This window comes from Engystomops pustulosus, chromosome 7, assembly GCF_040894005.1.
Source record: "Engystomops pustulosus chromosome 7, aEngPut4.maternal, whole genome shotgun sequence".
Classification (NCBI taxonomy): domain Eukaryota; kingdom Metazoa; phylum Chordata; class Amphibia; order Anura; family Leptodactylidae; genus Engystomops; species Engystomops pustulosus.
Genome location: NC_092417.1, coordinates 67290190 through 67434368, shown reverse-complemented (window position 1 = coordinate 67434368; position 144179 = coordinate 67290190). Strand labels below are relative to the sequence as shown.

Sequence of the window (144179 nt, the reverse complement as noted above, 5' to 3'; positions counted from 1 at the left end):
GCAGATTGGGGTAAATAATCGCAAGTGCTAGCAATAAGCTAGTATTTGCAATTATTTCAGGGCTTCTACACCACTGACATGGCTCAGAGGCCCTGATGGATATCCCCCTAAATGTGTTTGATAGATGAATAAAGACCATGGGGCACATTTACTAAGGGTCCGAACAGCGCATTTTTGTCGGGTTTAGCATTTTTTTTTTCATTTTGCGCTGAATTGCCACAGGTTTTTGGCGCACGTGATTGGATTGTGGCGCATCGGCACTGGCTTGCATGCGCCACAAATCGTGGAGCGTGGACATTGGACAACCCGACTGATTTGGACAAAACGCGAAATTTAAAAAGCAAATTGTGTCGCAAGCTCACGCACCTGGAAGAAGAAGGTGAACTACGGCGGACCTCAGCGGGGAAGCGACACATGCAGGAAATTGGACGCACGATCTTAGTGAATCGCGGCACCCCCGAATCCTCGTCGGACAACGCACAGTGGGGATCGTGACGGGACGGGTAAGTAAATGTGCCCCTAAAATTACTATGGTATCCAACTATCTACAAGATTATAACCATAGGCAGATTGGACAATTAAACTTTGCCTGGAAAAAAGTTTAAAAAAAACTTTCAAAAACTTAAAAGCGGCCCTTTAATATGTTAGGGCCAACACAAAGAGTAAACCAGGTGTGTTGGGGGGAGGGGGATGAAAAGTACTGCTGCTTGATATTTCTGTTACATACTGAATCCCGGCAGAAGAGTAAGAAATATATTTACCAGACTTTATGTTCAAAGTTTATTCAAATTTTTTTTGCACAAGGAAAATAACAGAAATAAATATATCAAATACAAAAAGTTCTCCCAGGAACAGCAAAAGGAGTCATACAAACAGTGTAAATGAACGTACCACATGGGAGGACGTGGGATGAAAAAAGCAGCCCAGAAAGTATATCTGATGCAATGTAGCATAAGTGCACATAAATATACAACGCCAATCCAGCACAAGCCAGCAAAGGAGGGATCCACAGAAAAAAATTATTAGATAGTGTTCCAGCAATTGTTACACTGTAAGACACAGGTTTAACGATACAAATACAAGCACTGGGATTTCTTCCTTTAGAGTCCCTCAATATATCCACTGCTTCCTATGTATAATATTATAACAACCATAATACTGCCCATGTACAGTATAAGAATATCACTTTTGTTATAACTACAGCTAAGTACAAGAATATAATTACTACAACACTACCTCCTATGTACAAGAATATAATTTTCATTACTATCCCTATGTAAATAAATATTACAACCATATTGGAAGAATATGGAAGAATATAGCAATGATAATGCTGCCTCTAAGGTATCTCTACCACACATTACTAAGCCCAGTTCTAATGCTGCTAGGGGATGTACAACTAAGGGAAAAGTAGCCAATGTGGAAAAAGGGAAATGCTAGCCACAGTCTGTGAGCCCTGGCAGTAAACATACCCAGCTGTCCATACCTACTTGCCAATCCAACCCTAGATGGAAGGTGACAGGGCGATGTTACCTTTCTGCACACAAAGAAAAGGACAAAACAAAACACAAGAGGATGGTTGTAACAGAGAGGACTACTCAGAACAGGTAAAAAACCAACCAAAGGATATGAACAAAGATGAGGAAAACCAAGACAAAGAAATATAAAATATGCTAGCAAGCTCTAGAAAAGACTTATAGCACGCACTAGGATGAGGGCAAATTAATTTCGTATAGAATATCAGTGTCCCAGTGGAGACTTGATCGGACCGGTCCTCCTAACATCTGACCAAAATAGAGTGGCAAAAGAGAATGTGAATAGAGAAAGCATCTATCTATCTATCCATTCCACCTCACTTAACCTTCAGCAGCTCAGAACAAAATCAACAGAAGACAAACAGGTGTGGTGGAAGACAGCCAGGAGGGAAATTTGGCATAATTCAGACTAGTACAGAATGCAAAATAAGTACAAAGTATCAAAGTCAACAGCTCGTCATCTGCCATACTTTATGGACAGAGGACGGCGCAAAAGTGGGCACAGATGTCACGCAAGTCCAAAATTTTTTGAAGTGTGCCCCCCGCATCTCTGAGACAACAGAAAACACAAAGAATTTTAGTGATGCTAACATTCTTTTGTGTCGAGGCCTGGCTTTAACCCCATTCAAGTCCTCTATTACACAGCCAGTTCCATAAAAGTCATTTACGCCCCTAACAGGAATATTGGCCTTTTTTTGATTATGCTTCCTTTGTACCCCCAAATAATATAAGATGATAATATAACAGCCTTCAGGTGGAATAATGGCCCTTCCATGTCCCCTATATCGTATAATGCCCATTTTATAATGTTCCATAGTGGTCTTCACTCTAATGTCTTCCTACGAACCCAGAACAATATACATAGTAATATGTATTTTATATTTCCACTGCATCCTCTCTCATGATTTTTTTCCCCTTATTGATCATACGCACATTGCCTCCCATCATATCACTTGACCGCACACCATAGTAGACACTTTATGCTCCTTTGAACTTGTGACGTCAGCAAACAGAACAGTTATTTACAGGATTCGTTCACCCACAATAATATCACCAGGGAGTTTAAGGTACATTTCCATTTAAAACCATCCACATAGAGGGATATGAGTCAGGCAGAATGCATTACCACTGGGTAAATCATCAATTATTTAATGTTCTGTCATTTTCTGCTTGAATGTGAGATAAAGATTTCTTCCCTCGGAGGTCCGTAAAGACCCTTAAGTTGCGGCATGTATGAATACAATGGATGTAGTTATTTTTGATAATAAACACCAAAACCAGGTTAATTTTTCTCTAAATGAGAGGTGGAGAGAATTGTAATGGTAAGCAAAACATGAGAATCATGCTGAGAAAGCCATAGCTCTACTGCATGATGTGATTGTCTATGGAAATATTCATGAGTCATCCATTTTAGACTCTTTGGGGCAAATTTATCATAAGGGGGGCATCTTACTTGAGTTTTGGAAAGTTTAATTGGGAGGAAGTTCCTATGCCTTCTCCACCAGTTTTCTACAGAAGTCATGTAATAGGCCTCATCCCCTCTAGTTTTTAAGACTCTGCCCTCTGGACACCAATTTGGGGAGGACAGGATGGATAGCAGGAAGCAGACAGGGGCATGAACACACTGGTCCTACCATATTTATAGACTCCACCAGAAAACTAGAGGGGACTACAGTTAAAATCTCAGAAACGGCAGACACTTCAATCGTGGCACTTTGATATCTTGCCCTGTGGATTAAGGACATGAATAAATATAGTAGTGAAACCTGCATATAATTGTGTCGAGGGATTATTATATATTGCTGTTTATTATAATTTTTATGGGGCTGACATTACCTTAATGTGCAGTCATCTCTACATGTAACAGGAACATAAATTAGAATTGCTGTTGAAAAACATTTACCAGCAATGGCCACAAGGACAGTGTGACACTCATGCAGATCGATTCACTGCTCGATCCTTCAGGGACAACTTGTAATTCTCATATTTTCCTGCAGTTATTCAAGCTGATAGAATAGTGTTAAATATAAAGGCTTATACACACATTGTCATGTGACGTGTTGTTATATGTTTAATGAAAATGATTTTATTTTATATGCTTGCTGAATGCTGAAACTAAGAGGACATTTGACTATGGATGAAGCTGATCAAAGTCTACTGCTCTGCACTAAGGAATTCCCACACTCCCTGGATTGATGTTTACATATGCCACAAGTGATTTACGATGCTACCTATTCCAGGGAGAGGGGTGTCTTTTGTTTCTGGGATGCGGATGTGCTAATTTACTAATCAATGAACTATGGACATTACTTCTTCATCCCTTAGTAACCAAGCCCAGGTCCTGTCCCACTAAAAGTTTCTGTATAATCGTTTGTGAGGCAAATAAAGCTTTTAACATCTGCCTAGCCTTGCATGGCACCACTTCTCCACAGAGATTGAGATATTATACCATACTGTCTTGGTGTGATTTATTGAGCTTAGGTTGTGCGAACAGAGGCAGAACTCAACAATAATGCTATCCATTATTTCCATAGATACTGTCTGTTTGTATTCACGTTTGCAGATCATGGCCAATAAAAGTCTATGGGGCACATATACTTACCCGATCACCGGAGTTCACAAAAGTGCATTGTCCGACTATAGTGTTGCAATTCACTGAGATTGTGCGCCAGTGGCGTAACTAGAGTCCACTGGGCCCCGGGACAAAATTCCTAATGGGGCCCCCCCCCCCCTTCCCCAACTTTACTTAAAAAAAACCCTCAAAACCCTTTCTGCTAACCGATATTTCAGTGATTATTACATATTCTGCCCCCCCACAATTAATTATTTAATATTCTCTCCCCCCATAATGAATTATTAAATATACTCTCCCCCCCATAATGAGCTATTACATATTCTACCCCCCCCCACAATTAATTATTACATATTCTGCCCACCCCCCACAATTAATTATTACATATTCCCCCCCACACACACACTTAATTATTACAATCTCTCCCCCCCACACAATGAATTATTACAATCTCTCCCCCCCACACACACACAATGAATTATTACATATTCTCCCCCCCCAATTAATTATTACATATTCTGCCCCCCCCACAATTAATTATTAGATCCCCCCCCCCCACACACACACACACCCCCAATTAATTAATTATACAATAAGCCCCATTTAAAAAAAAAACCTATACTCACCACTGGCAGCGGGTCCGCGTCTTCTATCTTCTTGCCGCGGGCAGGCAGGAAGGGGTGCGCGGCCGTGTGATGACGTCATCACGCAGCCGCGCATCCCAGTTCATGGAGCGATGTGCGCCGGGGTTGTCTTCCGGCCACATCGCTCCAGTTATAGTGCTCGAGCGGCCGCTTACGGCCAGATCGAGCACTATTCAGTGACGGGCAGGAGCTTCCTGTCCGGACGGACGGAGGCCCCTGCCCGACTGCCAGTGGCGTACCGACCGCGGTCGCCATTGAGACGGTCGCCCGGGCCCCCCCGTCCGATAGGCCCGGTCTCAATGGCGACCGCTGCGACCGCGGTCGGTACGCCACTGTTGTGCGCCCAATATCATAAATGTGTTGCTTCCCTGCTCAGGTCCGACAGAGTTCATCTTTTTAGTAGTGCATCCAAGTCCTAGGGCTTGAGACACAATTTGAAAGTTAAAACCGGCACTCAGTCCGAATCAGTTGGATCATCCCCTAAATTGTGATGCATTTAAGCCAGCGCAGCTGCGCCACAAAAAGTGTTGCGTGCGACAGCCCTTTTTAACATTGAAGACAGGGCACAGTCTAAAAAAAGTGCGGCGCAAAGCCCTTACTAAATGTGCCCATATGGGTCCAAGGGCAAAAAAAACTTATTTGCAGCGAGTTTTTTATTTCAGTTATGATTCTGGGGTACCATCTGTTATGCCTTCTAAGTAATTTTAACAAACAGCGGTTGCCATGTGGAAATTAAATAAAAACACAACGCGGATTGAAAATGGAAAAAAACAGATATTATTTTGTAGAGGTGCAGTGGACACACTTATGTGAATCAGCTATTAGACTGATGCTCACAGAAAGGTTTTCTCTGTGCAGCGATTCTCGCACACTTGCTCATTGTTGGGCTATAATTTATGTTTCTTCAGGAGTAGCAGATGTTTAATAATGGAGAGTGTGTTTTGTCTGTGTGCACATTTTGGAGCAGATGTAGTCAGATGGTGCATGCTCTGCTCTGAACCAAGTGCATACCGGAGATCATGGATGCGGAATCCTACGTGGTGAATAAGCGTGCGGCCTGCTCAGCATTCAGTTTACCTGGTTCTATAAGCGAGTTTCATCTGGTCGCTAATCACAGAAGGCGCAGGAGTGGACCATGAAACCCACTGACCCATAAGGCTGTGGAGGTGCTGGAGGCACTCTGTTCTCTGGCGTCTGTTATTCCAGAATGCCATAGACTATTACAAGCTTTCCCAGTGAATTATCTGTGCCAGCGAATATGACCTCACACATCCAGGCAGCTCAGATATCTACTATAGTAGCTTATATCATTCACTATCTCATCTCCATTAGGGCTTATTCAGAAAAACAAGTTTCTCTAATTTGTGCTACACATATTTCCTAATGGAAAGCAAATGGACCCATTCAAGAATAGGTCTATAGTAACTACAGTAATAGTATCTACAGAAATAGTAAATACTACAGTGGTATCCATTGCAGCTGCTATGTGTGCTGCAGTGTTTCTCTCCGTGCACCCATTGCCGTTTATAGGTGATGTATGTATGGCGGCAAGCTTGCAGCTGTATATACACCCCCCCCCCCCCCGATGGTCGTGTGAATACAGCCTACCTGGTCCGGGTTCCAGGTCACTGGTTGCATTGTGCTCGGCAAAAGGTACTCAGGCTGGAGAGGTTAGGACCTGCTTTTAGCAGTGGTTATATGCAGGCTCTGTAAGGTAGAGTCCTGCAGCAGGCTTGATATCCTGCAGGTTGTGGATCTGGACAGCAGGTCTCAGACACATTTGTTTCTCATGAAGACTGGAATTTAACTCTCTCTGGAACTTTCCAGTCGCTGGAAGTTTTATGAATCTGCCTTGGGGGTGGCAAGTTCCATTATTCAACCAGGGACCTTCTTACACTATGGAATTACCTATCATAAACATTCTCTGATTGGTCAGAGTGCAAATATATTCCTTTAATGGCAGATGTAGTGCAGTTGCAATACAAAATAAAGACAGTAGATGACAACGTTACTAAGAAATAAATATATCATGTTGAGGGCAAAGTGCATATTCTTAAAGGCAACTTCCTATGGAAGTACACAGATTGCAGGATTAGCTGGCCATACTTCACCTATATATGGAGGGCATTGAAGGCACACGAAGTTCATAACGTAACACCAAGCAAAAAAAAAAAATACAGGAGAGTACACATAGATACACTACAGATATTGATATTGGATGATGTCAATCTAGTTTCCGCTGACTCAAATTGGACACACTTGTGTGAATAAGGCTTTCTTTTTCCTCTTTTTCTTTAATCGTCCTGCCATCTATACTACCCTTTACTCCATACCTTTTGCTTTCTTTATTCTTTCCTTCCTAGTGCATCTAAATGGACAACAGTATGCCATACCTGGAGTGACACTTTTTTTGGACAAGGAAATTTGAAGCTAAACCTGATTTCTGCTCGTCTCTATAACCTCTCTTTTTCCATTTCTTTCTGTTTCTTCTTTCACCTGATGAGCAGTGTATATACAGTGAAGTGGGGTGTAATGGCCTTGGCTTCACCACGAGCAAATGCAAATGTGCTGAGAAGTTGATTTAGACTTCATGCTTTTACAGGGCTGGTGGACAAACTTTTTTTTTTTAACACTGATTTACCTACTATATTAGGCAATCAGAGGCAGTCCCCTACTTAAGAACACCCGACTTACAGATGACCCCTAGTTACAAACAAACCTTTGGATTTTGGTAATTTACTGTACTTTAGCCCCAGGCTACAATAAACAGCTATGACAGTTATCAAAGGTGCCTGTGATTAAGATTTATTGTTACTCCTGGTTCTTATGACAACCCAAAATTTAAAAATCCAATAGTCATAGAGACCAAAAAAATTTCTGCTTTATAATTTCTTGTTGTAGTGCTCCAACTTACCAGGTGATGTAAATGTGGTTGTGCTAATTCCATGTTTCCACAAGTGATAGTTATTGCTGAAGAGGTGAACGGAAGTGACTTCACTTGACGTGAGTAAGAAAAAAATGTAATGGGTCCATATAATGTCCAAGACCTTAAGATGAACTTCAATACCCTCACACAATGAACTGGTTTTATGGTATATAAAAATATTTAACACTTTGTCATCTTCACATTTTTGGAGATTTGCTAATATTTTAAAATTATGGCCCAGATTTACTAAAGCCACATATGTGTTGCACATCACTCATTTGGGTCACGGCTGCACTATATCTGGCGTGACATAAAATTCTGCACTGAAAGGGGCATTCTGGTGCACAGTCGGGGCATGTGACACATTTATCATGCAGTATCCAACAGAAATGTCATGCACGCCCCATTTTAAAGGCGTACCAAAAAAAGTTGATGCACTAGGTCGGAGCAGTGCAGCATGGAGAACGTGCACCGCAATTCATGAATCTGGTGCAAAGTGCACAGAGTACATAGTGCAGTTATGTGTGGGCCTATGTGTACTACCATGTGGAAGGACTAATATGAGGTTGAAATAATGGGCTCTATTATAGGGCATGCACCATGAGTTTTCTCTTCCAGGTTGTAAACATTTCACTCAAGCTACTTTGTCCATCTCCACTCGAGCGACAGTAAAGTGTTTTTAGCCTGAGACACTTTGCATTCATGATGACAACAGACACACAGCTGACACTACAACACTCAACACAACACACTGTCACAGCATGGCTGGAAAGGCAAGTAACAGGGACAGCTCAGCTGTGGAAGTGTCACAAGAATCCTAATCATCCAGAAATGACATGAATAGGATGAACATCTGTACTCACACCTCATATATAATACATTATACAGAGTTGTTCTTTGCTGTATTTCAGGTATTTCAATCTTGGCTACTGTTCAGACTAATCTTATGTATTTGTGAATATGTACCTCATTCTTGTCTCTGCTCTGACCCAGGTTGTTGACTATTTTCTCTATTTGTGTTGTTTGTCCTGTAACATGTTTGTATTTCAGCGTAGGAATGGACTGACTTCTTGTTGTCCCATATCATTTAGGGTATGCAGAGGTAAGTATGTAGGGTTTGGTGGAGGGCTCAGTATTAGGGCTCACTGTCTGTGCCTATGCCCCTTCTTTAACTGCTGTATTCGCCAATTTCTGTAACTCTCAAAGTATTTAATGGAGAGGCAGGACACATGTTTAATCTGCCACCCCATAAATAAGTTAGAAGAGGACTTCGTTCTCTTGATTACTGGGGAGCACAGCAGATGGAACCCCACCAATCAGATTAGTTTCCTCTATCCTAGGCCCAATGTGCAACTACATAGTCACAATATTTGGAAAATGTAACTGTCAATTAAAGGGGTATGCCAGGAATAAGCATAATTTGTACACAAATATTGTTATGTATACAAATGTAATTATTTGTTATTAAAATGTTGCTCCCCTTAGCTGAAAAATACTGTGGCCATAAAATGTAATGAAGAATTAAAATGCTACTGGCCCTTTAATCAATCCATTGATTTCCTCCACGCGGAGCATACACAGGACAGAAGATGGCCGCTGGTCACATGTCCACATCACATGTCCTGCATCTGCCTGGGCAGGTCATGTGATCACCACTATGTTTGGTTGCAGTCAGTTGGTTGCAGTGGATCCAGTATGGCCAGTGTTGTGGTGAGACCCATCTCATTGAGGTATTGTGCAGTGATGGCAGTTACACATCATTTCTATGTTAACAGGGCAAGACAGTTACATCATCACCAGGAGCAGAGCATAAGAGGGAGGAGGAGTTACTGAGAACTGAAGTATCCAGTGGCAGTCATCTTGGTGATACCCCACCTACTTTAGAAAGCCCATAAAATTTTGTGAATCATAAAATCAAACTATTTAAGCTCCATTTTGACTAATGACATTGAGTTTTGTTATATTTACTTATTTATAGCATTATGGTTTTTTGTATCAGACGTTAATATTCCCAGGATACTCTTTTAAGATGTCTTTTCACCCAACATGCATATTTAGTCTGTAGCCATGCATGATCACTTTTCAGGACTAACATTTTGCCACTGGGCCACAGCGACGCCTATGGGGCATGGTACAAAATGAACCCATTAGCTATCATACACTACCATTGGGCATGTACATAACAGCAGGACATGGCTGGAAATGAGCACAATACACTGCTCTAATGTCAAACCAGGCAAACAATATATGCACCTCTGATGCAACATCTGGTAAGAGATTTAGCTGCTGATATTCAGTATTTCCAGCACACAGGATAGACTAGCTACCCGAGCCCAGTTGTCTATCTCCAATCCAGCAGACACAGTGTTAACCATAGACAGGAGTCAGAGTAAGTATAACACACTGGCCCACATTTATCAAGAACAGTGCAAAATGCTCTATGTGCAGGGTGGGCCAGATTCAGGAATAGTGGTGCACGTTCTTCACAAATCATGCGCCCTCTGCAATGTTCGACAGAATTTGTTTTTGGTGTACTCTGTTTGTGCTGCAGAATTGTGGCGCATGGTCCCACTAAGCACTAACGTACCCCTTTTGGTGGACATTTTTATTCTCCAAAATGTGACTCCCACAATTTTCAGACAAGGGATTTGCTACATTTTTTACTTGAATTGGTTCACTTTTCTTACATCACACATAAGTGGTCCAATATACTGCCCTATAAAATTGTTTGAAAGCCCAACTGGGTGATTTGTTAGCTGCATTATTGGGTGTCATTCAGCTTTTAGGGTATCTTGCCTCTCAAGAAAATTTCCTGGTAAGATGTTTAAAAATTTTTAGCATATGGTAGAAAAAGGTATAAGTACCCAAAATGATACAATAAATAAATATGCTGTGTAAGGCGAATAACGTCTCTGTTTTGATATTTCCTCTTCTTTCCAATAGTCTTCACCCCTTAAAATCTCCCAGGTCCTTGAGTTATGTCTGGCTGTCAGTGCCGCTACCTCCTGCCAAATCCCAGATCGAAGTGGAGCATGAGATCCACATCACTGGACATGATCCCAAACAACAAGGCTTGCAACACAACAAGTCTTTACTTTCTGGAGAATAAATCCTTACCAGAGATCTGAAGATATACTAAGATATACAAGATATACTAAGTTGCTAGAACCTCTTACCAAAGCAGATAATGTCAGTCTTGTAAAACATAATAATCAAACTAGCTAAGCCACTATAGTTTCCACTGCTCTGTGTGTGAGACAACTACCCGAGTAGGTAGCCTAAAAGGAGAAAAATGTCAGTCCCTATTATTCCACCCAGTATCACAAAGAATTAGACATGGAAAGGATTGAATAAGATTGCAGGTTGGTTACCAATAGTAAAGGGGGTGGTTGCCACACGGGCAGTATTGAGTCCCCTTCTTTTTAATATTTTTAGGAAAAGGGTTTTAAATAGGATAGCGCTTAATTTGCTGATCGTGGGGGTCTCACTGATGAGACCCCCACAGATCACGAAAACAGGGCGGTCCATTGAACCCCTTGTCACTCTCTAAGATGAGCATAGCAGCTTGTCACTTATGGCTGGGCTACCCCGTTGCGCCATACACAGCAATCTCTGTCAGCTCCATGGAGATGAATGAGCAGCCCGGCCATTCATGACTAGCTGCTCCACTCATCTCTACAGCTACAATAGATGAGTACAGCAGCCAGTCCTACATATATACAGATATATTGTGTATGACATAGATGGACATATATATAATCCATTAGATTTGTACAGTAGATAGATGGACATGAGATGTACAAATACTAAAAATGGAGAAAGATGCTCATTTATTGAAAAGAAAAAAAAAGGTTGCATTGAAACATTATACAGACCCAAAGTTTATTTACTATTTAGTCAACGTCTCTTTTGCAGAAATTATTACCTCCGTTCTTCTCAGGTATGCCACAAGGCTTGTAGACCTAGTTTTGAGGCTTTTTCTTTTTTTTTTTTGTAAGATTGGATGGTGAATGTCCTTTGACAATTTCTCTGGAAATTGGGTTTAGGTCGTGGGTGTGATTCTACCACTCTACGTGTCAGGGGCTTTACCATTTAAGGACCACTTAATATCTCTTTTGGTTTGCCGCAAAGGGTTAATACATTTTATAAATTTGATAAGTTTCTTAAATGCTGATGTTACATTCTGATTTCCAAGTATTACGTAATGGTGAAAACATAATTTATTCTAGCACAAGGCCTTAACAAAATACCTAAAAAGTTAAAGAGTCTGAAGGCTTTCTGAATGCATTTGTATGATGTAGATAAATAGAAAGATACATAATCATTTCAGTCTCTTTATTGTTGGTAATGGATGCAGTCAGGATATTCAGATTATCTCAGAATTGGAAACTCAAGGTCATAGAGGATACAGTATATGAAGTTAAGCATCAGACATCGACAATTACTCACAGAGATGGAATATATGACAGAAAGCATGTACATATCCTTTGGAGCTCAGAGGGGATGTGTGCCATATTCAAGTCCATTAACAACCCTTAGGAAAAAATATTTTACCCCAGTGACACCAGGTCTTGGCAAAGGGGGAATCTGAGACATTTAGGTACTAATCAGGGCCGGTTTTAGGCAAAGTGGGGCCCTGAGCAAAATTTAAACTGGGCCCCAATTGTTTAAATACTGTACTAACAACACATTCACTTTGCACATTTTGTGGTTTGACTATAAGAAAAGATGATTAGGTATAAGCCGCAAGACACAACCCCTGCCCTGGGATCTCAGCTGTAGTTTGATAGTATTTGAGCGATGGGCACGAATATTATTACAACCTCTGGCAGGGGCCTCCTCTGTGTCGACAGAGGCCCCTGCAATAGCGCACACATACGTCAGATGGCCAGGGGGCCCTCTTGGGTTTGGGGCCCCTGGGCATTGGCCACTTTGTCATGGGCTAACGCAGGCCCTAGTCCTAATGAAGAATCTGTAACAAGTACCCCTCCGCTCTACTTGCTGCTTTCATGCCACTTGATAAGTGGATAGTACAGATGATACCTGCTACTATTGAAGAAAGTATTGAAAGGAGAAACTTCTTTGCATTCACCAGTAATATTTTAGTGAAGTAAATAGTCAACTGGTGGTCCAGAAGTGCTTAATGGAAATCGATTATGAAAATCAAACATGGATACATCAGGGACACTTCCTCATAGATCCAGGCACTGCAACTGTGTTACTCTTATTATATTTGATTTCCGTGACTTCCTTTCTTCTAAAAGCAACTTTTAAAATTATGCTAACAAACCAGAAAGTCCCCATGCTCCAGATTCACCTGCTGTTATACTGTCTCTGTCCCTCAGCACTTCCCCTCCCACTGACTGATGTAATCTCACTGCACTTCAGAAAGTCTCAGCACATGGTGGGAGAGGGGATGTTCTTGCACAGTGTAAGGCTACATTCACACTACAGTATGGGGGACGTATATACAGCATATATACACATATAGTATATACCCCATCTATGCATACAGCATATATACACATACAGTATATACAGCATATATACACATACAGTATATACAGCATCTACGCATACACATACAGTATATACAGCATACACATACACATACAGTATATACAGAATACACATACAGTATATATACACATACAGTATATACAGCATCTACGCATACACGTACAGCATATATATATACACATATATACATACACACCATATACACTCATACAGAATATACACTCACCGGCCACTCTATTAGGTACACCTGTCCAACTGCTCGTTAACACTTAATTTCTAATCAGCCAATCACATGGCGGCAACTCAGTGCATTTAGGCATGTAGACATGGTCAAGACAATCTCCTGCAGTTCTTACCGAGCATCAGTATGGGGAAGAAAAGTGATTTGAGTGCCTTTGAACGTGGCATGGTTGTTGGTGCCAGAAGGGCTGGTCTGAGTATTTCAGAAACTGCTGATCTACTGGGATTTTCACGCACAACCATCTCTAGGGTTTAAAGAGAATGGTCCGAAAAAGAAAAACCATCCAGTGAGCGGCAGTTCTGTGGGCGGAAATGCCTTGTTGATGCCAGAGGTCAGAGGAGAATGGGCAGGCTGGTTCGTGCTGATAGAAAGGCAACATTGACTCAAATCGCCACCCGTTACAACCAAGGTAGGCAGAAGAGCATCTCTGAACGCACAGTACGTCGAACTTTGAGGCAGATGGGCTACAGCAGCAGAAGACCACACCGGGTACCACTCCTTTCAGCTAAGAACAGGAAACTGAGGCTACAATTTGCTCAAGCTCATCGAAATTGGACAGTAGAAGATTGGAAAAACGTTGCCTGGTCTGATGAGTCTCGATTTCTGCTGCGACATTCGGATGGTAGGGTCAGAATTTGGCGTCAACAACATGAAAGCATGGATCCATCCTGCCTTGTATCAACGGTTCAGGCTGGTGGTGGTGGTGTCATGGTGTGGGGAATATTTTCTTGGCACTCTTTGGGCCCCTTGGTACCAATTGAGCATCGTTGCAACGCCACAGCCTACCTGAGTATTGTTGCTGACCATGTCCATCCCTTTATGACCACAATGTACCCAACATCTGATGGCTACTTTCAGCAGGATAATGCGCCATGTCATAAAGCTGGAATCATCTCAGACTGGTTTCTTGAACATGACAATGAGTTCACTGTACTCAAATGGCCTCCACAGTCACCAGATCTCAATCCAATAGAGCATCTTTGGGATGTGGTGGAACGGGAGATTCGCATCATGGATGTGCAGCCGACAAATCTGAGGCAACTGTGTGATGCCATCATGTCAATATGGACCAAAATTTGAGGAATGCTTCCAGCACCTTGTTGAATCTATGCCACGAAGAATTGAGGCAGTTCTGAAGGCAAAAGGGGGTCCAACCCGTTACTAGCATGGTGTACCTAATAAAGTGGCCGGTGAGTGTACATAAATACTCATGCAGCAGACACATATACAGCATATGCATACATATATACATACATATACACACATATACATACACAGATAAAATTTCTAACTTACTTTATGGTCCTGGTGGGCGTTTGTTTCGTGAGGGGAGGGCTGGAGCGTCTCCCCTCCTGTTCGGGCAGTAGTGATGTCCTGCCTAAGGGTGAGGAGGGCTGTAAATTGGGCGGCGGGAGGCTGATGGAGGCGGGGGTGTGGCTGTGCCGGCAGGCACGTGGGCGGAAGTGCTGGCGCGCGGGAGGACATATCCGATGGTGGGCAAGAGGAGGGGGCGGGGCTGCGGGGGTAGAGATGCCGGTGGGTGGGCAGGGGATCATGGAGGCTGGCGAACCATTGGGTAGGATGACATGGAGGCGGGCAGGGGATTGTGGAGGCGGCCAGGTATTTGGGTAGGAGGATGTGGAGGCAGGCGGACGGGCGGGGGAATATGCCGGCAGGGGTACAATATGTTGCCGACTGTCAAGGGAAGAACAGCACTAGTAAATTTTTGTTTCACATCCATCCTGGGCCCCCTAGCAGCACGGGCCCCGTAGCAACCGCTACGGCTGCTAGGGCTATTGTTACGCCACTGGTGCAGAGAGATTCTTTGAACCACCGCATCAGCCTTTCAGGTTTATTGGCATAATTTTAAAAGGAGATTTTAGAAGAAAGAAGGCTATGGATAACCAATATAAGTGGGGATCTATCAGAAGTGTCTAAGAGTAGAACATCATTCAGAGCTCAGTTTTCATTTTTACACAGCTGTCTATAAAATTAAAACTGAGCACTGATAGGTTGCAATATACAAAAAATAGCCTGTGCACCAAAAGATTCAATATGGTGGTGAAGCTAGCTAGCCCAACTAATAGGAGGTGCAAAGAACAACTGCCCAGTCTTATCCTGCACCAGATTAATCATCCAGCATCAGACACAGGGACTAATCTGGTGCAGCTGTCTAGTTCAATTCTGCACTGGTCTAAAGACCAACACATTAATATATCTCCCCCAATGTAATGTCAATGATAAAACAGGTATTTACATGCCACCTTGTGTGGCCAGTAGCCCACCATGCAGATACCACAACGCTGTCACTACAGGAGCTATCACTCTAACTGTACCACTTACTGTAATTACTCCTAATTGGAAATGAATGAGAGCTGCTCACTGGATCAGGTGTTTAACCCTTCAAGTGGAAACAACACCAGAGTGAATGTGCTGATTCCTGCCATGCTACAGTAATAGTCCACAGCTCAGGCTCCAGGCTGGAAACCAGAAGAACAGCTCTGAGCAGCAAATTCAACAAACATCCCTTAATTCATCATTACAGGCAAAGAAAAATAGAGACAAATGATTTGCAGCTGGAGAGAACGAGGCAATGAAATGAACCAGCGGGCAATTCTCCATGTCCTCAGATTTTCCAGGGGGGATATAAGAAGATAGATCATTTAGTTAAAGAGAAACAATGCATACATATGAGCACCAAGCAAAATCTCCAACTCCCTCCTCATCACCATTACACACATAAGCATACAGTTTTACTAGTAATTTATGCTATCATAATGCCCCCATAGTACCAATGTAACAAGCATATAAAATGCCATAGAATTTATGAATACAACTACTACTATGGTTCCCATAATACTGATTTTGAACAGTAGCACAAATCTCCTGATAGATGGTTCCCTCTCCATTGTATTCAGTTTACTTGTACCGCACAGAGGATTGTAGGCTGCTGATACAATTGTAACAAACACTATGGGGCACATTTACTTATCTGGTCCTGTCACTATCTCCGGGGTGTGTTGTCCGACGACGATGAAGTCCAGTCCAGTCCATTAAGATAGTGCGCCCGATATCCTGCATGTCGCTTCCCCACTGAGGTCCGCCGGAGTTCACCTTCTTCTCCCCGCTGTATGTGATTGCATGTCTTGTGACACAATTTGAATTTTAAATCCCGCACTTAGTCCGAATCAGTCGGGTTGTCCGACGGCCACGCCCTCCGATTTGTGTGTCGCATGAAAGTCGGTGCAATTGCAACAAAATCCGATTACGTGCGCCAAAAACCCATGTTAAATGCAGTGCTAATCGGAAATGCGGTGTGCGGACCCTTAGTAAATGTGCCCCTATGAGGTTTACTCAAATCTAAAATGTATTCAATTATATACATGGCGGGGGGGGGGGGGGGCGTATCTAGCTGCTGAAGTGCATGGACATGCACAGCAGGAGCTCTGTTGCAGTCCCCCTCAATCTGCCTCCATTGGGGCAGTAAAAGCCCATCCTGTGCTATTTGTAGTTCCCAGACATCTGCAGCTTGCTGAGGCCTACAACAACCCCGGGGCCGGGGCCACAATGCTGTGCTGTGAGCCAGAGGTGTGCCTACTCAACCTATCTTTCCACCTTGGCTGGCTCCTGTTCCCTGAACATGCATTGACTGCTCCAAAGGGCTACCCCCCTGACAATTTTCCTCTCGAGACTCTGCGGGTGGGTCTTCTGCCCCTAATCCAGAAGTGCAGAAGGTCCTGCTGGTGATTGTACTAGGCCAAACAGTCCTCACAACGCGAATTGATGAGGTTAAAGTCAACCTTGCTGTCATCAGACAAAATGCCCAACGCACCAGGGAGACAGTGTCAGGATCAGAGGTAGTTGACCCACTGAACCACCGCAAGCGATGACGTAAGCCGACACCTGAGAACGGAGTCTAAGTGGCATCAGGTTTTTACCTGAGCCCGCCGGAAAGTGGGTTGGACTTGCTGCGGTGGAATACCTCCAGGTCGCTCCACAGGCGCGACTGTAAGGTTAGGACAGGAGGCACAGCATCGCAGTTGGGGACAAGGCTGTAGGTCCGGACAGGCGGCAGAGAATCGTAGTCAAGTACAGGAATCAATGTCATAACAGGAAATTACTATAAACACTGGAACAACTGGAAAGCTTTCTCTGAGACACAAGGCACAAAGATCCGGCAGGCTACACAGGAGGAGGTCGGCTATCAGGGCAGGCAGCCAGCCAGCGGCGATCATCGGTGCACTGGCCCTTTAAACCTTATGGAGCCCACCAGAGCACGGGGTCTGATGCTGGAGCGAGGGAAGTTGAGTGAGGCTGCAGCCGGGCACCAGAGGCACACGGGTGCACCTGCAACCGCGACATGGATCGCAGGAGCTCCCGTGACAGTTACTGATGTTGCAGGCCATGTGGGATATCTGGAAGACCATCAAATCCCTTTGGCAAACTCCCAATAAGAGGCAACGGCCTGCCTCGACAGGCTGCACCAGCGAATTCAGATGCATAAAAACCACCCACACCGATACAATCTACACTTCATTGACCTGCCTGAATGCTTCAAGCACGTGAACCTGTTACTTTCCTGGAAAATCTCCTTCTCCACCTATGGATGGGAGAGCTTCATCTCCTCCTCCTGACACCACCCCATTTACATTTAACACAGAGAGAGGTAGGGGTGGATGTGGATGAGAACGTGGAGGGGTAACGGCATACTCAGAGTCCAGGGAGCTATAGGAGAACTATGCCCATGGGTGGGGTGGAGACAAAATGGCGGACATAATAGCCTAGGATCTGATTAGCCCTCTCGACTTGTCCATTAGACTGAGGGTGGTAGGCTGAAGAAAAGTCCAATTTCACCTGGAGTTGGCTCCACAGAGAACGCCAGAACCGTAAAACAAACTGGACCCCACGGTCATATACTACATGCAGGGGGAGACCATGAAGCCAGAAGATGTGAGTGAAGAACAGGCTGGCAAGGCGAGGAGCAGACAGCAGACCTGGCAGCGGGACAAAATGGGACATTTTGGAGAACTGGTCGGTTACCACCCAGATGACAGTATTCCCAGAGGAACAGGGAAGGTCCGGGCAGCTGGGTATTGGGTATTGTGGGTTTGAGGCGTAATGACTTATAACGAGCAAAGGCCCTTTCTGAGTGAGCACAGCTCCAGCACCTACCGAGGAGGCGTCAACCTCAAGTTCGAACGGTTTCTCTAAATCTGGCCATATCAGTACTGGAGCAGAGGCAAAGGCAGACTTCAGTTTTGAGAATGTTTCCTCAGCCGCCGGAGGCCAGAGTCTGAGATCAGCACCTTTTCTAGTTAAGGCCACAATGGGAGATACAAGGGAAGAGAAGTGAGGAATCAATTGCCAGTAATCATTTGCAAAGCCGAGGAATCTCTGTATGGCATGAAGTCCTACTGGGCGAGGCCACTGAATTACCGCAGACAACTTGGTTGGATCCATCTGTAGGCCTTTATCGGAGATGATGTATCTGAGAAACGGAAGGCTCTTCTGATGGAACTGGCACTTCTCCAGTTTGGCATACAGACGATTGGCCCTTAGGTGCCTAAGAACTTGCTGTATGTGGACTTGATGAGACTCCAGATCAGCAGAGAAGACCAAGATGTCATCTAAGTAGACTACGACACAGGTGTATAGCAGGTCTCTGAAGATATCATTAACAAATTCCTGAAATACTACAGGCGCATTGCACAGTCCAAAGGGCATGACCAGGTACTCAAAGTGCCCGTCTCGAGTGTTAAAGGCAGTCTTCCACTCATCACCCTCTTGGATGCGGATAAGATTATAAACCCTTCAAAGGTCCAATTTAGAGAAGACCTTAGCACCATGGAGGAGGTCAAAGAGTTCTGTGATCAAGGGCAGCGGACATCGGTTCTTTACCATCGCCTTATTGAGTCCCCTAAAGTCAATGCAGGGACGGAGAGATCCATCTTTCTTGGCCACAAAGAAGAAACTTGCATCATCTGGATAAGAGGATTTGCAGATTCTCCTTGATATAGGCCGACGTAGCCACAGTTTCAGGCACGGACAGTGGGTAAACTCGAACTCGTGGAGGTGATGTTCCTGGCAGCAGCTCTATAGGGCAATCGTATGGCCGATGCGGTGGTAAGATCTCCGCTTGCTTTTCAGAGAAAACATCAGCATAAACCAGATAAGCAGAGGGAAGACCCTCTAGAGACTTGAGAGATGAGGAGGAGGGCATAGAAGAGACTGGATGGAGAGCCATAAGACAGTGAGACTGGCATTCAGGACTCCAGAGAAGAACCTCCCCAGTCAGCCAGTTAAGAACAGGTGCATGTTGCTGCAACAACGGAAGTCCTAATAGGAAAGAGGATGTGAAACGGGGACGTACATAGAAGGATATTCTCTCCTAATGCAAGGCACCAACTTGCACAGTGGTTCAGTGCGATATTGGACTGGATCACAAAGAATCTGGCCACTGACCAGATGACCAGGGGCTTCTTGAGGTGGATCACTGGGATGTGATGCTGCGAGACCAGGGCAGCATCCAAAAAGTTTCCTGCAGACCCGGAGTCCAAGGAAGCACACACTTGGAACTGGCTACTGGTACCAACACTGAGGAGCACTGGAATGACCAGAGGTGGAGAAGCTTTGCACATACATAGGGACGCTTCTCCCAAGAACCCTAGGTGCTGGCGTTTCCCAAACGTTGGGGATGAACAGGACACGACCCAATGAAGTGCTCCGGACTGGCACAATACAGGCAGAGGTTCCCCTGACATCTTCTGGAATGCTCTTGGGAGGAGAGTCTTTGGAAAGCAGGAGCCAGGCGAGGTAGCAACTTCAGGTTGCTCGTGACATAACTCCTCAGTACGCTCCCTGAACCAGATGTCAATTTGAGTGGCCAATGTGATGAGACCACTCATGGTAGACGGCAGGTCACGAGCGGCCAATGCGTCGTTAACTTGAGGCGAGAAATCTTTCCTGAATGTTGCGGACTGGGCTGCATCGTTCCAAGTGAGTTCCGAGGCCAGGGTACGGAACTGGATTGCATATTCTCCCACGGAAGAGTTCCCCTGGCACAGATTCAGAAGCGTAGTCTCTGCAGAGGGGATCTCCATCAAACTTGCCGGGCATTGAGAGTCGTAGCCTAGGATCAGCGGTAGGAAGACAAGCCAGGGAAACAGGAGTCGCAGGAGCAGCCTCAGGAACCTGTTGCTTTTTCTGGGTAGCTATTAGCTGTTGTAGCATGGCGGTGACTTGCTCCAGCTGTTCGTACGGTGCGGCAATCTGCCAGGATTGGTGGACCACGATGGTGGCAAGATCGGGTCGGCTGTGAGGCGGAACCTCAGTGGGATCCATGACCGGATCTTACTGCCAGAATTCGGGATGCGTGAATCCACTGGACCACCGCTGGATGTTGTACTAGCTGACACCTGGGACCAGAGTCTAAGCGGCACCTGGTCTTCACCAGAGACCGCCACACAGCGGGATGGACTTGCTGTGGCAGGGTACCACCAGGTCGTTCCACAGGTGCGGTTAGCCTGAGGTGGCAGCCGAGGTCGAGGTACCTTAGCGAAAGACAGACTCGTGGTCAGGTTCAGGCACAGGGTCAGACGGCAGAGGTGCACTGTCAAGTCCAATCCGTGGTCAGCGACGGGAGGTCCAGGCAGATGGGAACAGAAACACAGGCACACGGGACACAGGAACACAGCAACACTGGAATACAGCAACACGGAGGAACTCTGGTAACACAGGAACACGGTAATACAGGACTCAGGAGCAGGAACACACGGGAGCAGGAACGCAGGATACACAGGAATGCTGGAGGCACAGTAACACAGGAGACACAAGATAATCGCTAGGGAGCTTTTTCTAAGTCTGTGAGGCACAAAGATCCGGCAGGGGTTACAGGTAGGGGCTGGGAATTTATCGGGGAAGGCGGCAGGCCACCGCCAATTATTGTGGGAGCCACAGAGACTGCCGCTGGAGCCAGGAGAGGTGAGTTCTTCTGCAGATAAGGTCCAGGGGCACACGAAGGTACACGGGTGCGCCTGCGACCCAGGATATGGGTGGCGGGGGCACCCTTGACGCTGTCAATGCCCTCAAGATATTTTAGATGAAATCATTGTGTGGGGAAAAATACACAGAAGGATGCATAATGCATGATGGATGCCTTAATTGGATACTTTATCAGATACATTTCATATGAATAAGCTGACTTTTGTTTGCCAGCTATTGGTCTGGACATTAAAATCTGGGCTGTTTTTGATGCCAAAAAACTGGAAACCACAGCAGAAGCTACAATTTGGTATATTAATAGTTAGTATTTTACATGAAAGGTAATTTAAATAATTAATGTCCAAATTAGAGAGTACTTTAGCCCTTTCTACCGGTAACTCTATGGGGGGATGCATTATACCTTCTATGCTACTTTTCTAGTGGAGAAGACACATCAATCTTTCTCCTTGCAGTTTTCTGGATTCTCTGACCCACATGGCACTGTAGGCATGTTGGGGAGTGGAGCGGCAATGGGGTGGGTCTATGGCGGTAGTCACTAAGAGGCCATTCAAAACACCAGTCTTAACCCCTAGGCGCACCAGGACGTTATAGTACGTCCCCGGGGCTATATGCTTAGCGCACGGGGACGTTCTATAACGTCCTGCTTCTGGCACCGGCTCACGAACGGAGCCGGCACCAGAAGCAGCGGCTGTCAGCTGTCTAGTACAGCTGACAGCCTGCGCTAACACCCGCGATCGGAGCCGGCTCCGATCGCGGGTGTTAACCCCTTACACGCCGCGGTCAAACATGACCGCGGCGTGTAAGGGTGTTTGCGCTGTGGATCGGATCCCCCGTGCCGCTTACCGGGGGAACCGATCCTCTTCTGGGCAGCTCCGAGGATTGACGGGTCTGACTGTAAACTGTCTGAGCATGCGCAAGCTTGCTCAGACAGTTTACACTGCTCTACAATAAAATAGTATTGTAGAGCAGTGTATTGAACTTAAACCAGTGATCAGAGCATCACTGGTTCAAGTTCAAGTATGTATAATTAAAAAAAAGTCAAAAACACTAAAGTTAACACATTAGAATAAATAAAAAATAAATGCATTAAAATATAAGCCCCTAAAATGTCACTTTCCTATAAAAACACTTAATAAAGTATAAAAACACAAAAACACAAAACCCCCCCGCATATTTGGTATTGCCGCGTCCGTAACAATCTGTATAATAAAACAGAATTGTTACTGGACCCGCACGGTACACGCCGTAGAAAAAAAACGCAAAAACGTTCCGAAAAAAGATAATTTTTAATTAATACCCTATGAAAAAATGCTCTAAAAAGTAATTTAAAAAATGTTATGCACTCCAAAATAAGCCCACTAAAAAGAACAACTGTTCTCGCAAAAAATAAGCCCCTAACAAGATTTGTCAGCCGAAAAATAAAAAAGTTATGCATATGAAAAGATGGTGATGCTAAAATGAACAAGATTTTCTCCAAATTGGTTTCTATTCAGTACAATTGAATAAAATACACAAAACCCCCACATATTTGGTATCCCTGCGTCCGTAACAATCTGCATAATAAAACAGAATCGTTATTAGATCCGCAAAGTGAACCCCGTAAAAAACAAAACAAAAACAAGCTCCAGAAAAAAGATCATTTTCAATTAATACCCTATAAAAATGCTCTAAAAAGGGATTTAAAAAATGTTATGCACTCTAACATAAGACCACTAAAAAGAACAATCCTTCTCACAAAAAATAAGCCCTTAAACAGATTTGTGAGGCGAAAAATAAAAAAGTTATGCATATGAAAGACGGTGATGCTAAAATTAACAACATTTTTGCCAAATTACTTTTTATTCAGTATAAATGGGAAAAAATAAAAAATCTATATAAATGAGGTCTTTTTGTAATCGTGGCGACCCATAGAATAAAAATAATATACTATTTTTATGGTATGGTAAACAGCCAAAAAAAAACCCATAAAAATCTTCCTGAAAAGTGATGATTTTCATTTCCTCCACCAACAAAGAGTTAATAAAATCTCACCAATTAGCCTATAGATTCCCCCAAATTACGTACCAGAAAAGTGCATCTCATGTGGCAAAAGAAATAAGCCCCTATATGTCCACATTAAAAAAAAGAAAAAAATTATAGCCTGTACAATGTGACACAGTAAATCTGATCTGCATGGCGCCTCCTTCCCTTCTATGCCCGGCCGTGTGCCCATACAGCAGGTTACCACCACATATAGAGTATCCGTGTACTCGGGAGAGATTGGGTAACAAACTTTGTGGAGCCTTTATTCATTTAATCCATTGTAAATGTTTAATTTTCCACCCAAAATGAGTGTATTGTGAAAAAATATTACAATTTGCAGACTGCACCTCCATTTTGTTTTAACCCCTATAAAACACGTAAAGCGTTAACAAACTTCTTAAAAGTGGTTTTTCATACGTTGAGGTGTGTAGTTTCCACAATGGGGTAATTTACGAGTCTCACTATTATTTAGGCCTCTCAGTGTCAATTAGAAGTTGAGCAGGTCCATCTAAATACGGGTTTTGGTGATTTTACAAAAAATGTGAAAAATGATACCTAAATTCTGAGCCTCATAACATTCTAGTAAAATATGTGGAATCTTAAAAAACCTTCCAACATAAAGCATACATTTGGGAAATGTAAGTTATGAATTTATTTGGGAGCTATGACTATCTGCATCAAAAGTAGAGAATTTAGAACGTTGAAAATAAAGAATTTTTCCAAATTTTTGCCAAATTGTTTTTTTTCATAACTAAACGCAAAAGATTTCATCCAAATTTTTAAACTAATTTGAAGTACAATGTGTCACGAGAAAACTATCTCAAAATCCCCTGGATATCTCATAGTGTTCTAAAGCTATAACCACTTATAGTGACACAGGTCAGATTTGAAGAATGGGGCCGCGTCCTTAAGGCCAAAAGAGGCTGAGTCCCGTAGGGGTTAATAAATTCCTCCCTATATGTTGCCGGCTGGTGTGTATTTAGTGTTGAGATATTTTAACTTCTGGGCTGGGATTTTGTGCATTCCTTGTGTAATTTTTGCATTAGCGTTACTAGTTGCACCCCGGTATAGACAGGATGTCCAGTAAATACAGGCATTGTAGAGATACATTATATAGTATGTAGACCCTCTAAAGGCTGCATATAAATATAAAATTTACTGTACAGTGTGGTTAGGAGGATATATGTTTGATGTGGCTGATAATAATGAACGACCCTCCTGGGTGCTTGTGAATGTATAGGAGCTGACAGCCATTTGACTGCTAAGTGGGGATGTGACATGACAATCCTGCTCACAATGTGACATATTCGCTGGTACCACTTTCTGTCGCTCTGCATTTCAGATCATCGCTGCATAGATTACATTTTCTACATTGAAATTTATGTTAAATAACATCACAATTTGCACAAAAGTCACACTGGCTTATGGTCACACCCGTCACTGTGCAGCTGACTTAAAGAAGAACCCAGCAAACATTTTTTTTAATTATATTTCTTCATAGCATTTTTACCTAAATACAGTAGATATAAAATCGTTATCGTCAACAGTTGCAAGCTGCAAAAACCCAATCTCAGTGCAACAGCGATCTGCATTTTCTAAAACTAAGGTGGTACACACGGAGCACAACATTTCAGCTCTATAATGCACAAAGTTCTTGCTTCAGAAACTTGCATTATAGAGTGAAAACATTGCACACCAGTGAATGACGTAACCCATTTTTAAAAAATTTTTTTTTTGGCCTTTGAGGCACACTTGTAAGTTGTCTAGATAATTATCAATCTACAAGATGTACATATTATTCCTTAAGGGAAGAATCAAATTGGCATGAGCATTGCACATCCATTGCATTTTGTCTCTATTTTGTCTACGCATAAGAAAAAAAAAGGTTTCAGGTTTCACATTGGTTAGAAAACACAAAACCTGGTTTTCCAGCCTCATCAGTGAGGCCTTGCAACGCCCCGGAAGAAGCCGAAGTTGGCGAAACCCAGGGTCGGATGAATATGTGAAGCTGGCGTCCCATTACAATTTTATATATGCACATTTTTACTACCTATTTTGTGAGTATATTTTTAATTAAAATTTCAACTACTAAGAAAGTACTATGCTATGCGTATTTCTTCTAGTGAACTACTATGGCGAATTGTGACAACTAAGGAGGATAAAAACGCAAGGCCGCTATTCTGCATAGTGACCTGTTTCCATTGGATGTGCCTGCTTGTGGAGAATAATAGATAAAGGAGCTCCGCTCAGAATAACTTTTGTATCTTACATTCTTGCTGCAACTCTGGCTCCTGTACCAATCAATGACAAGTGACATCCCGGCTGCTTCAACATGAGCAGTTCCAGCTTCCAACTCCATTCTCCAGTCAACAGATCTACTTTCTGTTGATCATCTTCCATAGCCTGCTACAGAGAATAACCCACAGGCTGATGTTCCTGCTTCTAAAACTGCAGTTCCCCTTTCAGCACCAGATGTTTATACCCATTTAAAATATTGTGAATTATGTATAATACATTTTCTTTCAGGCCATTTAAAAGCCAGAGACATTCCTTGACTTAACCCCTGTTAATAAGTCAAGTGACTTCTTGAACTTTATCCAACTGTGCTAAAAGCACCCTCCTCTGTTGAAAGAAGCAACTCACAAATAAATTTGCATCATCGCCCCTGTTTCCCACATTCTGTGATTTCAGGTAGCGTCCCTTTTCCCTGCAAGGACTGAGCCCAGAGAATGGACTCTTAGGGGGATATTTATCATACGCCGGCACCCGTGTTCTGCCTGGCGTAGAGATAAACTTTGCTGACTGCACCGAGTGCGCAGGCATGGAGAAAGTAACGCCCCACACCGGCCCACTGTCGGCCGACTGCACCCTCCACTGGCCTCAACCCCCCCTTCACACCTTCACCGGCGTGAAGTTGGTGGATTAGGGTAAATAATCACATGTTATAGCAACAAAGCTAGCATTTGTGATTATTGCAGGGCTTTTACGCCACTGACATGTTGCAGAGGCCCTGAAAAATCTCCTCCTTAAGCTCTTAGAATGCTCTGTTGCGATAGTTTGTACCGTTTGCTCCTACAAGGGACTACTATAAAGTAAAAAAATTTACCATATACTGTATATATATAGGAGATCTTATATACAAGCATACACTCACCGGCCACTTTATTAGGTACACCATGCTAGTAACGGGTTGGACCCCCTTTTGCCTTCAGAACTGCCTCAATTCTTCGTGGCATAGATTCAACAAGGTGCTGGAAGCATTCCTCAGAGATTTTGGTCCATATTGACATGATGGCATCACACAGTTGCCCCAGATTTGTCGGCTGCGCATCCATGATGCGAATCTCCCGTTCCACCACATCCCAAAGATGCTCTATTGGATTGAGATCTGGTGACTGTGGAGGCCATTTGAGTACAGTGAACTCATTGTCATGTTCAAGAAACCAGTCTGAGATGATTCCAGCTTTATGACATGGCGCATTATCCTGCTGAAAGTAGCCATCAGATGTTGGGTACATTGTGGTCATAAAGGGATGGACATGGTCAGCAACAATACTCAGGTAGGCTGTGGCGTTGCAACGATGCTCAACTGGTACCAAGGGGCCCAAAGAGTGCCAAGAAAATATTCCCCATACCATGACACCACCACCACCAGCCTGAACCGTTGATACAAGGCAGGATGGATCCATGCTTTCATGTTGTTGACGCCAAATTCTGACCCTACCATCCGAATGTCGCAGCAGAAATCGAGACTCATCAGACCAGGCAACGTTTTTCCAATCTTCTACTGTCCAATTTCGATGAGCTTGTGCAAATTGTTGCCTCAGTTTCCTGTTCTTAGCTGAAAGGAGTGGCACTCAGTGTGCTATTCTGCTGCTGTAGCCCATCTGGCTCAAAGTTCGACGTACTGTGCGTTCAGAGATGCTCTTCTGCCTACCTTGGTTGTAACGGGTGGCGATTTGAGTCCATGTTGCCTTTCTATCAGCTCGAACCAGTCTGCCCATTCTCCTCTGACCTCTGGCATCAACAAAGCATTTCCGCCCACAGAACTGCCGCTCACTGGATGTTTTTTCCTTTTCGGACCATTCTCTGTAAACCCTAGAGATGGTTGTGCGTGAAAATCTCAGTAGATCAGCAGTTTCTGAAATACTCAGACCAGCCATTCTGGCACCAACAACCATGCCACGTTCAAAGGCACTCAAATCACCTTTCTTCCCCATACTGATGCTCGGTTTGAACTGCAGGAGATTGTCTTGACCATGTCTACATGTCTAAATGCACTGAGTTGCCACCATGTGATTGGCTGATTAGAAATTAAGTGTTACCGAGCAGTTGGACAGGTGTACCTAATAAAGTGGCCGGTGAGTGTATATATATATATATAGGAAATCTTTACTAGATAAAGATGTCTTATCCTCTGGTTTTAGAAAGTCTAACTAGGATGGATGCATAAAGTGAGGATTTACCCCTTTTGTTTGACACTGATAATGCCCACTAACTGTGTACCAGATGAATTACTAACTATCTTTCAAGCCCATCCCTCAATTACTAGCTATCTTTCAAGCACATCGCTTGCAGTCCTCAATATCATACACTAAGCAGAAGACCCTACGTAAGGAGGCTGACTTGGCCCTTAAATGTCAATCTTTAGAGAAGGCATACATAGCGAACCCCACTGAGGTACGGGCCTGGGAAAAGACAGAATACCACTAGCCTGACAACCTAACTAAATTAGAGACACACAGAGAGACGCCAGCTCCACTAGCCGCCAACCTCCTAGCTAAGTGGCGCAAAAAGATGTGAACCGGTAGAGACAATGAAATAAAACATTCCCACTGGGCCATACTCAAGGGGAAAACCACTATATATTGCTCTTTTTAAAATACACCTGTATTTTAGTAGTTATATTTCAAAATGCTTCACCTGGTTTGGTGCCAAGAACCCGCCAAGCATGATGACTTGACCCCCTTAAGTCAACATGTTACCCCATACTCACACAAAAGAAAAAAAAACACTTTTGATAGGCCAAAGATAAAAACATCCAGCCCCACCCCAGTCAAATGCACCCCATCCGGACCCTTGTAACTGTTGTTTTCAACAAGAAGCTTGTGATGCACAGCCAAAACATACGGACAAACTTTGCCACGCTCTTGTTGATTTTCATGCTACACTTGTTCAACGCCGAAACCGATACAGCATTCATCCACACCTCTCGCCGTAGGATGTCCGACCACACAATCAACATTCTCGGATGTAAATCCTATAGGCAAAGCAAATCCCCTTTTATTGTCTTAATTAATGGGCGCATTTCTAAGATCATTCCTGCCCACATGAAGAATGAGAACATTTGGTGGGCCCCACCTCCGAAAACTGCAACTTGGGCCTTCCCAATTGGAGCCCACGGAACACCAACCCGTGAATACTTACCTGAGCCCTAGAGACTTAGCACACAACTGCAACCTTGCCCTCCTTTAGACTAATAGACTAAAGAATGGCCAACTGCCCAAATCATACACTTGCTGGCCCATGAGAGAAATAAAGCACAGAAATGCAAACTAAAATAAACTAACCGCACATCCTGTATAACCAAAAAACACCACAAACACCACTAACACGCCAGCAACTGCAACTGAACACAAAATTTAAAACACTGATCCTAATCTGGTCTTCCGAAAGCTCCCAGAGCATGGCTTTGGTAGCAGAACCAATTCGAAATGAGTGGGAGGAACTGTACTCACTAGGACTCAAGCCCAACTGCAATAAAGAAGCCTGGAAAATGGCCACAAACTGGTACTTAGATAAAGATGAGCCATCCTCATGCACCAACATTGACCCCTGGCCCACTCTGCGGACTGCCATTAACAATTTGTACCGGGCCACTGGACCCAGCCAAACGAAACAACCGGACCAAAAACCCTTTCCCATCCGTGCCTGTCTTTGACCCAAACAACCAAATCCAAACCTCATTTGCTGCCATAAACACATGACGATACTGCATTATTCTACATACACCCTGACTGTGGCTCACTAGCTCCCCAACCCTAAAGACACCGAAAAAAGCCCAAAAATATGCCAGGGAAAATAACCGAATCTCATTAACCGACCTACAAACCATCCACAACCAACTCAGGACCTCCCACAACAGCTCAAACGACACAGGCCACCTCCCATCCAACCGAGGTCCCTCTTTCACAAAGCCCTTAGTAGCCCACCAGATAAGAAAGGACTGTCTCCCATCACCGACCCCAATGAGCTTGAACAAAAAAGACAAGCCCGATAACTTCTTATGCACCACTTCCCCAAACAACCCAGCCATATAACAGAAAAGCAGATCCATACATCCCCCAACAGCCCAGCACACTGCAGTGGATCCCTCGAAGCCCCTGGCACCAACTCCCGGAACCTGTCCATCTGTAAGCGAGATGACACGTCAGCAATGTTATTGTCTACCCTAGGGACATGTACCACTCGGCACATAACATTCTACCGTAAACAATAAAACCAAGTGCCGCAATAACACAATAACTGGTGGAGACTTTGCTGTGAAACCCTTCTCACACCATCGCAGCGGCCAAGACCCCACACTCTATTCCCCTTGACAGAATGCCCCATAACCCACAGAGCAAGCTGCATCTGTAAACAAATGCAGTTCCCGGTTAGAAACCCACTCTGCCTCCCATAGCATTCTGCCATTGTAACTAATCAAGAAACTGTTCCAAACTCGCAAATGCACCCTGTGCTCTTTCTTCAAATGCACCAAATGATCAGGCCACTTAACCCTTAACAAGGAATAATTAATGTCATCATTAACCTAAGCCCCATGATGTGTAAGCCGAAACTTCCCCTTCTTCTTCTTCTGCACTACCCCTAAAGGTGATGCCTGCAGACCCTCAACTGGTGGTTGTGCGAAGGGACCCAACATACTCACCAAACTCACCTCCCAAACCTTTCCCAATCTCATCCCTCACTATCTCCGAGTATTCCGATACGGACTACTATACGATACGTAATTTTTTTACAAAACCCCGAACATTCCTTAAACGGGATCCTAAAACCAGGCCTAAACCCATCAGCCAGCAACTTTGCCTTCTCCCTATTTGGGTACCTCTTAAGCCATGGTGTCATTTTTTCTAGTCTCATCGGAGTTACCCCCTTTTGGAAGGAAGAAGGAAGCTAGGATTTAAGAGCAGGGGCTCTCCAACACACTCTCTTCTTAAAGCTGCCCGATGATCCCCCTGCCTTATTTACGTTGGGCCCAGACTGTAAGAAAGTCCCATTACTGGGCCTACCACTCCCAAATTGTTATTTTTTTGTTGGAGCTGTCATAATCCTCATCCATAGGGAGATATCCCTGTGATCCCACTGCAGCATGGGCTGCACTGCCTGAACTGCTCATCATACTTCAGCCAGGCGTTCCCCCCATTTCGTGTCCAAATACCCAAAAATCCCAGAACAGCACTCTGGGCGTTTCTCACCTACCACACTGCCCAAAATAACAAAGGCATGCAGCCAGTTCCCAAAATTCCTGGGAATCAGCCGATAAATATATCCAAATTCTCCCATATTTTCTACTTTACCTTTTGTTTTAAGCGACCCCCCAACGGCCCATCAAAGCAAATGTACAGGCTACCTTTTGCCCCATCAGACACTGGCAATGACTTCTCGGTCCCTGCCTTGTCAGTCTGAACCCTCATGTCAGCGGACATCCTGGGACCAGCCGCCACATCTACACCACCAGCTCCTACCAGGGACTCAATTATTGGCGAAACTACACTAAACCCCACCGTCCGATCCTCACTCCCCCTTCAAACCCCCACTGGGCTTGCAGCTGCCTAAAACCTTGAAACAATTCACCCACTTTCCCTAGGTACACATTACCCACACTCGACGGCCTCACCGCCACAGTCCCCCCCAGCACTACCCGCCTGTGATAACTGCAAGACTTGTGTTGTATGTGATGCTGTGAACACACCTGGATGTTGCATTCTACCACTAAGTGTGCGGCGCTGTTCCATTCTTCCCAACAGCATTCCTCCGATCTGCTCCTAAGCCCGGGGGCGGTCAATATGCGACAATATACGCCAGGTACAAGTGATAGCACAAATAGGTCAGGTGGCAGGGGATAGCTGGGCATTGGTGTCCTTAGATAGAACTTAGGCTTTCGATTCAATAGAGTGGGCATTCCTCAGACACTGTCTGCAAAGGTTAGGTTTGGGACCGAGATTCCATTCTACATTCTATATTCTTCCCCGGTTAGTAGACTGCTGGTGAAAGCAAACAACATCCATGTTGTTTGCCCAAGCAATAGTGGCATTGTCTGTAAAACTCCATCAAGATACAGTGTATCAGGGCATCACTATTGAGAGAGTGAGAGAGGATCGAGCCGGATTATATGCTGACGACATGATCCTTTTTATGTCTAATATCTTTGATTCTTTGTCACATGCCATTTCCCTTATTAATTTGGAACATACTGAGGTCTTTCGGTTAATTGATCCAAGTCAGTGTTTATGCCCATAGGAGCTTCCCCTTGGAGAGGCCCGGAATATTTGGAGAGACTAAAGGTAGTTACGGAGTTCAAATATTTGGAAATCACTGCAACTAAACTGCATCATGCGGGTATGTAACGGGACCGCTACTGAACTACACTAGACACAAATATAAAGGCATGGAAAACATTGCCCCTTTCAGTGGCTGGAAGAGTCAACTTCATTATCCTTCCCAAATGCTTATACATCCTCCAACATGCAGCAGTTCCAAACCCAAATACATTTTTCAAGGAATTGTACTCTCTTACAGGAGTGTTTGTATGGGAAACATATAGAGCCAAGTTAAGTCTTTCCATGTTACAACACTCGAAGGAGGAGGCAGGCAAGGCCTTACTAGAGTTCTATTATATCTCTGGCCAACTGAAGTACTTCAGTCACTAGGTCAGAGGCTTCCCAATGCAGGACATCCACTTCGACACCATCTGGGCCTATCTACTCTGTAGCCCATGATAGTCCCCACTACTTATTTTACTCTCCCATTCTGCTGCTGCATAGATTGGCCAGACAAGTGTGGCAAGTGGCGAACCAGGTTCACTGATATTATTGGACAGAATCCACTATAGGACAAGCCCACCTTTTCACATTTGCAGGCACTAGGGGGCTCGGACCTGTGGGCAAGTAAGGGAGTGTGCACCCTGGCAGATGTCTACAATGCAGATATTCTCCACTCATTCCAAGAACAGTAGCAGAAGTTTGATTTTGGAAGGTCCTTTTTCTTTAGATATCTACAACTAAGACATGCCCTTGAGGTCTAGTTTTCTTCCCCCCGGCCACCTATCTGCTCATAACCGCTAATCGGTATTTGCAAGACACAGGTCCCCACAGGGCCTAAACTCGGCACAGTACACCCATCTTATCCAGTGAAAGATTCTGAACTCTCCGTTGCCAGTAATTGGGAGGTGGAAGTCTCGTATCCCTTCCCTTGAGGAAGAATCTACAACCAAGATACTTTCCGCTCCCCTCACTGTATCCCCTTTAGTTAATCATAGAGTAATCCAACTGTACTTCACAGACCAAGTTTATTTAACACCTGTCGGCTTGTTTAGGATAGGTAGAGCCCCCACAAATGTTTGTCCCCGCTGTGGTGAGTTGGGAGTGGATTTCTGGCACATAAGCTGGAGTTCCCCAGTTCAAGCGTTCTGGAAGACTGTGACAGACTTCCTTTCCACTTTACTGCTTCTCCCTGTTATCCACTGAAGTGTACCTTTTGGGCCTAATTTCTGAAGAAGATTGTCCCCTTTACCAAATTATATTCCTTTGGGAAACTGTGATGCTATACACCGAACACTCCTACACTGAGCATGTGGAAAATGCAAGTTAACCAAATTTTACCATATGAGAAACCAGTATCCAAACACAGAAAACTCCCCGACAAATTTGAGCGGATATGGGGAATATGGTGTGATTCAATTGATACTAACTATTCAGTACGGAGATTCAGAGATGCAATGAGTAGTTGATAAACTTCCATCTAACCCTGTTATTTCAGTTAATATTTAAATATGATGACCCTTTTGAAATCCTGGTCCTGGACTAGGTTGTGCAGCACTTAATAAAGTCAATAAGTTAATAGAAGTTAATAAAAACCAATGCTCTATCACTAGATGACAAGTATTGTCAGGCGATTTGTTGCATATCTGTTCTGCTTCTTTGGAATTTGCTATTTCTATATGTACTCTTTGCTGGTCGGTGCATTATACTCTTATCTCCAACTGAGAAGCGAGTCAAAATATGCATTGTGTCATTCCTTTTAGTCAAGATATCGCAGATCTGATTATGTATCTGTATACCGCAAATCAATGCTGATGGATGATCAAAACTGTATTGTACAATCTTAAGGTACTCTGTACTGTCCTCTATTATCCTCTTTATTTTTTTAATAAAAACCATTTTGAATAAAAGAATGAACAAATTGAATTACTGAGCAAAGCAAAAACATTAGATTTTGCTGCACTATGCTAATGGAAAGGCCATGTAGAGTGAAGATAAATGACAGATAGAAAGAACACACCGATAGAATACTTGTATTTTTGCTTGGTGGCATGAGTTTATTTTAATGTATAAAAGTTACCATTGTGCAATAGTCCACCATACTCTATGTAATGAGTTTTCTTGATTTCTTTATCTCATTCAGTCGACTTTTAAGCTTAAAATGAGCGGAAAACTATTATTTTGTCAGCGGCATTTATGGTCGAGAACCGATTACATCTCTAAAAAAAAGAACATTGCACTTTAATGACTTTAATAAAGTATGTAAAATTCTGAGGTACGGGGGTGTAAAGTACTACACAAAACGCATAAGACATGGAAAACTACTGCAAGAACAAAGTTTTTAATTACACCATTGAAATAATCAGAGCAGCACAGAGTATATAAGGAGATGGGTGTCTTGACCTAGGGAAAATCATCCATTCCCTTGAGGTAATGTTAGCCAAGACTAGACTACAGAGGTAGTGACATAATGTACAAGGGAATGGAAACAAGAATGGTTACAGATGAGTTACATAGTTTGGGAATGGGGGTCATCCACATGAATAATGTCAGCTGACCCTGTGGAAGGTCATAAATGAAGACATTGTACAAAGTGAAATGGACAATGTTCCTCTGTATTTAGTGAAATAAAATGCTAATATTAGGCATATCACAGAGCTGAACACTGAAAATTATGCTAATTATGCTACCTAAGGCTCCGTGTGAACTGGCTTTACAGACTGTGTTACACTGCCTCAACCCTCCCTCTTCTCCTTCAGCACATGTGCCGTGGCTCTTCCTGCTGTAATTTCAGTGCTGAGGGAACAGTAGGATGGTGGGACAGTGTAACAGTCTGTAAATCATATCACAAAGGGGCTATTGTAGCCCTTCTGGCTCATTGGCATAATTTTAAATGTTGATTTTAGTAGAAAGGAGGTCATGGATACCAAATATAAGAGGATTACCGCAGTCGCAGTGCCTGGATCTAAGAGTAATTGTCCCTGGCTTTTCATGCCTAATTTTGATGATAGATTTCCTTTAAGGCTTCTTTATGAGATTGAATCCAGTGATTTTAGTCTGTAGCCATTTTAGCTTTTTGCTTCGTGCTGCCCTTAAAACATTTTTCATCTGTCCCACAGGATTGAAGTGCAGGAGCCGAGATGTTTGTGTATAAGCCTGTGGCAGAGTATGAAGCGCATGGCAGGGTCTGTGGGGACCTGGATCCTTTGCTCATCTCGATTATTAGTCACTGAGGCTTAAAACAATTCTTCCTGAAAGATAGCTAAATATAAGCTATTGATCATCCAATATTCTGGAGCTCTCTATATGGCCTGAAAAAGGCAATGCACGCAAAACCTACCTATGACAGAATATGGTTCGCCTCTACCTTAACAGCAGTAAAATTATTATTATTATCTTCCCTTTCAATGTCCTGGCACAGTTTATAGGCTTCCATAACATTCAGCACATCATTTATAGTACTGTACTGCTGGTTGTTTTTGAAAACAGTCCATAAACTTAGTGTCAGACACATCCCTAATCGAGTGGCTAAGTTCCTATTATGCAAGGTATATTACACTACCTGGTGCAGATTTAGACAATCCAACCTATGCACTAGAAGTGGATTTATCCATTTTAGGGAAATAGCACGGAGGGTACATGCATCAACTGTAGATCAGTGCTGGTGTAAGTTTGCTGTTCTGGCACACAAACTGGCAAACTGGAAAAATACATGGTGCATACTAAAAATGCCAAATCTTAATATTTCCAGTATATAGACCAGAACACAATTTTACTCAGAATTGAGGCAATGACTTTCTGAAAGAGGCAACTAGTCTTGCTGGAAGTATAAGTGTAATGGTTATGGTACAACACTTGTTGGCAAAATGTCACCCTTCTTGGCAGAAGGAGTTTTGCAGCCAGATCTTGTTGCAGTGAACACAGCAGCTTAGTGTGGCAAATAAAGATACTTCAGGCAAGATTTCACATAGAAATAAACCCCTCCCCCTTTTTTATTTATATGATCATTTCTATAAAGACTATAACCATCTATAGCAACAGCCCAGTCATGTCTACTGTCCAGCCATGTCTCGCTGATACCCACTATATCATATTTGCGCTCCAACATTAAGAGTTCCAGTTCCTCCATTTTGTTTGTGAATTATGTAAACTTTCTTTGGAATGTCAACCGTTTAACCCAGGAAGAGAAATGGTGCCACCTTACAACCACTAAGATAGATAAATCACTGGGGGCAGATAGCAAACACCCCCCGTTTCTGCACGAACTATATACCTTGATATACCGTTATTTTTAATATTTGAAGATTCCCTGAAGACTGGTTATGTTCCACAGGACTGGCGCATAGAAAATGTGGTTCCATTATACAAAACAGGATCAAAAAGCGATCCTGGAAACTACAGACCCGTGAGTCTAACTTCTGTGGTGGGGAAAATATTTGAGTTTGTTAGAAATGCTATCCTGGAGTATCTCACTGTGCACAACCTTATAGTGTCAGCATGGGTTTATGAGAGATTGGCTTCTACGAGGAAGCAAGTACCCGACTGGATCTGGGGGATGCTGTGGATGTTATATATCTGGACTTTTCAAAGGACACAGTGCCGCATGAAAGGTTGGTACATAAACAGAGAAATCTGTATATTCGGTTATTTGGTTAAGTAATTGGCTTAGTGATAGAAAACAGAGGGTCGTCATTAACCCCTTAATGCTCTGCGCCGTAGCTCTATGGCGCAGAGGTATAAGGGATTTATGAAGAGGGCTCACGGGCTGAGTCCTCTTCATACAAAGGTGGGGGTTTTTGCATATTGCATAAAACCCCCACCGCTAATAACCGCGGTCGGTGCTTGCACCGATCGCGGCCATTAACCCCTCCGTTGCCGCCTGCAAAGTCGCCGGCGGCATTTAAAAGACGGCGGCGCACGGGCGCCGCCATCTTTGTTTTGATCATTGTGCCCCCGAACGTCATCGGGGGGCGGCGATCGGTTGCCATGGTAGCCTCGGGTCTTCGTTTGACCCGAGGATACATGGCTTCTGCATATGCATTACAATGAGCCTGTGGCTCATTGTAATGTATAGTGTGCAAAAATGCCATATATTGCAATACTGTAGTATTGCAGTATATGGTAGGAGCGATCTGACTATCTAGGGTTAATGTACCCTAGATGGTCTAAAAAAATTGTGAAAAAAAAAAATAAAAAAAAAGTTTAAAAAATAAAAATTTATAAAATATTAAAAGTTCAAATCACCCCCCTTTCCCTAGAACTGATATAAAACATAATAAAACAGTAAAAAACATATTAGGTATCGCCGCGTCCCAAAATGCCCGATCTATCAAAATATAAAAACGGTTACGGGCGGCGGTGACCTCCGAGGCAGGAAATGGCGCCCAAATGTCCGAAATGCGACTTTTACACCTTTTTACATAACATAAAAAAATTAAATAAAAAATGATCAAAATATAGCACAGACCTCAAAATGATAGCAATGAAAACGTCGCCTCATTTCTCAAAAAATGACCCCTCACACATCTCCGTGCGCCAAAGTATGAAAAAGTTATTAGCGTCAGAAGATGGCAAAAAAATTGTTTTCTTTTTTGTACACATTCGTTTAATTTTTGAAAATGTATTAAAACACAATAAAACCTATATAAATTTGGTATCACCGCGATCGCACCGAACCAAAGAAAAGTAGGCGTGTTATTTGGAGTGAAGAGTGAAAGTCGTAAATACTGAGCCCACAAGAACATGACGCAGGTGCGGTTTTTTTTCACTTTTTCCACATTTGTAATTTTATTTCAGCTTCGCAGTAGACGGCATGTTAAAATAAATAACATTACGGGAAAGTAAAATTTGTTACGCACAAAATAAGCCCTCACACAGGTCTGTACACGGAAAAATGAAAAAGTTATGGATTTTTTAAGTTGGAGAGCGAGAAATGAGCCGAAAAACCCTGCGTCCTTAAGGGGTTAATGGCACATCCTCAGATTGGGTTGACTTTACCAGTGGAGTGCCACAATGGTCAGTATTGGGGACACTTTTTAATATTTTTATCAATGACCTTGTAGTGGGTTTACAAAGTCAAGTTTCAATATTTGCAGATGATACTAAGCTGTGTAAAGTAATTAATTCTGAGGTTTATAGTTTAGCATTACAGAGGGATTTGTGGAAGCTTGAGGAGGGGGCAGAGAAATGGTTGATGAGGTTTAATGTAGATAAATGCAAGTTATGCACTTGGGCCATGGAAACAAAAAGTATAATTATGTTCTAAAAACAGTCAATTACTGGTAAAACTGGATGCGTTTTTATACAGACTGAAAATGCATGCTTTAAAACGATCCAAAAACACGACGTTTGGCATCACCCTAAGACCAGTGGCACACGTGGCGTTTTGAACCCGTTTTCGGGCTGTTTTTTTAAATAGCCCGTTAAAAACCGCATCCATTTTTAACCGGTTTTACCAATTATTTAATTACAGGTAAAAAATGGATGCATTTTTTAACGCATGCGTTTTTAACAAACTGCTTAAAAACAGCCCAAAAAACGGGTTCAAAACACCACGTGACGCCGACTGACTAGATTGAGGTGTGTGCTATTATCTGAAGCAGCATCGTTAAATAAGGCAGCAGCTTTGTTACGTCTCTCAAGATTGTTAATGTTTAAACATAGAACTAGACGTGCATTGAGTATCAATTTCGTTTAGAGACATAATGGACATGATAAATGTAAAAATATATAACGAAAAATGTAAAAAAAAAAAAATCAATACTACAAAATCACATAACTGCACTTGAAAGAGCATTTGAACATTAAAAGGGAGCACAACTTGGGACGCCAACAACGTAACAATGTTAAATGAAGAGAGTGCACTTTTGGTAATAGGTCACAGTTCACATCAGGTTTTAAGACCTTTACATGCTTTCCTATGTGCAGATGTTGACTCTGCATGAAAGCAGTTTATCATTTTTTTTCACCATTCCAATTATCTCCATCCCTCTTCCATGTATAATCAATGGGTGCAGCTTGCCTGTACCCTTGCAGAATTTTAAGTATTTGTCCCTGTTTGCCTTTGCAGTTGTTTTGCTCCTCAGTAATCACCAGCATTTGACTATGTATTAGGAACATTGGAATCAAATTAATTAGCAGCGAACGACTGAGAAACCCATTATTAGAATCTGCAGCACATCTAAATAATCAGGAATGAAGGAAGCACGGGGCATAGCGTGTCCAGCACTAGGAGACCAAGTAAATAAAGGAGACAAATTATCATCCCCTGGGGGAAATCACACAATTCACATGTTAACAGATTTTAATGGAATTTTGAGTCTGCAATAGATACAACACACTCGTCATAGTAAAGTCTCAGTCAAACAGAGAAAAAAAACGTATGAACTAGTTATGTTCTTGTAGAATAGTAGCAGTCATATCCTTGTACACATTTTCTTGACTCGAGTACAAGCTGAGCTAGGCTTTTGCTGAAAAACTTGGCTTATACTCAAGTATATACTGAAGTTATAATACTGCTGTGTTCAAGAATATAGTTTATACTCACGTTAATAGGGCTAAAAGCCTTCACTCCAAAACATCCTAACAGGCCAAGTTACATGGTAACATGGGAACCTTTCTTTGATTTCACCTTCAAAATTCTTGCATCCATTGAACTTGTGAGTTTTTACATAGCCTCTGCTTGAATTTGGTTGGGCCGAGGGTAGTGGGCCCAGATATAGATGAAGACTAATGTTCAAACAGACTTGTTTACTGGTGAATGCTGTGCAACCCAGGATGGTTCAGATAGATTGAGTAGTGGATAGCTGGTGGATGGCCACCATGTCCCAAGAAGACTCCAACATCAGCAAGGAGGCTATATTTTGCGCCGGAATCATGAGGAGAGAGCAGGTAGGCCTAAAGGTGTGAAAAATGACCTTTGAGCTAAATCATCCTTATGTATAACAATGCACCATATCACGCTGCAAAAATACCTCGGCTTCATTGGCTGCTATGGGCATAAAAGGAAACAATTTCATGGTCCCCCGACCTCAACCCTACAGAGAACCTTTGGAGTATCATCAAGCAAAAGATCTACGCTCACCGGCCACTTTATTAGGTACACCTGTCCAACTGCTTGTTAACACTTAATTTCTAATCAGCCAATCACATGGCGGCAACTCAGTGCATTTAGGCATGTAGACATGGTCAGGACAATCTCCTGCAGTTCAAACCGAGCATCAGTATGGGGAAGAAAGGTGATTTGAGTGCCTTTGAACGTGGCATGGTTGTTGGTGCCAGAAGGGCTGGCCTGAGTATTTCAGAAACTGCTGATCTACTGGGATTTTCACGCACAACCATCTCTAGGGTTTACAGAGAATGGTCCGAAAAAGAAAAAACATCCAGTGAGCGGCAGTTCTGTGGGCAGAAATGCCTTGTTGATGCCAGAGGAGAATGGGCAGACTGGTTCGAGCTGATAGAAAGGCAACAGTGACTCAAATCGCCACCCATTACAACCAAGGTAGGCAGAAGAGCATCTCTGAACGCACAGTACCTCGAACTTTGAGGCAGATGGGCTACAGCAGCAGAAGACCACACCGGGTGCCACTCCTTTCAGCTAAGAACAGGAAACTGAGGCTACAATTTGCACAAGCTCATCGAAATTGGACAGTAGAAGATTAGAAAAACGTTGCCTGGTCTGATGAGTCTCGATTTCTGCTGCGACATTCGGATGGTAGGGTCAGAATTTGGCGTCGACAACATGAAAGCATGGATCCATCCTGCCTTGTATCAACGGTTCAGGCTGGTGGTGGTGGTGTCATGGTGTGGGGAATATTTTCTTGGCACTCTTTGGGCCCCTTGGTACCAATTGAGCATCGTTGCAACGCCACAGCCTACCTGAGTATTGTTGCTGACCATGTCCATCCCTTTATGACCACAATGTACCCAACATCTGATGGCTACTTTCAGCAGGATAATGCGCCATGTCATAAAGCTGGAATCATCTCAGACTGGTTTCTTGAACATGACAATGAGTTCACTGTACTCAAATGGCCTCCACAGTCACCAGATCTCAATCCAATAGAGCATCTTTGGGATGTGGTGGAACGGGAGATTCGCATCATGGATGTGCAGCCGACAAATCTGAGGCAACTGTGTGATGCCATCATGTCAATATGGACCAAAATTTGAGGAATGCTTCCAGCACCTTGTTGAATCTATGCCACGAAGAATTGAGGCAGTTCTGAAGGCAAAAGGGGGTCCAACCCGTTACTAGCATGGTGTACCTAATAAAGTGGCCGGTGAGTGTATGAGGGTCGGAGGACGATCACATCAAAACAGCAGCTCCAGGAGGCTATTCTGACATCATGCAAAGAAATTCAGAAACTCTCCAAAAACTCACAAGTTCAAGGATGCAAGAATAGTGAAGGTGATTTCAAAGAAGGGTCCTATGTTACATGTAACTTGGCCTGTTTTGGATTGAAATAGGTTTGGATTTCAGTGAATGATCTCCCAATGCTGCAAATTCAACAAATGACCATTTTCAGTTTTTTACAACCTACAAAATGTTTTGAAACTCTGCTGTGCATAATAATTTGGAACTGTGCATTGAGATTTTAAAATTTTGAAGAATATACTGTTATCATTGGGAGGTTTGTTCAATAAAATTTGATTTATACTCGGGCAATGACTTATTATTATACGGACTTTCATTTGCATCAACCATTTTGGAAAATCAGAGATAAATATCGTTTGCATAATAATGTGGAACATGGTGCATTATGTGCTATTAAACTACAGGATCGGCTTTGTAATACCATGTTATTTAACGTTTCTAGGCATTTTCATGTCAAAAATTTTATTTTTGCAAAACACATTGTCCACTGTTTTATCATGGTTTCCCATAGTTATGACCTGTAGTTATTCTCTGCCTCAGGTTGTACATTTGCACAAGATTTACATCTTCATGGTCCACCCAAGTGTGCGCTGATGGGGCTCTATCTGCCCTGATGCAGTCACATGTCTGTTTGCCAGGGAACGCCACCATCTTGGAGTTGTGAGCAGCTTGCAATACTCAGGACCTTGGAAGGTGGGATAAAAGCATAGAACATACACACAAAAAAAAAAAAAAAAAAAACACACACACACTCCGTGATTGCTTCATTAGTTTCTTAAAATGCCACGTAACCCGCATTCCCAGCTGGCTGAGGGTATGACCGAACGGCTTCACAGACAGGTTTAGAGTGATGGAGCCTCACAGGGCTCCAGAGATGCCAACGAAAGGACTTATGTCTCATTTGCATGTGCATAAAGTGCAACTAAAGAAGCTGCATGATGAGATTTAAAATATAAAAGGTGGAGAAGGAATGTGTGTACCAAGATCTAGTGACAGCACAATTACCTGGGGTTGGGGAGGACTCAAATGTGTATTGAGGGTATCTGGTGGTATAATAGCATTTCAATAGTTACATTTTTGTACATCGTGATTGGTAGAAGTTTTTAGATGTATTTAGTAGATTATAGTAGTAATATACTTGTACATTGGGGACAATTTTATTATCTGCAGATATCTAGCCGCCTCACCCCCTGTAATTTCTCCAAAGCAAATTCTGTCTAAAAATAGTTCTATTCCAAACTTACATGGACACGTCACAACTTTACTAACATGTCCTTTACGCATTACGTTTTTTGTAGAGGATGAAGTCAAAGAGGGAGGTGCAGTAACTCGCCATATACAAGGATTTATTGCTCAACAATCCTGAGGCTACAGAGTGTTCAGCACAGAGTGTTTCAGGAGAAATGTATGACAGATCACAGTATGACAAAATCCTTTTTATAAATTTTTTTTAATTGAAAAGAGTAAATAACATGTTCATATTTATAATAACTTATAGTATTAAATACAACTTATGGTACATAATTAAACATCTGTATCACTTCATCAATGACTGGCTATAGGCAGATGGTGATCCGTAAGCACCAGTTAGACAACAGTCTTATTACAAGAGGCAGAATTCGGCTGTTCAGAATACTGGTCGTGAATATTAGACAATGCTTTTAATCTCACTTGTGAATCTAGAAGTCCATTATGGCAAGAGGTCTATAAAACCGAAGAAGTGGATTTTGTGCAAGAGTCAATGACCACTTGCTAGTTTTGGTTTATCCTTCTGACCCCCAGTGACAGGACAGAGGATTGACGCTTCAGTTTCCCATTTCTATCCTTTGTTTACTATCCCTTTAATAGAGACCTGGTCAGGGTCCTATCACTAAAGGGAAGGGAACAAACTTCACATACCCCATGATGTGACTTTGTAAACTTTAGAAACTACATAGATATAATGTAACTGCAGATAATTAGAAAACACAAAAGCACAACTAAGATTACAGTGACCTCTGACCTCTATGGTATTTGGTGGAATGACATCCATTAATAGCGCATTGTCCCCTCATTTACTTAATGTGCCTGCACTCAAATCAAATGAGAAAAAGCAAAGTCTATTATAGGAACCATCTGTGAGATGGTCAGAACTGAGAACCATCATAAGCAGCACTAATAGGAGAACAGCCTCATTAACCCCATGGTAATCCCAGCATTCTCATTGACATCAGACTGGTGGATATCATGTTTCACGTTCCAAGAAGAGATGCCAGAAAATAATAGCATTAGGTAGATGAAAGTGAACATATAATATTCTGTGTGCATTTATATTATTTACTTGTATAAATATTGAAGGGAAAATAATCCTAGGACTAACTTGTGGTTCTTAGAAGTATTGCATCACTAATTTTGCATCATTATGTAGCTGACCAGAATCAAGACATTCCTCAATGTGTATGACAATTAGGAGTCTGGGAGAGCTGGGTAACAATCAAAGCAAACAATCTAATGCAGAGTAGGACAACAAGTTCTCAATGGAAAACTTGGCAAGTTATATAGAGATACAAGAACAAGGTATGTAACTATTAGAAGTCCACCTACCTATCAGGAGCCAAGGAAGTTAGATTATTCCCTTTAACATTTCTGCAAGGTTTATAACCGACATTTTCCAGGCTTTTGATTGGTAGATAAACTTACATAATGGCAAGAACACCCAAATCAGTGATAAAGGGCACTTCCACAAAACTTGAGAGGAAGAGATTTTACATTTCTTGATACTTTGAGTATTTGTATCCGAAGTTCGAGCAGCTGGTTAAGAAATCCTTGTTTCTGTAACATGGAAAGTAGGGGGTGGCACATTCATTGGGGCCTTGTCCATCCTCATCATTATTTGGGTATTTGTCTGGGGTCGCATTATATCGCTGCAGCCATGCTTCAAATATCCTGTAAGATAACCATCATATTTTACCAAATTGTTACACATACTGTATGGTTCATATTGTAATCACAGTTTGTATAACTGTACATACAGTACAATTGTAATGAACAATTCTAATAATGCATGTACATTTTACATCTCTGCTTACTGTCAGAAAATGTGAATTTGGCTGAAATAGATAGAATTGACTGCAATGGCTAGGGTGGGGGACATGGGCTCCCTGTTCTACCATTGTGCCTCTGGTACAGCTTTGCTGCGGCTGAGACCAGCAGGCGCAATGTGATGACATCATCTACCAGCTTCAGAGCACTTCAGCAGAGAGGAGATGAAGGCTTACTGCTGGTGAAAGGCAAGTATTTTATTTTTTTAATTGCAAAAAGAAAAACAAGTGAGTGGTAAAACAAGGAAAAAAAATAAATTGAAAGCAGGGTATAATGGGATATTATATATTGGGCAGTGGGCCACCAAGAGTGGCATTATACTTTGTAGGCACACTCAGGGGTTGGGTTAGGGTGGTAAATGAATTTTAATGTAGAAGAGATTACTGTACATCTTGGTGCACTGTATATTCACACTCCACAATGCGCAATTGCGGGGTGAGAGAAATATCCAAAAATTAGTGAAGGAGCCTTTTAATTTCTCACTATACCCCTAGTTAACATATTCAATGATGCTACAGAGAATACACAATTATGTTATTAAAAGAAATCATGATAAGCAAGCAAATAGCAGGAATTATGCAAAACATAAAATGAGTGTTAATGCTGTCACAAACTACAGCTACGACAGTTCAGTGTATTTTTGCTCTGTATCCACTACAGGCACAACATTTACAATATTCTAAAATGTATGGCTAAAGCATCTGAAATAACATTGGTTATTTTAGCTTCATCCCAGTTACTAGGAAGGTGGGCGTGAGGGGATTATTGCTGCCATTACGGTTTAACAAAACTTACTTGTCAACATAGCTGTGATGAAGCAGGAATATTGGGTCATTGCTGGAAATTGGGACTTGAGACATTGTTCCTCCAAAATATACGTGCACAGCGTTGTGCATACTACGCTCCAGAGTTAACCCATCCGAAGGTTTCAGAAATCCTGGTAAATGGATAAAGAAGAGTCACATGCATGATCGTTCTTGTATGCCACATTTTAGCCGAAGGTCGCATTCACATGCAATCCGTGATGTGTGCCACACGTTTTGCATTATTTGCATGCAAAACATATGGTGCTGCTTCCCAATGCATTTTGTTCTTAAACACAATCTGGCTTAGTCTCTCCCCATTTTAAAAGCAAATTAAACGCTATGTGGAACATCGGTAGAAAATAATTATGTGGAAAACCCCAACTATGTGCATGTATCCCAAGCTTGCACCAAAATCTGCATTAAAAAAATGCTTGGATTTAGCAGATGGATGTAGATTTGGTGGTGGATTTTGGATCTCAGTCAAAAATCTGACCAGAATCAGATATGGGTAAAGAGGATAACTTACCTTCTAAAGCATTTCGGAAGCTCCTCCGAGAAGTGCTATCATATGGAAATCTATCAAAGTCTTTCCATTTAAGGGTATCCTCCACATCTTGGAAGGAGGGAAATCTTTTGACCCGGGGGTCCGATCCTGGTTTTCTGTGGAGTCGCTCCATTTGGCACTTGTCTCCAGCAGTTTGGCAATAGGCATCAGCATAATTGTATCCGCTGCAAATAGACTGATGAATATTGTGTTAGCCTTGGCACAGTATTGGGGGCACCAGCGCAATAGAAGGTAGAACATCTCAAAATGAATATAGAGTTACCAACTGCAGCAAAAACATCAGCTAGCTGACAACCATCATAGACATGCATTGTGCATGGGCAGCCACACTGCGAAAAGGCAGTTCATATTCCTCCCCAGCTTTGGTGCGTGGGGGCCAAGCTCGCTGTGGAGACGGGAAAGCAGTGCTGCTCCTCTCCTCTGTCCAGCTTGTGGCTCACGTGGCACAAGTAACATTGTCCTAGTTTATCAGCTGGTTTAAATTATAGCATGATATTCTAGTCGCATTCAAAGCTGCATTTACAAGGAGTTTTTCTATTAAATTACGCACTCTTCATACCATATGTTTGACATCAACCTTCTGTGTCTGCCACTTATTGTGCATCCCAACGCTACACCAATGCAATATTTTATAGCATGGCATTACTTACAATACAAAAAAACAGAACCAGCATAAATGAGCTGACATGGACTTAAATCATTTAAGATGGGTACATAATGCACAAAGCAAAGATTTCAAGATACTCACTTTCCAAAACGCAAAGTGGGAGCCATCATCCAGAAAACCTTGTTCATTACTCTGTCCAAGTAATTCATTGGTACAGATCGAACAGTTATTTTCTCCTCTCCAGTCATAATAGGGAATACCAAAGTTTTCATCACCAGTCAAGAGTTGAATTTCCCTCTCCAAAAACATTAGACCGAGACGATGCCAACCAGGAAAGGCCGGACCCTGATGGGCATAGTTAAAGCTGGCATCAAATGTGCCATTTTCTAGAATTGGCTTCATGGAGTAATAATGTATCCAAGCAAAAATATCGTATATAGAAGCATCCACAAAGCGATATGTGTCCCGGTGGTGCCTGTCCCCAGTGGTCAGGATGACATAATCTGTACTTTTTGTGGTTTTAGCTAAAGCCAAGTAGCTGAAGAATTTTTTCCTTTCCAAAAATGAGAGCTGGCGGATCTCTTTACGTATCACAGTATTTTGGCGCTCACACTTGTCTCCAGTGTAACCATACTTGCACTGGCCACAGTTGTAGCCGCTGTAGTTTCCAAAACATTTACAAGTACTTTCATAATAAAAGCGTGGCCAGTCCAAGCGATCGTCATCATATTGGCGGACACGTCCAGCAGCTAGTGGTGTAAAGACTACAACATTTCTGCACTCACCACGTCCAGACTGTGATCCACAAGGACTGTCATCCGTCCACAGAGGGCAGCAAGTTTTTGACTCAAGAGCTGAGCTTGTGGTACAAGACCTGGGGAACTGACTGTGGACCACCCCCAGGAACAGTGTAAGAAATATACATGGTGTAAACATTATCTTCAGTACTGGTAGCCTTGCCCTGTTGGGGAGGGAAAAAATAAATCTGATTACCATATACAGATGGGAATAGAGGCTTTATTCCTTTACATTATATTTGAAGTTATATCTGGTTCGCCAATATATGTATATGATAGAAGTTGTGATTTCTACCGAAGGCACAGTATTAAAAGGGTTGTCTTGGCCTTGACAAACATGGCTCCTTTCTACCACAGTTTCACACCTGACCATTGGTAGTGTGTGGCATCGCATCCATTTTTCATTATACATAAGAGCTGCAATATCAACAAAAAACATGGGCAGGTGCTGCAGTTTTTGGAAATATTTTTCAATATTTTGTAGATTAAAATAATTGGGGGATCTTCAGAGTGTTGCAAACATATTCATACTGCTTGAACTTTTCTATCATTTATCTATTATTCTTGAGAAACAAAGTATCAAGTGTTTGAAAAAAAAACATTTTTTGAAAATGAAAAACTGAAGTGCATGTGCGTATTCATCCCCCTTGGTCAATACTTTCTAGGGCCACCTTTAGCTTCAATGACAACTGCAGATCCTGGGGTGGGTCACTACCAGCTCAACACAGAGGCTTGAATTTTTTTCCCATTATTCACAGAAAAAGCCACTTTAACATGTGCATGTTTTGATGTAAACCATAAAATTGTAGCTTTTGCTGTGTGTTTACAGCCATTGTCCATCTAGAAGGTGAACCTTTTGCAGCCTAACAACTTTTCCTCCTAGATTGCCCTGTATTTGGCTCCTTCCATCCACTCTAGGGAGGCTTTGCCTCAGAGACTAGGAAGCTAGTCAAAGAGGGATGCTTCCACAACCATGCTTCATGGTGGGGATGGGGTATTCAGGTTGAGGTGTTGGCTCCCTGCAACTCCTTCAGAGTCACTCTGGGTGGGTTGGTGATTTCTCCTGGTCTGGACTGTCAATTTAGTTGTACAGCCATGTATTGATAGGTTAGCAGTTGTATAAATACACATTTAAACTTGATCCCTGAGCGGTGTGTGGAGTTTCTTGATTTTCATGATGCCTTTTGTGAACTAATGTTCTCTAACAAACTTGAGGCATTTGCAAAAAAACTGCAATGATACTGAGAATAAGCGACCTACAGATTTACCATATTTACTAATACAATGGCTCCAAGAGGTAATTGGACACTCTGGGGGAAATTTATCACACTCTGGTGTGTGATGTAATCCCCACCCCTCCGAGTCCCTGGCGTCCTCTTCTCACGTATGCCTTGCAGCTCCTGGCGTCTTTCTGGCAGTGCCAGAAGCAGCACATGTATGTGCTCTGTCCGCACACATGCTATGACTTCACATGACAGCGAAACCGCCATGTCATAGCATGTGTGCAGGCAGAGAGCATAGATGCCCCTCTACCAGAAATATGCTGGGGGTGAGCATCGGAGGCAAGTCATATATATTATATTACATACATTTATACACTTCACCCAAGTGGAGATTTTTCAGCACAAAAATTGAAACTCAACGAATACAGGTAGATATTATATAGACACATACACTTCAATCTGGTCATTACAATATGTAGATATTTCTGCCATACGTCTCCTGTCGGTTTCTTCTAGGTCTATAGAAGTTAGGGATGCAGATGTTATTGCTACACCTAGGGTTTTCTGAAAAGTAGCATTTTGGTTCAGGGCCCAACAGCATAAATCCTCCTTTCTGCTTTGAGTTCTTCTAGACTGTCCTAAGCTTGGTAGCCCTATCTGTATAGTAAGGTAGAAGAGGTCAGAGTAAAGTTATTACCTTCCAAGAGAAAACGTCCAGGTGAAATGTAGTAATGTTGGAATGTTGTTCTGCTCTATGCCATATGACTGGCACCTATATATATCCAACCAGCCATAGGTTATGTCACATAAGGAAGTGTGATCATCAAAACCTAGATGACATGCCACTTAAGTGTTTTCCTGATATTGCTTAGTACTGTACGTGACTTCCTAGTGATTAACAAGACCGAAATAAGGAATCTAAGATGTAATTCAATGATCAGATTTATGCAGGAAGAATGCCATCTGCACAGGAAAGAACTGGAAAATGGCTTCTCCTTGCCAATTTCTTCTCAAGTGACACATATGGCATTAGAGGGGGGAGTGACTACTTCAAAAAGTTAATTTTTTTCAATAGAATTCAATTACACAACTGTATTTCCAGTGTGCTGACAAATTTTGCAGCCTATTGGAAACAAGTGGAACAGCTCAAACTGGCTCACCAATTGAGGTTGGGTTACTTGGCATCCGCACCCAGGGCGGAAATAATGTGCATAACAAAGCAGCATTACATAGGAAAGTTTTCCAATATGTATTATTGTCTTCTACATCAACATGCTGCCCAATTTGCGCCCATATACATCTTAAAAAGGTCCCCCAAGGCTTATATTGTAACAGTGGGAATAATAATAATAATAATAATAATAATAATAATAATAATAATAATAATATTATTATGTTTATTATTATAGAAAACCAGATAAAAGATCAAGAGATAGAGATCTCAACTATCAGCTCACTGCAGAGGGTGTTTAGCTTATAGAGGATGGTTTAACACTGAATAGAATAGATATCCAGGTGTTAGAAAGTTGCAGAACCTAGTGACTAAAAGGGGTTTTCACTAGAGATGAGCGAGTATACTGCTCGGTCGAGTATTCGCATACTCGTTAATCAGACGAGTATCTCGCCGGCTCGAGTTCGAACATTAAATTAATAAAAGACAGTGAAGAACAGTGTTTACACTGTTCAACACATAACACTTTTCCAGATGTTTTAATTGTAAGAATACATTAAAAAACACTATTCTTCACTTTACAGATGTTAGCGCGTGTCTCCCGCTAAGTTCGGAGATGTGCGCCGAACATCAGCAATGTAAAGAATAGTGTTATTTGAATGTGTTCTGCACTTAAATGCTCGTGTTTTCACTGTTTGCACGGTTTTTATTTTATTCTTCACTTTGCAGATGTTCGCGCATGTCTCCCGCTAAGTTCGGAGATAGGCGCTAACATCAGCAATGTGAAGAATAGAAAAAAAAACAAAAAACAGTGAAAACACAAGCATTTATTTGAATGTGTTCTGCACTTAAATGCTCGTGTTTTCACCGCGCACATCTCCGACATTATCGGAAGACTTGCGCTAACACCTGCAAAGTGAAGAATAGAATAAAAACAGTTAAAACAGGGAAAACAGTGAACACAGGACCATTTAATTGCAGAACACATTGAAAGAACACCATTTCACATCCAGATATTCGGCACACATCTCGATACTTAGCGGGAGACACGCGAACACCTGTAAAGTGAAGAATAGTGTTTTTTTTTAATGTATTCTTACAATTAAAACATCTATAAACATGTGGAATGTGTTATTATTTACTGTTCTTTTAATGTGTTGTGTTAGTGAAAAAATGCTCGGGTCTCCCATTGACTTTAATGGGGCTCATTATTCGGTACGAGCACTCGAGCATCGGGAAAAGTTTGTACCGAATAACGAGCACCCGAGCATTTTAGTGCTCGCTCATCTCTAGTTTTCACACAAAATGGAAATTGTGGCACATATACAATGTAGGTGGAGAGGAAAGAGCCCTCCGCCTGGATTTGATGGTCACACTACAAAAATCCAGGCAGAGTCTTTCATGGAAATGCAAATATTTACCAGATGTCACCAATAAGGAAAGCCAGTAACATTCTATGACAACAGTGCCAACTAACAAGTTGTTCCATTCATTATGCAATTTCTAAAGGATCAGGTTTCTCATATAATTACACAATATTTATCAAGTAATCTATCAGAAAGCACAGTCCAAAAATTAGGTCACTGCATTCTGAACCGTCAATATAATAATCAGTATTTACTTGTTTGTCTGACATGTTCACAAAAACCTAACCCAGCCACCCTTGGTAATCCTTTATACTGAAAGACCATGGAACTAATAAATTTTGAAACTTTACAATTAAAAAAAAAAGAAATAAAAAAAACTTATATAAGCTCATGAAGGGAAAATGGACTCAAAAACAAAAAGGGAAAAGCAGTTATCAAGTCATGTAGTAGCATTTGCAACGTATCCTTTCACCATCAAAACATCAGACAAAGCAAAGATTCTGTAATGGTCTACTGTAGTGGGGGTCGGGGGGGGGGGGGCGTTTGAATTAATAATCGCTTAAAGGAAACCTACCACTTGTAGTGGCAGGTTTCCGATGAAAATACCGGGCACCAGCTCAGTGTGAGCTGGTGCCGGAGCTTATTTTAGTTAGTGTTTTAAACCGCGGTATCGCGGTTTAAAACACTTTTTAAACGTTATAGCCGGCGCAGGCAGGTACGCGCTCGGCGCTTACCGTGCACGCGGCTCTCATTCACTTCCTATGTAGCCGCGTGCACGGTAATCGCCGAGCGCGTACCTGCCTGCGCCGGCTACAACGTTTAAAAAGTGTTTTAAACCGCGATACCGCGGTTTAAAACACTAACTAAAATAAGCTCCGGCACCAGCTCACCCTGAGCTGGTGCCCGGTATTTTCATCGGAAACCTGCCACTACAAGTGGTAGGTTTCCTTTAATTGTCATTGTAGGGTTTCTCAATATTCCCAATGTAAGGAATGAAACAAATGACAACAAAAATGTACTTTAAGCTTTGCCAAACAATACTAGGGAACCAAACATTAAGGAAGGTGGGCAAAACCAGTCTCTCCCAGGGAAACACACATTAAAAAGGGGCATTCCCACAAAGTTTCTTATATGTACAAAATAACACACACTCTAATTCACTGTTATTAACAAAAAAAATGCAGTATTTCACAGATATAAGCCCAACATGCCTCCATAAGTCCTGCTGTACACAATTTCAGTTGCCCCTAGACACGACCCAGTAACTTCTGACTTGGGGTCAGGCCACCATCTTGGATTTGTATTTGCGGCGTGCAGATGAGATTTGTTTCTCTATGCTGTGTGCCTGTAGCCAAGCCCCCTGCACGGAGCTCAGACACTCACATCCTGCAGGGACATGGTGAGCAGAGAGATAGGAACTGCAAAATACAAGGAGATAAGTGACTCGGGGGAACGGGGGAGGCAGGCACACATCTGTGAGATGTAGCAGAGTTCACAGTGTAAGTCTGCCAGCCTCTATGTAATAGGCATCATGCATCTCTGATCCGTCTCATCTCTCTCTGTTTCAATGTGTTAGTACAGAAGCCAGATGAAAGTGTATTTACACCTGTAACCTGATAATCTAATCCTACTGCCACCCAATAGAACTAGATGCATAATAATGAGTCTGCTTAGAGAGGCTTCGCCCAGACTCTGGGATTTTTCACTGAGCAGCATAGAGTGTGATCTCTATTGTGTTATCACTAGGGGATTGAGATGTGAGAACTTTCTTTTGTGAGAAAACCCCTTCAAAGCTAGTTGACCACTAGCAAGTTTCTTCGGACAAACCTGAAAGGTTTTCGATTTACCAGATCAAACCCAGAGTAGTTGAATTGAACAGATATGGCGAGTTCAATTCAGCAGATAAAGGTTTGGTCCAGTAAATTCCACACATACAAGGATCGGTTTATTGCAAAAAAAAAAAAAAAAAAAAAAAAAATATTGTGGCTAACGGGCCCAACTATTCAATCAGCCGTAGTGGTATCCCTTAAAATATCTGATTTTGACTGGTTTCACATTATTCCGTGATCACAGATGTGAAGTGCCGTGCCATGGACTAATATCGGTGTGTTATTGATATATGATGCACAGAGTTCTGATTTCCCCTTGATCAAGGAATAATATGAAACCGGCCTTATTATGAAATCTTTGTTGTGTTTTATAATCTAAATTATTATCTCCAGTATAAATACATATATATTTGAAGCAAAAATAAACGGACCAGCAGACGTCACAAATTAAGTCACAACCTGTTACTGAAACCTCCCAGTGATTTCCTAACATTGAACAGTTGCACGTTATGAAATTTTTTTTTAGGAGCGGAGACTAGAACTAAAAACTTTAACAATTAACATTTAACGATTACTTGGAATTATATTAGTCATCAAGGATATTAATCTATAATTAGAAGTATGTGTCATTATGTTTTACAAGACGATGCAAGACACTTCATGTCCATTTCCCCTTAGGGCCGCAGTAATATTCACACATCCTAATCCCTTTTGTGCTTCGGTTATCACATTCTGACCTCACACGACTTGTCCAGTAGCTATAGCAAGAAAAGAAAAAGCTGATATCGCACAACACATTTTAACCTGAAATGTGTTGAGCAGTAAAACATTGTTTTCTTCCAGTAAATGCACCAGCGCTGTCTATGGGCGATGACTGGAAATACAGCTCAGCTAAATGTAAATAAGGTATACATTGAATATATCAGGTTATATACCAGTACATGGAGTCTCCAGGTTATGTACAAGATGGGTTCTTTAGGTTTGTTCTTAAGTTGAATTTGTATGCAAGTCAGAACAGGAATATTTTATAATTGTAGCTCAAAACTCAATTTTGCGCCGTCACGGGAACAAGAATCAACAATAAAACTTAGCTGTAAGGTGTCTGCAATTAATTATTGCAGCCAGGGACTTAAAGGGGTATTCTCGCCTGGGCATTCACATAGTTTCATTAATTTGCCATTTATAAATATTTAATCAATTGGATGTTATTAAGAAAAATGTTCCTGTGTGTATATAATTTCTCATAAATGTAGTCATGTTGTCCCTTAGAAACAAGATGGCTTACTCGGATACGACCACCCCACAGCGGTGGCCAGACATTTTTTTTTTTACTTAAAATGATCTTTATTTTATCAATGAAAAAATACAGACATTTATATACATTTGGCTACCACAAACAATAATGCATAATTTCATCTAGATACATAAACTGTGCATTTTTTTTTCCCCCTTTCCTTCCCTCCCCTCTACCCCCCCCCCCCCTACAGTACATAGTACAAGCACATGATTAAATAAGTCAGTAATACAATAAATTCAAACCACAATGTAGCAAACAATTACATGGTACAATAGCTCATTAGTATCCAGAATCCTTATATTACTTTAGAAAAACCATCAACTACATATATTTATCTGATATTACCCCTTGAACAATACATGCCTACTGACTCCGTACCCGCCCCCCCCCCTCCCCCCGAGGACAAGACCATATCCGATAAAGGAAAAGAAGGACCAGAAAAAGAGAAAGAAAATAAAGGAAAGAAAAAGAAAAAAAAAAAAAAAAAAAAAAAAAGAAGAAGAAGAAAAAGGAGCTCTCTGTTTACTCACATCCCCCACCCCCTCTCCTACAGTCCCCCTGCTGTCTCCATATAGTGCAACCACTTATACCAATTCTTATCCCAAACCACTTTACTTTCTTTTGTCGCCAAGGACATTCTTTCTAATTTGATCATTTCCATGACACTCTGTTTCCATATTTCGATTGTTGGTGAGGTATCCTTAATCCACAGATTTAGGATTACTTTCCTAGCCATGAATAGTAATTGAGATATAATTTTCTTAGCACATTTACTCAGTTTCTTTTTTCCAAAATATCCCAGTATAGCCAACCATGGATCCTTTGATAATGATATTCCCAGTGCTTCATTTATAGCCCTAAAAACCTCTTCCCAATATTTAAATAATTTAGGACATCTCCAAAACATGTGAAACCACCCAGCCCTCTCTTCAAGACATTTCACACAAACATCATTATCTTTATAACCTATTCTATAGAGCCAACTTGGCGTCCTGTGCAACCTATGAATAATGAAAAATTGAGTGATTCTGTGACTGCCATTTTTAGAAACCCACAATGGTGACTGTAATACCTCTTTCCATTCCTCCACCTCTACAGTACGTATCCCCAATTCTTCATTGCATTTTTGCATTGCCTTAAACCTAATTTTCTTTGAACCCTTTTGTACAAGTGCTTCATAAATGGATGATATCTTTTTCTCCCTTATTAAATTTCTAAACTTCCCATACTCCTGTGACTCCAAATGTGAATCTTGTAAATTTTTACCAATCCACCGTAACTTTATGTACATAAATCTATCCCTTTGAACAATATCAAATTCGTGTGCTAATATTTCAAAAGATTTAAAAGACCCATGCTCAAATAGTTGAGATATAAATCTTACCCCTTTGGCTATCCATCTTTTGTATCCTGTAATTATATCCCCTGTTATGGTAGTATTATCCCAGATCGGAGCCTCCTCTGTCCAAGCCTTTATACCAAATATTTTCTTTAATTTAAGCCAACTCTGTCTTGAAGTTTCCAACATAGAAACAGTTCTAACATTCTCTTGCACTGGGGAGAGTCCTGTCTCCAATATGTTTATGAACTGTAATTTCCTATCCTGAAGTTTGAGTAGTTCAGCATATATACTAGCGATTTCACCAGATGTTTCTTTTAGGGCCGCTGCTACTTGGGCTGCAACAAAATAAAATCTCCAATTTGGAAGTGATACTCCTCCATCCTCCCTTAGGCATTGTAGAACTTTCTTCTCAATTCTGGCTTTTTTCCCCCCCCAGAAAAATTCTGTACATATTTTATCCATAACATCAAAAATCTGTTCAGGAATCTTCATAGGGGAATTTCTAAAGAGGTAAAGCGCTTGAGGAAGAAGGACCATTTTGATCAGGCTAAGCCTAGCCGCATAGGTCAATTTTAATTTGGACCAAATCTTGATCTTCATCCTCCATTTTTTAATCAAAGGGAGTATGTTCAGTTCCACAAACCGATTCAATGAATCTGATAAAACAATGCCCAAATATCTAAAGGATTTTTCTCCCTCAATAACCTCCAATGGAAGATTCAAATCTGCCCTGTTTACTCCCAAGAACATCGCAGCTGATTTTGCCCAATTTATTTGCAGCCCGGACATCTTCCCATGGACACCCAGAGTTTCTTGTAGAACATTCATTGACACTTCTGGGTTTGCTACAAATAATAATACGTCATCTGCGTATAACGATATTTTAACTTCTGTCTGGCCAAATTTAAATCCTTCTACTCTCTCCTCCCCTCTAATCCTTGCAGCCAAGGCTTCAATAACCAATGCAAAGAGGAGAGGAGAGAGCGGACATCCCTGTCTAGTCCCTCGCAATAACTTAAGTGGGAGGGATCTCTCCCCCTCGATACACACGCAGGCACTAGCTTTCTTATACAATATCTTTATCCACTTTATAAAACAATACCCAAATCCCATTTTCTTAAGGGTTTGCCACAAAAAGCTCCATTCTACCCTATCAAAAGCCTTTGTGGCATCGAGGGAGAGAACCACCCCCCCCGCCTTTCCTGCTTCCGTCAGCTCCATACAGGCAAAAAGTTTCCTCAAGTTGCATGTGGTAGTCTTACCAGGCATAAACCCGCACTGATCTTCCTCCACCACTTCTGAGATTACTTTTATTAACCTACCAGCTAAGACCTGCGCCAGAATCTTGACATCTACATTCAGTAGAGATATTGGCCTGTATGCATCTGGATCTAGCTTATCTTTACCTTGTTTCAATAATAAAATTATGTCTGCCTCATACATTGAGTTTGGGAGCTCTCCTTGGTTGTAAGCCCCCAAGAATACATTCAGGAGCTTCTCTGACATTATTTCCCTATATTTTTGATAGACTTCACCTGGGAGCCCGTCCGGACCAGGAGATTTATTATTAGGAAGTTTCTCAATTACTGTTTTTATTTCTTCCTGCGTTAAAGGCTTGTCCAAGTATTGCTTACTTTCATTACTTAATCTCTTCATATTGATCGCGTTGAGATAGTCCCTGATTTCATTATCTTCTACTGTTAGTTCTGATTCATAAATTTTACTAAACTGATTATGAAAGTACTGTAGTATCTCATCTTGTTTATTTATTAATCTTCCTCTTTCATTCTTTATCGCCACTATATGTGTATCATTCCCCTTCTCTTTCACCAGATTTGCCAATAATCTACTTGGTTTCTCTCCTTCAGCGAACCACCTACTCTTACAGACTATAGAAGAACTATATACTTTTTGAAGAATGTGTAGTTCATAGTCCTTCCTTGATTGTTCCCATGTCTGTTTATTACTTTCAGTAGGAGCCAATCCATATTGCGCCTTTTTTTCCTCTTCCAAATATCTCAACTCAGATTCTTTTTTACTAAATTCTCTCTTTAGTCTTAATATTTCTTTTGAATATTCCTTCTGTAATACAGCTTTACCCTGGTCCCAACCCCAGATATTACCCCTTTCATCTGAAGTGTGGGATAGTGTGATCCTAAATTCATTTATTATTTCCTGATGTGAGTCTATCTTATTTAGCCAGAATGAATTTAACTTCCACCTCCTCGTTTTCCATCTATCTTCATCTTTCAACTGAACCATAATTGGAGCATGGTCTGAAAATGAACGAATACCATATTTAACAACCTGTGTTTCTTGAAGTAGTCTACCACTCCCCAGTGCAAGATCTATTCTTGAAAAGCTATTATGGGATTTAGAAAAACACGAGAACTCCCTCTTTTCTGGGTTTCTCAACCTCCACAAATCCAACCATTCTAATTCTTGACACCATTTACTTAGACTTGTGCGTGATTCTCTCTCACTCACTACCCCCTCAGGTCTAAATCTATCTTTTTTCAGGTCCATCACGGCATTGAAGTCTCCAATATATAGAAAGGGAAGATCACTCACATTATTATCCTCTACAATCTCATGAATCTCCCGACATACCGCTAGCCCAAAAGGGGGGGGGACATATACTGTAGCTAGAATGAATTCAAAATTATTCAGCTTACACTGTAACAGGATATATCTCCCTTGATTATCCGTCCACTGTCTAAAACAGTGAAATTTACAATTTCTTTTAATAAGGATACATACACCTCTAGAATACGTTGAGTGCCCTGAAATATAAACCTCTTCCACCCACCTTCGTTTAAGCAAAATGGCTTCTTCTGTCAGAATATGTGTTTCCTGTAGACAGACAATATCAGCATTGTAATAAGCGATTGCTTTAAAAATTGCCTGTCTCTTAATCTTATCCCTCATTCCTCTCACGTTCCATGACACCACCCGCCCCATCCTTTAGCTAATGTGGCTGCCAAAGGTAACTATCTAAGATATTAAGGATGATAGAAAGTTAATAAAGAAAAAAAAAGAGGGCGCTAAGAGAACAGGAACCCTTGGACAAGGGAACGTGAGGGAGAGTACGCGTGGAAAAACAGAGAGCCAAAAATAAGAAAAACGTGGAAAAAAAAAAAAAAAGAAACCAGAACTTTTCCCCTCTCCCCCCTCCCCCCTTTCCCCCCACCATACAGTCCCATCCCCTTCCCTAACCCGTATTAGCTCAATGCTTACCATTACTGGTTTGAGCTTCTTCCCTAGCATGACCTACCCTCCCCTTTCGTCATTTTTCCTCCCAGATTTGGTACTGGAGCTCAGCACTCTGTCTAGCCAACTGTTAGCCTCCTCAGGATTGGTGAAAAAGTGTGTTTTATCACTATAAATTACCCTCAATTTGGCAGGGAACAACAGCGAGTACTGAATATTATTTTCCCTTAGTCTTTTTTTACAGTCCCTAAAGTTGTTGCGCTCTTTTCTTGTCTGTAGGGCATAATCCGGGAACAATCTAATCACCTCATTATTCCATGTTTGATCTCCCTTCTTTCTGTTTTCTAACATTATTCGGTCTCTATCTCTAGAGGAAATCAGTTTAATCAGGAAGGGCCTAGGATACGATCCAGGTGGTGGCGCTTTAAAAGGGATTCTATGTGCTCTTTCAATAAATTGTTTATTAGAGAAAAAATCCTCTCCCAACCAGCCCATAAACCAACTTTCTAAGAATTTTATGGGGTCCTTTCCTTCTACTCCTTCTGCAAACCCCACACACTTGATATTTCCTCGTCTTGCTCTGTTTTCCATATCTATAAGTTTTTCTTTTATCTCTTTGTTATCCACTTTTAACTGTTTGATTTCCGCTTTCAATACTTTTAATGACCCCCCCATTTCATTAACTTGTTTCTCAGTATTACCCAACCTTTCCTTTACATTGTGAACATCTTCCCTCAGGCCTCTTATTTCATTACTCAAACCACCCACCTCTGTTACTAAATCTGCTACATTTCTGTTACAGATATCCAAAGCCTTTAGTATTTTGTCTAATCCAGTTTCTGAGGTTTCTAGATCTTTCAATTGTCCCTCCTGTTCTTCCCTTCCTTCCACATTCTCTTCTTTATCCGAAGTGCCTGCTGCTATGCACCACTTCTCTATAGTTTTACCATCACTTTTTCCTTCACATTTTGAGTTTTTCCCCTTTGGAGGGCTTGTTTTTGCCGCAAAGGAGCCTGATTTCCGCCCTTCTTTTTGAGCGCTAGTATGTTTCTGCATATTGGCACCACGTGTCATCATCTAACCAATGGGTAACAATCTCAAAGAGAAGGGAGCCTAACCCTATGACATATATAATTTCCTTCCAAGTACAAGTTTAAAAAAAACTTAATACCTAGTGTGTATTATATGATTTCTTTGACTTCAGCAGTTGTTTTCATACAGTGTATACGTGCTCAAGGCAGGATCCCAAAAAAAAAAAAAAAAAAAAAAAAAAATCCTGCACAAGTTATATATTGCTATCTTATGGTACCATGGTATAAATAACCTATTAATTCATATATATACAACATGTATTACACCAAACAGTTTTAATCAACGGTATGAAGCACAACCTATTGAGTCCATAAGGGTAGCACACTTGGTTGCATGCAGCCAAATAGATCAACAAATAACAGAACAAGATATAAGAAAATTCATGTCTTTTTAGTTCTGTCTCTCAAACTATATTGCACCGCTTGTCCCGTCTATTATTGTAGCTCCTCATATATTGCACGTATTGTCCCAGATAATAAGAACAAAAAAAAAAAAAAAAAGGATAATAATTCATAGATAGATAAGTAAGTAATATGGTTCTTTCAGATCCACAGATGATATCCAAAAAGAGCTTATTGCACACTATGTCCAATCCAATAAGATGACTCGGGCTTTATTACACAGTTTATCCGAGACACTAATAAGGTTTTCCAACGCACTGAATCAATATGAAGAATGATTTCCTGTTACTTGTTATAACTCTGCAGTTAGAACACTGTTCGTCCTCTAGGACCATACGCCAGTCCTGCACATTTCATATGAAAGTAAAAAGGTCTTAACGCCCCTGGCAAACAAATTTGACACCGTGCAGTGTGATTAGAGCTATAAGCTGCCGCCCAAGCCCTCCTCACTCACTGTGCCTCTTCTATAATGCTGTGAATGCCACAGGAGCTCGACCCCAGCTTATCTAGAGGTAGTGTCTGTCCTCCAAAGCCCTGCAGAGGCCAGCAGTCCAGGATCATAAATCATACAGCGTCTCACTTGCTTGCACTCACGTGACCTTTTTGAACAGCTGAGCTTCACAACAAAGTACTTTCTCCTCCGTTGATGTACTGCTTCTTCTTATCTCAGAAGCTGGCACGCTGCCCAGATCACACTCACAGCGCTGCTCCGTCTCCAGAAGTTCCGACAGACCTGCTCTCACCAGGTCACGAACTCTGTCAGCTCCCCCCAGCACTTATTCATCGGCCGTCTCATGCAGTCACCACACACCAGCAGGTACCCGCCAGCATGTCTCTCAGCCTTGTTAGTTGGGAGCTCCAGCACAGCTTCTCACACGTGCATACTGGAAGAGGGGGGTGTGGCCGCGGCACGTCAGATCCGCTACACCGCTCTCATGCTTACCCTCCTCGGTGGCCAGACATGCACTATAGAGTCCTGTCGGACCACCGGGATTCAGCGATCATTACCACAGGACGGCTGTGGGACCTGCAGTAACCCCTGGACATTTCATATACAAACACCTTTTGTTTCTTTGTGCAATCACTCCAGCAGAGGTGGCCATATCCAGGGACACAGCCTTGTTTCTAAGGGACCATATAACTACATTTATGAAAAATTATCTTCACACAGGAACATTTTTTTAATAACATCTTATTGAAGAAAGGTTTATATATGGCAGATTAATTAAACTGAATGTGAATGCCCAGACGAGAATACCCCTTTAAAGTAAAGCAACCAAAGAGTTTCACCAGTGCTCCGTCTGTAACTAGGGAACGTTGAAGTCTGGTGTCCTTAATACAGGGACCGCAATAAGAAAAAAAAAATTGTAATTGTAGACTCCAGCACTGTACTGTGTAGTCTGTGTGTCCAAAAGTTGCTTATCCTTTAAAGATCAAGTAACACCCTGGATTCTGCTCCACAGCTGTACAATTCCTCTTGCAGACTTACTAGGGGAAATTTATCACAAAGGTCAGAGCAAAACGGTTGCTGCTCATGGCAACCAGATCTCAGGTTATTTTTTTACTCCTGTACACCATTATGCATGTAGTGTCCTATGCAGTGTAGCAGGAGTCAGATTTTATCCCCTGATGAAAGGCCCACCACTGATGGTCCTGTAAAGGCATCAGGATTTGTTTGAAGGGCAAACCAGGGCTTCCAATAATAATTTGGGGTCAGCTTTAGGAATGCCCTTTCATGGCGGGAGTAATAATCAGGGTCCAGGGTGACACTGGTATAGGGTATACTCGGGGCAGTGCAGTCATCATTGTTATCCCGACATAGATACTGCTTGGGTGTATCTCCTGGACAAGCTTCTATCCATGATTTCTATCAAGCTATACAGGCCAGTAAGATTGTATCTATTTGTTCGGAATACTCTGTGTGTACTATAACAGTAATTGTGTGGTCTGTTGGGCACTTCTTTGTTGTATATTGTAGCAATTTCTCAGATGCGTTTTTAGCATGATTTTCTACATTTTTTACTTAAAAAGGCACCGATTCAGCTCATTTCCATATTCACTTGAGAGGAGAGCCTTCATAGGTGAAACTGAACAGTTTGAAAGGATACTGTAAACTCAGTTGCTGGTAGATTAGTGAAGTTTGAGGACATGGTCCCTTCAATTACTGGAAATGAAAATTCTTAGATCAACAAAGCATTATATAAAATCCATTCTTGTGCAGCCATGTTAAACTATGTGGAACGTAGGAGAAACTTCATCCTAAGCATTTCTTGGCTTCTTTGTCCATTACAGTTAAGGGAAGTTCTCTGTATTTCCTGTTATGCATAAAACTATTACTACCGTATATAACTTCTCACTCATTGTCTCGTCACTATAAATACCTTCTATTTACCTGCAGGTCACTTGTTCTTATAATGAAAAACTATTAGAACTTTATTAACACGCGCCTTCCTTATGTAATGACCAGTGCAAGATGAATACACGTGGTCATACACGGAGTACAATGTAAACGTCGGAAAGTGGTCCAACGTATTCCTCAAACCCTCCCACAATCCCGCCCCCTCATGAATACACCAAACAGCTTTGAGAGCGGTCCAGCGTTTACATTGTACTCCGCCGCAGTGTTAGATAGCGTTATCGGAGGTCTCCAATAACACTAGCAGTGTAACACTGCGGAGTTTGTTTAAGCACTAGGAGCTGCTTACTTTAGTTCGTAGCTCCTAGTGCCAAATTTAAGGGTGACAGGTCATCTTTAATAGAATAAAAAGTGTTGCACTTCTCGATTTTTAGGTATAATATTTGAAGTATCACATTAGAAAATATGAACAATAATTTTAACTTTTGGGGTTTTTCTAAAAGTGGATTCTATATTTTAAATGAGGAGATGCAAACATGTGGCTCCTCCAGAGGCGACACAGTCCACTCACGTGGCTTGTTCTCTTGTTACATAGTGATTTTATCAGTTAATAACTACCCATCTTTCTTATGTCTTCTTTTGTCTGGGCATTAATTCAGCATATAGCAGCGCTCTGAACTCATTATCCCATCAGCAGGGCCTTATTAACAATCCTGCACATGAATCACTGTAATCCTAACATGTTTTCTGGTTATGCATCATCTGTACAGAGATCTAAGAACATTTTCCCCTAGAATAAAAAAAAAAAAAAAATCCCAGTAAATATTAATTGTTGGATTAGAGAAGAGAGAACCAGTAGTTTCAGTTTGAGTTCGGCTGCGCAACCCACAAATATTCACCCCTTGCTACTAGCCATGGCCAGGGTCAGCAACGCATCCGCATCTCATGGCCGAACCCGAACTGAAACTACAGGTCCACTCATCTTTATTAGCAATACTTTCCTCTGGGGAGTCTGGGAGAAAACCAAAGTGGCTGCAATAACAGCATACCTTGTGCAGTACAGCAGTGGCAGAATGAAAAAAAAAAAAAAAAAAAAAAGAAGAAAAGAAGAAGAACAGAACAATAAAAAGGGAATGGCTGTGGTCTAGATTGTGTTTTTCAATGTTGACCCTGGGTAACTGCACTTCAAAAAATGGGTTACAAAAAGCACTTCAAATAATAAAATTAGGGGGAAAAAAATTGTTTGTGGGGGGGGGGGAGAATATGGAAGAGATGGAGGAGGAAATAGCAAACACTTTATCTACTCACTCAGGTGCTTGTACATACGGGCAAATCGCATAGGATCAATGCGCCGTTGCACCCTTCTGCATCTTCTGAGGGTTGGAGACAATCTGATTTAAGTTGTGGTACGGTTTGCAATGTAATCCACTAATTCCGCAACTTTGTGTGGACTCTCCATTCTGACATTGTCATCGTGGACTATAAGAATATGCTGCAAACCGTAGCAGTCCCTGCACCAGAGGAAGTTACAGCAGAAACATGTGCGTATACAGACGCAGTTACTGTACAGTCGGTGGCAGGAGCGCAACTCTCACATTCCCATATGAAAAGACTATTAATATAAACCATATGTTATAGTCGGGGACCTAGCACAGACTTTGCACTGTGGCCCATCAGCTTAAAAAGTTTATGCCACAGATCACTGTCACTGCACTATAGTGACAATATGCATATCAGATGCAGTTACGGTCACTGTAGCCAATCAACCAGCTCTGTGTATTGACCCAAAGTACTTTCTGAATTTCGGTTTCTGGGACCAAAAGCCACAATGTTCAACATGGACCACAATAGCCGGGTTCATTTATAACCAATCATTTGCCCAAAATAACATAACAGATATAGTGTGTTAGAAGTTTGTTCCCTAAACCCAGTAGAACCTTAAAAGCAAAATGCTATAACTAGGGGCTCTTAACATTTTGAGGATTTATAGAAGTCTTGTCACAGGGAGGCCGGGCATTTCATTGCACCAAGATAATCAGACTATTAACAAAAATACAGCATTTCACAGATCTAATTCCAATGTCTCTATCAGTCCTGGCGTTTACAATTTTAATTGCCCCTGGATACGACCGTAACTGTTCTGAATATTGTTGGATTCTTATCATGAATAGCTTCTCTTCTCTGCACGGCTGCAGTGTTCTCCGCCTTCTGCGCCTCCCCCCTGCATTACAGGACCAACTCAGACACAGGCAGTTCCTGCCGGAAAGTAGCAATGTGCAGAGACTTGCTCTATTAGCTACAGACAGATAAGGTCTTTATCCGGAAGGGAGACATAGTAGTGTCGACTGTGTGTTATAGGCAAGTTAGCAGAGCTGAGAGTGTCATTGTGTTATATATCCATCATGGATCTCATCCCCTATAGTCTCTGGTTTGTCTCATCTCTCGTTTTCAATGTGTCAGATCATGCTAGTAGAATGTTCATGTCAGCACCTGTCCTGCAACCGCGCAACCACCACCAGACTAGGCGCTAGCTGTCAGACTAGGTAAGTGGTGGCGAACTCACCCTGCAACGTCGGTGCGGGCTAAGGCCCCTGTCTAAAGCAGATAAGCCGCTCTGGCAAGGGTAAACCCACTAGCAGGAAACTGACGGTCCCTGATGGACCCTACAAAATGACAGGAAAGGCTTACTTCATCTGGCAGCTGCTGGATGGTGGAGCGGACAGGTAACAGGAATACAGGTATAGACCAGTGTTCACATTGGCACACAGAAAACAAAAACAGGTCTAAGGCAGGTCACACTGGGAGAGACAACACCACTGAGGGACAAAACACAGATAAGACAGACAAGCGGAGTCAAACAAACTGGGTCGAAACCAAGATGGCGGCAAAAGTACAGAATCGTATAGCAAATAGAATGGTCAGTAGGCAAAGCAGAAGTCAAAACACAGAATAGTAAACAAGATAGCAAGAGCACTAGATACACAGCTAAGACTGAATAACCAGCAGCCAATGAAGGGCTGGGCAGAATATAAGGCAGTAATAGACACTACCTCCAGCACTGACTGGCTCAGCCGTCCATCACTCAAACCGCAGCTGCAGACAAAATTAGTACAAAGACATACCCAGCTTTCCCAGGATCAGAAGTGGAGCCGTCAATCACAAGCAGCACTGGGTGTGGTTTTCCAGCAAGAAGCCTGAAACCTGATCCCATCAGAACAATTTGTGAGTTCTGACAGTTCAGAAGTAAAAGTGTAGATGAACCCTGGAACCTGATAATCTAATCACATTGTCAGCACACATGATCTCATAGCACAGAGGAATTATGAAGTGTCTTAGAGAGAGTCCCCACCAACACTGACCATCACCAAGTGATAGGAGCTAAAACTGCAGTAAAATTAAAGTAAGGGGTTAAAACTGGGCTTTATTGTGTAAACATTAGAGATGAGCGAGCACTAAAATGCTCGGGTGCTCGTTATTCGAGACGAACTTTTCCAGATGCTCGAGTGCTCGTCTTGAATAACGAGCCCCATTGAAGTCAATGGGAGACCCGAGCATTTTTTTAATAAAACTGAACAGTAAAAGAACAGTGCAAAAAAAAAAAATCCAGATGTTTGCAGATGTTTTACTTGTAAGAACACATTGAAATAACACTATTCTTCACTTTGCAGGTGTTCGCGCGTGTCTCCTGCTAAGTTAGGAGATGTGCACGAACATCTGGAATGTGAAGAATAGCTTTCTTTCAATGTGTTCTGCACTTAAATGCTCCTGTGTTCACTGTTTTTAATGTTTTAATTCTATTCTTCACATTGCAGGTGTGCGCGCTTGTCTCCCGATAGGTTCGGAGATACGCGCGCACAGCTGCAAAGTGAAGAATAGAATGAAAACATTAAAAACAGTGAATACAGGACCATTTAAGTGCAGAACACATTGAAAGAACGCTATTCTTCACATTCCAGATGTTCCGAACATCTCCGAACCTAGCGGGAGACACGCGCGAACACCTGGAAAGTGAAGAATAGTGTTATTTCAATGTGTTCTTACAAGTAAAACATCTGCAAACATGTGTAATATTTTTTTTTTTTACAATAAAAACACTTTTATTCAATTTATTTTATTAATTTACTGCTCGATCTCGAGCCGGCGAGATACTCGTCCGAGTAACGAGCCGGTCCGAGTATGCTAATACTCGACCGAGCAGTATACTCGCTCATCTCTAGTTAACATCACCAGCGCATTAAAATTTGAGAACTTTCTTTCATGGACAAACCCCTTTAAAGTATTTTGTATGTTCTTGGATTTATTGTAAAACTTTTATTGCAGGAAGCTAAGAAAGCTGAATTGTTTCATATTAGGTTTGGCTCCACCTTGTGGTAACATTGTGTGTGACCGATAGAAAATAAAAGATTATTAGATCACTTTGGTTTATAGTGTATCCCAATTAGTCTAAGATCTTATGTACGTTCTACTAACAGTTTACCACTGGAATGTACCACATAGGATATAGCTCAGCATCAGTGCAGGATTAATAATGTCAGCTATTGACAAAGTCACTCCAGTAGAATAATAGTGAGTGCAGCTCTAGAGTATAATACAGGATTTAAGTCAGGATCAGTACAGGACAAGTAATGTACATACACAGTGCCTTCCCTAATAGAATTGAGAGTTCAGCTCTGAAGTATAATACAGGATATAATTCTGCACTGGTACTTTATGAATAATTTATACAGCAAAGTAGTGAGTGCAGTTTTGGAGTATAAATGCAGCATTCAACAAGCACTCCACCTTTTCCCTTTCTGGACCCTGTAATGTCGTGGTAGGAACCCGTATGGCATAGAAGGAATCGACACCGGATCACTGGACTGCAGGCTCAGAGAAACTCTATTCCATGCTCTGTATGTAACAACTGCCCTAAACCAGACTGCTCCTTCTCCTCAGGACATCACTGCTGCTGGGCAGAACATGCATAACACATTGACAGTAAACATATTAGCAGAACACAACATCACAGACCCTTTACCTGTTTGTTATGTACACAGCATTCCCATGTACGTCCATCTATTTTACCCCATACCGGGGGACAAGGGACAGAGCCACCTCTGCTATGAGGCGAGATGAAGATCCCGCCTCAGACTGCAGATGACAGAGCCCTGCGGGGAACGGCAGAATTGCTGCTTGTAGTGTGGACTGCCGGCCGAATCGCCCACCACAAGTACGGACCTGAAACTAGCAAGTGCTTACTATAAAAAATATCAATGGCATCTGTGTCTCACAGATGCATTGATATACATGTAATCGCCTGGGTCCAGAGACGCCATTGTCATCTGTTGTCACCCACGTCCCTCCACGGAAACGGTATAGGTAAACTATAAGGGGCATACATACAAACTGTATGGCTGGAGGGACAACCGCATATAAACTCTATAAAGACTATTTATGTTGTTGTCACACAATGCATTTCTATTGTGTTTTGAAACGCAGTGGGAAAATGCGAATTATTCTCCCTGTTGAGTCGGTTTCCATTAGTCCACCATGACGGCCCCACTTGGAGGATGACCCCCTTGACCTATGTAGGGACAGGAAGCAGAGAAGTTATATACCCCAACCCCTGCATTTACACTCCAGTGACTATCAAATAACTACACCGGCAGCAACTCAATTTATTACATGTTAAATCCCATACAAATATCATGTAATATAGTACATCAACAGTACATATCAGTGGGAATATATATGGGCCATCGTGGCGGACTAATGGAAACCGAATTAACAGTGAGAATAATTCCCATTTTCCATTGTGTCCCCCAAGACAGCCCCACTTGGAGACATAACAGATTATTTTCTTGTTTTGACTTCGGATTCTGACAAATGTAGGCAAGATGATTTCTTGGCTCAGATGGAAACTTGAGGAAACCTTTGGGACAAAATATTTATCGAGCATTAAGGCAGTTACCCGGTCTTCAGACACCTTCAGGTAGTGTAGGGTTCTTTAATGGAAAGTGCCTATTTCTCCCAGGCACCTGGCTGATGTTATTGCGATAAGAAAAGTTACATTTTAAAATGTTAATTCCCTGTTTTTAGAGTCTAAAAGGCTCAAAGGGAGGACCAGTTAGGGAGTTTAAGACAATAGAGAAATCCCAACTAGGGATAGCTATTTTAAGGGTAGGTTTTCGTCTGGAAGTGGCTTTTACAAACATCTTTATCCATTGATGATCCGCCAAAGAACATACTCAATGCAGATATCCGGACCTTCAAGGAGCTGGTTTTTAAAACCGTGTCAAAGCCTGCTTGAAGGAAGTCTAAAACCTGAGAGATATTAGGGAAATATTAGTCAGGGCCACAAAATGACAAATTTATTCCAGAAGCGAGAAAAAAAATAGTAACAGTAACAGGCTTCTGCTTGCCTTTAAAGGTAGATATGACCTTGGCTTTTAGCAACTCCCTCTCAGGATCCAGGATGAGAACTTGGGATTCGGATGAAATACTGCTCCTTGAAATAGCAAATCTGAGCGGGGAAGGAAGGAGAATCAGCTCCAAGGACATCTTCCTCAAAGAAGGGAACCATATTTTCTTCGTCCAGAAGGGAATGATTAGGATAACCTTTGCGCTTTCCCTCTGAATTTCCTGTACAACCTTTGAGATTCTGAGAATCAGTGGGAAGGCATACATGAGTGGTGCTTCCCAGGGATGGCTGAAGGCCTCTAGCTGGCTCATAGGAGCTGACCCATTTAGGGAAAAGTAATGGCCCTTTTTTGAATTGGCACGGGTGGCGAATAGATCTATACCCGGAATTCCCCATTTCTGTGTCAGATATTGGAACACCTCGTTTTTTAAGCACCATTCGTACTGGTCGAAAGATTTCTTGCTGAGATCGTCTGCTATCTTGTTCTCCTCTCCCTTCAGGTGGACTGCGGATAGAGACCGGATGTTGTTTTCTGCCCATTTGAAGATTTCTGACAGGAGAAATAGCTTTGTGGCAACGTTGTCCGAATTGACTTTCACATGACAGGATTTCAACAGGTTACTGCAGTTTTGTTTTTGGGCTTCCCATACGGCTCTCAACTCCGAAAAATTTGAACAGTGGGTCCGGATCGATAGGGCCATAACCCTTGGGTAAAGGTTTCTCTGAAATTTGCTCCCCATCCAGATAGGCTTCAGTCCGTTTTGACTAATATCAATGGCCATTGATGCCATGATACTCCTCTTTTCAGGTTCTCTTTAGGAGTCCACCAGCCTAAGGATCCCTCGACTTTGAGGGAATTTCTAACTTCTGATCTAGATGAGCTGGGTTTTTGTCCCACATCAGAATCCAATTTTGTATCCTGCGGGTATGAGCTTGACTCCACTGTACAGATTGAATACAGGCCCAACAGTTTCATCACACTTCTAATAGAACAATTGTGTTTCTCCTGAAATATTTCTACTTCCTTCCAGAGGAGAAGATACTAAGGATTGTTCAGGAAGGACATCTGGAGTGATGAATTCAGAGAGGAACCCAGAAGTGTAGCAATCCTGCTCGGGACCAGATGTGATTTGTTACAATTTATGATCCAGCCTAGATGTTAGAGAGTAGAAATTGTAAGATCTCTGTGTTGGATCAACTCTTGCTCAGATCTTGCGATAAGAGATTGTCCTGGTATGGTATTAGTACTACTCTTTTGGTTCTTAAATAGGCCACATTTTTTAATGACAATTTTGGGAAAGGTCCTTGGAGCTGACGAGATCCCGAAAGGAAGGGCTTTGTTTTGGAAGTGAGCCATCCTTCCCTCTGGGGTGAGAACCGCTAACCTGAGGAATTTTTGGGATGTTCCGTATATCGGCATACTGTAGTAGGCATCCTGCAAATCAATTAGGCACATGAATGCTTCTGGCTGGATCTGAGTGATAGCCGAACCTACTGTCTCCATTTTGAACTTCCTGTATAGGATATTGATTAAGCTTTCTCAGGTTACAGATCATCCTGAATGAACCATTGGTTTTTTTTATCAGAAATAACGGAGAATAGTGACCTACACCTGTCTTTGTTGTTGGAACTGGGATGATGACATCCAGACTTGGTAATATTTGAATTTCTCTCCACAATTGGAAAGTAGGCTCCCCTGATGGTTGTCAGGTAAGAATGAATCTTTGGGGAGGAAGAGATGTATGGGGAGTATGGGGATGGTTTATAAGAGTACATCTCTCGGTGTCCCATCCTTGATATGGTTTTCTAGCTCTGATAACCAGAGAGAAAAAAGGGTCCGAGCCACGTTATGGCAATGTTGGACTTTAAGTTCCACATGGCCGATTCCCATGTCTTCTTCAGCAGGCCATCTGCCTTACAGTCCATGGGATCTTTAAGCTGAATAACATCCTCAAAAGGGAAGATCCGTCTTTTTTGCAATTTTATAACCTGCAATTTTTGCAACCTGTAACTTTCGGGAAAGAGTTCCAGGTTTTTGTTTCTTCATCAAAGGATAATCTGTTTTTAACCCTTAAAGGGGTTCTCAGGAGGTGGAAAAACATGGCTGCAGTCTTCCAAAAACAGCACCACACCTGACCATGGTTACTCCCTCAGTACTGCAGCTCAGCTGTATAGAAATTAATGGAGCTTAGTTGCAATACCACACACTACCCATGGTCAGGTGAGGCGCTGTTTTTGGAAGACTGCAGCCATGTTTTTCCACTTCCAGAGAACCCCTTTAAGGATGCAGCCATTTTACAGCTTAAGGCTCAGCCCCATTTTTTGGATTCTGACCTGCGTCTCTTTATATGGTTATAACTTTTGAATACTGTTACTTATCAAAGAGATTCTGAGATTGTTTTTTCCCCACATATTGTACTTCATTTTAGTGGTAAACTAAACTAAAACCACCCTACCTAATCAACCCATTTTCAAATCTGCACCCCTCAAACTAACAGAGAAAGAAAACTTTTAGAAAGTTTTTTAACCCCTTGAAATCTTCATAGAAATTGAATCAAAATGGAGGTGAAATTTAGAAGGGTAAAATTTTGTCGGTTATACATTCATTTGGCCCTAAAATTTACATATTTCTAAAAGATAAAGAGAAAACCCATCTTACAATTTGTTGTGCAATTTCTCCCCGAGTACAGAGACCCCACACATGTGGCCGTGACTTGTTCTATGGGTGCACAGCGTGGTGAAGAAGGGAAGGAGTGTCCTGCAGCTGCCAGAGAGATTTTAGTTTCAGGGAAAAGAATGGATGCGTACATTGGACTTAAAGTACAAAATATATTTTATTGCATCATAACAAAGACAAGACAAAAAATATTAAAAACACCCCTGAGGAAGTCACCGAGGTGATGATATGCGTGGGGTTCTCCGCCTCCCCGGCTGTCTGTCCACGTACCTTATTCAGTCCACTAGGCTTTCTGAGGATAATCCTTAAGGGTATTGTATTAGCAGGGCAGTCTCACAGCACTTGGTATCTTTCATTATTTTGTTGATTCTTATTCTGCCTTACTTCACCATTTGTGATTTGGTAATTATTTGTGGGCGGATCGAGCCAGGGAGTGCTGGGTCACATCTTGACCCATGGGAGTCGGACATACGAAAGTGTGTACCTTTTAAGTGTTAATATTTTTCATCTTGTCTTTGTTATGATGCAATAAAATATATTTTGTACTTTAAGTCCAATGTACGCATCCATTCTTTTCTCTGGTTGATTACATATATGGTCAAGGATGCGTGGACACTTAATTATATTTGATTTACACTGGTAGTGCCTGTCTGTTGTGTTGTTGTTACTTAGGATTTTAGTTTCCTCATATTTTCGCTTTTTTGTCATTGGGGTCATGTGATGACATTTTGGGATTGGTATCACCTATTGTTGAAAATTTATGAACTTTCTTTTGAGGTCAGGAGTAGAAAAGCATCAATTCTGTACTGGATTTTTAACTTTTTTTCTTTTCACCGTATAGTTTAATAATCATCTTATCTTTACTCCATGGGTCGGTACGATTATGGGGACACCAGACTTGAAAATTTTTTCTTATGTTTTACTAAATTTGCCAAATAAAACACAGAGTGGGGAAAAAAAAAAAAATCTATCATTTTTGCATTGTCGTTAGAGATGAGCGAACATGCTCGTCCGAGCTTGATGCTCGGTCGAGCATTAGGGTACTCGAGACGGCTCGTTGCTCGGACGAGTATTTCCCCTGCTCGAGATCGAGCATTTAATTAAAAAAAACACAGTGAAGAACAATGAAGAATAGAATAAAAACAGTGAACACAGGATCATTTAAGATAAAAACACAGTGCAGAACACAGTGCAGAATAGATTACAGATGTTCGGCACATCTGCTTACTTGTCGGAAGATACGCGCGGAACGGTGCGAACAAAATAGCATGTGAAGAACAATATATATGTGTGTAGAACACATTGCAGATGTATTTAAACATCTGCAATGTGTTCTTCACACACATATATATTGTTCTTCACATGCTATTTTGTTCGCGCCGTTCCGCGCGTATCTCCCGACAAGTAAGCAGATGTGCCGAACATCTGTAATCTATTCTGCACTGTGTTCTGCACTGTGTTTTTATCTTAAATGATCCTGTGTTCACTGTGTTCACTGTTTTTATTCTATTCTTCACTGTTCTTTACATCTGCTAACTTGTCGGGAGATAATATACGCGCGGAACAGTGAAGAATAGATCGCAGATGTTTGCAAATTATCAGAAGACATTATTTTTCAATTAAATAACACATTTTATTCCTGAACCATGGTCCCTTTGAAAAATGCTCGGGTCTCCCATTGACTTCAATGGGGCTCGTTACTCGAAACGAGCACTCGAGCATCTGGAAATGTTCGGCTCGAGTAACGAGCACCCGAGCATTTTAGTGCTCGCTCATCTCTAATTGTCGTCTTCCAAGTGGCATAACATTTTTACTTTTTTGGCTACAGACCTGGTTGGTGGCTTATTTTTTGCGGGACATCATTCTGGAGTACATTGGTTTTGTTGATCACTTTTTATTGCAGTTTTTGTGGGATTCAATAGGTAAAAATCATAATTTTTGCCAGGGTTTTTTTTTTTACAGCGATCATCATGAGGGTTCACTAATTATTTAAATTTTATTCTATGGGTTGTTGTGGACGCGGTGATACTATATATGTAGGGCTTGTGTTATGATTTAGACATTTTAGCGTTATATGTCTCTTTAGAGGTTATGGGGCTTATGGACATTTTTATTGATATTTTTTATGTAAAAACTTTTTTTTACTGTTTTCACCATGAGACATGAAGAATCAATCATCTGATTGCTTGTTCATGATAATACTCTGCAATACTGATGTATTGCAGGGTACTAGCAATGTCAGCCTATTCATGCACATGCATAGGCTGACACTGTGCCATTACGATTACGTCACGTACGCCATCTTTCAGGAAGTGCCAGCAGGCCCTGATCAGACCCCAGGGCTGCCATAGCAAAGATCGGCACCCCCCAAAAACGGCTTAGAGGTGCCGATCCTGTGGGAAAGACCACCAAAGGCAAGTTAAATACCGCAGACCCGATCAGAGGCCACTCCAACCACGGTTGTTACCGGGGATGTTAGCGTAGATAACCCCCGATGCTCGCTCGGCTCTGGTATTGGCTCAGCGCCGTACAGGTACTGCGCTGAGTGTTAATCGTGGGAGCCTGTGCATTACGAGTATGACAGGTGTCCTTTAAGTCTCATACTAAGGCACAATATCAAAGGTGGCAAAGGTACACCCTGTAAAATATATAGCATGCGAGACACATTCCCACAATTTCTATAATGCCCCAGTTCCTATGAATCCGACCCGACTCCAGGTGGTATAGGCTTATCTTTGAGTGCCGATCATTCGGAATCATTAGTCCTTAGATCATAGTCCGCCAGGAATTCTTTTAAACTTACCGCTCCATGCTACTGTTTCCGGACTCCGCGACTGCCTGCACAACATCCGGTGCTCTGCTGGAAGTGGTAAATGCCTGCCGCACCTAATGTGTTGCCGCCATTTTGTTGAAGTCCGGCTGTCATTAGCCTTGTGGGGCCACAGGCATAGCAGGAACTCCCAGCCCACAAGACCAACACGGAAGGGTCGTCGGCCCCGAATGCAAGCGTTGCTTATGCTCCCCCTAACTGGGCAGGGAGTAGAGAAATCTGTCCTCAAGTCTTCCATCCAAGGGGGACAGTGTAGGGACAGGAAGACACTGGAGTGTAGATTTTTGGAGGGTTTGCAGGGTTTTGGGTATTTAATTTCTCTGCTTCCTGTCCCTACAGAGGTCATCCTCCAAGTGGGGCCGTCATGGGGGACGCAATGGAAATGTGCATCATTAAATGAATGTTTATTAGTAAGAACATGTGTTTTATATTTTAATCCTTATTGTTAATTAGGTTAAAAGACAACGCACTTAACTTACACATATGTGTTTGTTACGTTTTGCCTTGTGTGTTGGCTCTAGGTTTTATATGTGTATGTAAGCATTGTTTTCCAGGTGACATACTGTAAGGGACTGGTATTTTGAGATGTATAATAAATAGAGGATCATTAATGCTACAGCTTCAGGACTGAAGTTATATAAAAGATTATGATTGGTTAACAAGTAAACCTTCCTTCCCAGGCAGATAACATTGACAGCTTCATTACCAATTATGGACAGTAGATGGCTTTAATTGCCTCAGAGGTATCAGGCTCTATGAACATATAGCAATCCATTGGGGGCACATTATTTCTTAATGACCCTATTAAGTGGGTGATATTCACCTTCCCCGGGAAAAATCCTTTTGACTCCTTGAGGATGCAGCCATTTTGCTCAGCCCAATTTTTTGTTAACAGACATGTGTGACTTTATGGTTAAAACTTTTGAATACTTTAAAACTTGCCAAAGTGATTTTGAGATTGTTCCTTTGTGACATGTTATAATTCAAATTAGTGGTTAATTTTGGGGGCTCTTCCCCCTCCCCACTTCCTGTCACAGTGGGCAACGCCATGAGAATGGGCTGAAGCAGTGAGAGGAAGTTGTGTATATATGCAGAGGGCAGCATGGTGTCAACAGGGAAAGGCTGAACCTATCAAATGAGGCAAAGACACCGGTACATATACATGCAGATATACATGCCAGTGGCAAGTGATACTTGGCTCAACTAATTATGCATCCTGTGCCATTTCCAGAATTAATTTGTCTTCGCGTTATATTCATATTTCTCATATTTTTTCATAAGTGGTTCTGCCATGACTATGGAACCATACACAAATCAATGATATTTGGTGCCGTAGTCTACAGGGAAAAGATTCACAGAGATTTAGTTACCCATTAACTTGCTGCAAGAGTTCAGACCTCAGAAAGTGACCTGGAGTGAAGCAGATCCAGCTGTCATTCCTGCTGCACCAGATTCCTCCATGAGGATCAGTTATGGCAAAGCTTTGGATCTATGGGCCACTGGTAATCCTGATGGTACTTACCCCACCGATTCAAAGCCAGAAGATTCTGTCTGACAGGAAGAAATGTGGGGACCCCCAGTGCGAAAGTAAGTTTAACCAGAAACTTCCCCCCCCCCCCCCCCAAGACATCAGAGCAAGGAGACCATCAGATTAAACCTTGGGCATTAATCCATCACAAGGTTGTGTCCCTTTAAAATCATGTAAATACATGGATATTTGGGTTCCCTAAGAGGTTGCTATGGGTCGCATTGTCACCAAAAACCCCATAGTCATGTTCTTTAGCTTTGATATTTTAGTTTATATAATTCATACTTCTGCAAATACATCTATTCTGAAATATTCTATATAAAATCATGTGTGGTTTCATTTAGTTGGTTTAGAAAGGAGACAGGAGGTTACAACACTGAGCGGACAAAGGTCGTCCATTGTATTTATGGCTGGTTACAGAACATGAAAGCAGGGGAAGAGTAGACTGAAGTCTGCAATGCTTGTTTACAGCTTAAGACAAGGGCCACACACACACACACACAATGAAAATGCTAAATCCTTTCCACCACCGAAAAGAGCTGCCAGCACATGGGTAGGATTTGTATACACTTGGCTAACCCCATGTGTCAGAAGACATTTTCTACCTGCCGATGTTACTTGCTCACTATGGAACATAACACAGAACATTTATCTTAGAGTCCATAGGTGATCGAAGGCTTCTACTGTTACATTGTGTCACATGCTCCTCCTATCTCTTTAAGGTTTGATGATGAGAGTTTCAGCAAAACAAGATTATTCTGGACCCGATTGCAGATTTTTACGTTTTAAAGCAGGAGATGAAATTAATGTTTATTATAAACTGACCGGAAGAAGAGAAGACTTATGGCAAGGAAGTGTAAGTTACCTAGCGTGACCCCTACCATCTCATCCCCTGGGTCTTAGAAAGTGACTAATCTGACAGACATCCAAGTAGTGTCTCACAACTTAGGCCATCTATGGATTTAGAAGTCATGTGAATTTCGGGTATGAGGGGTGCACAACGACAGACTGAAACACTCAATCACTGAAGACTGTGTACTTGTGTCCCAGGTCCCGGTCCCAAGTCTAGTACTAGCAGGGGATTCAGATCCGTGAAATATAAATTACACTCAATAAGGGAGATTTATCAGAGCTTGTACAACAGGACTTTTCGGGTGTTCAAACCCTGAAATAATGCTAATTCCTTGCAAACCAACAGGACCTGTGATTATTTAGCACTCAGCCCTAAATGGCGCAGTGCCTGGCGTAGAATTGTACGCCCCAATGAAATACATCAGGTGGCCAGAAAGCAAACACCACCCGCGGTATTGTATTCTTTAAATGCAAGACACCAGATGCTGGTTACCAATCACAAAGGGGTTTCATATGAAACCCATATGTGACCGGCGGAGAACGGCCTCCGGGTGCTAGCGCCACAAGCCAAAATACTGGTATACAAGGCTGATAAATCCGCTCCCATGTTTAATCCGCTCAGACCCTGTTGCACAGTGGGGGCATTTATCAATCTTTGCTCTCTTTTACGCAACTTTTTAAAACAATTACACAAAATTTAGTACCAAATTTAGCAACTTTTACAGATTCACAATAAAATTTTTACACTGCTGCACCTGATTTATCATGAAAATCCAGATGTGTACATTTGAAAAAGTCGCCCAATTGAGTTGAAAGGTCACAGATAACCCCCAGTCTAGAGCAGGCGTCGGGAAGGGGTTGTTAAAGGGTGCTTAAACATACAGTGCGTTCTTGCACAGTTCTTGGATGGACTGAAAACATATGCATTTTTAATCGCATGCGTTTTTGTATGAATGGTATGAATCTGTTTATCTTCATTCCTAGAAGTGTAGGCAGCTGTGAAACAGATTAAAACCAGCCAAACGCATGGTAAACATACAAAAACGCATGTGTTTTAAGTCTGTTTAACCCCGTAAGGACGTAGCTAGTTTGTAGCTTAAAACTGAGCCCCATTTTTTGTATTCTGACTTGCATCGCTTTTTATGGTAAGAACTTTTGAGCACTGTTACTTATCAAAGCGATGAGATCGTTTTTTCCCCACATGTTGTACTTCATTTTAGTGGTAAATTTTGGCTCCTAAGTTTTGCGTTTATTTACAAAATTTTCCCATTTTTGAAATTCAAAATGATTGCGTTTTCGGGCAGATAGATTTAATACCTAAATAAGTTGCTGAATAACACTTCCCATAGGTCTACTTTACATTTTCATAATTTTGAAGTGTCTGGATAATTTATTTTGATATCATGCGGCTTACAAATCGAATATGGATTTACTGTATTTTCAGAATTTACTATTTTGGGGATAATTACTGTTTTGAATGAAATTTTACATATTTAGCAGTAAAAATCTCATATAACCAACCCATTTTCAAATCTGCACCCCTCAAGCTATCAGAAACAGCTTTTAGGAAGATTGTTAACTCCTTGAGATCTTCATAGTAATTAAGTTAAAATGGTGATTAAATTTAGAACGGTGAAATTTTGTCGGTTATACGTTTATTTAGGCCTAAAATTGGCCAGTTTCCAAAAGATAAAACAAGAAAACCCTTCTTAAAATTTGTTATGCAATTTCTTCCGAGTACAGAGACCCCCCCCCCCCCAACGTGGCCTTTACTTGTTTTATGGGCGCACAGCGAGACGCAGAAGGGAAGGAGCACCCTGCAGCTGCCAGGATTTTAGTTTCCGCGTTGGCCCATTTTGTAGGCTATAAAATGTATTTTTTGTTATTGGGACCATGTGACGGCATTTTTTATGCGGGATGAGATGCTTTTTTCAATGTTGCCATTTTAGGGTTCGTATCCCCGATTGTTAAAAATGTGTGAACTTTTTTTTGAGGGCAGGAGGATTTATTCTAAAACCCTATTGCGCGAAAAAATAAATCTATCATTTGTTCATCACCGTCTCCCAAGTGGCATAACATTTTTACATTTTTGGCTACGGAGCTGGTTGATGGCTTGTTTATTGCGGGGCATGTTGTACTTTGCAACAGTCTGGAGTACATATGTTTTTTTTTATCACTTTTTATTGCATTTTTTGTGGGATTAAATAGGTAAAAGTCGTAATTTTTGCCAGATTAACAGTTTTTATTTTTTACGGCATTCATCGTGCGGGTTCAATAATTTATTTTTATTCTACGGGTTGTTATGGACGCAATGATACTATATATGTTGGGTTTGTGTTATCATCTCATTGCTAACGTTTCGCAGGATATTAGCAGTAGCAGCCTATGCACATGCATAGGCTGACACTGCCTTTAAGATGACATCACAGATGCCATCTTACATGCTGTGCCTGCAGACAACCCTGGGGTCTTCATCAGACCTCAGGGCTGCCAAAGGAATGGTCGGCGCCCAACCAAAGATGGTGCGGGGGCTGATTGTGGGGAAGAGACGACCCGAACGGAGTTTAAATGCCCCAGGCGCACTGACCGTGGTATTTAACGGGTTAAACATACTCGATCGGAGCACCAGCGGGTGTTACTCGAGGGGGTCAGCTGTAGATTACTGCTGATACAGCATGACTCCTGATGCTGGCTCAGCTCCGGAGCAGAGCCGAACCGGCATTAGCTCATCGACGTACTAATATGGTGCTGAGCGCTAAAGGGTTAAAAACAGAACGCACCATGTGACAGCACCCTAAATATTTGAGGCTTGTTTTTTTTTTTAAAGATTTTAATACAACAGTCTCACATGCCTCATTTATGAGCTACTAAGATCAGGCGATCCCAAAGTTTGAGGGTGCGGTCACATGGTACGTTATTGGAGAGTTTGTAAATGCCTGCATTATTGCATGTTTACCATCTGAGCCGGCGGCACACGTAGCGTTTCGAACCCATTTTTTGGCCCCTTTTTAAGCAGTCCGTTAAAAAACGCATACGTTTTTGACCAGTTTTTTACCAATTATCTTAATTAAAACGGGTCAAAAACTGATGCGTTTTCAAAAATGGACATACGTTTTTTTTTAACGGACAGCTTAAAATGGCCCAAAAACAGGTTCAAAAAGTGCCACGTGTGCCGCCGGACTTAGGAGGTGTGAAAATGTTAACACAGCAGTTTACAATACCAGAAATGAAGAAAAAGATTCAAACAATTGGTAAACGCTTGCATTTTCAGTGTGTTTAAAAACAAACCAAGACGCACAGTGTGAAAGCACCTTACAAAAAAATCCCCAAAACTAGACATATGTTTCCACACATAAGATAAATGTCCACCAGTGTCTGCAAATGGGAAACCAAGTACAGGAATTTCCATCACAAATTACAAAAATATCCAATACCGTGTTTTATGCATAGGCCTCCACTTACTAGCTGGGACTCCCTGGCAAGTGTGGAACTATAGATTCCAGCTGGCAAGTCACATTGTTATAAGTAAATATATAATATTTCATTTTTCAGAAAGGAAAAGCATATGGCTTCTTTCCCAAAGATGCAGTCATCATTGAAGAGGTTTATCTAAATGATGAAATAGAAATCCCAGCACAGGTAACAATATTTCTACATTTTAAAAAACTCACACAGCTATCATTAGTTTCTCCAACCTTGCAGCATTGCCCTAGGGTACGGTCACACGTCACGTTCTTGGAACGTTTTAAAGCATGCAGATTTTGAAAACGCATCCATTTTTGACAGGTTTGACCAATTATCTAAATTGAAACTGGTCAAAAACGGATGTGTTTTCAAAAAAACACAAGCATTTTTTTTTAACGCATGCGTTCAAAGGACTGCTTAAAAACGTGTGGTGTTTTGAACCCGTTTTATTGGTCTGTTTTTAAGCAGAACAGGCCCAAAAACTGGTTCAAAACGCCACATGTGCCGCCGGCCTAATGGAGGTGATCTTTAGGACGCGTTCACACCTGGCATTCTGGTGCTAACGTTATCGACACATCAGTTTTCATTTTTCTGTGCATTTTGATGCTTTGAGGACGCGGGCACACGGTTGCGTTTTCATTGCATTTTGAAACACATTACAACAGCTGAGTTGAGACGATATGCCCAATTACATTACTATTAACATTTGAGTTTACAAAAAAGTGTAAACTCGATGTTAACATGTGTTAAAAAAAGCAAACGCATTGTCAACAGTAATGCGTTTCAAAACGCAATGAAAATGCAACCAAAATGCAGCGTGTGACCGCGCCCGAGGCAGCCAAACGCACGGTAACATTGAACCGCATGCATGTCAGAAGGCTACATGTGAATGCACCTTTAAGTGATCCTCAGATGTAGCCCATTGGAATGGGCCTTCCTATATAAATTGGTGGTATTACATAACTATCACACTTATTTCATTGCAAAAAGGAGAGTCACTTGCAAATTAACTTTAAAAAAATTAAGCTGAAACACTTCCTTTTTATCCCTAGGAAATAGATTTTGTTTGTCTGGATGGTGGAGAATACGTTTTTGAAAATGAAGATAGCGTTTTACATAGCATGGATGAAAACGCTGAAGACCCTAATGATTATATCCAACAAAAAGGTACGTAACAGAATATAGAAGAGTCAAAATCCTATACATGTATGAGGCAGCATAACGTTCTTCAATGATTCACTGTGGTTACTCTGCAATACCAGTCACAGCCTAGGATCAAGCGGGGTGGTCACACGTACCGCTAGGCTTCCGTTCATAGGGGGTGGTCCTCGGCCCGAACACACATGCGTTTCCAGAGAAACGCATCCAATTGGCTTGTCAATCGCATGTGTTTCCCTGGAAACGCATGTGCGTTCGGGCCGACAACCGCCCCCTGTGCGCTAGGAACTGACGCCTGGCTGTACGTGTGACCGTGGCCCAAGCGGGGTGGTGTCTCTGCAACTATGTGCAGCCTCTCTTTATAACTGCATAGATAATCACTATATAATACTATTCATTTTACCCCTTCAGGACATAGCCAGGTTATAGCTTAAAGGGGTTGTCCACTTTCATGAAATAATTTATATGGCTTGGATAAGGAAAAGTTATACAATTTTCCAGTATATTTACGTATCAATTCCTCAAAGTTTTCAAGATCTCTGCTTGCGGTCTGTCTATAGGAAGCTTCATTGTTTACTTCCTGTAGATACAAATCCGGCCATTATCTTGTGATGGACAGATGGGTGCACAAGCCGTTACCATCATCAGTCTTTGTGATAACGGCCCATGCGTGGACAGATTTCTATCCAGTGGAAGTAAACATAGAAGATTTCTATAGAATGACAGCAATCAGAGATCTAGAAAACCATGAGGAATTGATACTGAAAGTATATTGGAAAATTGTAGAACTTTTCATTACTTAAACTATATCAATTGTTTGCTGAAAGTGGACAACCCCTTTAAGACTTCGATCCATTTTTTTGTATTCTGACATGCGTCGCTTTATGTAGTTATAACTTTTGAACACTTAACGCAATTTTGAGATAGTTTTTTCGTCACATATTGAACTTTATTTTAGTGGTAAATTTTGGCTAATTGATTTTTTACTTTTTTGGTTGTTCACAGTATAGCCTAATAAACACCTTATTTTTATTCTATGGGTCAATACAATTACGTGGATACCATACTTAGAAAATTTTTATTACATTTTACCAAATTACAAAATAAACCCTAATATGGGGAATAATCTATCATTTTTGCATCGCTGTCTTCCAAGTGGCATAACATGGCTTGTTTTTTGCAGGACATGTAGTGCTTTGATCAAAAAAACATCCACACTTTTTATTGCATTTTTTGTGGGATGAAATAGGTAAAAGTCTTAATCTTTTGCAGGTTTTTTAACAGTTTTTTTTTTAATGGCATTTATCGTGCGGGTTCAATAATTTTTATTCTATGGGTTGTTATGGACGCAGTGATACTATACATGTGTAAATGATCTTTACATTATATTTAATTTTATGTATTAATGGGTTTATGGGCATTTTTATAGGCTGACACTGTGCCTTTGAGATTCTGTAGCAAACACAGTCAGCACCCCCGTGTTTCTTGATACCGGCTAAGTGACTGCACTCAGCGTCCGATATATCGAACGCAGAGCGCTAAGGGGTTAAGATAGTTGGAAAATGAACAAAAGCGGTCATAAACGGATACATTTTCAAAAACGCATGCGTTTAGGGGACTGCTGAAAAACGGGTTCAAAACGCTGCATGTGCTACCACCCTAAGGGTGAAGACACACATGGCGTTTTTGGGCCGTTTTTACTAAGTGCGTTTTCAGATCGTAAAAAACACATGTGTTAAAAAAAGCATCCGTTTTTTAAAAACGCATGCGTTTTTTGAAAACGCATCCGTTTTTGTCCGTTTTTAATTGCGCAAATTCTGAAAACCGGACAAAAACGGACGCGTTTTTTAACGCATGCGTTTTTTACGATCTGAAAACGCACTTAGTTTTTTGGGCCGTTTTTACTAAGTGCGTTTTCGGATAGTTAAAAACGCATGCATTAAAAACGCATCCGTTTTTTTAAAAAAGTTTTTCCGAAATGAAAAACGGACAAAAACGCATGCGTTTTTAAAAAACGGATGCGTTTAACGCATGCGTTTTTAACGATCTGAAAACGCACTTAGTAAAAACGGCCCAAAAACGCCATGTGTGTCTTCACCCTAAGAGGGGATTTTAAGACTTGCATTTAAAGCACAAGTCTTCGTAAATAATTTCCAGTGTATGATGATGTGTCAGCAGGTTCATAGCTATAGGGGTTGCAAGGATAAGATATTTGTTAGATTTAAACACATGCGGAAACAAGCACCACATGTTACTGCCAGTAAACAATGCAAAACATGTGTTGCTTGTTCCCCATCACAAGTGTTTAAGTTTATACAGATAATTGATCAGAAGACTCCCCACCCACTGCGTTTCTAAATGGAATGTGTGAACACTGTCTAAAGGACCCCCAAGGCTCCACTGCCAAATAGGATATCCTGTAAAAAAGGGGAGTATGATAGGTGGAGGCCCATTACAGGTTTTGTATTGGGCACTGAAATTTCAAATATTCCCTTGAATATTATTATACAGCCATCCAAAAAACCTGCGCCAGGTCAGACCTGGTCTACACAGGTCCAATCTTGCAGAGGTTTCTGAAGTTACTAAGGCCTCTTTCACACTTGCGTTTTTCATGAGCATGATTTTTACCTGCAGACCCATGTTTTTGCACTTTGACCCATTGTAATCAATGGATTTTTGTCACACGCAATGTTTTAAAATGTTTTTTTTTAACACAGGGCGCAATCACACATTCCGCTAGTGTTGTGTTCAAAACACAATGCTAGAGCACAGGGGGCGGGCCTCCTCCAGAGAAACGCATGCAATCGGGTTATTAATCGCACGCATTTCCTGGGAAGCACACAGGCATATCGGGCCGAGGCATACACGTCTATGGAAACGCATCAAAAATACATTGCACTCCGAAACACACACAAGTGCATTTTTTCACTGATCAAGCAATGAGCCTTTTTCCAGGACGTTATCTTCATGTGAAAAACACATTGAGGAAAAAAATTTAAAAAAAAAAGTGTGTGAAAAACAGACATGTTTTCATCCGAGTTCAGTCAGGGTGATGGTAGAAGCGCCTGCGATCGGGAACGAGCCGCCGGTGTTTTGCATTAAATTAACGCAAAACACCAGCGGCTCATTCCCGATCGCAGGCGTTTCCATAGAAACACCGATGCGATCAGGCCGCGGCCCGCCCCGGTGGGTGCGGCTTGGTCTGCATTTGCAAACAGAGACGAAGCGGCGCGTCTGACTTCACCCTCAGGGTGAAGACACACATGGCGTTTTTGGGCCGTTTTTACTAAGTGCATTTTCAGAACGTTAAAAACGCATGCGTTTTTTGAAAATGCATACGTTTTTGTCCGTTTCTCCGAAATGGCGCAATGAAAAACGGACAAAAACGCATGCGTTTTCAAAAACGCATGCGTTTTAAAAAAACGCATCTGAAAACGCACTTAGTAAAAACGGCCCAAAAACAGCCCAAAAACGCCATGTGTGTCTTCACCCTTAGGCTGCATTTCCATGATGTTATTTGCTGCCTTTTGCAATGTTACTTTAGCATGTGATAAAGGCTGAAACCTTTGAAATGCACCAAAAAAAGAAAATAAAAAAAATGTAATGCAACGCATGGTGTTAACGAAACCGCAGTTTTTCACTGGCCAAACCTGATAGCACTCTGATGATACTGACATTATCCATTACCAGCAAGGCAAATGTGAAAGGGGCCTTAAAGTGATGCCGCATGTGGCGTTTGAACCCGTTTTTGGTCCATTTTTAAGCAGTCCGTTAAAAACTCCATGGGGGACATTTACATAAAGTGTCGGTGTCTGCATTGGCTTTGTTACCGACCTGCTCTGGGAAAGAAGATACATATTTAATATTGTGGAGCTGTGCAGAGACATTTTTGGCGCCGAGACCATTTTCTGTCCCTGAGACCAAAATCTGTCCTGAGCGCCAGAAATGTGTCCAACAGTCCCTGCTAGACCAGTTTTCTTTTGGTCTACTTTACGCCAGTTTACAGCGTCCAAAAATGGCTGTGACACATATTAATTGTGTCTGAGTTTCCACTCCGCCAAAGCCACGCCCCTTTTCAGAGAAGAGTCGGAGCAGGCGGAAAAAGGCATTTTTTCTGGCGCCGCCAGCTAATAAATAGGTCTGAGAGCAGAACATGTGGTGAGAGCACCACAAAACTGGCGGAAACGCCATAGTAAATGTCCCCCAATGTGTTTAAAAAAAAAAAAAAAAAGCCTTTTTTAACGCATCCGTTTTTGACAGGTTTTACCTGGTCAATAAATGGATGCGTTTTTGGACAGACTGCTTAAAAACAGACCAAAAACTGGTTCAAAACTCAATGTGTGGCATCACCCTTAGATGCCCCCAACAGGAGGTAATATAAAGAATGGCCTGCAAAACACTAGTCTTAATTCATTTCCCCCTGTCTGTTGGTTATACAACTAATATCTACTCACCCCAGTGCTGTGACCTCCTCAGACTCCAGTGGCAGGGTAGCTGTCAGAGAAGGAATGAAACATCCTACCAATTGAAATCTGGGCGGAAGTGGAAATATCTGAGGAAAGTAGGGCGTTTCCTTATTAACCCCTTATGGATGTAGCCAGTTTATAGCTTTAGGACGTGTTCACATGTTGCGTTTTCATTGCGTTTGAAACGCATTACAACAGCTGATGAGAGGTACCGGTAATTTGCCTAATTACATTACCGTTTATGTGCGTTTTGTAAACGAAAATGTTAACAGTGATATAATTAGGCAAATCCCCTCTCATCAGCTGTTGTATATGCGTTTCAAACGCAATGAAAATGCAGGTCAAAATGCAACGTGTGAACGCGCCCTGAGGGTGAAGACACACATGGCGTTTTTGGGCCGTTTTTGGGCCGTTTTTACTAAGTGCGTTTTCAGATCGTTAAAAAACGCATCCGTTTTTTCGAAATTGCGCAATGAAAAACGGACAAAAACGCATGCGTTTTCAAAAAACGTTTTTAAAAACGGATGCGTTTTTTAACGCATGCGTTTTTAACGATCTGAAAACGCACTTAGTAAAAACGGCCCAAAAACGGCCCAAAAACGCCATGTGTGTCTTCACCCTAATAACCGCGGTCGGTGCTTGCACCGATCGCGGCTATTAACCCCTCCGTTGCCGCCGGCAAAGTCGCCAGCGGCATTTAAAAGACGCCATCTTTGTTATGATCGCCGCGCCCCCGAACGTCATCGGGGGGCGGCGATCGGTTGCCATGGTAGCCTCGGGTCTTCGTTTGACCCGAGGATACATGGCTTCTGCATATGCATTACAATGAGCCTGTGGCAATGAAAACGTCGCCTCATTTTGCAAAAAATGACCCCTCACACATCTCCGTGCGCCAAAGTATGAAAAAGTTATTAGCGTCAGAAGATGGCAATTTTTTTTTCTTTTTTGTACACATTCGTTTAATTTTTGAAAATGTATTAAAACACAATAAAACCTATATAAATTTGGTATCACCGCGATCGCACCGAACCAAAGAATAAAGTAGGCGTGTTATTTGGAGCGAAGAGTGAAAGTCGTAAAAACTGAGCCCACAAGAACGTGACACGTGCGTTTTTTTTTTTAATTTTTCCACATTTGGAATTTTTTTTTAGCTTCGCAGTACACGGCATGTTAAAATAAATAACATTATGGGAAAGTAAAATTTGTTACGCACAAAATAAGCCCTCACACATGTCTGTACACATAAAAATGAAAAAGTTATGGATTTTTGAAGTTGGAGAGCGAGAAATGAGCCGAAAAACCCTGCGTTCCTTAAGGGGTTAAAAGGAATGAAAACACATGCTTTAAAAAGGTCCAAAAAAGTGACGTGTGGCATCATTCTAAGGGTGGCGTTTTGAACCTTTATATAGGCCATTTTTAAGCAGTCCGTTAAAAAAATCACATCCGTTTTATTTGAAAACGCATTCGTTTTTTGCACGTTTTTGCCCGTTTTCCAATTATTCTAATAAAGATAATTGGGAAAAACAATCAATATGGATGCGTTTTCAAAACGCATGTGTTTTTTAACGGACTGCTTAAAAACAGCCTAAAAACGGGTTCAAAAAAAGGAAAAATAGTTAAGGGAAACTGCCTTCCAGCAAAGTGCAAATGTAAAAATGCATCACAAAACGCAACACAAAGCAATTAGAATTTTGTATGTCAGATACCCTTTAAGCAGTATTGTTGCGATTTTGGGGTGGCTATGTCCTATTGCTGAAAATGTATTAACTTTTTGGTTAATAAATAATCAGTACTTTTTGTTAATAATTAACTGATGTATTGTAGGGTATCAGGACTGTCAACCTATGCTGATGCATAGGCTGACCCACTGACTGTAAAGTCCTGTCACAGACAGGACCTTACAGATATCTACTATGAGCAACCCTGGGGTCTTAGCTATAGGGGTGCCAATCAAGCAAAATTTTAAAGGATAACATCCGAGATTGGAGTTCACTCTGACCGTGGGTGTTACACAGGGATGTCAGTAAATTACCGCTGACCCTGTGTGTATCCCGATGCCAGTTCAACTCTGGTAAAGAGCTGAACCATCATCGGCTCCACAACATACTATTACGGCACGGAGCGCCAAGAGGTTAATTTACCTTGTGGGTGTGAGGTTTCCATTGCATTGAGGGTGCGTCCGCAAGTTCATTTTTTCAGATGCAGTTTTTGATGGCCAAACCAGGAGTGGAGTGAAAATACAGAAGAAGTAGCACTTCTTAATGATAAGTCCTCACCCATTATGATCCACACCTGCTTTTGGTTTCAAAAACTAGATCTGAAAAAATGAACGTGTGGCTGCACGTGAGCGCTCCCCTCCTCCCTCCATAGGCAGACGTGTGGTGGCTGCACTGCATATCTGAAAAAGTATAGGACAATTGGCTGCTGGAAAGGATTTCAATGTGATATGAACGGCACTTAGCACTCGTTGGTGTAAAAGGATTCCAAGTCCTATACTTTGCGGAACAGCTGGCCGACTAAGTAACAGTGGGGTGATGCACTGTGTGGTCACCACGCTGTGATGGGGAGCCACAGGCTGTTCTCTTGCTAAGACATCATAATTTACTAACATTTTAAAAGAGAACCCTGATAGAAGGGACAATCTGCCTTTGTAAAGTCTGTTATGCCTGTGTTCTCCACCTTTTACAAGACACTAATGTTTCTTGTTACCACCAATGTGTCCCCTTCACACTTCACATCCACTATGCTGCACTAGGGCTTCTATACTACTTGACAAATAACTGTAAAAAGAAGGGGGAAAACAGAATCTTATCACATTCCCCTTTTGGCAGTACAACTGAACACCTTCTGTATTTGAATGTATTATTTTGCATTAAAACAATGCAGCAACTGCTTGATTCATTGAAATCAGGCTGGCAGCTGGGCAGTCCCTTCCACCCTGATTGTCCACCGTTCCACCTCTAACAACTGCAATCATTAAGAGATTTCATAAAGGGTAATTCTGGTAAAGCTTTTACTATTTATTCGTCATACTGTAATCACGTACAATTGTAAATATATACAATATGCTAGAAACTCAGATACATTATTTCATTCAACAGGTGCTCATCCTACTGAAGAGTCACCAGATGTCATCATTCAGGAGACTCCAGAGCCTAGAGCTCCAGAAAAAGAGTCTTGGGCTCCCTCGGGCATTGCAGGTTGGTTTGGAATGGGAAAAAATTATGAAAAGAAAGACACAGAAACTGAAGGTGAAATGGTCAACCTGGAAATAATGAATGAAAAGAGTAAATCTCAAGAGCCAACAGAAGATGCTCAGTTAGAAAAGTCCAGTTGGCTTGGTGGTCGAATCAAAAATATTCTTCCCTTTGGAGAACAAAAAGATGAATCACAGGCCAAAGATATTGAGAACTATGTTGAAATAGTTTCTACCACCACCCAACAGGCTGATCAAGAGCAAGAGCATTTAATGAAGGACAATGAAGACTCAAAGTCAAAGTGGTTTAACTTTCGAATTAGAGATGTTTTAGGTTTTGGTACCAAAAGTGAGAAGAAAGAAGAAGCAACCTTAATAGTGGAAGAAACCAACAATGACACGATACCACAAAATGTTAATGAAGTTTTAGCATCTGATAGTAATCTTATGCCTGACCCCACAGAGATTCCAAGAATGGACCAAGGTGGGAAGACAGTGGATGTTGAACTGAAGTCTCACATTCAAGCAGAAGATACAATTGAAAAAAATACACTAGAGAAAGGTAGGTATGATGATTCTATAACAAAAACTATACATGTAAGATTAAGTTATTTTTACTGAGATCATAATCAAAAAAAATCAGAAAATAGTTAAGTACCATACGTCCTAAAAATAAAGATTTTTGGTTAGGAAAATGTTTTAGTAAAGAGGAGATAGAGGAGATATACTTTGGAGGGGGGTTTCTTACAAAGGTTACAGTCTGCTAAGGTAGATAAGACTGTAAAACAAGCAAGCAGTGACAATCTTCATACATTTTCAACACATTGACTTAAATGGAATTGGTTCTGTCGTAGATAATCATGCTAAGAAGTTCAGTAATCCTAAAGAAATTCATCAATCAAATGCTCATATTGAAGATGTATTGACAAGGATTGAGAGCAATTTTCAAAAGGAAGAAGGTAAATATGAAGAGAGGAGACCTAAGGAAGCAGAAAACCCTTCACAGACCTTAGAGTTTACTGATGACTCTGCAGAACATGGACCTGAGACCATTGACAACAATGAATACCAGGAAACATTGTCACAAAACCTTGATGGGTATGGACATAAACATGTTGTAGATCAACATGCCAAAGGTGAAGTTCATTACCTAAAAGAGCTACATCTTGAAGATGCATTAGCAGAGAAGGACAACAACTTTTATGATGATAAACCTAAACTTAAAGAAGCAGGACATTCTCAGACTTTAGAGGATAGTAATCTAGTAACATTTGAAGAAACTTTTAACACAATGAATACCCAGGAACAGGATGAAAAACACAATGATGATGGTCATACCTCTTTGACTACCCATCATCTTATAAATGAACCAGAATTAGCTAATATAGGAGAAGCTACTTTGGTCCCAATGACAGTAGAGGCTACAGTACAAGAAACTAGTGAAGAACTTAAGAGAATGGCAAAGAATTCAATAGAAAGCGAAGAGCAATCTACATGCACAACCAGAATGGACCAAGACTGCATGAGTGGTCTTACTGTAGATCCTACACGAGTTGGACACCATAGCCTTACAACTAAATCTATCTACACAACTGAAGTAAAGACTTGGGTAATGGGTGGGATGGAAGTTGTGAGACCTTTGGTACAAACAGACTCTCAAAGTGCCAAAGGACATGCAGCTGCCCAGCTGGAGAGCCAAGAGGACACAGAGAGCATGGAAAGATGGTCTGATATTTCTAAGTCAAGTGAAGGTGATTATGATGAAATGGAACTTTACTATAATATTGGAAGTAGGGGAAAAGAAACATTTACTTCACTTCTAAGAGTTTACAATAGATAACAAAAACAATTCTTATTTTTCCTACTTCTGCTTTTATGATCTATGTTTGTTTCTGCATAAGAATAGACTCTAGTTTCCATAAATATGGTCACCACGGGCGTAACCTAATGGGGTGCAGAGGATATAAGCTCAAGTGAGTCCAAAAGGCTTATGTGGCCCTTAAGGTGTCACTTTCCAATGTGAGAAGAATAGTACTAAAATCCATACATTATAGTCAGGGTCTGGCGCAGACTCTGAATTGGAGCGATGCTGCCGGCGTGCTGGGGGTGTGTCGGCACGCCCCCTAATGAAGAAGCCCGACTGCCAGCGCGATGGATACACGATCCGACCTCTTATTTAGTAAGAGGTCGGATCGTTTTAAATAAATATACTGCACATAAATTTAAAATAAAAATGGCTAGCGAGAAAGAGGCTGGGGGGAGGATTATGTGGGGCACATTTGGTGGATGGGTTTTGCAGGGTGACAGGTCCTCTTTAAAGGGGTTATCCGGGTTTAAAAAATTTCTTATGGCCAGGCTGGGGAGGGCTATTTAAACACAATAAACATGTACTTACCTCCTCCGGTGCTGCCGATGCCCCGCGCCGCGGCCCGTCTTCTCCGTGCGCCGGTTTCAGTACAAGGGCACACAGGGAGCTTCCGGCCGGCCGGAAGCTCCCATGCGCACCATCTCCCAGCGCTTACAACGCTGAGAGATAGGGACGGATGGGAGGAGCCGTCCACATCGCGGACCGGAAGCTCCCTGTGCGCGGCTTCCGTGCCCCTGTAAACAAACAGGGGCACGGATCGAAGGGACCGCGGCGCGGGACATCAGCGGCGCCGGACGAGGTAAGTACATGTTTATTATGTTTAACTAGCCCTCCCCAGCCCGGCCATAAAAATTTTTTTAAACCGAGATAACCCCTTTAAGTAAAAAACACAGTGAAAAACACAGTGAAGTATAGATTGAAGATGTTCGGCACATCTGCTTACTTGTCGAGAGATACGCGCGGAACGGTGCGAACAAAATAGCATGTGAAGAACAATATATATGTGTGTAAAGAACACATTGCAGATGTTTCCATACCTCACCCTCTATGCCCTTCCCCCCTCTCCTGGTGAACCCCTCTTATAACTTGTCCTGTCATCTCTTATCTGCAACTTTCTCTCTGAGCTTTCAGCAAGTGTCTGAGACCTCGGGATCTTCTCCTGTGAGACCCCCATTCACACACAGCGGATTTACCTGATTGCAGGGTCTGGAGTCTCCCCAATGTCTCTGTCCTTGGTGCTGATCTCCTGGATGCGCTGTCCCGGGATCCGCTCCTCTTCTTCCACTGAAGTCTCCCCGATCTCTCTGCCCTTCCCGATTTCTCTGCCCTTCCCTATGTCTCTGTCCTGTTCCCCGATCTCTCTGTGCTGCTCCCCGATGTCTCTGCCCTCACCGATGTCTCTGTCCTGTTCCCTGATTTCTCTGTCTTCCTCCCCGATGTCTATGTTCTGTTTCCCGATGTCTGTGTCCTGCCTTATGTCTCTGTGCTGCTCCCCGATGTCTCTGTGCTGTCCCCCAATGTCTCTGTGCTGTCCCCCAATGTCTCTGTGCTGTCCCCCAATGTCTCTGTCCTACTCACCGATGTCTCTGTCCTGCTCACCGATTTCTCTGTGCTGCTCCTCGATGCCTCTGTGCTGCTCCCCGATGTCTCTGTGCTGCTCACCGATGCCTCTGTGCTGTACCCCAATGTCTCTGTGCTGCTCCCCGATGTCTCTGTGCTGCTCCCCGATGTCTTCCCAGCGTATCTTCCGACAAGTAAGCAGATGTGCCGAACATCTGTAATCTATTCTTCACTATGTTTTTCACTGTGTTTTTCACTTAAATGATCCTGTGTTCACTGTTTTTATTCTATTCTTCACTGTTCTTCACTGTGTTTTTTTTAATTAAATGTTCGATCTCGAGCAGGGGAAATACTCGAACAAGCAACAAGCTTGGACGATTATACTCGCTCATCTCTAATTATTATCAATGGCTAATGAGGATAAATGAGATTGGAACGGAGCCAGGGGATGGTAGAAATTGTTTATAAGGTCCACATTGTAGCGTGTTTGAATAACGTTAGTTTATTTGGATTACACATTTCGGGGGCGAACCACCTCCTTCCTCAGATCCTTTGGGGAAAAAGAGCGCTGGTGTCATACATAGGTATGTCCACACTGATACCAGTGCTCCAGTTCCCCACAGGATCTGAGGAAGGAAGCGTTTCGCTTAATCCACGCGTAATCCAACGTGTAATGCAAATATATTATTCATACAAGCTGCTGTGTGGACCCTATAAACAATTTCTACCATCCCATGGCACCATTCCAGTCTCTACTCATTGGTTTTTAAAATATATTTTAGCTCATATGTTGATGCTGTGTTTGCTCAGACCCATAGTTTTGGTTCAGTCTTTTTTGATCCAATGGTCTCTGTGATAAGGTCTTTATAGTCTATGACACATAAGATGGACATCAATTCTAACACGGATGTTTATGTTATTTTAAAGAGGAATTATATTCACACTGTGATGTAGAGGAGGCTGCAGGGACTGGAGAACACTGCACAGCTACAAAACCATCACACCAATCATATTCTCAGGTGTTAGCATTTAGCGGTAAGTTATACTATATTCTTATCTTAAAAAGCTTAAAAAATATTGCTCAACTTTCCCAGCACCTGAAAATTAACTCTTAGGAGGGTCAGCAAGGGAATATGTACTGTAGATTGCATTTGCGATCACATGAAAAATGCCCTGTCTACAGGATGTCTTTTCCTTCTGAAAGAGACTTACTGGTTTGGCAATTATCCTAGTCATTTTACGAGTGGCCTGAAATTTGGGCAGCTGGGTGTCTTTTATGTCTTAAAGGACATCAGGATGAAGGATTGTAAGCCAGGCACATATACATACTGGTGTGTGTTCCCTTTTGCAGGATCTGCTCTTCTTTTAGTTTCTTATGTCCTGGTTTTTAAAATTATGCAAATGAGCCTAAGGGGCTCCAGGCTCCATGGGTGTTAATGGAGCCTGGAGCTCCTCACACTCATTTGCATAATTCTTGAATTCTTTTTCTTACAAACAAGGGCATAGGAAGCTTAAAAAAGAACAGATCCTCCTAGATGGGGCACACAACAGTATGTCTGTGTGCTTGGTTTACAATGCTTCATCCTGATGGTAGATGTTCTTTAAAGATACTTACTAGTTTGGCAGTTATCCCAAATCATGTCACAAGACTTCTTGACTTCTTCAAATTTTTAGGGAGCTGTTGTATTTAGATGAGCACTGGATACATATCCCTTACCCAGAAATCTGAAGAGAGTAATGGAAATGTCTATATTTGATAAGAGATCTGCGAGCGCTGGATGAAGAATCAGTAATGTCCCCCATACTGTTGATCACCCAGCTTTCCTAAAATGTGAAATAGGTTTTAACAATCCACAATGAAATTTTATGATCGTGGAAGCTGTTTCATGTGGTGGAAAATATGTATGGTATAACCACAGAGCTGTATGTGTAACAATCTGTCATGTCTTAATCCAACAGTGATGCTGAAGAAGTTATTCTCAGACTACAGTCAAGTCCTCTCCCACTATCTTGGCCCTCTCAGGCTCCAGGTTACAAGTACAATCACAGAGGTACAGTACGTGGAAGCCATCAAAGAAGTCTGTCTTTAGAGTTCCTTTCAGTTACCATACATTTTAGAAGCTGACAAGAAGTTTTAAAAGCAATGAATGCAGAATAATTCTTGTCCCTGAGATACACTTACTTCCATAGCTTTAGAAGATGTGACTTATCAATGCAGAAGTTTTGGTAGATGAAAAGTGGAATCCCTCTATAAAATCCATAGATCCTAACAGGTCATATACAGAGATTGTTGGAAAATTGCAAACTTTTCTTTACACAAATCATATCAATTATTTGCTGAAAGTGGACAACTCCTTTAACTTTTCTAGAATTTTATTAATGGGATCCAGCCATTTCCTAGTTAAAATGTTAATATTTCACTTTTGCGTATCAAAACAAGCGCCTTTCAAAACTCCACGGGTCTGTTGTCTGTCATGAAACCACCTGTGTTACCCCCAGCATTGCACAAGTATCCCGGCAGGATCACCTTACAGCAGTGTATGATAGGCAGCAGTGACCCTGCCACTCTCTGTGCAGGCAACATGTCAGCCATGTCCCAGCTGCTCCTATGACCCCGCAAACTTTCAATTCTATATAATTACAATGGAATATACAGAAGTAACAGGGGAGGAGGAGGTAGGTGCCGATAATTATATCCTAATCCAACTATATAGATGACTATTGACTGAATGCTAGTGAGAGAGCGGGACAGCAGGTGGTCCTGGAGCAAGAAGTTCACATACAGCTCAGTTACAGTACATGTTACTAGAGTTTATTTTAGTTTATGGCGTTGTGTTTTTTCTTTTTTTTCCATAGAGGTTTGTTTATATTCAAAGTTCTGAGACTTTTTGATAGACTAGCAAAATGATGGACACTCTAAGAAAACCTGAAGGACCTCGAAAGAGACAAACAGGCAGGGTCGGCGCCAGCACTGGGCATACCTGGGCAAGTGCCTGGGCCCAGAGCTGCTGGGGGGGCCCACATAAGGCTGTACATAAGGAATCCATGGGGTTGAGGGGGGGGGGGCTGTATCTAATTTATCCATAGGGTGTGAGGGGGCTTATATAAAATACCCATGAGGGGGTTGTTTGGTATGATAAACTAGGAAACAGGAGTCTATTTCAGTTTCTGAATTTTTATTCCTGCCACATGAGTTCACTGTAAAGGGGCCTACTGAGGCTCTGTCATCCAGGGGCGTAAGGAATTATTTGTAAAAGTCATATGATGTACCCATGCCATTTGCTGTGCCTATAAGTTCCTAAGCCTTATTCAGCATGGTTTTATCAGCGTATTGCAGAAATTGTAATCAGAGTTTTAGCAGTTAAGGACCAGTGATCAGTTTTGCGTCACATTTTATTCAGGGTTCCGTTTTTTACAACATTTTTTGCCATTTTTTAAAAGCCTCAACTATATTGAAGAATGTGATCTACGTTTCCTATAGCAGTTGATTAGTGAAGAGCAAATGCAGTCAGTTTTTTCTCAGTGTCTCATAAACTTTTAAACGCCATTTTTCATGCCTGTCTCATCAAGTCAGAGCCATGCAGCAATTTTCCTGCAGAGGTGTAAACGTGTGAAAAAACACTTCTGAAAATCCATTGACCATAAACGAGTGGTGTCCTATGCAAGTTCTGTCAGTAACGATAAAAGGGCTTGCGTGTGAAAAGGCTGTTATTTGTGGTAGCCAAATACTAGGGCTGGAGCTAATGAGCTGGCCAAATCATGGGTTTAATTATTAATTATAGTGGAAAGCAATAGCAGAGCTTATTATAAGGCAGGAGGAGAGTTGGCCGGAATAACACAAGGATGTAGAAAGATAAGAACTCAGGGGAGTATTGACAGGTGGAAAGGGTCCTATGATGTGTGCTCTTATTTCACAGCTGAACCTTTTAGAATATCTTGGGGAACATGGGGTGATCCAAAGACCTCACAACTTTCCTGCTGCAGACTGCTTTTCTATAAACACAATACAGACCGCCAATAACCAGGGGGTAAAGGACTCAGATACACTGGATACCGGAAACTAAGGAGAAACACACCTCAACGTGAAACAAGTACAATTTTAAGATGCACAAACTTATGTACCAATATTACCTCTGTAATGTCAGCTTGAGGGCAGTTTACGAGTGCAGATTGTACTAGGGCAGTGATGGGCAACCTTTTGAGCTTGGTGTGTCAAAATTCGCAAAAAAAACAAGCATAACTCGGGTGGTGTGTCACCTTGACAAAAAAAAACATAATTTTGTGATATTTATAGTTTAAATAACAAATATGTATTGTTTAGGGTCAGTTTGTTCAATGGGATTAAATAACAAATGTAATATTGATCCAGGTAAATTATATAATTTTGTCTTTGTAAAATACGGTGGTGTAATGAATGAGGTGGGCAGTATTCATTATTCAGATTTTTTTTGCAAGGTTCTACATAATTTGTGAGCTATTTTCTAGTCATAGTTGCTTTTATACCTTGGTATGACATTATGAAATCGGAGTATAGTTTATTGGCTTAAGGCATCATAGTAGTGAATGTTGTTTTCATATTGGCAAGTTTTGCTAAATTGCTTCTATTTCATTCTTTGTACGTGGCTGCTGATGAAATGCATATATTATGGAAAGGCTCTTTAATATTGCATGATGTAGTTTTGCCAGACAATATGTCCGCCGCGGCTTCAAAGGCCCCGCCCCCTCCAGGGACACGTACCGCTCAACTCTTTCCTCTTCCTCTGACGCTCGATTGGATTAAACTAAATAAAAACAAAGGGGGATATTTTCTGTTAGACTCTATATTTTAAAGCAAAACGTAAAAAATATGTGATTATAAGGGGCTCGTGTGCTCCTAATACTATGAGCTATAATATAAATCGGCGGCTGGTAGTCGTAGGTAGTGACTGGCACATCCACCGTCTTCCTGTGTAGATGGTACAGTCCTGCCGGTGGCTGAGGCTGCAGGATGCAGCTTGTGATAGTTATGTGACCGGGGATGGCGGGGACCGGGGGATACATGGCGGACACGGTGAGGCAGGTAAGTCTGAGCAGCCCGAACCCCGGCTACCAACCTGCACTGTGTCCCCCATAGTAACTATTGACAGGGCACTGGATATGTGTATAGTCACCCCATCTACCAGGAGGGCACTGCATATATTAACCGCCAGCTAATAGAAACGCCTGTGTGAACAGAGCCTAAACACACTCATCTCCTGTAAAGTGCACAGCCTTGGTCATCAGCTGGGGACAGGACAATGGGTGCTCACATTCACTGCCAGCAAGAAGAGATTTTGAATTGAATAGCTGTGGATGGCAAGAAGGTTGTGGACCTTTATGCAGAATTTTAACCGTTCCATAAGGTTTTATGATATGTAATCTGGTCACATGATGGTCTATATTGGGTCTGTTCGTAGATACATATGTCAGTGTTGTAATGGTGTCATGTGATCTGGGGGCTGGGAAGCTCTGAGCCCTTCCCTGACCTCATTACTAGTCTTGGGTAACGGCTTCCTATATGGTAAAATGTTCTGTTCTTTCTTGATAATTTACTAATCAATCGATATAATTGTGTAATAATTGCATTAGACTGAGTCACTGTGCAAAAAATACTAAATTTGTAATATTTGTTTCCATGTCCATGTAATAGATCTCAGTGAATCATATGTTATACCCATCTCCAGAAAACCCTGTAATTACCAAGCACCTCTCAGTTTGTATTCACACCTTGTGTTTTGGTCATGCGTTTAGGCAAATGTGTCAGAACGGATGCATTTTACATGTTACTATGCATTTGCCATTTTCCTTCATTGCTAGAAGTGTAAGCAGCCGTTTTAACGCTCTTTCAGGTTGCAGTCACCCTACCGTAAATGTGGGGGCGGGCCTAGGCCCAATCACATGTGTATTTCTATGGAAATGTAAGTGATCCATAGAAACACATATGCAATTAAGCCAAGGCTCATCCATGTGCGCTAGCTTTGTGTTTGTAAATGCAGTACGCGTAACTGCAGCCAAATGCGTGGTAACAGGTAAAATGCATGCGTTCCGACGCATGTCCAAAACCCCACGTTCAAACACACCCACAAAGTTCAGGGTTTGCTACTGTATTCAGTTGAGACAAACGTTCTGCAGACTCCAGACTAATACATTTTGCCTGAACTGATACATTTTAAGACTCTATCAGGACAGCAGAAATGACTGAAGGCTTGTAAACCAAGCACACTGACATACTGGTGTGTGCTCCCTCAGGTAGGATCTGCTATTCTTTTAGCTTCTTATGACCTTTTTTTTTGCTAATTTACATAATTTTTAAAACCTTTTTCTCTGAAAACAAGACCATAAGAAGCTAGAAGAGCGGACTCTGCCAGAGGGGACACACACCAGTATGTCAGTGTGTGCTTGGCTTACAATTCTTGATCCTGGTGGTAGATGTCCTTTAAATGCTTTCAGAATCTTATGTTATAACTAGAGATGAGCGAACATGCTCGTCCGAGCTTGATGCTCGGTCGAGCATTAGGGTACTCGAGACGGCTCGTTGCTCGGACGAGTATTTCCCCTGCTCGAGATCGAGCATTTAATTAAAAAAAACACAGTGAAGAACAATGAAGAATAGAATAAAAACAGTGAACACAGGATCATTTAAGATAAAAACACAGTGCAGAACACAGTGCAGAATAGATTACAGATGTTCGGCACATCTGCTTACTTGTCGGGAGATACGCGCGGAACGGCGCGAACAAAATAGCATGTGAAGAACAATATATATGTGTGGAGAACACATTGCAGATGTATTTAAACATCTGCAATGTGTTCTTCACACACATATATATTGTTCTTCACATGCTATTTTGTTCGCGCCGTTCCGCGCGTATCTCCCGACAAGTAAGCAGATGTGCCGAACATCTGTAATCTATTCTGCACTGTGTTCTGCACTGTGTTTTTATCTTAAATGATCCTGTGTTCACTGTGTTCACTGTGTTCACTGTTTTTATTCTATTCTTCACTGTTCTTTACATCTGCTAACTTGTCGGGAGATAATATACGCGCGGAACAGTGAAGAATAGATCGCAGATGTTTGCAAATTATCAGAAGACATTATTTTTCAATTAAATAACACATTTTATTCCTGAACCATGGTCCCTTTGAAAAATGCTCGAGTCTCCCATTGACTTCAATGGGGCTCGTTACTCGAAACGAGCACTCGAGCATCTGGAAATGTTCGGCTCGAGTAACGAGCACCCGAGCATTTTAGTGCTCGCTCATCTCTAGTTATAACCTAGAAAAGCTGTGTTGCTGCCTTATTAGAGCGTTTGACCTCAGAGCCTAGTGACAAATCAGCCAAGTGATGGAGCTGTGTATGCTGCTTTTCTGAGAACACCAAGGAACATGCTTTGAAAAAGTGGTCTATATTGGTTTTTACTCATTTTCAAAAGCTCTGCTTGCTGTTAGTAAATTCTAACATTCTAGTTTTTATCCAGAGGCTTAGACATAATCTGAATACTTACACAGCTGAGGATTTGTGACAGTTCTTGGTTTTCTCTGCTGCACTTGTGACCATTTCTTCTGTTTACTTGCAGGTTGTGTCCCTGTTACCAGAAGACCTCCAGCCTGGAGCAGATTTTTACGGCTGCTCCTGGGATGTGGTGATTTTTACTGCGCTCTTTGGATTTCTCTCAGTCTTGATGTTTACATGCAGAACCCTGAGATGTGTAAGTGCATTGTGTACCAGCTTACACATTAAGACGCTGGCTTAAAGATGCTGCTGATGTGATACAAAATGTGTCCAGTGAATACAATTTCTAGATTGCAAGCTCGTAATAGAAGCTTTACAATTATTACTATATCACAAAAGTCTAGAGATGTGACTTTCTTCTGGAAACAGCGCCACTCTTGTCCACAGGCTGTGTGTGGCATTACTGTTTAGCTGTGTACAGATCAGTGTGGAAGGGCTGAAATACCCGACACAACCTAATCAAGTGATGTGGCGTTATTCCTGGAAAAAAAAGCTGTTTTCCTAATACATTAGCAAGTTCTTATTTTTGTTTTTCTGATATCTTATTTTTTTTTTTTTTTCTTTTTCAGATTAAAAGCCGATTTTATGTCAGTAAGTATCTGCAGACCTGATTTCTAGGTTACATGGAATTGTCATCTGACTCCCAGATGAAAACTCCAGCACAAATATACTTGTCATTATATTGAATTATTAACCCCTTAGAGGGCTATCCCACAAATAAATGTTAATGTCCTCATATTTAAAAAAAAAAAAAAAAAAAAAACCCACACACACGGAGAGAACATACAAACTCTTAGCAGATGTTGACCTGGGTGGGACTTGAAAATTAATAAAGGTGGGCTAAGCTGCCCCTCCATAGTACAATATTATAAAGCGAGCATACTGGACCAAATTAAATCTTTTTGGAAGTTGGGAATTGATAAACATTGGATGAGCATAGAAAACAATCGGGTTCCATCGAAAGATCTCAAAACATACCTATGCAGCATATTTTTCCTCACACCAGACCCCAATAAGCTACAATATCTGCAATCTCAGATATTTGGGTTGCTCTATCCAAAACACATTGTAACGCTCCCGTATGGCGCCCATTGCTGTCTATGGGGCCGTTTATACGTTCCCCATATGTTCGTGTGACTATAGCAAGGTATTTAGGTTTATTTTAAAGATGAGATCTAGTTGGTACTACACCCCCACACAGACTGTCACAAATTTATCAATATAGCACCCAGGTCTGCTGGCGTTTCCAGAGTGATAACAATAATATGTTGCATATTTGGTGGAAATGTAAAATCATAAATACATTTTGGGAAGCAACTAATGCTTTACTGACTAAAATGTATTTCCCCCAATAAGCCTTTCAGCTCCCCAAGCAATGTTTTTCATGGAACGTGGGAAATCTTCCATATCTAATTGTGGCCAAAATTAAAAATGGCCAAACACTTGAAAGTCCATTCCCACCACCTGTAGAGGTAATAAGCTCAATAGATGAAAACTGCCTGTGCGATAAAACATTTCGTCAACTACTTATACAAAATACCGTATGTATAAGCCGAGGCCCCTAATTTTTCCACCAAAAACTGGGAAAACCTATTGCCTCGAGTATAAGCAGAGGGTGGGAAATGCATTGGTCACAGCCTTCCAGTAGTAGACAGCCTGCCCCCTGTAGTATGTAGCCCCCCTTAATTAGCCAACCAGGGCCACAGTTTGCCCATGGTTGGTGTGGCTCCCCTTCTGCCTTATGTTACAAAAGGCCGAAGAGGAGCTGGGGCAACCGGAGCATCGCAGAGAAGACAGAGGGGGCACCGGAAGTGAGTATGTGAGGTGTTGTTTTTTTTTTTTTTTTAAATAGACTGGTGTATAAGCCGAGGTGAGGATTTTCTGCACATTTTTTTTTTTTTACTGCCATTTTCTAAATAATTTTTTCATTTAGCTCATCTCTTCATACAAAACTATTACTGTTTAATCATATAATATTTTGAATACTCAATACCCTTATCATATGTAACCAACTAGGTTGGCTTGTTATTTGTTCTATCCTGTGAACATTGTGTATAGATACATCAGACAATGGATATGGTCAGTGAGTTGATTTAATTTGCATATGCATGTATTCTTTTATCAGTAAAAAAACATAATAAAAAGAGAAATGACATCTAATTCCCTGCTGTACTACTTACCCTGTAGTTTACCCTGCTGCAGGTGAATTGGTATATATCCATGTAACTGACACCGATCTCTAATTTTGGAGTCTTCTGCCGCACCTACAGGCCATATGATTGGACCAAGTAGACATGCAATAAATGTAACAAATGCTGGGATTGAAATGGTGGGATTGAATGGTAGTACTCCCCCACTTAATCGGGCTACCTTCTCTCTAGTCTGGTACAATTGACTATGTTTGGTTCTAGTTCCCAGGACCAGTGGAGATATCTGAGGCTGTGATCTCACAGTTATCACCTATCCCATTGGCGAATGACAAATGTTGATTTTCTTGTAATTGATTACTATCCATCCACTCCTCTATCTGTTATGTAACTCAATACTCCTTATCCATAGGTCGTGAATGTAAACTTGGGAATCAGGTTGCTGAAGCTCTGAGCAGTAAAAGAGAAGTCCTGGAAAAACTCAGCCTTGTGCAGAAGCAGGTAAATAGGGTCTTTTTTGGGTTGAAATGCTGCTTAACCCCAGATACAACAATTCTTATGTAAGATAAGCCAAGTTGTAAAATAAGATATTGATAAATCTAGGACATGTGTATCAAGCAGCTACGGTAATAACAGGTTTCTTCCCATACACAGTATGAAGATGTAGAGCAGAAGTTAAAGGAATCGGGTCACCAGAGGTTACTTACTGAGATCTCCGAGCAGAAGGTATGTACTGAGGAGCCTGCAGTTCAGGGAGGTCTCAAAATGGCAAAGTATTGGATCTGCATACATAATTCCTTTGTCATTTTAACCTATATTTTAGGCTGTGCAAGAATCCCTGCAAGCTTCAAATAAGGAACTGGAAGAAAGTATTTCCAAACTGGAACGGGAACTGGAGGAGGAGAAGCAGCGAGGATCAGAGCTGGACAATACGGTAATATAATATAATAAAACAGAACAACATGTAAAGGACAATGATGAAAGGGGGATTTGGGGTTTTACCTTTTTATAACTTATAAGATTGAACACTGCAGGGTACTGATGCCTTCTCAGTCTACCAAGCACAGTGCAAACATTGTATAGTGACTGTGATTGGTATTACAGCTCGCTCTCATTCACTGAACACCTTAAAGGACACCTGTCATCAGGTCTGTGTCACTAGTCCTGTCACCTCTACCTGTTGGAGCAGCTCACAAGGATCCCATCCCAGCCTTTATCTGTTATTTCATACATTATTCATTGTAAAATCATCTATTCTTTATCATGTAAATGAGGCTGGTCACATGGTCAGAGGCAGTGATGTCACCCCTGTCACCCCTCCCCTCTCCTCCCCCTGCTCATGTCTGTGTGTAATGTATAGTAAAGCATGGCTAGTGTGTGTGCTGCATCTGCTGACATGCTGCATCCTCCTAATATACAGGTGAGAGACACAGACATCAGCTACACATGAATCTGACATGTTCTGCTGTAACTTGGCTGCCTGGAGCTGCTGTATCTCTCCTATACACACACACACACATGCACACACAGGCTGCAGGGGGCGTGGCCACCAGCACCAGGAAGCACATCATTATACAGCCTCACATCATTATACAGGCTGTCAGTCATGCACTGGGGGTGTGGCTGTGCCTCCCACTCATGAATAGAGTGGACAGCTTGAATATGCTAATGCTTCATTGGACATTTCACAGGTCATTTGCATACAGCTTTAGGACCTCATTGCTTAGGTTTACAGGCATATAGAGGGACAATGAAGGGATAGAGGCAATGCTCTCTAATGGCAGTTTATGAAAATATATTTAGTTTAGGGGGGTTATTTTGCATGACGGGTTCTCTTTAACGACATGTGACGTAATAGTATGTATGGCTTATACACAAGTATATATTGTTTTGTTTTTTTTTTTTTACCCTATGTGTAAAGGTGCAGGTATAAATGAGAATATATTGCATTGATAAAGAGGAGTTGTGGTAAAATAGAATGACAGGCATATATTATAGTTCTGTATTTTGGAATTTTTTCTTTTTTTTTTTTTTGTTTTCCAATGGCATGGAATATTAAATACCTCGACTAGGAAGTACAAAAAATGAAAAAGGGCATTGCTGGGAAGGGGTTAAATAAGTTAGATCTTGCTAATTTTTCTCAAACTTTAGCTTGCAGAGTTAACTGAGAAAATCAAATCCCTGGAAGACAATATCAAAAAGGATTCTGCTAATAAAGAAGAGGTAAGTTACAACCTATGGATGAAGTCCTGTTGGGAGCTCAAGTGTGGGAGATCAATGCAATATACAAGGGCACCTGTACCCTTGTATAATGCATTGCCTTGTCCAGCATCTTGACCAGATTGTATGGGGATGGAGCTGTGTGAACAGCAGGATATTCATGTTCCACTTTGCAGTCACATGACCTCATCGTATTTTGCAGACTCGTACAACCCAGAAGGTATTTGAAATTAACAAAGGCCGCTTGGAGTCATCCATTCTGGATGCTGCAGAAGAAAAGTCTCACCTGGAGGAGAGTATCAAGCAGGTAACATTGCCATTATTGTTTTAGCTCTGGAGTGTAATACAGTCTATAGTATAAAGTATGTTTTCTGTGAAGAAAAGTAATAGATAAATGGTTGTTTAATTTCCAGCTGTCAAAGGAAGCCGAGGGCTGGGAAGAAAGGTTTAGTGAGCTGTCTGAGAACTCCCGTATTCTCAGCTCCTCTGTAGGGGTCATGCAAGAAGACCTGAACAGCAAGCAGAGTCACATCAAGGTGAGGGCATTTGTTCCCTTGCTCCCTTGTAGTTTTATAGCACCAGGAGTCAGGAAAGCTGTATTATATCTGGAGTAATTGCTGCCCTGATTATTTGTATATCTGTGTTTTTTTTTTAGTCACTGATTGAAAACCTGCTGTCCCTGAAAGACTGGAGCTCGGAGCTGGATGAAATCAACGATGAAGAGGACAATGACGTACTTTCCAGTATTAAGTGGGAGTTTGAAAATGGAGAACCATTGGGTAAGTAGACGCAAGACCTGGTCTGTAACTTTTTCCATTTCAACAAAAAATTTTTATTTTACATATTTTTTTTTAAAATTTTTGAAGGCGATCCCCAAAAACAAAGGATTAAGAAGTTGATATATGCTGCGATGGTAAGTGATTCACAGTTGCTTAACAATCTCAGTGCTTCTTAACCCCTTCACTACTTCACCCCTTCAAATTCTTTGTGCAGATGGCTCACGTGTGTGTGTATATATCTATCTATCTATATCTTGCGCATAAACTGGGGCGATTATAAAGCCATACTAGAATATGGTCGTCGGGGCTTCTACTTCCATTGGACATTAATTCTGTAGGTGCAGCTTAGCCAATCTTCAGTTTTAGCGTAAATGTGTTGTGTGTGAGTGGCACATGTTTCCAGAGGCCAGGTCAACATGCTGCCTTTATTCATGTTCTCTTGTTATTACTGCACTGTGCATCGTGTTTGATGTTGTGGTTGCTCATGAATCCAGCTATTAAAGGGTTAAGCTGGTCAGAGGTTTCTACAATTCTGACTTTTGTACTGAAATAAATCCATGTAAGGCTCATTATGGCACAGGCTGTTCCCCATATATTCATGACCATCTTTCTGTAGCTGAACGCATCCCTGAAAAGTCTGGAATCTGAGAAAAAACATCTGTGTGATAATCTCTCCGATGAAATGAAGGCGAAAGAGCAGCTGGCAGGTAGTGTTGCTTTGTGCTTCTTGGATTATTGGTTCGTTATTTGGCGCCTTTCAATCAGCTGAAGATTATTGGGCATTGTTAACTGTAGATATTTCTCTCCTTTATCCTTGTGTGTGCAGAGTGTATCACAAATCTCCAGAACACAAGCCAGTCACTATCCCATGAGAAGGGCCAACTGGAGGAGGAGGTGGAGAAACTAAAGCAGAAAATGAATGTTATGATGGAGGTGTATCAGGAGAATGAGAGAAAGCTACACAGGTAAGATGAGACATCATGACTGTAGCAGAGACTTCACAGCTTTTATACTATGGAGAGGAATATTAAATTTCTTGGGTAGGGTCTGCTAGTAGTCAGTCTTACAGACAGTGCTCCCTGGTATAGGTGCTCCCCGACTAAAAGGACATCCACCACCTGAATGAAAGGCTGTATGCAAATGAGCCCGAGGGGCTTCAATCTGGTGGTAGATGACCTTTAAGCACACCCCAGTTAGATGGACCTCTCTGCCCACTGTGACCTCTGAAGTAGACCTGATGGTAGATTCCTCTGTCTTGCCCTTATCTTTAATGTAATAATCCTAGAATTTAACCCAAGTTGTTAAAAACTTTATCTTCATAATATGTAAATTAACTGCAGAGGCTACTGAGACATGGGGGCATATGTATCATAGGCCAGAGCTTGTGCACCGACGATTGATAGGCTCGCCGCTGCATAGTCATATATTAGAAATAAACAGTCGCGACTATTATATCGCTGGCGGCAGAGAGTGCGCCGGCGGGGACACTAACGCCCCGTGCCGGCCCACTCCCGCCCGCTGCGGGACGTTGGGTATTAGTCTGTTAGTCCGGGGAAGGTCATTCCAGAGAATTGGTCCAGCTTGGGAGAAGTCCTGGAGACGTGCATGAGAGGTTCAAATTAAGGTAGAGATTAATCTAGTATCGCTGGCAGATCGAAGAGCACGATAAGGACGAAAAACTGAGATGAGAGAAGATTGGGAGGAACAGCATTATGCAGAGCTTTGTGGATGAGGGTAATTATTTTAAATTGAATTCAGAAGGAGACGGGAAGCCATTGCAGTTATAGGCACAAACTGGAGGCATGCGTGTAACATTTGGTCTACCAATTCTGACCTGCATATAAATTCAACTTAAGTACAATCTTAAAGAACCAATCTTTTATGTAATCTGGGAACTGCCTGTACAAGGTTGCACGAAAGCCGTTCTCTAAAAGTAGAAAATGAAAATCACCAATGCCAACATTGGACATACATTTTGCAGGGTTGTCCACATGCAGCTGGGGTAAGCTGCTGGAAGGACATGGGGGGGGGGGTACAGTGATGAGCTTAGGAGCTGGGAAAGGGTCTGAGATCTCATGGGAAGGATTTAGCTTCCATTATATATGTTTCAATCCCTCAAATGCTGCAGGATTTGTGTGTACTCTTTAGGTAAACCTAATACTTTTCAATACATCCGTCATTACCTTCAATCAGTGTTATACACTGTACACATTTTCCTTCTTTAGGAAACTTACTGTACAGGAGAAGGAGCGGATTCAGAAAGAGGCCAAGCTGTCGAAAGCTGATGAGAAGATGAACATGGCGACCACTGAACTCGTGACAGTAAAGTAAGATTGATCCGTCAGTCAGTCCTAGCATTCTCTCCTGCCCATGGCTTACAAATCCTGTGTCTTCTAGGACCAGAGTCTCTGAACTGGAAGAAGAAATGGACAAGACAGTCTCCTCTTATCAAAATCAGGTTAGCTTTCTTATTATGCAATATTTGGAAGGGTATCTGTGCCGCAAAATAACTGCTCCTATATAAGGGGGTTAGTCATACAATTTACTGTCTGTATTTAACCCCATTTTACAAGTTACATATAAAGCCTGGAGGCTTAAGTGCTAATAACCTGCTGCCCTCCATCCTTTGGCTTCTATTTATACAGCTTGTTCTGGTTATTTGATGTTACTCTGTTACTCCAGATCCTGTACACTCCTCATGCATCTAGCGGCACTCTGTAGTATGGAAGCTACTGTAAAGGAAATCTGTCAGTAGTTTTGACCATAAAAAGCTCCAGGAAGTATTGGGTAGCAACCTTCGAGAGCTTTAAATTTTCACAGTCCTGCTGCTACTAACAGCATACACAAAGGTATGGCAAAACACATGCTCCCCAGGGCTGCTTCAAAACGCTGCCTGCAACTTTGTATGGTGACAACTGCTGACAGATTCCCTTGCTAACAATTAACTGCATAGTGAATGCAGCTCTGTAAAATAATATAGGCTCCTTGCCTCATCACATCATTGATGTCTGCTTTACTGCCTCTGCCATGAACTGTGTAGTTACCGCCATCTTTGAGATGACTTTTGACAGACAAATATAGGTCAACTATAGTTGTTTTTTTTTTTCCCCAGGTTACTTCATATGAAAAGAAATCTCATGATAACTGGGTAAGTGTAATTTGTACTGTGTGTTTCCTCAGGAAAGCCTTGTTTCTCTAATGGCTATAATATACATGTACACAATTACATATATTCTGAGTAATCTGTGTTTTTAATTTGTAGCTCACTGCAAGGGCAGCAGAAAGATACCTGAGTGATGTGAAAAAAGAAACTGCACACTTTAGACAGAAGTAAGTGCAAGGCAGGCAACAACTCCTGCTCTGAGACTATAAATTCTGTGTCTAGTAATTTTTTTTTCTATTTATGCTCTGGCCAGAAGCTGCAACTACAGCCACGGCTCATATAGAAGTGAGTGCGAGCAGCAGCTATACGTCTGGCTCTGTCCTGAATGTAGACCATCAATTATAATTCCTGACCAACCCCTTTAACCAGTTCGCGACCGACCGCCGTGTATTCCAGGCACGCGTCAGGTCCTGGTGCATGGAGAGGGTTCACGGGCTGAGCCCTCTGCATAGCCGGTAAATCTTTGCTGCATATTGCAGCAGAGACTTACCGGTAACACTGATAGCACTGATCACGGGTGTTATCCCTCTGATCACCGCCGGCAAAGCTGCTGGCGGCTTCAAAAAGATGTTGTCGCTCCCCATGAAGTCATTGGGTAGTGGCGATCCGTCGCCATGACAGTCTCCGGTCTTCCAAAGCCCCGAGGCTGTCTTGTTTTAACCCTTTCATTACAATGTGTACATCAGCACGTTGTAATGAATGAGGAGGAAAATCCCCATATACAGACATACTGTAGTTTGGCCATATATGACAGGATCGTTCAGACAACCTAGGGTTGAAGTACCCTAGAGAGTCTGAAAAATAGTAAAAATTAAAATTAAAAAAAAATGTATATATAATAATAATAATAATAATAAAAAACCCTAAAAACTCAAATCACGTTCTTTCCCTTGAACTGATATAAATAAACAGTAAAAATCATAAACATATTAGGTATTGCCGCGTCCGAAAATGCCCAATCCATCAAAATATTTTAACGTTTTTTCACTGCATTTAACCCCATAACGGAAAATAGCGCCCAAAGTCGGAAATGGCACTTTTTTGCCATTTTTAAAATTTATAAAAAAAAAATATCAATAAGTAATCAAAAGGTTATTAAAAATAACCTAAAAAGTGATATAATTGAAAACGTCATCAAAAGTTGCAAAAAATGACTCTGCTCCGTACACCAAAGTATGAAAAGGTTATTAGCGCCAGAAGATGGCAAAATCCCAAAGAGATTTTGTACAGGAGGTTTTAATTTTAGTAAATGTATGAAAACCTTATACAATCTATACAAATGTGTTATCCCTGTAATCATACCGACCCAAAGAATAAAGTAGACATGTCATTTGGGGCGTACAGTGAAAGCCATAAAATACAAGCCCCATTCACTGGTGTAATACATTGTAGAGCTGTGTATGAAGGAGGAGCACAGAACAGGACGCCGGCTTGCATCTGGGTGACTGGCCGGTTCACATTTGTAGGGTGCTCTCTTGAGAGTATCGGGTGATGCATAGTTAAGCGCTTCCCCATCTTCGTTGTGTTGGAGAAAACAACATTCCAAAAATCTATATCAAACCGTGCAAGTTGAAATTATAAAATGTTTTGCACTGTGTGATATGGATTTTTGTAGTAAGTGCTTACTTATTTTCTCCATGACAATGAAGACTGTGTAGTTAAACATATGGCTCAGCCGGCAGATGTCAGTGGTTCGAGAAAGTGCTGTACAATGGCCGGTCACCCAGCCGCAAGTCGGCATCCTGGTCTACTCGATGAAACCTGGATATGGCTCTATCTTTCATACACAGCAGATAAACCTGGTTTCCTGTAGAGCACCACCTCATCAATCCAGCACACCTTCTGCACCATGAGTGGTCTGGTACTTGCACGGCTGTGTGTAACCCCCAAATGCAGATATATTGGCCATAAGACTAGGTAGCGCAAGTTTTATTGCATTTCATTTCATGGCGTTGAGTTTTTTTTTTTTTTGTTGCATTTTTGCAAATGCATTTTATAATTGTAATAAGCTGAAAGCAATCGTCTTTTCCACCACTGAAGGACGCATTAAAAGTTGGGACTTTGATGAAAAAAGGGGTTGTCCACTATCAGCAAATAATTGATACGATCTGTGTAAGGAAAAGTTATTTCCACCATACTTTATGTATCGATTTCTCACAGTTTTCTAGATCTCTGCTTGCTGTCCTTTTATAGAAGGCTTCTATGTTTACAGCTTGTGCACTTGCGTGTCCATCACATGACCGTGGACAGATTTCTATTCACTGGAAGTAAACATAAAAGCTTTCTATAGCAGGACAGCAAGCAGAGATCTAGAATATGGTGAGGAATCAATACCAAAAGTATATTGGAATATTGTATAACTTTTCCTTACACAAACTATATCAATTATTTTCTGAAAGTGGACAAGCCCTTTAAAGGCAAACTGCTTTCCAGCAAATCGCAAATATTTAAACGCATCACAAAACAAAACGCGACACAAGTTCGGGTGCTTCGGATCATTCAGCCAGCATTAACCACACATCAGTTTCAACAATGTTAGGTTACATGACAATATTCCAAGGGAAGATGCCCATTTATGTTTTTGACCATACAACCGTATAATATAATCTTTGTAAAACTTTTCTACCCCATTAATAGGCTGACAGAAGCGGAATATAAACTGGAACTTCTGGAAAAAGATCCCTTTGCCCTGGATGTTATACAAGCAATAGGCAGAGGTAAAGTCACAGGATTTATTCTATTGTTATGATACTAAATGGCAGTATTGTGTGATGTGGTAGTATTATTTGTTTTATAAAGATTTTGAGATGATAAAAGAGCCCCCACAATTATAAGGTAGCAGGGTCTGTACATTGTTGGGGCTTGGACCTGTTTTTCCGACCAGGACCGCCACTGTGCCTGGAAACCTAAGGATATGCAGCCCCTGCTTCCTTCGAATTGTGGGGTTTTCTGAAACAGACGATGCAGCGTTTTGGGGCATTATCATAGTTGGGTGAAATCATAATAAACTTTTTCTTCAGAGTGATATCTCTATGGTTTTTGTTAAGATCAACTGTAGTATGCTACTTCTCTTCTGGGGGTCAGGGGTTGATTGCTTGCTCTTTTATCTGCTTTAATATGTCGATTCTGTCTTTTTCTTGTCTCCTGGTAGCTTATGCAGATGCTTTTATTAACCATCAAGGTATAATTGTGTCTCCAGCCTTACACCATGTGTTAGTCATGTGAAATGTTATGTGACCATTAGTGTTCTCATGCCTAGTAACCTTTCTACACCACTTCTTGCCCTAGTTTTACCCATGTAATACTTCTGTATATGTACCCATCTCCTCTGTGGCATTAGTGTCTAGATTCCACTCTGTAAAGGTCCAGTACTTGCAGGTGGCTCCAGCACCTGTAAAGACAAAGCCTCCTTTCCATGGTCCATGTTCTCACCTGTCTTCTGCCTGTGCTATCTGTAGAGAACTCGCCATTTGGAATGTCTCCAATCAATCGTCATCCAGAAAGTCGAGCTTTCCTGTCTCCTCCCACCCTCTTGGAAGGTCCATTGAGATTGTCCCCGATGCTCCCAGGTGCAGACAGAGGTATATTGGAGGCTTTCCATTGACTTTTCTGGAAAAGCTCTTTTTATGTTCGTATAAGAAAAGGGGACACCTCACAAGGTCGTCTGCGGTGAAATCTCAACTATTAGCTTTAAGGAGTTGTACCAAGTTGGATTGTTATCACCTATGTACAGGATGGGGGATAACAATCTGATAATCAACGGTTTCAGCAGTCAGACCCCCAATGTTAGGTTGTTAGCCCTTATCCTCTATGATGGAGTTATATGCTAAGCAATTTCCAACACAATCTCTGGCACTCTCATAGACAGTGAATGAGATTGCTGGTTTGTTCTACTGGACCACAGTATGACAAGCAGCTCTTGAGCACCAACTGCTGTAAAAAGACAAAACAAAAGTTCTGATGTGGATTATGCCTTGATTCTAGGTGTGAGACCACAAGGATATTATCCAGGATACCCAGGGCCAAAAGAACGAGGAGATGTAAACTCTGAAAGAAGAGCGGACCACCAGCGGACCTTATCAGATGCCGGCTCTTTGTCACCACCCTGGGACAGGGAACAGAGGAACAATGTCCCTCCACCAGGTAACTGCTCTGAACAGATGTTTCTGTAACTCAGAATTAATTGTGAAGAGTGAGACATTGATAGAGAACACTGCAAATACATCACATCTGCTCCCCCAGACCCCCCAAGAGCTACAAATAGATCCATGTGGCCTTGTTTGGCTGACATGTTAGGATTTCACATAACAGGCATAGTGCTGGCTATCTGTTGGAGTGTGAGGATTTCCATTCATATAGAAAAGCTTTTGTCCTGTTCATTTGACTGGCATCAATCTGTCCTGTCTACCTCATAGGCTTTTATGAAATTTAAAGTAGAAAACTCTGGTTTATTTCCCAAAAACAAAAAGCATTGAGTAGTTGAATTTCCAACTTGCCAAATCTTGCCTTTGGGAAAGTCAAGATGTCCTGCATACCTTAGTCTGCTAAACCCCTGAAATTGGCGGTTTCAGGCATTATTTATCTGATGTCTATGGAGGGCTTAAAGGGGTTGTCCGGAGGTGGAAAGACATGGCTGTGCAGAAATGAATGGAGCTTGGTCTTCTATGTGTCTGAATGTTGAGAGGGCATTTGTATCATTGTATTTATACCATTCATTCTGTTCCTTAGGCTTGCCTTACCCTGAGCCACCCTTCCCACATAGACGGACAGAGAGGTTTTATCATTATCCACCCCCATCAGGAAGGTTTTCTGGACCTGCGGAGTTGACCAGGAATCAGGGCAGACCCTTCATGGATTCTGCAGGTAACGTTGTGATTATTGAGGCTAAAATGCAAGAAAGACCTGACAAGCAGAAATGGAAATAGACTGCATTCTAATATGTGGTGTACTCGCCCTAAAATGTCACTTCAAGTCCTGTAGTGACCGTTTCAGTCAAAATCCTACATGGTTAAAATCAATGATCATAATTTCTCTTAGTTTTTAAGAAAGCTGAGTGACTTCTTATATGACTTCACTATTTTTGTAGTTCTGGAATTCAAGTCTGCGTAGTAAACTAAAAGTTAAAGAAAGGGCATTGTAAGTGCTTTTTGTAAGGTCACCTGCACACGACGTAGAATTTAGTATGTAAAGCATTAAGAGCAAATACCACTAAGACAGAAGTGCATTTGTTATAATACAATATGTGGGTGAAGGTCCATATGGCCCTTGTTACAGTTCCTACAGAGACTGTCCGCCAACTTTCCTAGAGTCCTAATAAGTACCTTTCACCAAAACTTGAGAGAATTGTGCTTCACAACATAAAATAAAAATTATAATTTTGGACTGGTAAACAAAGTTTTGGGACTCGTTAGAATGGACGAGCTTACCAAGCTTTCCTAGAATCCACCATAACTGAGTAACCTCTTGTTGAGATATATGTACAGAAATATGTTTGGTTAACTCCACAGATGGTCGATCCTCACCGGAACATAAGGCGAGAATGAATACTAGCAGAAATGGAGAGGAAGAGGCCAATGTAAGTGCCCAAATGTGTGATGAGAAGTGCTGATGACAATCCCGCAGTATATATTTATCTGCACACTGTGTAACCTTTCAAGAGTGTTCTCTTAGAGACCAGCAACCAGTTTAGCCTCAGCATTTATTCTCTGCAGAATGTATCTGGAGCATCCAGTCAGGATAATGAAGTAATGGATGGTCCACCTGGAGAGTTTCCCATGCACCCACCTCCTTCTATGAGGGTTCCCCTGTTACCCAGAGACCCCAGAGCACCATATTTCCGAAGACCTCTTATGCCGCCTCCTCCGATGGAAATGTACGGACCACCAGGCTATCCAGGCATGCCACCACCACACATGCCAAGTAAGTTATGCTGCCATAGTTGGATTTTACACATCACACTAGACTACAAGCTGGTTTGAAGATCTGGTTGTCTCTTTACTCTGCTTTCTGCTCATAAAGCAAAAGTATGTTCACTTACTTTTCCACTTACTTGCCTACTTTCAAGGAGGAGATGAAGTAGAAGAAGGTAACATGACTGCACACTGTTTGTAGTGGCTCTGCATAGAAGAGCTCTATGAAATGGTGTATGTACAATATACAGGGGTTATCACCATGTACGTAGCTAGTGTGTAATTTGTATATGTTTTGTTATTGCAGTGAGAAGCCCTGTTCCCCCTCCTCCGCATCACTATCCAGCTTACCCGATGCATGGCGAGTTGTACTTCCCTCCGCAGCCTATAAGACCCCCCATCATGGACTCTGCTCCGCCACCCACCAGCAGCCTCCCTCCTCAAGACAAGTTACCAGATCAGACAACTTGATAAGAGGCAAAAAAGACTCTACAGCTGCAAATAGGGAATATTTATAGTGTTGGTACAAAGTGAAGACTATTTTAGGGTAATATTTTTAAGCTGCTTTACCTGATGTGAATACTTGCTCTCTGTACAGCGGGCCGGAGAGTATGTTTGCTGTAGCTCTTTATTTGTTTTTAAAAATAGAGGGGGGTAATTTTATTTTTGCATTTTCAAAGGAGCTAACTTTAGTCTTAAGAGTGCAAGATGTATTCAAGAGGTCTCTATTAATAAAGTCCAGTCTTTTTGTACATAGGAGGACACCATATGCAAATCTTAAACAAGATTTTTTTTATTTATAAAAATTGGCATAAGTTTAATTGTTTTAGTGAAATTTGCCTTTCTCCACTTCTCTCCTTGACTAGTCACTCATTGGGGCACATTTACTAAGGGTCCGCAGCCGCGAATCCGTCGGGTTTTTCCTGAATATTTCTGCTTTGCGCTGTGTTTCACGGGATTGTGGCGCACGCGATCGATTTTTGGCGCAATCGCGCCAATTTTCACGCGAAAGAAATCGGGGGGCGTGGCCACCGGACAACCCGAAGGATTCGGAAAAATCGCGGAATTTAAAAAGCCATTTGTGTCGCAAGATCAAGCACTCACATACACCAGAAAAAAGCAGGTGTACTCCGGCGGACCTCGGCGCAGCAGCGACACCTGGTGAATATCGACGCACGGACCTTAGTGAATCCCGGCAGAACCCGAATCAGCGACAGAGAACCCACCGCTGGATCGCGACTGGACCGGGTAAGTAAATGTGCCCCATTGTCTATTCACAGTTGAATATGGACAATGTGTCGGCCATCAGGCCTAAAACCCAGGAGAGAGTCTTGGTTAGATTAGTATAGAAACAAAATGCTTCATAATAATAATCATCCTGGGATGCAACAAAATAATTGTCTGATTTAGGCTACTTACATGGTTGTGGCATTTTCATGATTCTGTTCCATTATAGAAAAAGATTCTGAAATGGGTTGTACCAGGTTCAAAAGTTTTCCCTGTCCACGGTTGATCAAATGGGAAAACCAGCAGATGGACCCTCGCCGATCAGCTTATTCCTTATCCAATGTAAAAGGGAATACGGTAACTTCCTAATCTGGTACAACCCCTATAAGATGGACACAAATGGATCTCTATGGCCCTCACTAACTATGATCAGGTCTGTATTTGCCAAATGAAAAATTGGAACATGTGTCTTATTCGATTTTTGTCAGAATCGGCATCTGTGGCTCCAAACCAAATCTGTTGCAGATTTTAAATTGGCCTCACAGATCCAGTGCTCTGTCGGTCCATAATGGGTCCTAAACACTACAGGGAAGGTCCAGTGACTTGGAACAATGAGCAGCATTTTTTATGTATTCGCTAAATTTCTTATGGACCAGAATGTTAATGTTAAAGCATTACTTACATGATACTACTACCCCCTGGAACACGTTATTTACATACAAAAGATACATTGTTTGTATATTGATACAAAGCCGGTAGGAGCACAAGGTTTATTTGAACTTCTCATTACCCTTGAAGCCAACGTGGGTACAGAACGGGAGCATGTGATCCTGGGAGAGGCGCCTGCTGCACCAGCCGTATTATTCCCCACATAACAGATTGTCTTCTTTGTTGAAAGGTCTGCAATCATAAAGAATTATCCACCCATCGTGCATACTAGGGCTGCACCCATACCAGAATTTTCTGTGTGATACTTGATACCGATACGATACTTTAACGAAAAAAAATATACAATGCAGAAGTCTGGGGGCGGGGCTCAGCCTGATGGCATTTGCATTTAGTGCTGACAGTGTAGTAGATGTAATGTAAAGGTTGTCCTGGTAATATTAATATAAAATAATGTACTAAAGAATATAATTTAGGTCTCATTTAGATGGCCGCTTTTGATGTCCGTGTAGATCTTCTTTTTTTTTTTTTTGCAGATGGCAAACAGACCCGTTGTTTCCTATGTGACATGTCCGTTTTTTTTTCATGGATGTGCAGACAGTGAGAAAAAAAAATTTCTGCATGCGTTATTTTGTTTCACACGCGGATCACGTACATCCATAGAAGTCAATGGATCTGTAAAAAAAAAAAAATGGATGGCACATGCATGATATCCAAATGCAAAGTGTTATTTCTTTATATGTTGCTAGGCGATCAACTGCGTGGGGCAAAAAGATATAATAATAATAATAATAATAATAATATGGTCAAAAAGCAGACATCACATCCTCTTGTTATGCAGATGAGCAGTAGACAGGCTGTCTGGATGAGCCCTTATTTTTTTGGCTTAGACATTTTTATTCATTTAATTTACCATAATTGTATAATATGCTTACAATATAATAATCACTCCATAATAATGATCATCCTCTCCATAATAATCATCTGAGAAGAGTCACAGTACAGCTCTGTTACAAAAAAATCCTTCAATAGACAACCACTAAGCCGATAGCCTAGTGCAGTGGTGGCGAACCTTTTAGAGCCTGAGTGCCCAAACTTCAACCAAAATCCACTTATTTATAGCAAAGTGCCAGCAGAGCACAATTTAAGCAGTAATTTATTTCTCCTTGTTCTTTGACAACTTTCAATCGTTCAGCCTCCTAAAGACACCAACACAGTTGAAAGGAGGAGGGAAAATTCATCTATCATTGTAGGAAGATTCTTTGAGTTCTGTCTGGTGACCTTCATGCTGGGGTGATGGCCTGGGTGCCCACAGAGAGGGCTCCGAGTGCTGCCTCTGGCACCCGTGCCATAGGTTCGCCACCAAGAGACCTTGGGGCATATTTATTATACGTTGGTGCTCGTGCTGCATGTTCGCAGCGGCATATATCAAGAGGCGGAAACAGGCGGAGCGTTTATCTTATGCCAGGCCTACGCAGCCGGCGACTTTTCACATATAAAAAGTCACTGGCGCATGGACAGTAATGCCCTGCGCCGGCCGGCCGTGCCCTCCGCTCGGCTAGCCACGACCCCCCCCTCAGGCCCCACTGGCATGAAGGTGGCGGATTGCCGCAAATAAGCGCAAGTGCTAGCATTTGCAATTATTCAGGGCTTCAGTGCCACTGGCGTGGCGCAGAGGTCCTGATAAATATGCCCCCTTGTGTCTGGGGAAGCCCTGGGAGATGTAGAGACCATATATGGACAGATGGTAATATCGCCTTGATGACATCATGGTCCCTGCTCTGCCGCTAACCCGACACATCTCTCGAAAGGATTCCCTGCCCGATGTCTGCTCTGCACACAGATACAAGGAGTCTGTGGAAGTCATTCAGTACGGCAAATAATAGAAACATGGTATTGAATGTATAAGTAGATTTCGATGCATTGTGCCATCCTAGCACATACAGTTGAAAATGAAATAAAATTCCTCCCCAAGTACAAGATACATTACAAGAATATGTAAGAGTATTGGGGCAAACTCCAAGATAAAATTGGAAGCCACCATACTCTCTAAATAATACTGGAGGTGTGCTGGCTGTACTTAAAATAAATAACTGAGCACACCTTGGTGTTAAAAAAAAAAAAGGAAAAATTATGCTCGCTGGATTTATCATTAACAGCCAGATGTGGACGTCAAGAGCAGGCGTAGGCAAGGCGTTGCTTAAACATTAAATTTAAAAAAGTCACTTTTTTGTGACTTTTCAGACAAAAGTCTCAAAACACCAGCAGACTCACATGCCTCATTTATCAACCACTAAGATGGATGACCCAAGCTGAAAACCTTTAAAAAAAAAACCTAGACAAACATTTCTAGGCTTAAAGGGAACCTGTCATCAAGAACAAGCACAATAAACTTTATTTACCCCCTCCACTGTGCCTTTGTTGAAATGTACAGTGCAGGAACCCCAGCCTTAATCTGCCTCCTCTCGCCAGTAAAATCGTTCCCCAAACTTTTTTTCTGCCTTTGTGTATGTTGGCCCCGCCCATCACAAGGGGTGTGAGATTTGCAGTTTCCTCATGCAGTGAAAGGGAAAGGGAGAAGACTTCCCGTCTGCCAGGGCTGAGATTCTAGCCTGATGCAGTATACAAATACTACATTAGGTCCATACAGCCATTATTTAAACCCAGGACATATTTTAAAGAAATCACAGATACAGGGCTTCTTAACCAAGCATCTGTTCTTTTTGCTTCTAAGGCTACATTCACACTAACGTATGGGGGACGTATATACGGCCGACGTATATACGGCCGATATACGTCCCCCATACACTTCTATGGGCGCACGGCGCCCTACGGGAGCGGTACAGTGCAGCACACGTGCGGCACCGTACCGTTCCGTACCCGGGAAAAAGATAGGACCTGTCCTATCTTTTCCCGTAATACGGCGCCGTGCGCCATAGGTTGCTATGGAGAGGGGCGGGGTGAGCTGCGCTCACCTCCTCCTCCTCTCCCCGTACACTGCCGTTGCCCGCTACGGTACGGTACTGGCGGGCAACGGCGGTGTGAATATAGCCTAATAGTTGCAGCAAACTCACTTGTCGGCATTTGGCCTTTAACGTAACTCACATCATGTGCTAACCGGAAGGTCTGGCCTGAATTCTCAGCAAGGCAGTTCAGTTCTGTTCTTCACCAAAATGTCAGCATGAACACTCAAAAACCAGCACTAAACTCAGCAGGTCAGTTCTGGTCTCTGAGCATTCGGGCTGCACATTCCGGCAAGCACATGATGCGAGTTGACCTAAAAGTTTTAAAATTATACAAATGAGCCTCAGGGGCTCCTGGTTATGTTGTCTCCCAATTAGTCATCACTGCCTCTCGGGCTAAAGAGTGAGGAGGTAGGTAGAGAAGCTGCATGGAGGCGTGAAAAAAATAGCACATGACGGAGCTAGCAGGAGCTTCTGTAACAAGCCAGGAGCCCGAGGCTCATTCGTATAATTTTAAGAGACATTATATCTCAAAAACTAAGCTATTAGAATAAAAAAAAAAAAAAGTAGTATGTTCCATACCCTAAGGACCAATCCATCCATCTAAAAAAAAGTCTTATTCATGTCAGCTTCTTCCAGCCACTTGAATTCCTGTCTTCTTGCAACATAGAAATCTTAGGATGCGTTCAGATGTTCAGTTTTTGAAGCCAAAAGCAGATCTGGATCACAGAGAAAAGCTGCTCTTTTTTCACTCCAATTCTGGTTTGGATAGACAAAACTGCATAAAAAAAAACGGAACGCGTGAACGCACCCTTAGGCTCCCCATATCATCTGCTGCTCCAGTTTCTTATAGCTGCAAGTAAGCAGTTTGTGTTAACTATTATTGCTCTCCAAAGTGCCTCCAAATACAGTACTGCAGAAATGTCACATACCAGGTCGCAAAAACTGTGCCAACCACAATGTCCTGAGCAGTAACACTACAATGTCAGGGTGCTAAGAAATCTCTCTATAGTAAGTGTGCTCTCAAACATCTAAAAAAAAAGTTATGACCCGATAGTGTCCTCAATATAGATTATAGATCGGTAATAGTCCCTCAGTGTTCCCATTAATAGCAGACAGCTCCCTTACAGATTCCAATTATTTAGTAATAGTGACCTCAGATTAATACTCTTCCCTTGCTCCCCTGTAGAATATTATCCCCATAATTGTGGATACAGTACCAACACCATCACAATAGAGAAAGTAGTGATAGTGCCCTCCTAGGGAAGCTACAGAAACAACTATTTCCCACATCAGCTAAAGCACAAACAGTGCCTTCTTGGTAACCGGTGTAGTACGAGTGCCCCCTTGCTAGCCACAGTTGTCAAAGGTGGCCTCGAACAGTCAGGCATTATTGGTAGTTGCAGTACTGAGGCTGAGTTCATGTATCATGCAGAAATTGTGAAGCAAACCTAAAAACGGCCGCACGGATTGATAAGGTGCTACACATACAAAGCACCGTACACAGGCAAAATATATGGCGTCACCCCTCTCCTGCGCGCCGGACGTATCCCCAGCTAAGGCATACGTTCTTGTGAATTCGGCCTAAGTGTGGTCACATGTACCACTAGACCTGTGTTTACAAGCACATCATTAGCATACGGGGTGGACCTCAGCCCAATTGCAAAGGCATTTCCAATGGAAGCGCAAGTGATCGTTGACCAAAACCCATGTCTTGTTTCAGATCTACATTGTTACAAATGTGAAAGCAGTTCCTATTCTTGCCCATGTTTACTGTCATCAGCAGGTGAGTGCACCTCACACATTGAAGACATGCAGGCCGCATACAGACCATGGGTGCCCAGGTAGGCCACCATTCAGGAGTCTGCTATGGGGCCCTGCCTCTCTTAGTTACACCCCTGTTCTCAGGTCTTCTTTCCCCATTTTGTATTCTACCTATAATACTGACAGTGTGCAGTGTGTATGTAGCCTTCCGTATGAGCAACAGTGGTCCCCAGAAAGGGGCAGGAGAATTAGCAATGGCTTGTCACTTATTTTACTTCTTATGATGAATTCTAGGTATTGCTATGCTGTCTCGTATAAAAATAAAATAAAAAACTAGGATTAAGTAAGAACAATGAGGCCAGAGCGCTGCAGTATTTTAATGCTTTATTCATTGATTAAAAGAATATACATTGAACATAAACCAAACAACACCAGTCGTTGCTAACATTCGGCTGTTTCCTCATTTTCATTCTTCCCCTGTCAGGAGTTCACAATTCAGTCTCCCCCGTTTTATCGGACCTCGTTGATAAAATACCACTGCCGCCAATGTTCCCCCCACATGTGGCATGTTGTTCCCCGCCCCCACCCTCCCCCCACACACAGCGTGCCAGTGGCCCCTCTACTGATGTACTTCATATAAAATCATCCACATGGTATGTGCTCGCTGCAGACGAAAATAAACACAGCGCACACCTGTCCGAGAGCAGCGTCCTTAAATATAAGATGGTAAAACCATTTGTAAAACACAGAAACTTTTTTAGACTTCTTTTTTCTTAATATATTTCCATAAATAGAATTCGCATCCGGACATCTGTGAACATAGATCATCGGATTTCCAAAATCGCGGCCTGGGTGCGGTCAGCTCTGCTGGACACCCCCCACACAAACACACACACTTTGTCGGCTATTGTTTCATTATTGCAGACTGTCCATATATATATATATTTTTTTTAAATCGTTAAATGCACAACATTCGTACCACTTAAAACTGGGGTCAGATGGAAGTCTCACAGAGACCACGTCCGTACCGCGGTTGCCCTGAAACGAGATAAAGTCGGCTTTTATAGCCTCTCGGATAGAACGAGATATTAAAACAAACGTTATGGAATGTTTTCTTCATAGTAACGCATGATAGCAGCTTACACCAGCGATATCTCTTCACGGTTTTGTTTTTTTCATTTTTACATTCGCTAGTCACAGTGAAAACAGGTGTGTGTTTCTTTAAGAATTCTGAGGCGTTGTTCACACTGAACCACAGCACAGCTGCGTACCGCAGGTCGAAACCCGACCTTATTTTATATTACAATCTAGCAGTTTCTCAGCCTGCGCCACCCCTGAAGGCGGCACAGACCCTACCCCCCATTCTGCCAGCATGTGGGCACTTCTTTAATGTTTATTTTTGTAAGTCTATTCTTTGGCAGCTGAAACAGGCGCTGACAGAGAAAATTCAGTGACTCTGTTGTCAGGTATCTCTCGACTAAAAGCTTACAAGTATCTAACTTTGTACACAGAAATCTGATTAGCTATATCAAGGGGAATAAAGCAGAAATCCAGAAGGGACAGAACAAAATAGTTATTTACACCAGCAAAATAGAAAAACCTGTCTGATGACAGCGCAACCACAGCAATAGACCACAAGAGATACACTTGCAGGTGGCAGCTCTCCACAACTACAGCACACAATATGGAGGGGATCACTCCGGCCAGGGAAATAGGTCTTTTCTTGTTTTGGAGAGTGAGCTCTCCAAAGAGGAAAAAAAAAAAATAATGATGTGACCTAACTGCCCTTGGATATGTATGCCCATAGATGCAGTCTGGGGCCTGTAGTTGGGCTTGCAGAGATTCCCCTTACCAAGCACAATTTCTAGTCTAAATACTCTACAATGTTATTACTGCACAGTGTATACAAGATCTCTGGCATAGAAATAGCAAAAAATAAAAGAAAAACACTTATCCCTATAAATCAGATAACTCCCCGATGGATGGTTAACCTTCAGTCCCATGATATAATAATAATGATACAATTTCTAATGACTAAGACTTGGGTGGAGCGGGGGGCTTTAGACTAGAGGGTAAATGCTCTTTGGCCAGTCACCCACATCCACACACAGGCCCCACAATGGAGTTCATGCAAAGGCAAATATCACCCACGTAACAGGGAACAAAAAGCTCCAAAGAGTTAGAAATAACACTTTGTTCTACACAGGAAGTTTTTTTCCATAAATAAGTGCTCTCGTTTTTCATCAAGTGCACCGGTAACCGATGCAGGAAGGGAAATTCTCTACCGTCTGCCCATGACCTGCTGAGCGTCAGTGTCCTTGAGAATCGCTTTTAACCGTGAAAAGACCCTGAACTGCGTCACCTTCAGCTTCTGAACCAAGACCTGACGTTCCCAAGTCTGATAAAGTAGAAACACACGTAAGATTTTTATATAGCGCTAATACTGATTAAACACAGCACAAAGGGTTAACTCACGCTAATCGAGGAAACATGATCAAGACCCTATTTGCATATTGTAACCACAAGGGGAGGAGAGGAAAAAAAAACCTCTGGATAAAAAGACAAAAAAAAAAAAAAAGTTAAATGCCTTCGCTGAAGTTTTGCATCTCTCTGTAAAAGTGGCGAGCCGGCTCTGTGAATACACTAAGCAACTCGATGTCCATGACGGCGCGCCAGGGCCGGGCCAGTCCAATAGACACCTGTTCTATGAGGTTGTGCACCGGGTCCACATCTTGATCGGCCAGCTCACTTTGGTCAAAGTCTATGCTTTCTTCCGTCACCTCCAGGACTTTCAGGTCCGGCCCTCGGAGACGGGCAATCGCTATTAGGTTGTGAGCCCAGACAGTATAGCCTGCAGGAAGAAGAGTGTGTTAGTGGGGTACGGACTGAAAAGATAAACTCATCAGGCAAGTTACTGACCCACATAAAATACATCACACAAGCTTGAAAAAGGAATACTACGGGAAAAAAAATGGAAGTTGCAGGGGTGGAATAGCATACACTCCTGGTATTTTTGACTCGCTCGTAAAATCATTTTCTCACCATTTTCAAGGATTCTCACATCTTGTTACTATGTAGGACCAGTTTCACAACACTGTAATCGGAATATGGAAACAAAAATTGGCAGTGGATCAAAAACACCAAGAGAGTATTTCCCATAATACTTTTTTGGGCCACAAAAGAGGTTTCCATGCTCCACCCTGATCACGTACGATGTCTGCTCACAACATGGCAGGAATAGGACCTGCTCAGAGTTTCACAGCTTGGGCAGCTGCTTCATACTGAGGACACACAGCTGTGTGTAGGGGACCACAGAAATACACAAAATACACCTGAATTGGCAGGTAGCACAGTCCAGTCTGTTCATGTATAAATATATATGGATATTGAAGAAAATCAAAATCCATCATAATAAACCAGGGCCACTTATAAAATCCAAGCTACAACATAATGGCACATAACGATGTCTTTCACTGAAAGGGAGGTGTCATCAGGTCTGTGTAAGATTACAGGGATATCAAATTACTATAGGTTTTATTATGTTTTAATAGATTTCATGTAATTATTTGTGGGACATAATGATGTTTTCATTGCTACCATTTTAGGGACTGTACGACCTATTGGTCTTGCAAAAAATTTGGGCGCAGCAAGTTTATTTTATATCAGTACTAGGAAAAGGTTCCAGGGTTTTTCCCCCCCCCTTTTTTCTTATTTAGCCCCCATATGGTACTTTAACCTCAGGGAGCCTGATCATTTCTACTACAGTATTGCAGAATATGGCCGTTTTGTTTTATATCTGTAACTATGTGCAACTTTAAAAAACGCCTTCAATATTCAATGGAGGAAATTTATCACAAGTGCCTGGTTGCCATTGGCATATAGAACAGTACTGCTCTCTGAAAACCCCTTTAAAACCCATTGGAGGAACCCATTTGTCAAAGTGGTTACAATCATGACGTCATTTTGTTGCAAAAGAGCGATGTCATTATTGATATTTATCCCACCACGTGGCACAGATGCATAGCAAACCTGACATATACTGCAATAAAGTTGCTATGGGTAACTAGAATATACCTGCTCTCAGATACTTATCATAGATATGCCCCATTGAGTGTAAGGTTTTGACAAACTTCTTCCACCTCCCATTGGTATTAATAGAGCGGCACAGAATCCTCACAAAGAATAACTACTGTAAATCCTCACAACTGGAAATGGCTTTCAGTGGACATTCCAGACGGACATTTATGGCAAATCCTGTAGATCAGGATTCAGACAGCTGGCCTCTAGGCCATTGTAGCTAGCCTATGGGATCCCTCACACAAATTGTGCCCCCCGCTGGGAAGAAAACTGGCAGTAAGGGTGTTCGGAGACTGATATAAAATTCATAATTCCATAAGAGGGATATGAATACTGGTTTTCTAGTCCCGACTGCACCGTTTTACATGCACACATTTGGAGCACTGCTCCCACAATCCCCCTTACCGTGAATAGCCAGAAGGGAGAGCCTCATGCACCTCCAAGCTAAAAGAACCAAAGGGTCTTCGTTCCTGTTGTCGCTGAGATCCGGAAACCCAGACATGTCATTGACATCATTCATGAGGATGAAATGGGTGAGGAATGTGTCGTACTGCCGGGAGATGAGGTCCACCACTGCCCCAGACACACACGTGATGTAGCTGTCAAAGTGAATCCTCTCGAGGGGTATGCTGGGCTTGAGTATTCGTAACATATCGTCACTTTTCACATCAAACGCCATCATGTAAACACGAAGGTTTGCGCTGTTCCGTGTCAAGGCCCTCCAGTCCTCGTCCTCTGGCATCTTGTCCAGGGTTTTGCTCTTGAGTGACGTGTTATGGACCAGGAGAGAAAGCCGATGCAAAGGCACATGGTTATTGTTTGCCAAAACTCTTGTCATTTCTGCCGTGAAGTCACAGAAGTCCAGAGCCAGGGAGCGCAGGTTGACGAACCTCTCCAACTCGATGGCAGTCACCAGGGTGGTGTTAGCGGACGTGTGGTTGTCCAATAAGCTCAAGTGCTCTATGGTATTGGCCACTGGATTGGACAAGGATGCCAGAGAGGTTGGCGTCACAATTTCGAGCATAAAGCCACAGGAAAGCCACTTTAGCTGCCGGCTGTTTGCCAGGATCTCCTCAAACAACTGCTGGATCCTGAAAATAGAAACTTCTATAAGTGCACAGGTCCTGCAAGACATTTCAATACCAAGCAGCATGCTGGGAATCCGAGTCCTGCAATAGATTGAAACCCCACAACTCTGCAAAACCAGGATGCGGAAGTACGATAAAGAAGCCACAGGTAACCAGAGGTCACACTAACATTTTGCCAGAAGGATAATAATACTCCTCTCACTGGCACATTGTAACAAATCCACAGATGCAATGCAGCCTTCTGTCTTACAAAGATCTGAGGCAGTCATGGCAATAGATCGCAGCTTCCCGATGAATTCACGGGGAGTGACGATCAAAACAAAGATGGAGACGCCCAAGGGTTAATTTTTTTCTTTTATAGGGGAAGTTTAGTAAGGAACACATATATTATCTACAGGTAACAGTGATCTAATGGTAACAGCCCATTGGATCACTGTTATCAGTGATCTGTATACAGAGACATGTAGAGAGGATGCACATAGCTTCCTCCCAGCATGCCTCTCACTGTATACAGGGGCAGGTGTTACAGAGAAGTGATTACATTGGCCCATTGTCACAGTAAAGGATCAGGCAGACCGCACAATCCTTTTAATGGAACTGTGTGCACGATCGCACACTGCAGCCGGAAGAGGCAGAGTTCCTCACCATAGCCACTATAGAATGTCATGTGACCTGAGCTCCGGTCACATGACCTATCAGAGCCGCAAGCTGGCCTGGCAAGGGAGGAGGGGAGGCTCTGCATTACAAGTCCTAGTGATGGCACACTGATCAGGACCGCAGTGAGCACCGGCACCACCAGCCAGTGCCTAAATAAGAAAAATCACCAAGCATATTTATACGCTTGGTGGGTTTTTTTGGGGCATAAGTTGGCCTCTATATTTGCCATAAACCCTTGTAGAGGTGTTATTGTGACCTCTGCAGGTAACCCCAACCACATGGACTTACTGTTGCATCTTTTTACCACCCGGATCCACTTTAGTCAGGTAAGTACTTGTTATGGTGCCATTTTGTTGCAAAATACTAATGTCTCCAAAAAGGCACAGCTTCTGAAGATTCCTGCAAAAAAAAAAAAAAAAGTCAACATCAAGATTTGCTCTGGCAAGTATACAAAGTGATGCTGAGCCTATTATACCATTGTACTTCACATTATGTGGCTTCTAAATAAGTAGGACACAAGTTAAACTCTTCTCCCAAAATGTCCAATTTAAGTGGAATGCAGATTGTGTTGGGGGATGGGGTGCAGTCTCATCTACTTACAAGAATTATACAAGACACTTTGACAGAAAGGTCTAAGGTGATGTGTGGTGATGACCAGGAAGGTCCTGGCAGGACACTACAGATATTTAAACTTTTATATAGGAAATTTGATTTACTATTTTTTAGCTACAGCCAAATGCTCCCATTATCCAGTGCTCTCAGGTTTTCACATCCACAAGGTCACGCTCTGTGTAAGGTCATTGCTGCCTGAAGCTGACGCTTCTGTATTATCTGCCTGGGCATACAAAAGGCGAGCTGTACAGGCAAGCAAAGTGCTGACTCCATGTTAGCAGCACATCATTCCCTGAGTATCTGCTGCAATGTCACACACTGTACAATCACTTGGGACAAAGATGATACAACACAGCTCCACCTCCGTGACTGTTGCTATAGGTACCTGTATATGCATCACCTCATAGGGACTACAAATAAGCAAAGGTGGTGAGAAACACTACATAAAACTTAACATTTACTATTAAATTATGTAAAATTGAAGCTACGTCAGTATTTATATATTACATATTAAAAATATAAAATTGCTTCCACACTAATTGGCTAGACAATCATAAGCCACAATTGCCTAAGACTATTGCAGTTGTACTAAAGGGTGCAAAGGTTTACATCAGGATCAGGTGGCCGATTGAACGGCTGTCCGCAGAACTTGCGGTCCTTCCCCAGTGACTACCCACGCTCCCTATACATCTTGGAATGGGGGAGATCACTCCTGTTTATATTTTCCTGATGTAAACCTTTGCACCCTTCAGTACAATTGCAATAGTCTTGGGCTATTGTGGCTTACGATTGTCTAGCCAATTAGTGTGGCAGCGATTTGATATTTTTAATATGTAATATATCCATACTGACGTAGCGTCAATTTTGCATCATTTAATAGTAAAAGTTACGTTTTATATAGTGTTTCTCACCACCTTTGCTTATTTGTTGTGTTCAATTTGGTGGTGTACAGGGCCCTTGCCCTGGGGTACAGGGTTTGTGGACCTATTTCCCTCAGGGACTAGACTTCTACTACACACAATACATTACAGCTGGACAGGAAGGCTTAAAGGGATTGTCTTGGACTAAGTGTTTTTATATACTCCCTGGGCATAACATAAAATACACACTTCTCACTTCACTGGGTCCTGGAAAGAGGAGGTCCCCAACTTTTTTGCACTACAACCACCACCAGTAGCACTAATACCCCTCTCATCTAGTCCGGGAGCTAAAGAGATTGAGGACCACTGATACAGGGAACATGTACGGCACAGCGTCAGCCGGCATATAACATGGTTTTATATAATCTATATCTGCTGCACATTTTGCAGCGGAGGCTTCCGATGGAAACAAAGACCCCATGTCCTGTGGATGCATGGGTGCAAAGTCCTGGCTTTGTTTTCCCAGGCTACACTATAAGAGGCGCTAATGACTCCCTCTTTACTTCTCATCTACGTTAATGCACCCCTTCCAGACTGCATACAGAGGCTTCAGGTACCCTGTAAAAAAAAGCCAAAGGGAGTGTGGCATACCAGTGACACACGCCACAGATAGTGGGTAGAATATGTATGGTGGGGTCATGCACTTTATAGCAGAGGGGTGAGTAGTTTAAGGAAGGGAGCAGTGACGGGCACCAGAATACTAGGCAAAGCAGGATAGCGGTCCATAAACAATATGGTGGGAGGGTGAAAGTAGTTGGGGGCAGTGACGGGCACCAGGATACTGGGAATGGCGGAGAGGTGAGAGTAGTTGGATGGCAGTGATAGAGGTCCATACACATTAGGGCAGAGGGGTGAGGGTAGTTGGGGGCAGTGATGGAGGTCCATACACATTAGGGCAGAGGGGTGAGAATAGAGGGGGGGGGGGCAGTGATAGACGTCCATACACATTAGGGCAGAGGGGTGTGGGTAGTTGGGGGCAGTGATAGAGGTCCATACACATTAGGGCAGAGGGGTGTGGGTAGTTGGGGGGCAGTGATAGAGGTCTATACACATTGGGGCAGAGGGGTGTGGGTAGTTGGGGGCAGTGATAGAGGTCTATACACATTGGGGCAGAGGGGTGAGGGTAGTTGGGGGCAGTGATGGAGGTCTATACACATTGGGGCAGAGGGGTGAGGGTAGTTGGATGGCAGTGATAGAGGTCCATACACATTAGGGCAGAGGGGTGTGGGTAGTTGGGGGGCAGTGATAGAGGTCCATACACATTAGGGCGGAGGGGTGTGGGTAGTTGGGGGCAGTGATAGAGGTCCATACACATTAGGGCAGAGGGGTGTGGGTAGTTGGGGGCAGTGGTAGAGGTCCATACACATTAGGGCAGAGGGGTGTGGGTAGTTGGGGGCAGTGATAGAGGTCCATACACATTATGGAGGAGGGGTGAGGGTAGTTGGGGGCAGTGAGGGGCATTAGGATATTGGGCACAGAAGTGATAGAGGTCCCCTAACTACTCTCACTCCTCCACCATGTGTATGGACACATTATGTCGGAGGGGTGAGAGTAGTTGGGGGCAGTGTGGGGCACCAGCATACTGGGCACAGCAGTGATAGAGGTCCATACACATTAGGGCGGAGGGGTGTGGGTAGTTGGGGGCAGTGATAGAGGTCCATACACATTAGGGCAGAGGGGTGTGGGTAGTTGGGGGCAGTGGTAGAGGTCCATACACATTAGGGCAGAGGGGTGTGGGTAGTTGGGGGCAGTGATAGAGGTCCATACACATTAGGGCAGAGGGGTGTGGGTAGTTGGGGGGCAGTGATAGAGGTCTATACACATTGGGGCAGAGGGGTGAGGGTAGTTGGGGGGCAGTGATAGAGGTCCATACACATTAGGGCAGAGGGGTGTGGGTAGTTGGGGGCAGTGATGGAGGTCCATACACATTAGGGCAGAGGGGTGTGGGTAGTTGGGGGCAGTGATAGAGGTCCATACACATTAGGGCAGAGGGGTGAGGGTAGTTGGGGGCAGTGATAGAGGTCCATACACATTAGGGCAGAGGGGTGAGGGTAGTTGGGGGCAGTGGTAGAGGTCCATACACATTAGGGCAGAGGGGTGTGGGTAGTTGGGGGCAGTGATAGAGGTCCATACACATTAGGGCAGAGGGGTGTGGGTAGTTGGGGGCAGTGATAGAGGTCCATACACATTAGGGCAGAGGGGTGAGGGTAGTTGGGGGCAGTGATAGAGGTCCATACACATTAGGGCAGAGGGGTGAGGGTAGTTGGGGGCAGTGGTAGAGGTCCATACACATTAGGGCAGAGGGGTGTGGGTAGTTGGGGGCAGTGATAGAGGTCCATACACATTAGGGCAGAGGGGTGAGGGTAGTTGGGGGCAGTGATAGAGGTCTATACACATTGGGGCAGAGGGGTGAGGGTAGTTGGGGGCAGTGATGGAGGTCTATACACATTGGGGCAGAGGGGTGAGGGTAGTTGGATGGCAGTGATAGAGGTCCATACACATTAGGGCAGAGGGGTGAGGGTAGTTGGATGGCAGTGATAGAGGTCCATACACATTAGGGCAGAGGGGTGAGGGTAGTTGGGGGCAGTGATAGAGGTCCATACACATTAGGGCAGAGGGGTGAGGGTAGTTGGGGGCAGTGATAGAGGTCCATACACATTAGGGCAGAGGGGTGAGGGTAGTTGGATGGCAGTGATAGAGGTCCATACACATTAGGGCAGAGGGGTGTGGGTAGTTGGGGGCAGTGATAGAGGTCTATACACATTGGGGCAGAGGGGTGAGGGTAGTTGGGGGCAGTGATAGAGGTCCATACACATTAGGGCAGAGGGGTGTGGGTAGTTGGGGGCAGTGATAGAGGTCCATACACATTAGGGCAGAGGGGTGTGGGTAGTTGGGGGCAGTGGTAGAGGTCCATACACATTAGGGCAGAGGGGTGTGGGTAGTTGGGGGCAGTGATAGAGGTCCATACACATTAGGGCAGAGGGGTGTGGGTAGTTGGGGGCAGTGATAGAGGTCCATACACATTATGGAGGAGGGGTGAGGGTAGTTGGGGGCAGTGAGGGGCATTAGGATATTGGGCACAGAAGTGATAGAGGTCCCCTAACTACTCTCACTCCTCCACCATGTGTATGGACACATTATGTCGGAGGGGTGAGAGTAGTTGGGGGCAGTGTGGGGCACCAGCATACTGGGCACAGCAGTGATAGAGGTCCATACACATTAGGGCGGAGGGGTGTGGGTAGTTGGGGGCAGTGATAGAGGTCCATACACATTAGGGCAGAGGGGTGTGGGTAGTTGGGGGCAGTGGTAGAGGTCCATACACATTAGGGCAGAGGGGTGTGGGTAGTTGGGGGCAGTGATAGAGGTCCATACACATTAGGGCAGAGGGGTGTGGGTAGTTGGGGGCAGTGGTAGAGGTCCATACACATTAGGGCAGAGGGGTGAGGGTAGTTGGGGGCAGTGATAGAGGTCCATACACATTAGGGCAGAGGGGTGTGGGTAGTTGGGGGCAGTGATAGAGGTCCATACACATTATGGAGGAGGGGTGAGGGTAGTTGGGGGCAGTGAGGGGCATTAGGATATTGGGCACAGAAGTGATAGAGGTCCCCTAACTACTCTCACTCCTCCACCATGTGTATGGACACATTATGTCGGAGGGGTGAGAGTAGTTGGGGGCAGTGTGGGGCACCAGCATACTGGGCACAGCAGTGATAGAGGTCCATACACATTAGGGCAGAGGGGTGAGGGTAGTTGTGGGCAAAATATAGGTCCCTACACATTAGGGCAGAGGGGTGTTGGGAGTTGGGGGCACTGCGGGGGCGGGGCACAAGTGTCACTTACCTGTTGCCCCGGATACTGCTCAGTACACACAGCACCAGCTCCAGGTAGGTCCTGAGCACCTCTAGCCACCTGCTGGAGGGCTGCGAGTCCCCGTCCCCGGTGTCCTGCGTGGAGCAGGAGGGGGGAGAGGCGCCGCTGGCCTCGGCAGAGCCGGACAGGTAATTCTCCGCTGCAAACTCCACCCGCAGCTCCCGGACGAAGCAGCCGCATTTCCGCATGAGGAATTCGAGCCGCGGCCGCTCGGCCAGGGACGCCTGCAAGCTCAAGCGCAGCTCCGGCCATAGCGCGGGATAGAAGAGACACTCCCGCCAGTGAGAGCAGGCGGCAGAGGCCCGGAGCCGGTCTGAGGCCGGGAGGAACGAGAAAATGTGCACAACGAGCTCGCTGGGGAGGGACGAGGCTCCCACATCCCCGCACAGAGCCATGGAAGAGACCGGGAAGCGAGTGCCGCCTGTGGCCGAGTGTCCGCTCTGGACCCCGGGGAACAACAAGCTGTGCTGACAGAAGGCGGGCCCAGCTCACACTGCGCTGCGGAATATACTATCTGCCCCGAGCGGAGGGGGGATTGCTGGTGTCAGCCTTCTCTGCTGCTCACTCGTGAGAAGTGGAGACTAGCCGATAACAGAGAAAGGGGAAAAGGCCTAAACAATGAAGTTAATATAACGACTATCACTCTTTCGTCATTCCTCACTGATGCATATTCCCCCTTTTCAGTAAGGTACATCCCAGTGTAGGCGACTGCGTAGCCAGGTCGTACCACTGTTTTGGACTAATGGGATGGAAATAAAATCGTATCATCTGGTATCAAATTGTATAATCCCTCTCTTAAATTCGTCCTGCACAACATGGCCGCCGATATAATAAGCCTCTTTTATTAAGACACTGGAGACTTAAATGTTTACATACCATATGGTATTTGTAAGAATATCACCCCTTATTAAGAGATAGTAGGTTCCAGTTTAAGCAGTGGCACTGCGTTCCCGGAATGTACTATGTGGAATAACAGGGGTGTACAGTTAATGTTTGGGGGATAAGTAGGTTTCTTGAGCTTGCTGGGAACTGGAGGAGGGTGCGGAGAAAGTAAGGAGATCGCCGAAGGGGGTGTGACTGCAGGAGTCCCCTAAAATAATGTGATATGGTATGGCCGAAGGTGGGGGGAGCCTGCAGTTATTTTGATGCTCCAATGGTGAAAGAGTCGGAGACCTGCGGAAACGATCGGAATTTAAGGGAAATAGAGAATATATGGATTTGTGCAATTCTGTTCTTCTTTCATGTAATACTGTAACTGACCCCTCAATTACAGAGTAACTTATCACTAAAAGTTATAACCTGCATCTTGTTTGGTTTATTCACCATCTCTGCTTGCTGTGAAACATTTTCCAGTCCCGTGTAGAATTAAAAGATCAGTCAGTGACTGTAAACACACTTTACATGATTTATCCTGTATATTTCAACACCTGGAATCCTGAGATAAAGCCGACGGGACACAGGAAAACTCGGGAGCTGCCAGCCTTGTAGGGAGTGTGGCATAGTTGCAAAATAAGGCTAAAATTGTCAAGTAATAGAAAATAATGTTATAAATGTCCCCTCTGTGTACATACATTCCATGACTTACTTGCAGGGCCGGTACCAGCACTGGGCATACATAAGGCTATAACATAAGGAGTTTATGGGGCTGAGGGGGACTCTATCTAATGAATCCATAGGGAGAGTGCTTTATATAAAATAACCATGAGGGAGCTGTCTGGGATGATAAACAAGGGAATATTTTAGGGAACATTGATTCTGAATTATTAATGCTGCCACATGAGTTTACTACAAAGGGGCCCACTGAGGCTCTGTTGCCCAGGGGCCTACAGAAACCTGGAGCCGACCCTGCTTACTGTCCCACATTTATCAAAAACAGAACAAACTGCACTATGTGTGCACACTGGAGGCTGCCATTAGGAAGGACTATTTATTAGTATTGAGGAAAAACACTGCGCTCCATGGGGGCTGGGCTGAAGTGCTGTATGCTAGGGTGAGGTCTAGCAGGAGAATGTGGTGCCCCTGTTCACCAGGGCAGGGGGATACCTTTTATTAAAGCTGCTGCAGATTGTGGAATTGGAAGTGAGATGTGGGTAACCAGATTAGATTTCGCACTGCTTATTACAACAAGACAGATACATACTTATTGTTATCTTTTCAAAAAAGCATTTATTTTACAGTTTTTTTGCTCAGGTGGGAAAAATAGGTTGAGACGATGTGTTTTGGGTAGGATTTCCCCTTCTTCAGGTCCAGGGTTTTGTTCTGTAACATGTAAGGATGGTACATTTCTAGTATCAATACATGAGTCAGAATATTACATTGTGTGTTTGTAACATTCATTACATAAAAAATAAAAGCTAAAATAAATAAATGGATAGATAAATACATATGACTATTTTCTTAAAAAAACATAGTAAATACAGGCAGTCCCCGGGTTACATACAAGATAGGGTCTGTAGATTTGTTCTTAAGTTGAATTTGTATGTAAGTCGGAACTGTATATTTTATCATTGTAATCTCAGACAGAACTTTTTTGGACTCTGTGACAATTGGATTTTAAAAATGTTGGGTTGTCATAAGAATCAAGATTAACACTAAAGCTTCATTACAGACACCTCTGATAACTGTTACAGCTGATTATTGTAGCCTACGACTAAAGCACAATAAATTACCAATATCCAGAGGTCTGTTTGTAACTAGGGGTCGTATGTAAGTCGAGTGTTCTTAAGTAGGGGACCACCTGTATAGGAGTTTATCACCAAATGGGAATTCATCAACAATTATACACAGAGAGAGTTAAAAAGTCATTACAAATACATCCTTGTGGTTCCGAATACATAAAAAGTTTCATCCGTATATTATGAGTTTACCGGTCATCTCATCGATTGCATATGATTATACTACATAGTAACAAGTATGGTTACACATTATCGCTCGAGTGCAGGTGCAAATAAAGGCAGATACAGACTTTATATATCTTAAATCAAGATACAACTGTATAAAAACAAAGGCAGATTTTGTAAGAGTATAAAATTGATATGTTATAAACCTAGGGACATCCTAAAAATAAATAAATAAAGGTACTGACCGTGTCTGAGCGCGTGGTGTTGTATATCAGAGTTAAAAGGTGGGGCGCGATGAGAATTGCCAGGTCTGTGTTAGGCTTAACAGGTCCGGAGAGGAGAGAAAGTAGCCTCAGATGTTCAAATCTGACTGGACTTTATTCCTATACCTTGGGTATACAATAGGTTTCCCAGGTACTGAAGAGAGATCCGAGAATGTCAAACCTGCAAACTGAATTTATGCTACAGAGCATCCACTTTATCCTTGACCATAATGTCTTTTCTTTCCAGTCGAGATTCGCCCCCAGCTACGCCAATCTTTTTATGGGGGAATTCGAGAATAGCTTCATTATCGGAAACCCCCAATACAAAAATAAAATCGTTATGTTTAAATGTTACATAGACTTGTTTATAACATGGAAAGATACGGAACGTGAAGCCAAAGACTTCTTAGAGACCATCAACAACAACATTTGGGGTATCATCCTGACACTGAACATCTCCCCAAATAACATCAAATTTTTTGATCTACTAATATTGGGGGACCCCACAGGAACAGAACTACCAACAGAGACCTATTTTAAATCTGTTGGTGTTAATAGTTCTCTGGAATTCTCCAGCTCTCATTATAGGAAGTGGCTTACAAGCATCCCATATAACCAATATAAATGGATCTGAAAGAACTGTACGAATACAGGAACATATACGACCCAATCAGAGATCCTTAGGAAACGGTTTACACGAAAGTGATATCCATCGAACGTCATAAATATTGCGTACCAGGGAGAATGTCTCCTTCCATCGCATTAATCATTAACTTCGGATAAAGGTAGAAGTCTATCGTTTATCACCACCTAGTCTTCCGACCACAAAAACATAAGAGATCTCCTAGACAAACATTGGCCCATACTCCAAAAGGATCCCTACCTAAGAAAAGAAAAACTATTTTTTTGCTCAGGTGGGACAAATAGATTGAGACGAAGCGTTTTGGGGAGGATTTTACCCCTTCTAGCCGACACCTGGGATCGGAGTCTAAGTGGCACCTGGTCTTCACCAGAGCCCGCCGCAAAGCGGGATGGATTTGTTGCGGCGGGGTACCACCAGGTCGTTTCACAGGTGCGACTAGCCCGCGGTGGCTGCCAATGTAGTAATGCAGGAGACAGTCTTTACCCGGGTTGACAGTAGGAGAACAGCATAGGAAGGCACACTAGGACTCATGTCAGGAATCGCAGGAGCTGGCACACAGGAACACAGGAGCGCACTGGCACACAGGAACGCAGGATACACAGGAACGCAGGATACACAGGGGAGCTTTCTCTTCAGGGGATGGCTTGAAGATCCGACAAGGATCACCGGAAGGGGTAGGAATTTATATCAGGCCAGAGCCAATTAATGGCTCACTGGCCCTATAAATCTCAGCGAGCTGGCGCGCGCATCCCCGTCTCCCCGCCGAGCAGCGGGAGCAGTGGAGACCACCGCTGGAGCCAGGGTAGGTAATAACTGCCGGGATCCGTGGGCACACGGAGGGACACAGGTGCGCCCCTGTTCCAAGACAGGGATCGTGGGAGCACCCGTGACAATCTTGATTTAATATATATATAGAGTCTGTATATGCCTTTATATAGTTGCATCTCCACTTGAGCGATAATGTGTAACCATAATTGTTACTATGTAGTTAATCATATGCAATCGATAAGATACGGTCAGGATGACCAGTAAACTCATAATATATGGATGAAACTTTTTATGTATTCAGAATCAACAGAATTGTGTACACAATCCATGTTAAAGGTGCACCAAAAAAAGTTGATGTACTCTGTTGGGGCAGTGCACGGGGCCCCAGATTCATAAAGAACGTGCCCAGAAATCCTGAACCTGGTACCCTCTGCACACCACACAGGCAATAGTGAAAAATGGGGCTGTGTTAAGATGGGTCCTTAAGAGTTTCGGTTGAATTTGTAGCAGAAGTAAGCGATCTATCTATCCGCTAGGGATCCCCAAAGAATTAACCTTTCCTATCTGCAAACTTATACCTAAGTATGAACATCCCCCCAGCCTGTGATGACACAAAGGAGGCTCATTTCCTTTTATGACCGGTGTGCTTCAGAATCTTTATAGGCTTTTACCTTGCGCAAATCCTATAAATTTTGTCTTACCTCCATCTTTTCTCTCACGTACGCATACATACATATCATGAGGAAATAAGTACTAATATTTTGGGAGTTATTTAGCTTTTTCCTGTTGCTGCAAAGCCATTTGTTTGCCTTTGACACAGTAACAGCAAAGAGGTGGATGGAATTATTAGTGAAAAGTACCGTATATACTCAAGTATAAGGCAAGTTTTTCAGCACAAAAATTGGCTTATACTTGAGTATATAAAAAAAACTAACACTGTACTCACCTTTCTGACACCCCCCTCAGGTCCTCTTCTTGCCTCTGATGCTCAGGTATCTCTTTGGTTCCTTTAGGGGGTCCTTCTGCTTCTCTTCAGGTCCCACCGGCAAGCATCTGACATCATTCTGTGTGCCGGCCATGCATGGGGACCCGAAGAGGAGTTGAACGACCCGAAGAGGAGCTGAAAGGGAACGGAAGGACCCGAAGCACCGGAGCATCAGAAGCAAGAAGGGGGGGGGGGGCGTTGGAAAGGTGAGTAAATAAATCACCTACTCAATACAAATACATGATCAAACATATGCAGAAACATACAGAACTATTTATGTAAACAACTATACATGTCACATGTGCAAACACATGCAGACAGACAGATGTTATTGATGTGACCCTGTCACTTTTCTGTGAGGGACTTCTCTCTCCTTTTCACCTACATTTGAGGGGATTAATATTTTTAGTTTATAAACCAGCACCCATCCACACATGCAGAAAGAAAGGAATACAGAAATACAAGCAGACACACATGCTTGCAGGCTGACACAGATACATGCAGATAAACATGCATGCTTGCAGGCAGACACAGATACATGCAGACACACATGCATATGGGCAGATATATGCTTGCAGGCTAAAATAGATACATGCTGACACACACATGCATACAGGCAAACACAGATACAGAGGACTTATTTTTGGATGAAATACACGAATACAGGCATACGGACACAGATGCATGCAGGCAGACACACACATGCATTCAGACCGACACACACATGCAGACACACACAAAATTTGTAGACAGAAGAGCAGCACTCCTTGGTATTCAAAATTTATTCACAAGTGGAAAATACAGTGCAACGTTTCGGCTGGCTCAATGCAGCCATCTTCAAGCATCTTCAATACTTGAAGATGGCTGCATTGAGCCAGCCGAAACGTTGCACTGTATTTTCCACTTGTGAATAAATTTTGAATACCAAGGAGTGCTGCTCTTCTGTCTACAAATTTTGTGTGTCCGCTGGGGTTTTTGAGTCGAATCCCTGGAGCCTGCACCCACACGGGATTGCAATCCTTTTGTCTCACTGTGCTGCCTGTATCTGTATGCTGCAGACACACACAGATACATGCAAATAGACTCACGGGCAGGCAGACACATCATCACCCATACAATACACTCATTATATGGATCTGTAATACACATTCAGACATGTCATCACAAACCCTGTGGTGTCTGCAGCTTTAAACCCTGGTATAACACACAACAGTCTCCACTCTGTTCTCCTCCTTCACCTCCCGATTTCTGAGCTGAACAGATTTCAGCTTTATCTGCAGCTACAACTGAAGAGGTGATGGCGAGAGGTGTTAACAAATCATGTGCTGTATCACACAGGACTCTGAGTTGTTCAGTGGCCCGTGCCTGTACTGTGCCTTGCCCAAGTGGGGGAGGAACAGTGCAGAACACAGGACTTCCGCAGTCCTCCCAGTGACCCGATGGCAAGAAGTGTAGAGCGGTTGTGATATGCTTCTCAGTGCGTGTGGGCCCCCACCAGTTCTCTGGACTCCGACACTTGTCCAGGTATGCTGGGTGCTGGTACCGGCCCTGAGTGTAGGTATCCCCATCTTTGCTGCCATTGTTGCATTTTTGGGCTCCCTTTCCATGAATAATTGTAGCACTGCCCCAAGACAAACATGCAGAAACTGATATTTTACCATCAGGTCTTTCAGGGCCTCAAATATGGTCACTAATGTTCCCTGTATCCACCTCTCAAAAGTAGTGTTCAGTCTATGTACTACATCAGTCATGTTGTAGAGTCTGGAATTACTGGCGATACACCTCTGGGGTGAAGTTATATTTTTGAATTAAACCTTACTTGAACACCTCATAATCTCAATCTTTGTCTCTGGCTAGAAACACAAACACATCCAGTGTTTTGCCTTTTAGTACTTGGGCAAGCTACTGTGCCCATTATTCAGGCAGCAGTTGGAGAAAAGTTTTCAAGTCACCATCTTTTTCCATCTCTGCAAAGTGGTACAAATGAAGTTTAAAGGGACTGCCCCACTTGGAGTTCAGGAACTGGACACCTGGATTTGTGCTAGATGCATCTTGTGTACTCTCGCACCCTGCCACGCTGCACACTCTCTCTAAGCCTACCTCTCTGCCAATTCTACTCACCCTAATCCTGATGCTCAGCAAATTCTTGCTTAGCCAGGATCTCTTTTAATGCCAACTCCATTTGCAGTTTAAGGTTACAACTGCTCTTCTGTTGAAGAATCCGGGGTAGAGGCTTCTTTATACCATTCTTGGAACTGGTACTACTTACAAGTCCAGTCAGTTCCATAGCAGGACTGTCTGCTTAATCTGATGGTGGTGGGGCTATGTCAGATGACTTCAGATGACTGTTGCAGGGCATCATCCTTCACTAGTGCTTGGGTCAGCTCCTCTTTCGATCGACCCACTCTGTCAAGCCCTCTGAGCTCACATAAGTGGAGTAGCTTGGCTTTGTTTTGAATGCAGTATCCTGCATCCAAACCTCCCCATGCCTAATGCCTCTTTACTCTTCAGCAGTTTATGTCATGTGACCAGAGTGACATCATTTCGGGTTCTTTAGCCTCCTAACATTAGCAAACTGTACCCAATGTATGAATACAAACATATAACAGAAACCTCCATGGATGTCATGGGTGCCCCCGCAATCCATGTCACGGATCGTGGCACACCTGTGCCCCTCTCCATGGTGCTGACCCAGGCCCCTCTTTTAACTTATTTTTCCACGCTCCTGCTTCTCTCTGGCTTAGGCCCCCCGCGTTCCCTGAGTTTTAAAGGCCAGCGCACAGGTGATTGGCGCTGGTCTGCTATATAATCCAGGGGCTCCGATCATTCCCCATCGGATCTTCAAACAATTCCCAGTGAAAGCCCTCTGTGTTCCTGCGTTCCTGATACTGCTCCTGTGTTCCCGTTCCTTTGTTCCTGTTCCTGTGTTCCAGTCTGTTCCTGCATTCCTGTTCTGTGTGCCTGCTCCCATGTTCCTGCCGTGAGTTCCAGTGTTCCCTTCTACGCTGTACTCCTGCTGCCAACCCGGGCTTGGACTGTGTTCCACATTACTACTTTGGCTGCCAACGCGGGCTAGTCGCACCTGTGGAACGACCTGGTGGCACCCTGCTGTAGCAAGAGCATCCCGCTTTGCGATGGGCTCTGGTGAAGACCAGGTGCCACTTAGACGGTCCCAGGTGTCGGCTAGTACCATCTCCTGCGTTGATCCAGAGGGTCCACAGACCCAGAACCCTGACAATGGACTTCTACTCCTCTTCATTCATGCAGGCTGCTGTAATTTTATGTGATCACATACATGGTGTACAGTTTGCTAATGTTTTGAGGCTGAATGACCTGAGATGATGCCACTCTGGTCTCATGACATGAATGTAACACAACGCCATTCTTTCTGGAACGACGGAACGGCAACAGAAAAGTGTGCTCACCATACCGGGCACTCCTATGGCAGCTGTAATGCCACCAGTAATGTCACCTGTAATGTCCTCTGCAGCCCTCTGTAATGTTCTCCACAGCCCTCACTTAAAAGTTCATCACAGCCACAAGTAATACCCCCAGCCACAAGTTAGGTCCACCACAGTCCCCCATGTACTAATGCCTGTAATGCCCCTTGCAGCCCCCTGCAATGTCCTCCGCAATCCAATGTAATATCCCCCTGCAGTCCCCTGTAATTTCCTCCACAGCCCCCTCATGTCCTCATAGCCCCCAGTAATGCCCCTAGACACAAGTAATGTCCCCAACAGCCCACCCACCCATGTTCTCATAGCCATCTGTACTCTGTCCCCTTGCTGCCCAATATAGTGTCCTCATAGCCCCCTGTAATGTCCCCCAGCCCCCTGTAATGTCCTCATATTCCCCTGTAATGTCCTCCACAGCTCTCCCATATCCTCATAGCCCCCATCCATGTCATCATAGGCCACTGTAATGGTCACCCAGGGACGGACTGGGAATTTACAGTGGCCCTGGAAAAAACTGTAAAAGTGGCCCCATTCTGTGGGCGGGGTCAAAACAAGTAGGCCTGTCTATGTGATGTGGGTTAAGTTAGTGGACCCTCTGGACCACCGCAGGAGATGGTATAAGGCCCGCGGTGGCAGCCAAGGTACAGGGATGTGCAGGAAACAGTCCAAGTCTGGGATGACAGCAGCAACACAGAGGAATACTGGTAACGCTGGCACGAACTGCAGACAACGCTGGACTGGAACCCTGGAGGCACAGCAGGAAGCGTATGGGAACGCTGGAGACAGGAGACACAGAGGCGTATGGGAACGCTGAAGACACAAAGGAACACAGGAAAGCGTCTGGAAACGCTAATGGGCTTTCTCTTCCACAGGAACGGCATGGAAACCATAGGAGATCCTAGGAGAAGATCCGGCGGGGAGAGAAGGGAGGTGCCGGATTATAAGGGCGAGCCGGATTAGCAGGAGCCAATCAGGAGGACGCTGGCCCTTTAAGGCTAGAGAAGTCCACGCGCGCCCTCTAGTGGTGAGAGCGTGCAACTGCAGGCAAGGAGGCGTGCGGCTTACACGCCGGGAGCCGGAGCACAGACAGGAGCCAGGAGAGGTAAGTGAGGGCAGGGAGACGGGGACCGGCAGGCAGAGGAGCACGGGTGTACCCGCGATCCGCGACATGGATCGCGGGAGCACCCGTGACAGTACCCCCCCCCCTTTAGGGCCCCTCTTCTCTTCTTCTTCAGCCTCTTCTTTCGCCTCCTCCAATTCATCTTGGTGACGGAACACCTAAGGAGAAAAGCAGAGACAGGACAAACTTGCATAGACTCCTCTGCAAGCAGTACAACCAGAGGCTGAAGTGGCTCTTGGGAGGCCGGAGTGGCTTCTAGGAAAGCCGGAGAATCTGGAGAGGGCACTGGGAAGGCCGGTGGAGACACTGGAGCAACCTCTGGGAAGGCCGGTGGAGACACTGGAGCGACCTCTGGGAAGGCCGGTGGAGACACTGGAGCGACCTCTGGGAAGGCCGGTGGAGACACTGGAGCGACCTCTGGGAAGGCCGGTGGAGACACTGGAGCGACCTCTGGGAAGGCCGGTGGAGACACTGGAGCGACCTCTGGGAAGGCCGGTGGAGACACTGGAGCGACCTCTGGGAAGGCCGGTGGAGACACTGGAGCGACCTCTGGGAAGGCCGGTGTAGACACTGGAGCGACCTCTGGGAAGGCCGGTGTAGACACTGGAGCGACCTCTGGGAAGGCCGGTGGAGACACTGGAGCGACCTCTGGGAAGGCCGGTGGAGACACTGGAGCGACCTCTGGGAAGGCCGGTGGAGACACTGGAGCGACCTCTGGGAAGGCCGGTGGAGACACTGGAGCGACCTCTGGGAAGGCCGGTGGAGACACTGGAGCGACCTCTGGGAAGGCCGGTGGAGACACTGGAGCGACCTCTGGGAAGGCCGGTGGAGACACTGGAGCGACCTCTGGGAAGGCCGGTGGAGAGACTGGAGTGACCTCTGGGAAGGCCGGTGGAGACACTGGAGCGACCTTTGGGAAGGCCGGTGGAGACACTGGAGCGACCTCTGGGAAGGCCGGTGGGGACACTGGAGAGACCTCTGGGAAGGCCGGTGGAGACACTGGAGCGACCTCTGGGAAGGCCGGAGGCTCTGGAGCGGCTTCTGGAAAAGCCGGAGGAGAACTTGGAAGCGGTGGAAGCATGGCGGCTGGCTGGAGTGGTTCTTGGAAAACCGGATTAGAGCTTGGAAGCTGAGGAAGCACGGCGGCTGGCTTTTGGAACACCGGAGCCAAGCGAGGCCGACATGGAAGCCGGACTTGTGGTTGCTGGCAATCAAACAGCTGCAGAGGCATGGAGGCAGGCTGGAGTGGCTCTTGGAAAGCCGGAGCAGCACTGGGAAGCTGCGGAAGTAGAGTCTGCGGTAGCCGGGAGTCTAGCAGCTCTCGGAGCAGGGTGGTAACCCCGCTCAAATCCTTTCTCCAAGAAAAAATCAGTTGAGACTGCTGGGTGAGGACCTCTGCCAGCAATTGGTCTGAGTCATTAGAACAGTCCATGTCCTTGACGGGATCCATGGCCTTGGCGGGGTCCATGGCCGGATCTTGCTGTAACGGGTCACACAGACAACGGAACTAAAAGTCTCTATGGGAAGAGTCCGGAGGGAGGAGTCTGTGGACCAGTGGACCCTCTGGACCACCGCAGGAGATGGTATGAGGCCCGCGGTGGCAGCCAAGGTACAGGGATGTGCAGGAAACAGTCCAAGCCTGGGATGACAGCAGCAACACAGAGGAAGACTGGTAACGCTGGCACGAACTGCAGACACCGCTGGACTGGAACCCTGGAAGGCACAGCAGGAAGCGTATGGGAACGCTGGAGACAGGAGACACAGAGGCGTATGGGAACGCTGAAGACACAAAGGAACACAGGAAAGCGTCTGGAAACGCTAATGGGCTTTCTCTCCGACGGGGAGAGAAGGGAGGTGCCGGATTATAAGGGCGAGCCAGATTAGCAGGAGCCAATCAGGAGGACGCTGGCCCTTTAAGGCTAGAGAAGTCCGCGCGCGCGCCCTCTAGTGGTGAGAGCGTGCGACTGCAGGCAAGGAGGCACGCCGGGAGCC

At 42.9% G+C, this 144179-nt stretch overlaps 3 protein-coding genes across 5 annotated transcripts; 1 reads left to right on the top strand and 2 right to left on the bottom strand.

Annotated features, from left to right (window-relative positions):
- Positions 1 to 42811: 42811 nt before the first annotated feature.
- On the bottom strand, positions 42812 to 86001 carry LOC140069947 (tyrosinase-like). The gene is made up of 5 exons (XM_072116251.1): positions 85886 to 86001; positions 46578 to 47397; positions 45791 to 46004; positions 45254 to 45395; positions 42812 to 44302 (listed from the first exon to the last, which is right to left on the bottom strand). The coding sequence occupies exons 2-5, from the start codon at positions 47370 to 47372 to the stop codon at positions 44122 to 44124; spliced, it is 1332 nt and encodes a 443-aa protein (XP_071972352.1). The 5' UTR covers positions 47373 to 47397; positions 85886 to 86001; the 3' UTR covers positions 42812 to 44121.
- Positions 75852 to 115090, top strand: MIA2 (MIA SH3 domain ER export factor 2). Of its 3 annotated transcripts, XM_072116248.1 has the most exons (32): positions 75852 to 76015; positions 76679 to 76812; positions 80361 to 80447; positions 81326 to 81440; positions 88999 to 89655; positions 89948 to 90844; positions 93448 to 93555; positions 94480 to 94571; positions 100116 to 100247; positions 100621 to 100642; positions 102611 to 102699; positions 102853 to 102924; positions 103022 to 103132; positions 104350 to 104421; positions 104621 to 104725; positions 104832 to 104954; positions 105074 to 105197; positions 105285 to 105331; positions 105814 to 105904; positions 106024 to 106162; positions 107423 to 107524; positions 107595 to 107655; positions 108310 to 108345; positions 108460 to 108527; positions 110998 to 111077; positions 111512 to 111541; positions 111819 to 111941; positions 112345 to 112503; positions 113089 to 113223; positions 113868 to 113935; positions 114072 to 114279; positions 114577 to 115090. In XM_072116248.1, exons 1-32 carry the CDS (start codon positions 75901 to 75903, stop codon positions 114738 to 114740), a joined length of 4566 nt encoding a protein of 1521 aa, XP_071972349.1. In that variant the 5' UTR covers positions 75852 to 75900; the 3' UTR covers positions 114741 to 115090. The 3 variants fall into 3 exon arrangements, with proteins under 3 accessions (XP_071972349.1, XP_071972350.1, XP_071972351.1); XM_072116249.1 differs by lacking the exon at positions 111512 to 111541; XM_072116250.1 differs by lacking the exon at positions 89948 to 90844 and having other exon boundaries at positions 75856 to 76015.
- A 6166-nt stretch (positions 115091 to 121256) lies between these two features.
- On the bottom strand, positions 121257 to 132807 carry FBXO33 (F-box protein 33). Its single transcript, XM_072116247.1, has 4 exons — positions 132084 to 132807; positions 127000 to 127110; positions 125372 to 126057; positions 121257 to 123740 (listed from the first exon to the last, which is right to left on the bottom strand). Exons 1-4 carry the CDS (start codon positions 132506 to 132508, stop codon positions 123469 to 123471), a joined length of 1494 nt encoding a protein of 497 aa, XP_071972348.1. The 5' UTR covers positions 132509 to 132807; the 3' UTR covers positions 121257 to 123468.
- Positions 132808 to 144179: the final 11372 nt, after the last annotated feature.

What these genes read in the sequence shown, in the direction of transcription:
- MIA2 (XM_072116248.1), top strand. Translation starts at nt 75,901, where the DNA reads ATGGCAAAGCTTTGGATCTATGGGCCACTGGTAATCCTGATGGTACTT. An exon ending in AAATAGAAATCCCAGCACAG is followed by an intron (nt 80,448 to 81,325) that starts GTAACAATATTT and finishes TTTTATCCCTAG; the next exon opens with GAAATAGATTTTGTTTGTCT. An exon ending in GCAAGCAGAGTCACATCAAG is followed by an intron (nt 104,955 to 105,073) that starts GTGAGGGCATTT and finishes TTTTTTTTTTAG; the next exon opens with TCACTGATTGAAAACCTGCT.
- FBXO33 (XM_072116247.1), bottom strand. Translation starts at nt 132,508, where the DNA reads ATGGCTCTGTGCGGGGATGTGGGAGCCTCGTCCCTCCCCAGCGAGCTC. An exon ending in AGCAGTATCCGGGGCAACAG is followed by an intron (nt 127,111 to 132,083) that starts GTAAGTGACACT and finishes TTTTTTTTGCAG; the next exon opens with GAATCTTCAGAAGCTGTGCC. An exon ending in CTCCCTTCTGGCTATTCACG is followed by an intron (nt 123,741 to 125,371) that starts GTAAGGGGGATT and finishes TTCTTCCTGCAG; the next exon opens with GCTATACTGTCTGGGCTCAC.
- LOC140069947 (XM_072116251.1), bottom strand. Translation starts at nt 47,372, where the DNA reads ATGTTTACACCATGTATATTTCTTACACTGTTCCTGGGGGTGGTCCAC. An exon ending in CTTCCGAAATGCTTTAGAAG is followed by an intron (nt 45,396 to 45,790) that starts GTAAGTTATCCT and finishes TCCATTTACCAG; the next exon opens with GATTTCTGAAACCTTCGGAT. An exon ending in CATCACAGCTATGTTGACAA is followed by an intron (nt 44,303 to 45,253) that starts GTAAGTTTTGTT and finishes GTTATCTTACAG; the next exon opens with GATATTTGAAGCATGGCTGC.